This window comes from Zootoca vivipara, chromosome 10 (assembly GCF_963506605.1).
Source record: "Zootoca vivipara chromosome 10, rZooViv1.1, whole genome shotgun sequence".
NCBI lineage: Eukaryota > Metazoa > Chordata > Lepidosauria > Squamata > Lacertidae > Zootoca > Zootoca vivipara.
Genome location: NC_083285.1, coordinates 52016548 through 52152845, shown reverse-complemented (window position 1 = coordinate 52152845; position 136298 = coordinate 52016548). Strand labels below are relative to the sequence as shown.

Genomic DNA, 136298 nt, shown 5'->3' with positions numbered 1-136298 from the left:
ATATATATATATATATATATATATCCAAGATGGTTTGCAACACATAATACACAGTCTGCTGAAATCTGATAAATCCCATTAAAGCAGCAACAGCCACAGCAACCAGATGTTTCTCAATGGCAGACCAGCCAAGGCCTGGGTGAGCAAATACATTTCCTGGGGGCACTGAAAACTCAGCAGAGTTGATGCAGGATGTCAGGATGAGGGAAGCCGATTTACATGATGCCAGAGGTTCTTGCATCTACTCTTGAGTAATGATGCTCCACAGCTGCTTGTCTTTAAGGTGTTTTTTTAATTGTGCATTCTATTTACAGTGCAAAGTGTCTGGAAAACATGTCTGCTTAGTCTGAGAACCTCGCAATGGCTTCTTTCTGTTTCGCGCCCAACATAACAGCTTGGGAACCCCAAAGCGCCTCCCCCTCGTCCTATGGGATGCCGTGCGCCTCAATTCAGGCGTCGGGGGGGGGGGCGTCCTTCTGATTGCTCTCCCGTCATTTCCTCCCCACCTGCCTCCTTCTCTACTCGGTGTTGAGGCTCTTTGATCCACTACTGGACTTACTGCTCTGAGAGGAACTCGAGCTGATGAGGGGGGGGGGAGCTGTTCCCTATAAGCCCTCCCCCTTACACATGAACAGGATGGTCCCTCCAAATTCCACCCATCAGTTGCAGCGTCTCATTCCTCTAACAGCTGCACTCCTGACATAGCTGTCAAGTTTTCCCTTTTCTCGCAAGGGAGCCTATTCAGCATAAGGGAATTTCCCTTAAAAAAGGGAGAACTTGACAGCTATGACTCCTGAGCATCTGTCCTTGTATAGCTGAGTCCTGCCCCTTTACCGACAAGTGCTGGCACCTCTAATGGTTACTAGGCACAATGGCTATGCTCTACTTCTCCTGCTGGAAGCACATACCCATTATATAAGCCGTAGCAGGATTTCTAAGCATTTGCGCAATATAAGCCATACCCCCAAAATAAGACATAGTGATAGGCGCAGTTCTGGAGGCTGCCAAGGAAGAGGCTAGGCTGGACATGTAATAAAAAATAAGACATCCCCTGAAAATAAGCCACTGTGTGGCTGTTTTTTTAAGGAAAAAATAAATATAAGACAGTGTCTTATTTTCGGAGAAGCTGGGATTGAGCTGGGACTTTCTGCAAAGCAATTGCTCTACCACTGAGTTTCGGCCTTTGCTTGCACACAAACACACACACACACATTTTCATTCTCTTCAGAGTTTTATTCTTTTTTCCCATAAACAGAAAGGGGGGGAGCAAAGGGCCCTGAATTCTTTTCACATTGCTTTAAATCATTTCCTTTAATTAATACTTACCGACAAGCAACGCCCTGAGAAACATTACACATTCTTTCCCTTTCTCTCTTCTGTACATCTTACTTTGAATTATTCAGATACCACAAAGAACCAAAGATATGTCCCCTTAGGAATCTCTTGGGAATTTTGTTGTCTTAAGCACACAATCCGATAATAAAACAAGTTGCCATTGGATTATCTTGAAAATCTGCTGGTGCAGAATCCGCGAGGTGTGCCTTGACAGGAGCACGCTGCTGAATTAATATGGATGAAGATTCATGCATATTCACATTTCAATTGTTTGATGCCTTTGACTGGCTTTGCTTTAGTACCCTCCATTAAGCAATCATAAAACCTTTAAAAGCTCAGCTTTATTTAATGAGCACTTTATTAATTATGACACTGCATTTGGTTAGAGTTTTCTTACACTGTCAGCTGTGCCATAATAATACTTATGGCTTACGTTGGGGGCGAGGGTTAGATTTTTCCAATAGTTTCAACTATATCATCATAATGCTTATCAGTTATATAACTTTTTTTTTTAGTGTTAAGACTTTTTGAAACATGTATCAGTAATTCTCACAACAACCTTGTAAGGGATGCCAGTGATATTATGCCCATAATGCAGGTGTCTAAGGCCATGTGCAGGTAAGGTAAAAAGGTAAAGGACCCCCAACAGTTACGTCCAGTCAAAGGTGACTATGGGTTGCGGCGCTCATCTCACTTTCAGACTGAGGGAGCCGGCGTTTGTCCACAGACAGCTTTCCAGGTCATGTGGCCAGCATGACTAAACCGTTTCTGGCACAACGGAACACCGTGACAGAAACCACAGCGCACGGAAATGTCATTTACCTTCCCACCACAGTGGTACCTATTTATCTACTTGCACTGGCAGTCTTTTGAACTGCTAGGTTGGCAGGAGCTGGGACAGAGCAACAGGAGCTCACTCCGTCACGCGGATTCAAACCGCCAACCTTCCGATCAGCAAGCCCATGGTTTAGACCACAGCGCCACCCGGCAAAAACCTGAGCAACTAGAAAAGTGTAGCTAATCATCAGGCCCAATGTGATGTTAATTGTGGGAATGCAATTAACACACACAAGTGCTGAGTAGTGTGTTAAGCCCCAAGCAGGGCGTTAAGATTGGCTAAGCCAACATGAGCAAACACATTGCAGTGGCTGTACACTCATTTTATCACGTCCAAGTTCTGCTTTATGAATTCCCTCACCCTATTTATGCAATGCATATCATATATCATATATGTTGCTTGGACTTATGCAATTTCAAGCTACAGTAGATCCGGTGGAGGAGGGAAAGTTTCAAAGACAAAGACGAATGATGTTGTGACACATCCCTTAATAACTGTATTAGATACTGGAGCTGTTGTGGCATCTTATGATATCGTGTGACATACACCAGTAATTACAGCAATTCTGCCAAACATCATGAAATAAGTCCCTGAAATGAAGAAGTGGCACACGTCTCAGGAATGGGAAACTGATGTTCAATGAAGACCGCTGCTGAAGTTATGGAAAGGCAGACATTTATAGAAGGACAAATTTTGTTCGACAGCTAATAGTGGAAGGCTGAAAAGAGAACCCAAATGAATTTATTTCTTTACTTATGAGATTTATATAAAGATCCCAGAGCAGTTCGCAAGATAAAAACATGAGATGAAAGAACAAATGCACAGATAAAACAGAAACAACAAAACAATAACAATAACAGAAACAACAAAACAATAACACACACACCCTCCCTATTAAGTCTTAGTTGTCCATACTGGACACATTTGTTTCCATTTAAATCCATTGTAGAGGGGTGTCATTTTTATTTGTTATGAAACCAATTCATGCCCTAAATTAGGAATAGTAAATAGTAAATTCTTCTAAAACAGAGAGTAGTTAACCTCCTGACCAGAGAGGTCTGATCTGGCTCACCAAGCCATTTTCTCTTCATCCACCAACTCTGAAGCCAACCACAAGCCATAGTCTGATATTGTGGATTGCTCTGAAGTCAATGACCATGCTTTCCTGATTTAGACAAAAGGGGAAACGGTCATACATTAGAGCCACATGGCTTGATCATATGTTGCAAAATTGTGAAGAAACTATGGCTCTCTTCCTTCCCATTTTATCCTCACAACAACCCTGTGAAGCAGGTTGGACTGAGAAATTGTGATTGACTCAAGGTCGTCCAGTGAGTTTCATGAATGAGTGGGGATTTGAACCCTGGTCTCCCAGGTCCTAGTCCAACACTCTAACCACTATGCCACCCAGGCGCCTATGCTAGAATGGACCTTTCACCTGATCCAGCAGGCCTCTCCCCACATTCTTATACCTTTTCTTCTGGAGCTGGACATGCCAGAACCCAAAACAACATCAAATGCAATTCTGCCACTCTTTGAAAATCTCTTGGCTAGGTGCTGCGATAGTTTCCTGCCTGTCTTTCCCTCCCTCCAGCAAACCGGCTGTCAGAACGCATCTGCCTCCCAATACAATGGATAAGTTGGGAAAGCTTTCGGCTAGCCTGCTTTCTGCTTTGCCAACATGCTTCCTTTCCCCGCAATTGGCAGATTACAGTCAGGAAGCAATCCCAAAGGGGGTTCCCAGGTTTCCCTGCCTGTCCTTGAAGAAGAGGGCGATACGTCAGTGCCCTTGTGGAGAAGACACCACCAACAAGAACCGCTTCTGGGGAAAGCTGAAATAGCAATAGCAGTGCTTTATTCTATTTTCTTCTCCAAAGCCCATGAATGGGGAAAGTCGAGCAAACTATTGGAAGCATATTTGGGGCAGAGATAGGGGATCAGTTTTTCAGCCTGAGGGCCACATTCCTTCATAAGCAACCTTCTGGTGGCCACATCTCAGAGGCAAAAGGGGGCCCAGCAGCAAAAATGACTTTTAATAGTGCACGGTGGGCTGCATTCTAGTCACACAGCAGCATAGCTGCCAAGTTTTCCCTTTTCTCGCGAGGAAGCCTATTCAGCATAAGGGAAAATCCCTGTAAAAAAGGGATAACTTGGCAGCTATGCACAGCAGTCAGATGTCCACACACACACACACACACAGAGAGAGAGAGAGAGAGAGAGAGAGAGAGAGAGAGAGAGAGAGAGAGAGGGGGGGGGGGGAGAGGGAGAGGGAGAGGGAGAAAACACTTTTCCTCCTTCATTTTGGCCGGCATGAAGCATTACCAGAGCACATTCCAGCCAGGCAAAACCATGAAAGGCTGGCACAGAATAGGCTCAGGAGCAGAAGAGGCTCACCAGGTGGGGCATAGCTGCTGCACTAGCTTTCTGGCAGGAGGGCCACTATTTCTGACCATGGGGGAGAGGTGGCAGGGAGGTCAGCATACACAGAAGGTCTCAGATTCAATTCCATACCTGTCAACCACCCTGGAAAAACTGGGGTATCCCCCTTTTTTTTCTCATGAGAGCACAGCAAAAACTGGAAGATGGCATCCTGGTTTATACCTTTGATGCGTTGCCATCAGGGCCATCTTTACCTGGGGGTGCAAGGGGTGTGGGGCACCCGGGTGCTGAATCCTGGGGGGCGCCAAATGTATACCTACTGTAAACCGGTTCCTCTCTATTGGCGGCAGTGAAAAGCAATGGAGCCAAAGTCCCCACGCCCCTCCTCCACCACTCTGTTACTCCGTAGCATAAAATATTCCCGATGAGTCGGGAAAAGCAGCTTTTTTTCTGCTGCGTCGTTGTTACAGGTGAGCGATTCCCGCCCCCCCAAAAAAACTCAACTTTGAGTTCACCCTCCCTAAAAAAAAGCTCAATAGAAGTTAATTTGGGGGCAGCTAAACTAAATTTGGGGGCACTGGGTGCATATGCTAAAGCCGGCCCTGGTTGCCATCCCCAGCAATCTCTGTCATCTCTAGATAGGACTGGAAGCAAACCATTGGGAACTACTGCCCAGGCAGACAGTACTTAGCTTGATGGACCAATGCTTCTTATATTCCTGTGCACCCCCAAAACAGTATTGAACCAGCTACTGTCAACCTAGCAGGTCTGTATGTTCCTCCACAATTATTCACCTTAAGGGGTGCTGAGCATAGCAGCCAACTCATAGGGGCCAACTCCTTCGGGGCCCCCCCAATAAAATATTTGAGGGGCCACCTCACCTCCCCAAGTTAATGGGCATTGCCATTCAAGTGGGGTATGTGTGTGTGTGTGCTGTGTGCTGTGTCTTGTGAAGGATTATACGGGTGCTAAGCTATGTCCTGACATAGCTTCATGTCAAACACATAGCTTCATGTCAAACACATTCTTCAGGACTTTTGCTGCCTGAAGTGAAAGATGGAAGGCCTCTCTGGTTTGCCACATCCAAATCCAACACGCTTGATTGTTGCATTACACAAGAACCATTTTAGTGCTTTTCAAAAAAGGAGGAGTATATATATATATAATGAATTTATATAACAAGAACAGCAGCAACTTCCCCTGGAACCATTTGCAAAACATACCTAGACAGATTTCTCCAAGATTGACTTTCAAAGCAGAGGTCAGATAAAACATTGCGAGGTCCAATCTCTTGCCTCTTCAAAATGTCATGGTTGTCAGTTGCTCAGAGACACGGGGATGTGTTACCATTATCAATCGGAAATGCTGGAATATCAACAGGCTGCTTTTACTTTGAAGGTGAGGTGCCTGTTTGTGACTAAGAAATATATCAACCTAGGGGAACAGCAGGTCATACCTGCTTGCAGATCTGTTCTCTAAAGATGGTGAAGGGTGAGAGAGCATCTTTTGTATGCCCTTCTAATATTCCCAGATGTCCACGAAGAACAGAATTGCTCGAATAGGTCCCACAAATGCAAAACCCAATGCATGGAAGGAATGATCTGAAAATCTCCATGTCTAGCTTATCTGCATAATCCCCCCCCCCCCCCGCGCGCCATCAGGGGCTGGACTGAGGGGGAATGGGGGGAGCCCCCACCTTTCCCTGCACCTTCCCGGGAAGAGCAGGACAGTATAGATTTGGAACAGTGGTTTGCTGAAGGGCATAGTTCAGAGGCTGACAAAGGAAAAAGCTGGGGAATATTGGGGGAGCAGGAGGAAGGAGAAGCATCAGGGGAGAGGCAGTTAACAGACTCAGTGTCTCTTGAAAGCATTCCTGACCCCCCCCCCTCCCCAAAACCAGACTGACTGTGCGAGTAGCAGAACAGAAATCTCAGAGGCAGAAAGCACTGACCAGCCTGTGCAGGGGTGATGTACATTAGGAGAGACTGAAGGGGTGGGACTTTACTTGGAGCAACACCATCATTATAGAGACAGCGTTCCTTTGTTGCTCTCTGTGAATACTGAATAAATGACGTGGTAAGAACTCCTTTTGGTTATCTGCCTTTTTACTGCCACCGGGGGAGGGATCGTAATTCCCTGAAGCCTTGCCAGAGCCTTGACACCCCCATATTTCCATATTGTTCCTTGATCTCAATGAGAAGTGGTTTTTATTAAAAACCAGCTTTGGTGAAAATAAAAGCAATTCTTGCCTATTGTATGCTTTAGCATATGCCTATAGCACACATTATTACATGTATTGTTATAGCTATAATATAATACACCTATTATAAAGATATACAGGTTTCCCAAATATATCACCAGCACGTAAACAGATACATAAAATGCATATGTTCCAGAGTGGTTTAACATTCAACCCCCCCCCCCTTTCCTAGGGAACTTTGAGGAGAGGTGGGATCTGCTAACAACTCTCAGCACCTTTAACCAACTACAACTCCCAGGATTCTTTGGGGGAACCATGACTGTTTTAAGTAGTGCTTTAAATGTATGACATGACTGTGGCCCTGGAGAGGCTAGGAATTGAACTTGGTACCTTCTTTATGCACAGCCGATGCTCTTCCAGTGAGCTCTTCAAAATAGAAAATCTCTATTAGTATATGTAGTGCTTTTTTTCTAGAAAAAATAGGGCCCAGTACTCACCATGAAGTTGTTACAGTAAGTGCCACAACAACAACTAAAAGATGCTGGTACTGCGTATCCTTGAGTACCCCCTGGAAGAAAAAAAGTGCTGAGCCTATCACAGAATTTAGCTTCTCACAAGCTTCCCAGAAGTGCAGGAACTCACTCTTAAACACTTTTCACTCATCTGTCACTGAGATCTCACCATCTCCAGAGGCTCCTGCAGGTCTTTCTTGCTATGGGGAAGAATGACAGATTGCTCAAAAAAAAAAAAAAAACCCTTTCTTTGCTCCCCACCACAGAGTACAGATTCTGCCATAATTTAGTTTCCTACTCTTCCAAGTTTGCTTTTCATTTCTCTAAGAGGTTGAGACAACACAGGGAAGCGAACATCAACGCCGTTAATTATTACTGAGCAAAAAAACACAAGATGCTTCGTAAACCAAGGCAGAAATATTCCCAACAGAACGGCGTTCCACTGGCAGAGGGAAATGGGTTTTTAAAAACACTCATGCTCAAGTCGACTGGCAGAAAGCAATTAAGGCTGTTTGGCTGCATTTAAAGGCAAACATCAGCGGGCTTGGCGCACTGCACTTTCGGAAATCAACTGAGCAAGGAACAGACAAGTCCATTCTTATAACCGAGCTGTCATATCTCAGCAGAGTCCTACCAGGGTCAGTTCGAAGGTTGACTCCATGCCCTAGGGGGCACTGTCCTCCATTGGGAGCCCTGACTGAGTTGCCTGGCTGGTCTGGACAGCCATGTCTAGCTCCTATTTTGATTCCCCCCCAAATATCATGGAGCAATGCTCGATTGGGGGCATTGTGGGACATGAAAATGCTTGGACCAGGCAAAAATAATGAAAGAGCAAGCTTCAATGGTGGACTCTGCCAACATGCTGAGGTCCCAAATATTGCCCAGTGATGCCAAGTGTTGAATCCAGTCCTGGGACCATTCTACAAGTTTCCATAATGTCCCTACTCTGGTTGAAGGTTAAATGAAATCATTCAGCAATCAATAAACAGTTTTTAATGTCTGATGTTTTATTATGTTTTTATATGTGCTGAAAGCCACCAAGAATGGCTGGAGCAACCCAGTAATATGTGCGGTGTATAAATAGTAAAATTATCATTACGAAAGGGGACGTCCCTATTTTGATCGGATAAATGAATGAGATCTATATATAAATGATAAAATCATCATCATCATCATCATTTTCTATCTATAAGCTGATCACACTCTGCTCTACTTTATTTAACTCAGATTGTGCTCTCAGTAACCACTATCCATTATAGCTGGGGGTTTTCTGAAGCCAAGATAACTGAAATTTAATCCAGGCAATCCCTTTGACAGCAGGTAGGTAGCCGTGTTGGTCTGGGTCGAAGTAAAATAAAAAAATTCCTTCAGTAGCACCTTAAAGACCAACTAAGTTTTTATTTTGACAGCAGTAATGATGAACATACGACATGAGACCATTATGAGTTCAGAGACAGGTAACCTGTGGATGCTTTGAGAACAGGATGCTAGACTTGATGGGATCCAGCAGGCTCTCCTTATACTCTTATGAGATGATTGTACTGAATCCATTGGCAGTTACTGCCAGGTAAGTGGGGTCAATGACAAACCTAGACAGCATCTTAAAAAGCAGAGATATCACCTTGCCTACAAAGGTCCGTATAGTTAAAGCTATGTTTTTCCCAGTAGTGATGTATGGAAGTGAGAGATGGACCATCAAGAAGGCTGATCGCTGAAGAATTGATGCTTTTGAATTATGGTGCTGGAGGAGACTCTTGAGAGTCCCATGGACTGCAAGAAGATCAAACCTATCCATTCTTAAGGAAATCAGCCCTGAGTGCTCACTGGAAGGACAGATCGTGAAGCTGAGGCTCCAATACTTTAGCCACCTCATGAGAAGAGAAGAATCCTTGGAAAAGACCTTGATGTTGGGAAAGATGGAGGGCACTAGGAGAAGAGGACGACAGAGGACGAGATGGTTGGACAGTGTTCTCGAAGCTATGAACATGAGTTTGACCAAACTGCGGGAGGCAGTGGAAGACAGGAGTGCCTGGCGTGCTATGGTCCATGGGGTCACGAAGAGTCGGACACGACTAAACGACTAAACAACAACAACAAGTGGGGGTCAGGATTACAGCCCATGCCATTCAGTAAAATAAATTGAGAAAAGTTCTAATCCATGCACACTTTGAGGGTGACCAGCAGTATTTACTGCTGATGCCCTCCACATGCAATTTGTGATCATCAAGTGCTATTTAGAACCGGCAACATTTCCGGTGGATTTTCAATTAAGATTAAGTGGATAACATTTTCATATCAATTGCAATTTAATGGCGCCATTAGCACGAAATTAGCGCTAAACGGCATGGTGTGGCAAGGAGCAGGTCAAATGCAAAGGAGAACAGGGATCCCACAGGTGTGCTGGAGGGAAGGGGATTTCAGCAGGTGCACACCGATTCAATCAGCTGCAGTTTTTGCCACCAGCTGAAATCCACCCTTCAGCACAATCTAAAGGTATGTGAGTGATGTCCTTGCAGACACTTTTCCACTGAGGAAAAGCTGCCCTGCCCTGCCTAAACGGGATCCCCCTGGAAGCCATTATGAAAGTGTCCTAATCACTGCAGGATAATGTGCCACTTGAATCCAAATTAATTCCAGACCTACTGTGGCTCCTGCTGGATGACCTCAGGTGCAGTGACCCCCAGGTGCAGCCTCAGAACCCTGAACTTTGTACAGCTCCTTAACTTGCGCCTCTGCAGCCTCCGACTGTGTGTCTGGATTGATGCTCTATTCCGGGATCGTGAGACTGCCCTTTCCTCCACATGTTCTTGGCAAACACCTGAACAAGGCTTCATATAAAGGAATAAATCTGTGTCTGGCTTTGTACTGCTTTAGACTGAAGGGAAAACTCACCCACGAAAAGACACACAGAGATCTAAAATGTCAGACTGAAGACTAAGGAAGAAGGAGAGGAGGAGAGGAGGAGGAGTTTGGACTTGATATTCCGCCTTTCACTCCCCTTAAGGACTCTCAAAGCGGCTAACATTCTCCTTTCCCTTCCTCCCCTACAACAAACACTCTGTGAGGTAAGTGGGGCTGAGAGACTTCAAAGAAGTGTGACTAGCTGCATGTGGAGGAGCGGGGAAGCGAACCCGGTTCACCAGATTACAAGTTCACCACTCTTAACCACTACACCATGCTTGACTTATACTTTTCTATGTGCATGATGAACTGAGATGGCTTAGTTGGCAGAGCATGAGACTCTCAAACTCAGGGTTGTATGTTCGAGTTCCACGTTGGGCAAAAGTTTCCTGCATTGCAGGGAGTTGGGCTGGATGACCTTCAGGATCCCTTCCAACTCTACAATTCTATGACCATTGATTTCTGCCACACGAACACTCAGCTGCAGCCCAGGACCCTCATACACACTTCCCAGGCTTGTGCTCCAGAGAGGTCACTTTGGCATTGCAATGCAGCAAAAACAACAGGCAGCAGTTATGAGTTATAGGTTCAACCTGATTGTTGTAAGGCATGAGTGCTACAGGTTGCCCTTGTTGGTGGGAGAGATCATCGTGTCTCGCTGGTTAGCTATTGCCCACCTTAAGCCAGGCAGGCCATGATCAATAAAGTGCCGCTGCCTGCCTGCTTCAGTGGGTGCTTCGAGCTCAGACAATCGCTCCTAACAGCTCTCAACACCCTTTAGAAACTACAATTCCCAGTTTCTTTGGGGGGAAAGCCATCCCTGTTTAAAGTGGTATGATACTGCTTTCAATGATTACTGCAGATGGGGCCTAAGTTCTACTCTGGGTAGATGCACTGCAATTGAATGGCCTAATCTTCTAATATTATTCTTTTATTATTAATCTTCTATTATTATTTATTTATTTATTTATTTATTTACTTACTTACTATTTAATTTTAAAACTTTCCTCAAAATACTGTCAGATGTTGCAGTCTGAGGAAAAGTTTTTGCTTTAAGGTGGTATTCAGGAGCAAGTCTGAGTAGGCCTCTTTATACCCGGTGGTATTTTTCTAAAAATAATAGTAATAGGTGCTGGGGCTCACCACAAACTTCTCCCTTTTTCTCTTAGAATGGCAATGGCACCCACCTGAGAGGTGCCAGAGGTGAGCTCTGGTGAGCTCTGGCTGGAAAAAAAAAAACCCTACTTTTCCTAACCAGAAAACTCATATCTTTCCTGAGGATATGATACTGATCATTGTAGTTTTGAACAGCCCACAACCTGAGATGTTTAACCTGCAGTTAAAAATTAATGGCTGCTACCAGTCTACAATCATCAATGTTCCTCAGAAACGTAAATCTCTCCACAAGGAGGAGCCATATTCTCATTCCTGGGAACTTATGGGATCTGGGTGCAATTACCCATCATGCAGCTGGTGTGGATGTTCATGTCTGCTGTCACTTGCCTTTGCTGAATTGCTGACACTGTGTCTCTGAATAATGTTGTATAACAATGCAGCAGCTTTTATTTTTCTGTCTATAGAAGTTTGAGTTCAATGGAATAAGTGTATTATGTCTCCATTCTGCAAACAGTGCGTCTTTGGGGACTTTGGAGAGAAATAAAAAATATATATAAAGAGCATGGCAAGATGAATTTTATGCATAGCAGCCTATCCAGAATTTGTGATATGATGGCATGTTAGAAAACTGGCGTGACAGTTTGATGGGTTGCCATGGAAACTGCCAGAGTTGAATGCCTGGATGCACAACTAAAGTTGCCGGCTACCCTTTATTGGGAGAAAAGGAGTTACATTCAATGATAGCTACATATTAGAAAAGAAGATAGGCAAAATATAGTGACCTGGAGACCACGTCCTGCAGAGAAAACTTGAAGAAGTTGGGTATATTTTGCTGGAAGTATAGGCAGTTATTGTTATTATCTATCCTAAATTCCTCGGGTGGGTTACAACACTAAAATACAATATTAAAAACCATATAAAACAACCCGCAATCACAGAAATAAGGTGTCTCCTAAAAAAATATACAGTTCAAATGTCAAAAGCCAGGGTAAAGAAGTGTGTTTTTACCATTCACCAGGAGTTATATTATGAAATTGCCAGATGCACCTCTGTTTTCACAGCATTGCAACATGCCTCACTTTCCCTTCTTTTGTTTACCAAATTATATAGAGGGACGCAGGTGGCACTGTGGTCTGAACCACTGAGCCTCTTGGGTTTGCTGATGGGAAGGTTGGAGGTTCGAATCCCCATGACGGGGTGAGCTCCCGTTGCTCTGTCCTAGCTCCTGCCAACCTAGCAGTTCGAAAGCACACCAGTGCAAGTAGATAAATAGGTACCACTGTGGTGGGAAGGTAAACAGCGTTCCTGTGTGCTCTGGTTTCCATCACAGTGTTCTGTTGCAGCAGATGTGGTTTAGTCATGCTGGCCACTTGACCTTGAAAGCTATCTGGGGACAAACGCTGGCTCCCTCAGCCTGAAGTGAGTTGAGTGTCACATCCCATAGTCGCCTTTGATTGGACTTAACCGTCCGGGGGTCCTTTACCTTTTTACCTTTACCTACTAAATTATATCTGAATTACATTGACTAGAAAGAGAAATCCTTGGACAGATGAATTTAATATAGAATCATAGAACCATAGAATCATAGAGTTGGAAGAGACCACAAGGGCCATCCAGTCCAACCCCCTGCCAAGCAGGAAACACCATCAAAGCATTCCTGACATATGCCTGTCAAGCCTCTGCTTAAAGACCTCCAAAGAAGGAGACTCCACCACACGCCTTGGTAGCAAATTCAACTGCCGAACAGCTCTTACTGTCAGGAAGTTCTTCCTAATGTTTAGGTGGAATCTTCTTTCTTGTAGTTTGAATCCATTGCTCCGTGTCCGCTTCTCTGGAGCAGCAGAAAACCACCTTTCTCCCTCCTCTATATGACATCCTTTTATATATTTGAACATGGCTATCATATCACCCCTTAACCTTCTCTTCTCCAGGCTAAACATACCCAGCTCCTTAAGCCGTTCCTCATAAGGCATCATTTCCAGGCCTTTGACCATTTTGGTTGCCCTCTTCTGGACACGTTCCAGCTTGTCAGTATCCTTCTTGAACTGTGGTGCCCAGAACTGGACACAGTACTCCAATATAATGCCTGGGTGAATGAGTGCTAGGAAATTATGCATGTTTAACCAAATTATTTTTCTCTTTTTGTCTATCTCTGTGTGCCCCCTGCCCTCTCCATCACCGCAACCCACATCCATTGCACTAATTCTGCTTCTGGCTGCTGCAATTCATAATTGATCCAGAGATTAAAGCTTGGATGAAGATCAAACAAAGAAAGAAGTTAAAGTTCCCGAACTCTCCTTCTTCTTCCTGGGAAAAGGGCATTGAGGTTGGAGCAAAGCAAACTCGAGTACAAGAAGCAAATAAAACTGGTGTATGATGTCAAAGGCAAACATCTCAAGGGGGAATGCTTGATATCACGAAGCAGAGGAAGTTAGGTTTCTCCTGCTGTTCCTTTATGGGAGGGCATACCAGGATGTTAAAGGAAGCATGTTGCTAAATCCAAGGCACATTTTACTTATTTAGAATGTTTCTTTCAGACAAATGGTTCCCAAGAACAGAGAGTGAGCATGGAAACAAAAAAGGGAGGAACCCCCCGAAAATGACTGGGAGAGGAGCAAAACGCATGGGGTATGGAAAGGAGTAATTTCTCATGCAGTACAGTTTGACCATCAGGAAAATCTACCATTTAAAAATATTTATAATTGCAAAACTGAATGTCGTATAAAGAAACTCTTCATGAATAGCATGTAAAAAAAATAATTATAAGGTTAAAAAGCAATTTTTGAAAATAGACATCCATCAAATGAATGTGTGTGTGTGTGTGTGTGTGTACACACACACACACACAACATACCATTTCTTATATATTTGTTGTTGTTGTTTAGTCGTTTAGTCGTGTCCGACTCTTCGTGACCCCATGGACCATAGCACGCCAGGCACTCCTGTCTTGCACTGCCTCCCGCAATTTGGTCAAACTCATGTTCGTAGCTTCGAGAACACTGTCCAACCATCTTGTCCTCTGTCGTCCCCTTCTCCTAGTGCCCTCAATCTTTCCCAACATCAGGGTCTTTTCCAAGGATTCTTCTCTTCTCATGAGGTGGCCAAAGTATTGGAGCCTCAGCTTCACGATCTGTCCTTCCAGGGAGCACTCAGGGCTGATTTCGTTAAGAATTGATAGGTTTGATCTTCTTGCAGTCCATGGGACTCTCAAGAGTCTTCTCCAGCACCATAATTCAAAAGCATCAATTCTTCGGCGATCAGCCTTCTTTATGGTCCAGCTCTCTTATATATTAATATCTCTTATATATTAATATCTCTCTTATATATTAATATCATGCAAACATGGTTATAGTATTAGATTTAAAACTGGAAGATCTGAGTTCAAATCCTCATTAACTAATGTTGTTGTTTTTTGTAAACGACTCAGAAGTTCTCTTTATAATCAAGTGGCATATAAATCTAGATCTCAGCATAACCTACACCACAGAGTTGTTGTGAAGAAGGGTGTGCAGGATCCATACAATTGTCGTTCATTTGCTTTAAAATATCTTATTATTCCTTTCTTAGCTACCATGGAAGTGTCAGCTGAAAGGCTGCCTGGAAGTCCTTGAAATAAATAATAATAATAATTTATTATTTATACCCCGGCCATCTGGCTGGGTTTCCCCAGCCACTCTGGGCGGCTTCCAACAGAAGAATAAAATAATCAATTAAAGATTAAAAGTCTCTCTAAACAGGGCTGCCTTCAGATGTCTTCTAAAAATCTGGTAGCTGTTTTTCTCTTTGACATCTGACGGGAGGGCGTTCCACAGGGCGGGCGCCACTACCGAGAAGGCAACACAAAAATAAAGCAACACAACTGACATGAATTAAAACAAAACAAAACAAAAAACCCAAACAATGTTTTACCGGTAATGCCAACTTTCTCTCTCTCTCTCTCTCTCTCTCTCTCTCTCTCTCTCTCTCTCTCTCCCCCCCCCCCCCCGAGCACTTGAAAATTGCTGAGGTCTTTTTTTTTTAAAAAAATATTCTTTATTGAAAATTATTTAAAAGTATACAAAAGTACAAAAAAGTATTTTAAAAGAATTCACATACATTTTAACTCACAGGGCCGGCTCTAGGCCCGCCCCTGGTGGTGCGGGGTTCCAGGGCGCCAGGCCACCAGGGGCACCGCTGTGCCTGGGGCTGCCTCCGCCGTGAGCAGGGGCGTCGCAACAGGGGGCAGCAGGTCGGCCCTACGACAGGCTGGGTGACGCAATGCAGCTGCGCCAGCCCGCCCGCCATCCTGGGAGACGGGGGGCGGGGCGCCGGAGGGATCCGTCGCACCACGGCGCCAGGGCGCCGGGCATGCTTAAGACGGCCGTGTTAACTCATACACATAGGAATAAAGAAAGAAAAAATGTTTTCTAAATGTCAGGTAGTTGTTTATCTCCTTGGCCTCCGATGGGAGGGCGTTCCACAGGGCGGGTGCCACTACCGAGAAGGCCCTCTGCCCAGTTTCCTGTAGCTTTGCTTCTCGCAGTGAGGCAACTGCCAGAAGGCCCCCCGGTGCTGGATCTCAGTGAATTGCATTTCCATTGCTTCTTTTGTTTACTTTTATTTATTCATTTCCTTTCACTCTGTCTTTCTGGCTCCTAATCCTTTCCGCTCCTTTGACCTGCCTCTTCCCCCACCCCCACCCCGCCCCTACCTACAATCCATCCCTCTCACCTTGGAGGCAAATTGCCAGTTTGTTAAAGCGACAGAGCACCACAGCAACTGTCATTCACAGCCACTGCTTCCACCACTCTCCACACGGACATGCTGTGCACCACCTGAGTGGAGCTTTTAGACCATCGGTGGTCCAAGGACCATAGCTTGGGAACCCCTAGTTTAAAATGTAAAGTCAAGCGGAGCGCAGCAAAGAAGAAAAATGTGGAGTTCAGCCGAAAAAGAACCTTGTTCTCAATATCCCCTAAACCAAAGCAAAAATACACCGAGAATCTTTTGAAATTGCTTTCTACATTTCCCCCCCATTAACCCACAAATTGGGTAATTAATATTAATAATTGTAAAAAGAATGAATATTGATTAGGCTATTACTCTGATGAGTGCCTGAAAGCCCTGCAAGAAAATTGAAACGAGCTCGTAAAAATTATACAAGTAAAAAAAAAGCCCCGCCTCAGCAGTAAACTACTACAATATTAACAAGATATTAATGAAGTGACTGAACATCTTCTGTGAATCAATATATGGAACTCCCAGGGTGATCTAGCCATGGCTTGTCAGGAGACAAATGTGGCCCATCGCCTTCTCTACTGGAGTTATCTATGCTCTTGGTGTTATCTATGCTGTTGCAAGGAATGACTGCAGGAGGAGAAAGTCCTAGGGCTGATTAATTTATATTTGTTATCTTAACGATGCTTCTCAGATTTGTTTACACTTCTGAGTAAATAAATAAGTTGCAAAAAGGGATTGTGGTGTGATCAATGGGCTTCCCTCTCTGCCTCCATTCATCTCATGCACTAATGAATGCTGGGATAGGAAAGTTCTCCACCTCCTATCCTTGAGAACTTCCCCACTGGCCGTCATTGATATCTGAAGGCAGCCCTGTTTAGGGAGGCTTTCGATGTTTAATAGATTATTTTATTTTATTTTATTTTCTGTTGGAAGCCGCCCAGAGTGGCTGGGGAAATCCAGCCAGATGGACGGGGTATTAATAATAATAATAATAATAATAATAATAATATATTATTATTATTATTATTATTATTATTATTATTATTATTATTATTATCAGATCAAACGAAAGGGAATTCTTAACCAGTTAGTTTCTTTAATAAACACAGTGCAAGACAACAGAAAGCGTCTACCCAGGGTGGTGGTGCTCCCAATGAAGGTCCCTCCCCCCTCCGTCCTTATTAATCTACATCACACTCCTGCATTGAGTTTGTAGCCTCTGTGCTTTCTGTTCTGACACTTTCTGAGCTCTCTTTGACTTTGGGGAATGGGTGGTGGTGGATGCTATCTGGAGACTGTGAATCTGTTGACTCTCTCTCTCTCTCCTAGGGTTTCTTCCGCTAGCTGTTCCCCACCCAGTATTTCCCAGCTTCTGCCTTCTGAACTAAGCCCCTCTGCAAACCACTGTGCCAAATCTATACTGTCCTCCTGCTTCTGGGAAGATTCAGGATCAGGAGGAGGGGGTGGCTCCCACCATTCTTCCTCAGTGCAGCCCTCCTCAGCATGGTCCCTGACACATGGCATCCTCAATTATATATCGTGTATCCTATGAGCATTGGCCCAAGCCAGGTCCCCAACATCCCCCAAAGCAAAGTTCAGCAGTGTGTACTTGTGAAGATGAGAGCCCAATGGGTAATCCTGTGTATACCCAGGAGCATCTCTATTTTCCCCTGGGCATTGGCAGAGGGTATCAACTCCCAGTCTTGTAGTCTTGAAAATAAGCCATTGTATATTATGTATAATTTATTGTAAGAGTTTGCAACTTTTGGATTTCATTAACACCATAGGTGGACACTTTTGGGTGCCTGGTCTGCCCAAATGACTCATAAACCAGGACGGAAATTCACTGGCTCAACTATTAAAACATCTGCTTTTGGTTCTTATCTCCTGATTTATTTTTTGTGGGAGCAATTTGTACAACCCTTGCTTGCTTTAAAAAAAAATCGAAAGAAAAGCCCATAATGTTCTAGTGAGAATTATGAGGTCTCATAAAAGGGTTTTATCTCCTTGCAGGTGCACCATTAGGAGAGGTCAGTTTTTCACCAAGATTGCGATCAGATGGTGTCAGCAAAGGGAACAAAACGAAATGTTAATGACTGAGGCCATGCTCTCCAGTTCTTTGGTGATGAATCAGTGTTTTGCAGCTTGTTCACGGAGTTACGGATCATCAACAAGCTGCTACCATTGTGTCCAGGGTATATTCTTCCATGTAGGGGGAGTTGGGGAAAATGAGATCACAACAGTAATCAGATTTTGCCTTCTCTCAATTGAGTTATATGCAGAAGCACATCAGAATACTTCTACTATCAGGAACTGGCTGAACTTTTTAAGTGAATTTGTGTAGCTGTTCTAGAACATAAGCAGAATGCTCCGTCAACCTTCTGTGCTGGATCATCACCTTGTCATGGTGAGTGGGTTTGCATGCTCCTAGGAGCCTTGTGAGTGAAACCGTCGGGAATCTCATACTCCCAACAGGGTCACCCAAAGCAGTAAGGTCAAAGGGTCGGAGCTAGACAAAGAATGATCCAAGAAGTCTTCAACGGCAGAACAGGCGGATGATAACAAGCGGTATGTTACAACGGCTGTGAAGGCGGATGAAAGCTGCAGCAGATAAGAATCTACTGGTTGTTGTGACTACTCATGCCATTGGAACAGAGCCTTACTGCGAAGACTGTGCGTTGGTCAGCATGGACCGATCTACACACATAAAACAAATTCATGCACAGGCGTCTTCCCAAAACCCACCCCAAACCCCCAAAGTCTCATGGCGATCGCAAATGGTAACAGGGGCAGGATCGTGAAATCTGGAAGCCCCTAGTCATGAACTGGCACATTGGCGGTGGATACAAATCAGTCATTCTGACTCAAGGAATGAGGCATTTGAGCAGCTCAGCAGCTGTATCCATGACTGAACAGCCCTTTTTAGGATCCACTCTGCTCACCTTGAAAAGGAGGAGGGGCTAGAAAAGCTGCCCTAAACATAGTCTGCCTCCCTTTCCCCCTGACTGGATTACCGTGCCCAGTAGGGTCACCACCTAGCGGTCATAAAAAACGATTGAAAATATAGTAAAAACCAACAATTGGAAAACACTTGCCTTTGAGCACTCCAATTGGAGAACAGCCTTTACCAAAGGTGTCATGTGCTTTGAAGACACTCAAACTCAGGACGCAAGGGAGAAACATGCTAAGAGGAAGGCACAGTTGGCAAATCCACACCGTGATCAACTCCCACCCAGAAACCAATGTCCCAACTGTGGAAGGACGTGTGGATCCAGAATTGGCCTCCACAGTCACTTACGGACTCATTGTTAAAACCGTGTTAATGGAAGACAATCTTACTTGGCTACGAGTGATCACCAAAGAAGAAGAAGAAGAAGAAGGAGTCTCAGAAGCTCTGTAACAAGACAAGTTCATCCTGCTCCCCATCATGCAGTCAACGGTCAGCAGCCATACAGCCCCAGTGGAGGCAAATCAGACCAGCATACCAACAGGACACTTCCTTGCTGGGAGTAGGGAGAATGATGCTGTACTCAAATCTTGCTTGCAGCCTTCCCATAGGCATCTGGTTGGCCACTCAGTCAGTTCTTGGCTTGATCCAGCAGGCTTGCCTTGTGTTCTTAATTGTACTTAAATGGTAGAGCAAAGACTGGAAGGATCATGTGGCAAGTGATGGGAAAGACCTCAGCGTAAAGACCTGAGGAGCCATATCAAAGGAACAGGTACCTATGCTACAATATTTCATTGCAGAGGAGTAGCTCCATCCACTTGACCATTTTTGTTGCCCTTTTCTGAACCTTTCCCAACTCTACAATAACCTTTTTGTTTGAGGCGACCAGAACACAGTATTCCAAATGTGGTTCCTCCATATCTTCCTATATCACTAGTTTTTAGGAAAAGGCCCATTCCCAAGAACTTTCACTAGTTTCATAAGAACTCATTTAGCTTCCCTTAGAATTCTTGATTTTTGCCTTAACCTAAATTTACAACTAAATTTCCACCCATGTTTTCAGTTTAAGCAAAATTCAGTAGGAATGGCTTTAACCCTTCACTTGGTTGGCTTCCAAGGAGTGCTAAGCAGAATGCTGACACAGCCAGATGTTTATATCTTCTCCACCTTCCTTAAAGTATCTGCCGAGCCTCAGTTGTTACGACCTGTCAGATTCCAAAGACATCTTACACAGCTTTGTTTGAAATAAACCAGGCATTGCTAAACCAAAAGGGATTCGTTTGAAAGGCTCATCTCCATTGTCAGAGTGATTTCTATATTGGGGTGGGGGAAATAAGAACCTGGAAAAATATACAAGATACATGAGCTGAAGGTCTGATGGCAGGAATTCATGTCACCCAAACTGGAGAAATGTCATTAGTGTGCCCAACCCCTGACCATAACCTGTTCCTCCTCTTTCTTGGACCCATATATAGATCTTAGTCTTAGAACTGCCATGGTGTTGACCCATTTTGGAAATAACTCAAGCTACAAATTGTTAGGATCGTCCTACACTCTTGTAGGACCCTGGTAGAGACACATGCCTGACTGGCATGTTCTCTCCCTCCTGGTCGATCGCTCGGGAGCTTCAAAAGCTTTCTTCAGCCTGAACGTCACAGCAACTGGCACCAGGAAACATCAGCACACTTAGGGATCCGCAGAGTATTCACAGTTTGCGTAACAGAACTCAGTAGCACAGCATTTTGGCTAATCTACTTTTATTTACATAAATACACTCAGAGCATTCTGACTTAGCTCCTTCCTCTTTCTCATCAGACAGCAAAGAGAGAGAGAACAAAGGACAATAGTCCAACTTCATGGAACACAGTAATACCAAAACATCCTGTCTCCGTCACTTCCCACTCTGTGGAGTAAAAACATACACCGTCATGTGTTGGGCAACAATCTCACGACTGCAAGCACGGAGCAGGAATCCTAACACAAATGAGCCCTCAAAATTCTCCATATTTGTTCCCAACTCATTTTTAACATTGGCCATATTTTTGACTTAGCAAGCAAAATTTTCAGCATCCCGATTCAGGTGAGTCTCTAGACCACCCTTATCCAACCTGGTATTTTCCAGATGTTTTGGACTGCAACTTCCATCAGTTCTAGCCAGCATGGCCTGTGATGTTGAGAGTCATAGTCCAAAATAGCTGAAAGGGCATCAAGTTTGGACAGACAATTACATTCCGTTTCCAGCAACACAGCGTACACATACAGGCATCGAGTGCCTATCATCTTTCTCCATTGAGTGTTCCAAATTTACCAGCGGGAGACTTAAATGGACTACAAGGAAGAGAGTGTTGTTCCCCCACCCCTAGACAATGCCAGTCAAAGCAGAAAAATAGACAGAATGACACTAGCCTTAATGGAGAGAGATAGCTGTACAATACAAAATGGGCCAATGCTGTCAAGCTGCCACGTTTAGCTAGCTTCCTGCTCCCAGCTTCTGAAAAGGCTAATTCAAATTGGGGCCTTGAGGGCAGTTCAGTACAGTGATAAGGGAAGCAGCTATGTCAAGGTTCCTTGTAATCTAAGATGCCGGATGCTCCATCTTTCACAGTTCCTTCTGCTCCCTTTTCTATCAGACAATGAAGGACTGATCTGAGGAGGAACTGGAGGAGTGGATGAGAAGTTCTTTCACTCTTCCCTTTTGTGTGGAGAGTTTCTTTGATGCTTGCTTTGTGCCAGAGGTGTGCAAAAGAGTCTTAGGCAATTTATGGCTCTCATATATTTGTTAACAGCTTTCCCCTTTGGGGGGCAGAGCTGAACAGCTGCCTGCCAAGTGCATCCAGAGGTGATGGGCAGATAGGCTTTCAGTCAAATGACCTATAGCTGAAAAATTAACAGAGATTGGACAAATAAGCAGCCATGGACCAGCATCGAAAAACATGCTTGGAAAGTGTGGTGGTTGGTCCTATTTCGGTAGAACTGCTTATCATCATGAAATAGTCACATTACACTTTTAAGGTTGTATGAGATGGTTAGAGCAAGATGCCATATGTAAGCATGCATCCCTTTTGATCTGAGGTTTAATCTCAGAGGAAATAAATGCTAAGAGTTTTCAATCTTGACAAGGAACTGGGATAGGATCCTATGAAGCAGCGGGCAGGCAGATCACCTACTTCCCAGCAAACCCCTTCAACCAAGTACTCCAGCTCTATGGGAAAGGCTGTAAGCCAGTGGCAGAGATTCTGCTTTTCCTGCAGAAGGTCCCAGGTTCAATCCCTGGCATCTCCAGGGAAGGCTGGGAATGCCCCATGTCTGAAACTCTGGACAGCCACTGCCAGTCAGTGCGGGTAACATTTAGCTAGATGGACCAATGGTCTGACTCGGAGTGAGGAGGTAGCTTCCAATATTTGAGATGTTTTTGGTGTCTGCTCCTCCTCCAGATTTAGTCTTTGAGGTGAGGCACTTTCTAATCATTAGTATTTATTTATATAGGTACCACTTAAATTAATCTTGTAGGAGAAAAAAATCAGCCAGGTCTCTCCACCTCCAAATGTTAATCATGTGCAGTTGCCACAAAAGGTTTTCCCAACATGGTGTTCAAAAATAGTTACTGGATTGTTTTGTAAGCAAAACATCCGATAATGTTGAAGAAAGTAAAGAGCTTCTATAAGGCTAATCACATTTCTTGGAAACTCCTGGAATTGTTTTCAGTCTCAACATTTTCTGATGAAGCCCCAGAATTCCCCCAAATGGTTGAAGTGAAAGTGTATGGTACAGGATCAATTGGTCTCCAGCACAGGAGATGGAAACAAAGATATGGAAGCAGCTTGCAATTCTCTGGAGGCCTGACAGCCTATCCCCAAAGGGTCATTAGGCTCTGTCTATCGCCAGCTTTTCAAACTGTGTTGGCATCTCACAGGCCCTTGTTCAGCAAAGCACTTGCCAGAAGACTACAGTTGGCATGTTTTAATCCATATTGCTGGGAAGAGGACTATGAAGGATGTTGGAGAATGCTAGTGAAAGCAGAAAACAGGAGTGGAAATCATTGAAATTTGCTTCTTCGTCCCATGTCTGGAATGGAAATCAATCCAGTGACTCTGTGATCAGTACTTGCTGTTGTTGCTTTCAGTCCGCAAATGTTATGCATTTGATTACACCTCCTGCCCCTGTTTGCCTTGCATTTCTTTTGCATTGAAATGAATGGGACGGAAAAATGTAACGACAAAGTAATTTTTGTAAGTAACTTAATATTGCCACAGAGAACAGCCAGATGGATAATGTAGTTTTATGGCAGAAGACGAACGGCAATGTAATGGAAGCAGTGCTGCATGGGATCAATACAGGGCAGAATGGAAAACTATGCCTGCTTACATAGACATGGATTTGCCTTTAAATGTGAACTGAACGCAATTTTTCTCCCACTGATTATATCCTCTCCCATTTGATTGGTTTATCCCAATGCAGAGTCCAACAGTGGCAGTCACAAGATACGCTATTCTATTCTCATATAAGAAGGCTTCATCAGTTCTTTCCTGGGCTGAGGTGAGGATTTGAAAGCCCCAGTCTAGGAAATGGCTGTGGCAATGCTGACTTTTCTGTTCACTGCTTGGGAAACAGTCTGAGCTCAACAAATATTTGCTAGGAACCTTCATGTGCCTCACTCTGTGTTTTGTAATTGATTCTACCACCTCATTAACTAATCCATTTCCAGATTAAATAGGAATGAGCTGTAAGAGGCAGAGTGCAAAAAAAAAAGGGCGAGGGGGGCCACTGTAATGGAAATGTGCTTCAGATGGGATATTGTTTTTGTAAACTCCTTAAATTCATTAGCATTCCGGGAGTTGCCTTGCTTACATGCCTGTCCTTAAATGTCAAGGTTGAGCTGAATGTAGCTGTCAGAGGTGAGCCAGGAATCAAAAGGTAAGAGTTAACCAGTGTGCCAGAGCTGTGGGACACATAGAACACAGCTGTCAGTCTTGAGGATAAAATTGCCCACTTTTGGAGGAGGCACTCTGGAAAGATACTTGGGATTCAAGCTGTCCATGTGGAAAACGATGGGGAAATCTGTCAATTTTAGTTCTCCGCATTTCTCATTTTTCCAAACTTTAGCACACCTCTCCACATTTCTGCAGATTTTGTTTTTCTTTTGTGGAGGGCAGGGGTTCTCTTGAAAATTCACCAACATTTTAGTGTGACTTTCTCCTAACGAATACATTTTTTATGCAGCTTTGTCAAATACACACATTTTTGCAAACAATTTCCCCCATTACAAAGTATTTTTCTTCACCAATATATATATGTTTGTTTGTTTTTTGTACCTGTTGTTTGGCTGGAGAACTGCAGTGCACATTTAGAGAAATGTGGATTTTTAAGGGTAGCTGTGTTTCAGTTTGCATATTGGTTCAAAAAGTATGAATTAGATAGTTTCTGGTTAAAATGTGAACCAAATCCTATTTCTCCTCCACCCCTACTAAAATATCACAAGCAGCGCTTTGATTTGGGGCCAATAACACATAGGCAGGCAGTGTAGTGTGTTTTTTAGGATCAATGTTATATGCACCCATTGCCCATTTGTTGTTTAGTCATTTTAGTCGTGTTCGACTCTCCATGACCCCATGAACCAGAGCATGCCTTGGAAACTCTCACTTTCTTCTCAAAGCTTCTCCTTTTTTATGTCCATGGAGTTTTCTTGGCAAAATACTGGAGTGGTTTGCCAGTTCCTTCTCCAGGTAGATCACATTTAGTCTAAACTCTCCACTATGACCTGTCCATCTTGGGTGGCCCTGCGCAGCATAGCTCATAGCTTCTTGGAGTTATTCAAGCCCCTTCACCATGACAAGGCAGTGATCCATGAAGGGGACCCATTGCCCATACATTGGTGAATAATCAGAAAGCCATACTCTGCATCATCCTAGATAGTTATTGACACTGAATATATAAAGAACTAAATTATCAATTGAAGTATTGGTGAGATTTATTTCTTTTTAATCAGCGTCTTGATTCGACACATTGCATTTTCTAAGCTAGGAAAGGAGAAAACTACACCCCTCATTATTTTGATTACCTAATAATCATAATGAGTTGTGATTCACTCAACAACTTTATAAACAACTTGGATGAAGATATTGAGAGGATGCTCATCAAATTTGCAGGTGACACCAAACTGGGAGGGGTAGCCGATGCCGCTGAAGATAGACTCAGGATTCAAGAATACTTTAACAGATGGAACAGACTTCCTTGGGAAGTTGTAGACTCTGCTTCCTTGGAAGTTTTTAAGTTTTATAACATTTACAACATAGAATACACAACTGCTTTATAATATGGCCATTGGACATCCAGAAAGTATTAAACAATGCAGCTATATAAGAACATGTATTCTTTCCAAAATATAGTATTGATTCTCCTTGAATCGCCGCCACACTTGCCAGTCCAGTTTAGGAAAGCAGCCCTGTTTAGGGAAGTTATTTCATGTTTGAGGTTTTATCGTGTTTTTACTATTCTGCTGGGAACTGCCCAGACTGGCTGGGGAAATTCTGCCCAGACTGGCTGGGTATAAATAATAACATTATCGTTATCCCTTTCTGCATGTGTAAGAATAATAGAGCTTGAGAAAGGAGACAAGAGGAAATAAGTTGAGTAGAGCTGGGAGAGGCAAGAATCATGTTTAATTTTTTATTTTGTTAAGGCTCCTGTGCCCACCATGGAATAAGGCCCTTTAAAATTAGTTTAGCGCTAGCAACACATGCCAGGATGCCTGGGAAGTTAAGCTGTTAATTATGTTCGCAGCTGGGAGCGACAATGCAAAGCCACCCCTCCACCATCCTGCTGACAGTGCCTCCAATTTCTTTTCCAGGTGGATTAGCTGTAAGGATAAAGTTCCATTATGCTGCCCAATCCAGTCTTAGGTCCCACCTGCTCAGATTCTCTGCCCAGTCAAAACCACAGGGCTGCAGCCATTCTTTCCAATTGCTCTATTGATGCAGACTGCTCTCGTTTCTGAATAATGAAAGTGGGTATGCACAAATAATTTATTTGCCATCTGACAAAGCACTGTAACAGAATCTCCTTACGTAACAGTCTGTGGCTGGTTTTTTTTATTATTATTATAAAAAAGAGTTGTTTTTTACTTAAAAAAACAATTGGTGGCACATCGCAGAAAAGTGAATAGATGAAACTCATTGTAAGCGACTGCAAATTGGCAGAATGTATACCTTTGATGGCTATGCAGAAACATCGGCTCATAACAGGAACATATTATATCAACAGCCTATTATGCCATATGCTCTCCACTATATTGCAAACTTGGTTTTAGATGTTTTTGGGAGGTTTTTCATTGACCCAGTTCAGGTGGGTGAAGTCAGGAGGGGACATGCATCTTGGTGACATTTAAAGGCAACTAGAAATTTATTCTTCTTCTTCCAATTCTCTCTGAGAGTGACAGAACACCATCAATCGCTGTTGCTGCCAGGAGGACTTGGTCTTTTATTAAGCCCTAGTGTGCAGGGGTAAGGACTCTCATGCAATAGCTGCTCCAGGCCCTCGCCAGACAGATGGCACATTTTGGAGCTTTTTAAAGACGGAACGGGTTAAAAGGAGAGGCAGTGCTGCAGCCCTTGAACCACCTCATAAAGGGATCTTCAGGACTGTGGGTTCTGAAGTGGACTCGTGATCTGATCCAGATCATGACCCACCACTCTCCAATCAGGTGAGTCCACACAGTTATCCTCAGCAAGGAACAAGCCATGCATTTGAGAGGGTTCAAAAAAAAGGGGGGGTGTCTCTCAATGCACAGTGGGGATGTCCCTGTAATCTAATAACAACTCCAGCTCAGCAATGTTTTCTCAGTGGCTCAATGTTGGGGGTTTTTTTGGACTGTTCAGCAGTTTCATTTGGATACATTCCAACAACTTGCCCTCACCTCACCCAGAAAGGCGCACTCCTCCATTGTCTTCAGAGAATGAATGAATGAATGAATCTTTATTTGCGTCAGCCATCGGCCATAGCAATAAAACAACAGTACAATATACAAAGAATAGAAACAAAAAGTCAATTATATAAAATACATTTTAGGGTTCTGAATCAATAGTAAAATAGTGGGTCTTATTCTGATTGCCCCAGCTAGAAACTTTGCAACCTTTGCTGTCATCTGCTCATCTTGATCTGCCAAGAGAAAGGACACTGTGGCAGTGGTTGGGTGACCCGGAATGGACAATAAAAGAGGGGTGATAATCTCATTCTTCAAGTCTTTTTAAAGAGTGCAAGCCAGAAGGGCATGCGCCACTGATTTGGTACTGCCATCTCCACAGGGACATAAGCGTTTTCCATGTGAATCTGTTGGAATTGTCCCTCAAGTACAGCCGAGGCCAACACATTAAATCTTGTGAGAGTAAAAGTGTATCTATATTTTAGAATTGCTAGGTTATGCAGTTAGGGTGCCAGAGAGTCGAAAGGGGAAGGTGGAAAATAGTCCTACCATGGGCAAAAAAAAATTATTCTGGCCAAGTTGTTCTGACGCTCAATATCATTTAGGCACTGACAAATTAGACTGTTTGCTTTACAAAAACCCAAAGTGAGTAGCTGTTGTGGTGATTCAGAGACAGGTGGCTGTTGGTCACATTTCGACAAACACAGGTGTTCTATGTTCACTAGATGCCTCGTGTTTCTTGAATTGTTAAAGTCCTCGATAGCTCAGCCAGCTTAACTATTGAAAATTGCTCCCGAGCTTGGAAACTTTTGCTCCTACAGCCAAGCTGAACTGGAATTTGTTTCAAAAATAAGTAGAGAGGTTGACTGCATCTCATCACCAATGCCCAGGAGCCAGCTGATCTTTCTCTCTCTCTTTATTTCTCTTTCTCTAGAGTTCATGATCACTCCCTTGGCAATAAAACAGGAGCGCCATAGTAAAATTTTATTGTTGGGCTCACACAGTTGTAAAGAACAGTTTGTTTTTCAGACTACTTGTGCACTTCTGTAGAGCGAGGACCAGGCAAAACCTTAAAACTGGATCCCAAAGTACCCCATATTTGTACAGATTTGCTCCAAAAGCTAAAACAGACTCAAGACTTGCTATTTTTGCACCCTGCCCCCAGTGTCCCCATGGCTTCCAGCTCCATTCCTGAGTTTCACATGTTATGAGCTTAGGAAGCTGCCTGATACTCTCCAGGGTTTCAAAAAGTGGTCTTAGCCCTACTTGGGAAATGGAAGGGATTGAACCATCTACAGGCAAAGCAGGTGCTCAACTCTCTGAGATATGGTCCTTCAAAGGAAGCTCCGAAGTGCAAGTGTCCAGCTGTATGGATTTAGAATCTCCATGTGATCAGGAATCCTAGAGCCTTCAAACAGAGGGCAGTCCTCTGTAAAGCACAGATGTGCCCCTTACATGTGTGACATCAGGTGTGTGGCAGGTGGACATGGCTTGCTGAAAACAGCTTCATGAGTCCAATGGGGAGACGGCAAAGCCATGTTTCATCCACAGGCCAGAGGTTCTCCACCCCTGATGCAACAGAGCAATCCTACCAGGTCAAGGAAGGCAGAATTGAAGGTAGTAAAAGCACCCGATTCCAAGTGTGATAGGGCTTGTTCCCGCAGAGTGGAAAGGAAGGAGTGTCATTTTTCCCTAACCCTTTGAAAAGAGAGCTGTGTCTCCATTGGCATATTATTTTGGAATGTGCAAATAACAATATACATGAGCATCGTTTTCTCACCAAGGACAATGGGACTAATACCCCAAAGGATGTGCATATTGTCTCAGAAAGTGCATGTTAGGAAGCTTTGAGTTAAAATGTGAACTGAACTGAATTTCCCCCCATCTGTACATCACAGAATCAGAGGTGGATCCCTAAGCTTCCTTGGGACTCCTTCTATTTGTCCCCTCCAACGTCTGAATTCTGACATTCTGACAGAAGTACTAGCTGCTGACATTTCTGCACTCACAGATAGGGAGGCTTACAGTATCAGATCTCCATCCCGAAGAGCAGACCTCTCTCTCTCTCCTCGCCCTTGGAGAGGAAGATCTGAAAAATCCCATGTCCCATGGAACATTCTCCCAGGGACCAGAGGATTGTGTTCTAAGTTGCCTTGATTACAATTTTATCTCTTCTGTTGTTATTTTTGGCTGTTTTCAGCTGCCATTTTTCAATTTTACTGCTTTGTTTTCAATTGGTGCTCCTGCTGTTTTATTTTAATTTTAACTTTCCAGTGTGTTATATGTGTATTTGTTGTTGCTATGATTTTTTTTCTACAGTGACTTGAGAGATTTAACTGAAGACTGGTATAGAACACATTTATAAGCAACCTAACAATCGAGTACAAGCATACTCTCTGGCAATTCACAAGTGCTCGGAAAACATGCTTGCAGGAAAATACTTGCTTCTTGCAGTCACTGCTGGGGACCTTTCTGTCCCAAAGGTCTTCTGCAGCTCTTGTCCTTTTCAATGCAGCCATGGCACAAACCAATGGAGATGCTTCCTCTCCATCTCTCATAATAGAAGAATTTGGGGCCATCCAATGAAGATCAGTGCTGGAACACAGCACATTGATGAACTATGGAATATGCTATTGCAATAAGGAAAAATGCTCATCGACTTGGATGACTTCAAAAGAGGACTGGGCAAATTTGTTCATGAAGGAGAAGACAAGAGCAACCAACCACGATGGCTATGTTCTGCCTCCACTATCAGAGGAAATAAGTCTCTGAATGCTAGCTGCTGGGAATCACAAGTGGGGAGAGATGCTCTTGAGCTCAGGCCCTACGTTTGTGCTTCCCAAACTCATCTGATTGGCCACTGTGAGAGCAGGATACTGGACTAGATGTGTTGTTGCATTTGTATCCCTCGGCTTACATTTTGCAGAGTTCCATGGGAAGAGACAGTGCTGTTTTTTCTTTTTTAAAAAAATGTCTAGGGGTACTCTCATTTTGACTCAATAAAATCACTATTTTATTGTTCAAATTGTGAAAAATAAATACAGTAATGGACAAAAGTACGAAGAACATGCATTACCTCATATTACACAGCTGACAGCTCACAGTAACTTCCACATTGGAAGTGCTAAGCTTCCAACTCCTATTTCACACATTAAACGCTCACTTCTGTCTGAGACTCAGGAAACACCGTGACAGAAAATGTGGCCTCCATCAGGGGCAGCAATGGAACTGACAATTCACCATGCTAGAGAAGAAACTAATTAAAATAATAATAATAAAATAGTTTCTTCTCCCGTTAGATTCACAAAATGTTTAGGGGTAGCCCTGCATCCCCCCCAGGGGGGGAAAAGCACTGGGAAGAGACATTGACTGTTAAACCACTGTGAGAATTGCAGCTCTGTGAGGAGAAACAGGGGTCTCGGCACCCTTAACCAACTACGGCCCCTGTCATGACTGTTTGAAGTGGTAAAGGCAAAGGTAAATGTAAAGGTAAAGGGACCCCTGACCATTAGGTCCAGTCGTGACCGACTCTGGGGTTGCGCGCTCATCTCGCATTATTGGCCAAGGGAGCCGGCATACAGCTTCCAGGTCATGTGGCCAGCATGACAAAGCTGCTTCTGGCAAACCAGAGCAGCACATGGAAACGCCGTTTACCTTCCCGCTAGAGCGGTACCTATTTATCTACTTGCCTTTTGACGTGCTTTCGAACTGCTAGGTTGGCAGGAGCTGGGACCAAGCAACGGGAGCTCACCCCGTCATAGGGATTCGAACCGCCGACCTTCTGATCAGCAAGCCCTAGGCTCAGTGGTTTAACCACAGCACCACCTGGATCCCTGTTTGAAGTAGTAGGATACCATTTTAAATGTTTAGTGTTGATGAGTCCTTAGTCATTGGCTCTGGCTGCATCTACTATTGGTTTCTCTGCCTTCCACCCTACCCGTCCCAAGGAGCACCAGTCACCACTGCAAAAAGGTCTCTGCTTCATACTCTCACAACTCACATTCCAAAGGCACTGGAGAGCCACTGGCAGACAGAGTAAACAGCAATGTGATTATTTCCCCCTTCTTCCAAGGAGCTCAGGGTGGTACAGTCATACCTCGACATCCGAACGCTTCGGCTTCCGGAGGTTTCGACTTCCGAAGTCGACAACCCCAGAAGTCTTTTCGCCGCGTGTGGGGTTGGTGCATGCGCAGAAGCGTGAAATTGTGCTTCGCGCATGCGCTGACTACGCGCTTCAACATCCGAAAACCTTGACTTACGAAGACGGTCGCAGAACGGATCGTCTTCGTAAGTCGAGGTACCACTGTATAGATGAGGATTGTCCCATCCAAGGGGAAGGGCCATAGCTCAGTGGCAGAGCATCTGCTTTGCACGCAGAAGGTCCCAGGTTCAATCCCCGGCAACTCTTGATGGGACTGGAAACATTCCCTGCCTGAAAAAAACCTGGAGCTAAATGTGTTTTTATAAGGTTGTCATCTGCTCTGGGACCTTATGCCGAATACATTAATTGTTAAGAAACGCAATAAAGAGAAGCAAGTCCAAGAATATTTCTATCCTTACTGTGAAGGAATGGGTGAAAATAATGTTTTTGAAAGTTTCCCCGTCATTCCTCAGGTAGGCCAGAGAAGCGATTGGCAGCACTGAGTGACTGCAGAAAACACACATATCTCCTGAAGGCAACTTTCTCGGAGCAGAGCCGAAGCATTTATTTAAAGTATATGTTTATTTCCTTGATAGCCGAAGACAGTCTGGGGGCCTCTTGCGATGGTATCACAGGGAGGATGACTGCAAACTCAAATTCCAAATTCCCTTTGATAAGGCCGCCAGACTTGCTTTGCCTGTCGTGGCATGTTTATGCAAGAGAATAATTGAAAATGCAGAGTTTATTTCATGGTGCAGGTTGAATGTTTCCAGCCTTTTCCCCATCAATCTTCCCCCCTCCCTGTTCATTTATAAGCTCATCTTTACTTGGCAGCAAAGACCGTCCAGGATTTTATGGGCTATGGTTCATGAGGCAAACCAGCAAAAAGGAGAAAAAAATAGCCACCCCACCCTCCGTCTTATGCTGGTGAAAAGTAATCCCCATGCTGTAGAAATTCAGGCCAAAGAACTGCATGAAGGGGTCTAAAGAACACAGAGTTCCTTTTCCTGAAGCCCTGCTGAGTTCATTTTCCAAGGCGGAGCCTAGATTCTCCGCTAGCTCTCTGCAGCGGCCTTATTTTGCACTAATGAAGTTGGCTGGGCTCTGCAAACTCTATTGCCACCCCTCTCCCCACACTGGAAAATAGTTTGATCAAATTTTGAATTCAGACACTGCCAGTCTCCTAATGAAGTTGCTAGTGGGAACAATGCAGGATGTGAACACTTCTTTCCACACCATGCCATAGCCTGGGTGGACCCCCTGTGAGCTCCTCAACCCAGCCTCACCATCTCATTCCCCAAAAATATTTCCTAGTAGCAAGGCAGGCTGGAGCTCTGCCGGGGGGGGGGGGTTATAGAGACAACTTGCTAAGAGGCCTCTGTGTAAGGCTTCCTTCCTTCCTAGTGCCCAGAATGCTGTCCTGGAAGTAGCAGGAACCCTGGGAAATGCAACACTGACTCCATACTAAGGATTGAGGTGCCATGGGAATATTTGATTTCCCAGGCTCCCCACCTCCCCAAGTATGGGATGATGCTACTGCAGCAGTGAAGGCACAAGGAGGAGCAGGAGAGAATGGTGGAGAATAGTGTTGGCTCTGGTTTTAAACCAGAGAGGATAGTAGACATCATATTCATATATATATACCTTTCCAAAACGTTTTATAGATTCTAAATGATTGTACTCCACCCTACTTACGCTGGTCTATGACCGTAATAAAGATTTAATTGATTGATTGAAGAGGTATGGAAGTGTCTCCAGCAGCAAAGGCAAGTGTGGCTGTGGGAAGTGGGAAGGAACATTTATCCCCTTTAATGCTAATTTCACTCCCCCCCCTCCCCAAAAGCCAAAATGTTACCCCAATTTTGCAGGCTGCAAATGGCCTTGGCAAATTGGGAGGGCATTTTGCCCGCTTTAGTTTTATTTTAATGATGATGTTGGCTGCATTGCAGTTTTGTATAAGATTTTTGAAGAATTGTCTGACTTAAAAACGGTCTACAGTTTTCCTTCTCACCACAACTAGTAATTTGTAAAGGCCAGAATTGTCAAAACAGTGTGCGCTGCAGCAGGAAGGTGACATTCACACATTGGAAATAAATTGTATTTCCTGCACAAATGTGTGCTAAGGCTTATTTTCTTTAGTGATATCCTTTTGCTGCTTCGCCAATATTAAGGAAGCAGGAGACACAGGTGAATGCAAAGCACAATTTGGAGGGGGAAACCCCATTGCTCTCTTACCTTTATTTGCACACACATCCAGCCAGCTGAAAAAAAAATAACAATATTGGCTTACCTTATAGGACTGGTGTACCATTGATGAGATAATGTATGGTTCCATAAACAGTGATTCCTATGCTATAAAAAGCATTATTCAGAGTAGTGGTTTGCATGACCCAGTAAAGAGATAATAACCCTTTAAAATTCAAAATCAGTAACAATTGCACATTTATTCAAAATACAGTTAAAATTCAACAAAATTAATGAACTTGATCCAGTCCTACCAGCTTTTCAAAGTCTGGTAATCATTTACACATCCAGTGTTCCTTGCTTCGTAGTCATCCAAGGAAATCCCACCGCTCAATCTGTGCTTGCGGACTGTTTTCTGTCACAGCCACTATTCCAGAGCCTTTTATTCTCCTGTTGAGAGGCCAGAAGGCTTGCTTATATTAGAAGCAGAGCTGATAAGCAAGCAGAGAGCAGCAATGGCACCCAACCAGGCCACCCACTAAACTGCCCACAGACAAAGCAGCCCTTATCATTAGAAGCTTGTGTGTGTCCCCTGCCTCACTCTGCCCTTAAAGGCTGCCAGGCAGCAAGACACATAGCACTGATAGCAAGTGGAGAGAGGCAAACTGGGAAACCAGGGCTCTTCCTGGGACCCTGCAAGCATTCAGGCTGAGAAGCAGGTTAGCTCGCCCATGGGGCACAGTAGGAGTCTAAGCTAAGGCACCATGCCTTAAAAAGAAAAAAAGAAATTCCAGCCAGACAACATGAGCAGGTTTTCGATCAATATACTCTGGTTGATATTGTAATTGCTTAAATTATAGGAGCAAATGTCTGTGACGGTCTTTGTAAAGATTAAAACACCTTCGACTGTGCAGAAGGTAAGCTTCACTCCTTAGCTTCTGAATGGCGAAACATACAGAACTGAATCTGCTTCCATCTCTTCTGAAATGCTGGAGAAGGTAGCAAAGATTGTCTTCTACTAGCAGTCACTGCAAAAGGCAGGGATTTTCAGGGCAGACAGGTTTGCTCTTCTTGCCATTTGCTCCCAGAAGGGAGGAGATAGTGAAGAACAAGAAGTCCTGTTGAGAGCACGGCTGATCCTTCACCATCACTTCCCCTCTGGGGGCAAATGGCAAGGAGGGTAAACCTGGGAACTTGGCTGCTATTCTCCTCCTCCTCCTCCTCCTCCTCCTCTTCCTTCAAGTTTTGACTTCCTCGATATCTCTATACATTTACAGGAAAGTAAGTCCCAATGAATTCAAGTCCACACCTTTTAAAAAATATATATATGTAAATGACAGTCACTGGTGGGTGCAACTGATCATTAGAAAGAAATCAGCAGGCGGGGAGGTGAATTTCAACTGTTTCCAACCCTGCTGAGAGCCTCAAAGAAAACTGCTGTTCCAAACCTGCTGTTTGTCTTGAGAAGAAAGCTCCCATAGGTGCCAGTGGGAGATTCTGTCCCGATGCAAATTGCATCTACAGAGGAGAGATTTTTTTTGGTCAGGATTTCAGCAGGGAGGAAAGGGTTAAACCTTCACTCTGCCCACCCATTGCTAAGAACTGAGATGCCAATAATTACCAGCACACACACACACACACACACACACACACACACACACACACAGTGGTTGCTTACCTACCTACCTACTTACTTACTTACTTACTTACTTATGTATTCAAAATGTGCATGCTAAATGCAAATGCGAAGACACATTTGATGTCCAATCTAGTTTGGACCTATGGCAGAATTGCTTCTGAATGAATGCATGCATAGGATCTAGTTGCACATCTGCCAGCAGCTGCCTTTGGGACAGGGTTCTTTCTTCTCGCCCTCTCCATCTCTGCAAACAGACCATTCTGTGTGTTCCTTTATTAGTAGGATTATGTATGTCTATTGATATATGCGCAGATGGAAGATGTTTAAGACTCTGTAGTCTCTGCAGAGACAATCGAGAAATTTGTTCTCCTACAGTTCAGAAATGTATATTATGACAAGCGAGTTAAGCAAAGGCTGTTGGAGTTTGAGAGCCAATGAGTGGTTTAATGCTTAGAGTGTTCAAATCCCCGCCCAGCCACAAAGTTCACTGGGTGACCCTGGGCAAGCTGCTCACTCTCAGCCCAACCTACCTCTCAGGGCTGTTGTGAAGATAAAGTGACTGGGAGTGCTGAGGGTTGTGGCTCCCGATCACATGAAAGAACCTACATGAGTACAGATGGATGGTTCCCTCTTTGGAAAGCCACGAGAGTGTAACTGGGCATTGCATGATAATTGTGTTTGGAAACAAGGGGCAGGGTCTTCTTTCTCTCTCTCTCTCTCTCTCTCTCTCTCTCTCTCTCTCTCTCTCTCTCTCTCTCTCTCTCAGTGCATAGCCATGCACACAGGGTGAGCTAATGCCTGAAACAGGCTCTGTACAGACAATCACATGGATGTACCAGGGCAGGGCCATCTTAAGCATACCTGGCGCCGTGGTGCGACAGATCCCTCCGGTGGCCCCCCGCCTCGTTTCCCAGCGCGGCACCCCCCCTGGCGGTCCAGTACCCTGGCACCCTGCACCACCCAGCCTGGCCATAGGGCCGGCCCTGTATACCAGGGTTGGGAGCAAAAATGAGCAGACATTCCCCTTCCACACATTCATTGCAACTTGACTTCTCTGAGTCCAAATCTGAGAACCAATCCACGTCTGAAAAAGACCTAGGGTGGAGCCCTCCTAGAAACACTGCAAGGGATTCTGGGAAAGCAGAATGGTTACATTCAATGCTATTTTTCTAGAAAAAGAGATGCTGGAACTCACCATAGATACCTCTCTTGTTCTCTTATAAGGGAATGGTGTCCATCTGACAGGTGCCAGAACTGAGTTCTGACAAGTTCTGGCTGGGGGGGGGGAGTCCTGGTTACATTAAATCAAGAAATGAATTTACTAGCATAACTAGTTTGGTCCCAAAAGGTGTCACCTGGGAACACTGTAAAGGGATTTTGGGTGACACCCCTTAGGACCAGAGTAGCCATGCTAAGTACGTAAATCAATATTTTGATTTAATATAATCATTTCATTTTGGTTTTAAATGCAAATAGTTCTTCCTGGAGAAGAGACAGCAATTGCTGGGATTACAGCAGAGAGGTGGTAGTGGGGATGGTGGGGTTAACCCTTTTCTGTCCTGCTGCAATCAGGGTATGAAATCACTCATCGAAAGCTGCTATTTGCATTGGGAGGTAAGCTGCCACTGGCACTAATGGAAGGTTCCCTCCCAATACAAAAAAGCAGCTTTGGAGAAACGGTTTTCATCAGGATCGCAGGATGGGAGGTCTCTCCCCCAGCAACATCTGCTGCAATCTCTGTGATCGTTCCCACCCCAGGCAGATGCTATTTGCATTTTTTTTAAAAAAAAGTCTCATTAAGTATCACATTTCATTTGACCCTTAGATCACACATTACAGCTCTTTGGGCCATCAAAATGACTTGGGACAGTCAGAAAAAACAAACATTTTTATATAAATAGAAGCTGTTTTCCGCCACCACTGCCCATTCCCTGAAAAAAAAGGGGGGGTTGCCACAGAGATTGCATTGCAATGCAATGAGATATTCCATATTATGGGGACTCACCAGAGACATGTGTTGTTCTCAAACCAATTACCTTGCAAAGCTTTCTCTAGATTGTGTTAAACCATCTTTCCTCCAAAGTTTCTCTAGATTGTGTTAAATCATCTTTCCTCAGAAGTTGTGTACAGCACTATATGCTCTCCGTGTGTGTGTGTGTGTGTGTGTGTGTGTTGGGTGGTTGTCAGTGCTTAAAACAGGATTGTGTCAATGAAGCTAAAGTTAGAGGATTTCTTTCTTATAGACAGAACAATGTGAGGCACAAATATCCTTTGGGACAATGACTTATTGATGTGGTGAAAGTCTCAGCTTGCTTGCCCTGTGTAATGTCGAAATGTCCCTGGGAGTTGCTTTTGTAAACAGAAACACACCTTGACAGCCACTTAAAAGATTTCTCCGCGGTCTAAGCATGAGCACAAGCCCAGTAGCATGGGGGCACTTACAGAGCCATCAACAAACACTAAAAGCTGCTGAAATTATGCATTGGCATCGATTTGTTTTGGGTCGTCACACGAGGAAAGTGCAAGATATTTGATGACATGAGTATCGGGAACAAGTCTCCTCCACCTGATGCTCCCCCCACAATGGACTACAACTCCCATCAGCCCCAGAGACATAGAGACATAGTTCAATGATGTTGGGAGTTGCAATCCAGCAAGATTGACCAAGGCAGCAGGTCGAAGAAATTTGCCTTAGAATGATACCTGTAAGTACGGAATGTGAAGAGGCTGGAAAAATAATTTAAAAAACACCCATTTTTAAATGCACATTTGAAAACTCAGGGCCACTAACCAGAGCCTAAGAAAGGTATTGTTGTGAGGGAAGAGGACGTGGCTGGAAGCTTCAAAGGAGGCAGCACTGGTACCAAGAGATGACACTTTCCATTTTGCCTCAGGCGGCAAAATCTTCTGGGCCGGCCCTGCTTAAATTTATGAAAAGTGAAGAAAGCCTTTTGTAACCAGACTGTGGGTGCAGGAGGAAAACTCATGCTTGTGGTGTTTGCAACATTTTGGGGTGGCTACTAGCACTCTGTGAGAAAAATAATAATGACACAGATGCTATATCCGTCAGAACAACTCTCCACAATAGCTCTATATTCAGAGACAATGTGCCATTACTTACCAGGCCCTGGGGACTAGCAACATGAACTGAGTACTGCTATCATATGGTTCAAGATGGCAATTGCTGGAGCAAGATGAGATAGAGAAGGGAAGCTGGGCCACGGAATCAGCTCTGCTGAGAGAACAGCACCTTTTGTCTCTTCCTCTCCTTGAACAGTTTCCCATAGCAGCTGGCTTTTCCAATAACTAGCATAAGTAAGAACTGGTGCCTGAACTTTCTTCTTTTTTTTTCTTCATCCCTCCCAATCCCTTTTCCTTTTGTGCCATGTGCCTCTTAGTTTGTGAACCCGAGGTAAAGGGCTGTCTTATCACCAATCTTCCTTAACTGCTATGAGAGCCCTTTGTGGCTGAAAGGTAAGGTTAAAAAGGCTTCAAAGAAATATATACCGAGCTAGAAGGATTGCGAACATTTGTGCATTCTTAAGAACCTTTGAGGGTATCTTTGGGGTAGCTTTCAAGGACAAAGGTACTCCCTCCACCTTCAGAACACTCAGTATCTGACAGGAGAGTCACCTCCTTTGAAAGTGTCGTCCAGAAACCCTCTCAAAGACTCTGGTGGCAGAGCGGGGGGGGGGGAGATCCACTGAAGTTTATTTCAGGCAAGGTAGGTCTGCTTATGTGGAACTCTGTTGTTTTGTTCTGAAATGCCAGCCATCATCAATATTTCAATAGAAGAAAACTGACAGGTCTGCGGAAGTCAATATAGCACAGAGAAGTTGTGGCAAGATTTACTTTCAATAAGAGGGAAGCCATGCCGTGTCACAGAATGGACTAATGCCCCCAGTCATGTCCGGCTTGTGAGCTCCCAGGGAGTAGCTAGCTGACCACTAACGGAGACAGTGAACTGGGCTCAATGGACTTTTGGCCAAAAGCAACAAGGCAATGTGTCTATGCCTTTTAAGTCCTGGAGCTTGCCTTGCATAGAGAAGCATTCCCCAACCAGGTGTTTTCCAGATGCTGCTAACTACATCTGCCATCAGCCTTGACCATTCACCACGCTGCCTGGGGATGATGGGACTTGTAGTCGAAAACATCTGGAGGGCTGCAAGTCGAGGAAGACTGGCATAGGGATTTGGGTGCAGATATTGCTTAAGGACAAAGATGATCAACATCAGCACTGACCCACTGTCAACCCAGCCGGATGGGTGGGGTATAAACAGACTACAGTGGTACCTCGGTTTAAGTACACAATTGGTTCCGGAAGTCTGTACTTAACCTGAAGCGAACTTTCCCATTGAAAGTAATGGAAAGTGGATTAATCCGTTCCAGACGGTCCGTGGAGTACCTAAACTGAAGCGTATTTAACCTGAAGCAAACTTTCCCATTGAAAGTAATGGAAAGTGGATTAATCCGTTCCAGACAGGTCCGCGGAGTACTGAAAATACTCAAACCGAGGCGTACTTAAACCAAGGTATGACTGTATTTTCAGGTGTGGAAGACCTTCTTAGCTCTTTTAGCGTTCAGTTCGTGGTGGCAGAAAGTGAAGCCTGCCATGAAACATATTTTCATACTTACCCCCTGTTCATTCATTCAATCAATCAATCAATCATGGGAGGGGAAACATTTTCAGGAAACACATTAAGAAATCATTATGGACTAGAGCCTTAAGTTGTTTTATTAAAAGGTGTAAATTACAACCAAGTTAGTTATTTCAGGGCAGGTACAATCTGGGGAAAAAGACCCACTCTTGCTGTTATAAAACGTAAAAAGTCTGTTTTACACATCATAAGACAGCCAGTCTGCGCAGCATATGGACAGACCATTTTGACATCATGGAACCTCGATAGAACACGTCCTGTGGGATTTCCATGTGGGTCATAAGTCCTGCCCTTAGCATGCAGAGTCAGGCCTAAGAAGACTGGACTCCAAAGGAGGAAAGGGGGGGGTGATTTGGGATGAAGCTATACTTTCCAATATACAATAGTAAATCAGGTACTAAATGACATTATTACCTTTTTATTGCAGACTTCTACAAATGCGGTTAAGGTTATACACTCAAAACACTAAAGTAAAAAAATAAAAAAGAAGAAGAAGAAAGAGGGCGAATTGGTACGTTTATTTCTTCCTATTGTACAATTAAGCTATAAATAACTTCTGGATAAAACGCCTAGGTGTCAATGAAACTTGTTAACCGATTACATTCGAGGAAGTCCCTTTCCCACATAGCCCAGCACATCTTCACTATTCCAGTGTCTTCTCCTGTTTCTTGCCTTCTTTTTTCTTTTTCTTGGGTTCTGTAGACACAAGAAAAAATTACAGTGTTACAAGACCATCAGAAAAAAAAAAACTCCACAAGGTGCCATAGCTGGACATTTGCTAGGGCCCCAGGACTAAGTAGAGGAATCACTGCCCTAACAGTGGTAACCATTGCTCACTTTTGGACAAAAGCATCCCAGAAGATCAGGTGCAGCCTAAGAGAATGCTCACTTTGCATGCCTTGTTTCCTCCAGATTCGGGGGCCATCTGTGAGTGCCTCTAAAATCCTGGTGCCAGAAATGATAATAAACACAGCCAAAGTCAAAGAAAGAAGAAAGGTTTCTTCCCACACATTTAGAGTGGCCCTGATCCTACCTGAATTGAACTGGAAGCCCTGCAGTGTCTTCAATTTGGGTCAGGAGGAGGCATGAGAAAGAAAAGCACCAAGGCAGACTCTCCTTGCACCTGCTCTGACCCTGGGGAAATCTAGGGCTGCCTCGACCAGCTCCAGCAAAACCCCAGGTTGACTCAAATTAGCCTGAGGAGTTGCAGGATCCAGCAGTAATCCAGAGCCAGTGCACAGCCATGCTTGTTAGTAAAGCACACCTTCTGTTTCTAGTGGTATGTTTCACTCTGGCAACCAAAACAGAGTTGATTTTAGTCTATGAAAATGTAATAATTACACTCACTTAGAGCAGTCCTGGGTCAAACTTTGTAATATCTAAAAGCTCTTCCTGGATATATATATATGGGGGGGGGGGCGTTTTGGGAGGGGGGATCTCTGCTCCTCTGAGCATTTTTATGGGAATGGAGTGGTTTTCACAGGGATGGCCAACACTTACCAGAAGTGCTGGTCCTACCATTTTATATTTCCCAGGATGTCTCATTCCAAGGGATTCTAGGATGCAGCGGCAATGATCACAAATGAAAAAGGGGGAAATAAAAAATGGCAGTTGACGGCCTGATGGGTTTTATCCTACCCCCAAATCACTAGAGAAAAATTTGTCCCTACTTTTGTGGTTCACGGATGAGCCCATGAAATGGAGGGTGATTTGGGGAGAAGATTCTGCTTCCTATGTTTCTACACAAATTGCTGTTCCGAGCATGTCTTCTTAGAAAGCAGAGACACCCATAAGGTGGCACCACCAGGGGCACCCTGCCCATATCCTGCAAGTGCCACAAAAATGCCAGGATGGTCATGAAAACCCGTAAGCCACCATGGCTTCTCTCTTAGTCACAGAGAGTCAGCCATTGTGGCGGTAGCGGCATTGGGAAAGAGGAGAGGAAGGAGGGCTTCTTCCTGAAGCCTAGTTAGTGCTTACTAGGCTTTGGGAATAATTAAAAAAACATATAATAATTTATTATTTATACCCCACCCATCTGGCTGGATTTCCCCAGCCACTCTGGGAGGCTCCCAACCAAATATTAAAAACACAACAAAGCTTAAACAACTTCCCTAAACAGGGCTGCCTTCAGATATACAGTGGTACCTCGACAACCGACCGCTTCGACTTCCGAAGGTTTCAACTTCCGAATTTGACAACCCCGGAAGTCTTTTCGCCGTGTGTGCCGCGCGCTCTCTGCGCGAGCATTCTGTGCCGCGCAAAGCGGTGCGCGCAGTCGACGCATGCGCAGAAGCGCGAAATCACGCATGCGCACAAGCGGCACTTCAGCAACCAAAGACTTCGACTTACGAAGACGGCCACAGAACGGATCGTCTTCGTAAGACGAGGTACCACTGTATTTTAAAAGTAAGATAGTTGCTTATTTCCTTGACATCTGATGGGAGGACGTTCCACAGGGCAGGCGCCACTACCGAGAAGGCGTTCTGCCTGGTTCCCTTTAACCTCACTTCTCGCAGTGAGGGAACCACCAGAAGGCCCTTGGAGCTGGAGCACAGTGTCCTGGGTGAACAATGAGGGTGGAGACACTCCTTCAGGTATACAGGATCGAGGCCGTTTAGGGCTTTAAAGGTCAGCACCAACACTTTGAATTGGGCTCGGAAACGTACTGGGAGCCAAGAAGGTGGGTTGGACTGTAGGAGTCAGAGTCCTCACACCTCCTTCCTGAAGGACTTGCTTTTCAATTTCATTGCCAGGCACATGCTGGAAGGCAGCGGAGAGCTCTACCATTCAGCTGCCTCCCTGCAGGGCTCTCTCAGCCAGGGAAGGAAGGACGGTTGCCCAGTTATGCCTGTGTGTCTTGCTGCCTCCTTCAATCCCTTCACCAGGCAAGGCAGCCAGCCATGGTTGACTTCACTCTGTTTCTCCATGCCAGTTAATTCCATTGAACGAGGCAGAGCTTACTTCCAAGTAGACGTGTTTAAGATGGAAAGCAAGAGTAAGTTATTCATAGGACAGGGTTGTGCAGGGCTAGGTTTCTTAGGGGAGCTGAGTTCAATGAAATTGAGTAAATATGAGAAGGAAATATGCCAAGAGTCCTACTGCACACAAACACTGACCTGGGATCAAGTGGGACTTACTTCTGAGTAACCTTATACAGAGGGCGAAGCTCCAGGATGCAATCTTCCGCATACACGTCATGAAAGTAAACGTTCCTAAACATAATGAGACCTGATGTCATGGATTGACTGGACACAGAGGAATGGTGGGAGGTACCAGCTGGAGAACCACCAAGGGAAGAAGGTTCAGAGACTGGGGAGTGGTGGTGAGACAACGATAAGTGGTCAGAGGCAGAAGTCTGGGAGGAGGAGCTGTCAGAAGCTGAAGAGGTAACAGGGTTTGTTGAGAAGGGAGAGTCTGGCAGAGAGAAGTCCAGAATCAAAAGCTGCAGCAGGAGAGGACGGAGGCCAAGAGATGGAGATGAGTCAGGCTGGTGAAGAAGCCAGGTTGTCTCCCTCTCCTGCTGTGACCAGCTCCCCTCCCACCTGGTCTCCCAGGACCAGAAATATTTCAAGAGTGAGGAGCAGAGACAGGTGTGTCAGTGCAGTCTCAGATTGCTTGGGAAAGACCCAGAGAAGGAGATTATTTAGACAGCTGTTGTCAGGTGGGGATCTTCAGCCTCCACAACTGTCTCATAGGGAGAGAAGATTTGTTGTGCTCCAGATCATATGCAGAGTACTTTCTCTCTGCTAGAGCTAAAGAAAGGCCAGGAGTCCAGTCCCAAATCTTTTTTCCTCTTAACTTCATCTGTGCCATATCCAGATGGTTCTCCAAAGCAGCGTCGGTGATTTTACCTTCTCCTCCTCCAAATCCTTGTACGGAGGTTGTTTCCATTTCCACATCACAATGTGCTTCCATCAATTTAGTGATTCCGTGATCCAGTCCTCCCAACTTTTCATCAAGTTGGTCTGAAACTTCTGAGTATTCTCATTTCCACCTCATAGTCCTCTTCTTCATCCTCTGGCTCGTTTTGTTCATCTTGACCAAACACTGATCTGAACATTTTCGATTGTTCAGTCATCATCAACCGTTTAACAATACCAGTGGTCACTTATTGATCCCTTTGTCACACTGGATGCTTTTAATGTTCTGGATATCTGTCAGGGGGACACCCTACAAGGAGTCCCCCACCCGGTCATCCAGCACTTCGCCCAGAGATAGCACGAGCAGCGAGTCAGGAGGAGGGAATGAGGAATGGAGGGAGGGCTCAGAGATGCGTCAGAGCCTTGGCACCGCTCTGGTCGAGGGACAACAGATGAGCATAGCTGCCAAGTTATCCCTTTTTTAAAGGGATTTTCCCTTATGCTGAATAGGCTTCCTCGCGAGAAAAGGGAAAACTTGGCAGCTATGCAGATGAGGGGCTCAGCGAGACACTGGAGCCCAGGCAGCAAGAGGGGAGACCTCTCCTTCCGGCACCCGAATTGAGGTGCACGTCCACATGAAGGGCTACCTAAGGCGTTTCGGGGTGCCCAGGCTTTTATGCTGGCCCCAAAGCAGACGGAAGCCATTGCCAAGTTCTGAAAGTGACTAGGCGATCATGTTTTCTGATATCTCTGCACTGTAAATAGTATGCACAATATAAACTCTTAAAGACAGCACAGACTGGAGCGTCTTTAATTGAGAGTAGCCGCAACAACCCCCTGACAGCATCATTAGGCACCCAGTCCACCTTAATGCCCCCCCCCCGAATCACAGCTACAATTGTGACATCTCAAAGCAAGCACACTCCTTTCTCATGGCTAATGATGGGCAAAAGGGGTGCCCGTCCCTTTAAAGCAGTGATACTGGGGACTTCCGGTCTACTGCTAACGCCGATCGGCGGGGTCTGTTTCAAGCTCTGAGACAGCCCGGCTCTGCGAGGGGGGGGAAAGCCGCGAAAGCGCCGCAGCTGCCCAAAAGAGCCCCATGTTGAGCTTTATGGGGACGAAGTGCTTTGCAGTGCCCAGATCCCGACTCCCCTACTCGCCGGTAAGCTCGAGGAGAGCCCCGGGAAGAGCGGGGTGGTAGTCGCGGGGGCCATCTTAAGCTCCATCATTACCCTCGCAGCAGCGAAGCTTCGTGCTGGCGGCAGAACGCAGCGGATTCTTTCGCAACAAAGGACATTAATTTGGAAACCGTGAGTAAAAGATTATAAGAAGAGTTAAAAAATTTGAAAGATTTGGCCACGGATGAGGTTAAAAAAGGAAGTCGACCTCTCCTAATTGTGAAATTGTGACACAGTAAACAGATCCCCTGTCGGGAAGAGAAGGAAGCAACTAATTTATTAACAATTGGACTTTGAGCCCTTTGAAGCCGGGTCCAGGGATCCGGAGGCTTCGGCGTTTGACTTTGAGGTTTGGAAATTACAAACTTTTTACAAGTGATTGGACTGATGACAAAATAACCAGATCGGGCAAAAATGGAGTACAATGTTTCGGAATAACCCCTCCGCCATTTCCTGCAGTGGGGCTGGTGGGTTTCCCACGGGAATAGCACAGGCAAGATGGCTTCAGACCCAGCAGCTGGAAAAGAACAATTTTGGCAAAGAATATTCGCAGAGCTGCGTGACATAAAAAAAGGACTGAATGTTTACACCAATTTATTGCGGGAATGCGCTTCGTCGCTGGACCATAAAGAACAATCAACAGAGGTGAACAGAGAAAGCAGCACGGAAAGAAGAATTAATACAGAAGGGGAAAGACTGGAGGTGGAGGATATAAAGAAAGCACCAACACTGAACAATTTAATGATACAAGAAGAATTGACACAACAGGAAGAGGAAGAAGAAGAAGAAGAAGAAGAAGAAGAAGAAGAAGAAGAAGAAGAAGAAGAAGAAGAAGAAGAAGAAGAAGAAGAAGAAGAAGAAGAAGAAGAAGAAGAAGAATGGCAGTATGTTCCACAAGTGAGAGATGTGGAACAGAAAAAGGACTGGTCTCAAAATCTCCTCAAAGATGAACCAGAGAGGGCTCCTGTCCTCCTAGTGAGAGAGGGAGGGCAGGGTGCCCCCTGGGAAGGTAGACAGAAAAGTACAGGTGGGAAACGGCAGAAGTGGGAGGAAAGGATTTGGTGGAACCTGTGGGAAAGGGTGGGAGTGGGTTAATAGATTTTAAATGTGGTTAGAGAGGGACGATTGAAATGGCCTGACACTGGTATGCTATATGGACTTTTGCTACAATCTTCTGGAATACCTGGACCAGGGGGGGAGGGGAGCAATGTTATAATGGTTTGTAACAATTTATGATTTAAGAATTAATATTAGAATGATGATTGGTTGTTAATAAAAATTATAGACAGAAGGGAAAAAGTTATAGAATGTAGAAAGGGACTTAGAAGTATAGGATTTGGGGTTAGAAATAAGAATAGAGATTTGAGAAAAGAATATGTAAAATTGGCATAAGTACAATGAATACTGTCTAAATAATATTCAATTAGGGACCCAAGGGGGGGGAGGTAGAGGGAGTCCAAAAGGTGTTGATTAAGATTTAGAGATATTGTTTCTTGATAATTTTTTGTTTTATATTTGTTTTTGTGCTTTTTGCATTTTTTTTCCTTGCATTTTTTCCCTCTTTTTTGTATTTTTTTTTCCTTGTAATTTTTGTAATGGGTAAGTGTGTGTGTCTGTATGTTTTGTATTTCTGTATGTGTGTGTTGGAAAATCTTCAATAAATTCATTTTTTTTAAAAAAAAAAAAGCAGTGATACTGATGTAGGATAGAATGGCCCTATTTTCAGCTGAGGAATGTTGGACTGGCAACGGTGCCAATTTCTGGCAAAATCTCAGGAGATCTTGCTGAAATCTCGCGAGACCTCACTAGAACCTGCCACCACCACAAAATCCAGATAAGGGAGGCTTCTGCAGGAGGTGGCAGCAGAGTAGGGTGGCACTTTCCCGTTTCACCTCAGGCGGCCCCTGCAAGAATGCAAGGATGTACTCCAGAGGTTGCTAAGGTGACGGACCACCCACGTTGTGGACTATTACTCCCATCATCCTTTACCATTAGGCATGCCGACTGAGGCTGACGGGAAATGTAGTCCACAGCATACCTGGAGCACCACAGTGGTCTCCTCCCAATGCATATATTCAATGCAACTTTATAGACACTTAATACATAGGATGATGTTTCTTAAAATAAAAATTCAAAAAGAATATTCAAGGGCTCGGAAGCAAGGGAGGAGTGATGAGGAATAGTCTCTGGTTCAGGCAGAGGCATTCTGATCTCGAGTGCCAGCTCTACTTGGCATGCGAGGTATTGTCTCAGGGTCTAGCTTAGAACAAACTGAAAATAGCAGGCAGCTCCTGGAGAAACCAGGTCACGGCTCAGTGGAAAGCAAGAGAAAGGTTTTTACACATACATCTATAAACACAGAGACACCAAGAAACCTCCCAGGCTTCCGTCCTTATTTACTGCGGAAACTGCATTTACTTCCCTGAAAAACTTATTTGACCCTGCTTCCCACCCCCAGTCCCCTTTCTCTGCCCCACATGCTGGCTGTATTTCCCCCCTGTCTGTTAAGGGTATAGATTTTTCTTTCTTTCAGAAGAGAGGCAGAGACAGAGAGATGGCAGATGATGGAGGCCAAGCTACTAAGAGATTTATTCAGGCAAGCCGATCCAAACACGTTATAGGACATTGAATTGTAGCATTGTAGAGTTGGAATGTCATTACTCATATTTAGAAACATTCGTGGTGGTTGTTTTTAAATAATCTGTCGATATTATCTCATTTTGATTTTATAGTGTCTGCTGTTTTTAAGTACTACTTTTATTGCTATTTTTAATGCATTTAGACCTACTTTTTTGTAAACAACTTAGTTATTAAGCAGTATATAAACCTTGTTAAATAAATAAATTACATCATTTGGAAAATCATATCACGGGAAGTGGCAGGCCTACATTGAGTGGTCTGAAATTAGGACCAGTTCTAACACTGGGCAAACTGAGGTTTCTGCAGCAGGAGGCAGTAGGGGCAACAGCCACAACCTGGCTGTTCCTTCTAACTCCCCACCCACCTACTGCTCCCCAGAAAGTTCCTCTCTCCCAGGACCAAATTAGAAAACTTGTGGCCAAATTAGACAACTGCATGGTTCTTTTGCTCAATTTTACACTAACTAGGGGTTCTAGTTAAACTTAAAAAGCATACCTTATGCAAGATGGAAGCCATCTATCTCTGGTTTAGGACACAATCCACCATCCCATGATGTTCTCTTGATCAGCCACAGACCAATCTAATTAGCATCCATTTCAGTTTTGGAAGAATGCTGTTCCAGTCTAGGCTACACAGTTGTCATGGACTGGCTGGATTCAGAGAGTGGTAGGAGGCACCAACTGGGAAAGCCCCAAAGGAACCCCCAGGGGAAGAAGGAGGCTCAGAGCCAGGGGATTGGTGGTGGGTCAGAGGGAGAAGAGGGATCAGACTGGGAGGAGGAGGAGGAAGGTGTTGGGAGCAGAAGAGGCAACAGGGTTTAGTGAGCAGGAAGAGACTGGGGCAGAGAGCAGTCCAGACTCAGAGGCAGAGGCAGAGGGAGACCAAGAGGCAGAGATGAGTCAGGCTGGTGAAGAAGCCAGGGAGTCTCCCCTTCCTGCTGTAACCAGCTCCCCTTCCTCCTGGTCTCCCAGAACACACAGAGAAATGAAGAGGGAAGAGAAAAGGAAGACAAGATGAAGGAATGTTAGGTTTCTGGGGAAGGAACCAGTGGGAAGGCAGGACCATCAGTCCTCTTCATACCTCCCTCATTGGGGCAAGACCTCCTGGGAAGAGTTGCTGTGATCATTAGGCCTGCACTGTTTTTGTTTCTTTGAATAAAGAGCTAACTTCACTGGCACCAGGTGTTTTATTGCTAACCTACTCCTGACTCCGGCTCCTGACAACAGTTGATGTCAAAATTCAGGATTACTGCATGCAGTTTGTGTCACAGTATAAGCAGCTATTCTGAACGCGGAGTCGTTCATATTGACTCCTTAATGGAAGATAACAAAATCAGAACAGTCCAATGAATCAAGTTTACAAGGCTTATTGTGCGGGAATTTAAATTCCTCTTCAAGTGCACTGATTTCTCCAAACGTATGTTTGCTTTGGCAGGTTGGAGCCATGATTCAGCATCATTTGTACGGCTTCCATGACTTTTTAGGATGCTATAACAACTCACAGTTGTTAAAACTGAGCCAGCCCCTCCTCTTACTGAGAAAAATAAATTGCGAAAAATAAATGTAGTGCTTCGACTCTTGTTTTTTCCATTTGTGGCTTTAAATTGTGGGTTGCTTCTAGTCCTTGGGCACTATCTCTTCAACATAATTGCCTTCCCCCCCCCCCGCTACTTTTGTAGTAAAGGTTTATATACATAAAGTAAAGGTGATGGCTTAGAAAAGGCCGCCTGCAGCTATTCAGCACTGCTGAGCATTGCTATCAAATTACTAAGAAGTGATGCTAATCAATCACGTCTAGACCCAACAAAATCCACAGGGCTTATTCCTATGTAAAGGTTTTGTTGGGATTGGGGGGTTCATTCCGAAGATTTCTTGCTTAACAGGTTTGTGAACTGAGCCTGGTGTTGGGATGTTGAATGTTTGCCAGCTGTAATTGACTGACCCCTGGATCTTGGAATATGGCAGGTCACTTTGTACCACCAACATTTATAAACTCTAAGTGCTTCAGTTTATAGTGCTTCAGTTGGCACTATAAACATGAAGCAGTAACTTCAGCCAATCAACAGATCTTCATGGTCCCCACAAAGCCTCAAGTTGCTCTTTATAAAGCTCTTTTCTGTGTTGCACACTGCTCCGTTCCATAGGTTTTGCAAGAAGTCAGGCTGTCGAAAATGTTGCCTGTGAGTCAATGAAAAGTACCAGGTTTTTGCTGTTGTTGAAGCACAGTTAAACCTTCTTCTCTTTCCCCTCCTCAATTCTTTTATTAAATTTACAACCCACTCTTCCTCTCAAAGGAGCTTAAGGCAGCAATAGCTTGGAGACAGAACTTGTTCCTTGTTACTTCGTGGCTTGATATGCTTTCACGCTATTGGTGGTGGAAAATAAAATACTCAGCAAAATGATACCAAGACATGGGGTAAGTTGTCAGCCGCCTCATAGATGAGAAGAGAGAAAACAGCACATTTTCAGCAGCAACCCGCCATTTCTTGTCACATAAAGTTCTGTCCTAGAATTCAAGTTCCTTCTCCATTCCCTTCTCCTTTTCATTTCTATATAAATATAACAACAAATCATAACTGGCAGAACTAAATCTAGACAGTTCTTCCAGATGAAGACAACCCGTTAGATATTCTCTGCAGATTGAACATGTCCTCTTTCCCAAAGTTTCCTAACCATTTCAAGCTTCTTTCACCTTCTCGTTCTTTCTGAATAACCTTCTGCAGCTTGAAAATCTGATTGCCTTGCCATTGGAGTCACCATCAGAGCTTCAACATTAGTCTAAACTCCATACCCTCCAACATTTCTCCAATAAAAATAGGGACGTCCTAAGAAAAAGCGGGCCAGTCCAGGATCAAATCAGAAACTAGGACGGCTTCTCTAAATCAGGGATGTTCCTGGAAAATAGGGACACTTGGAGGGTCTGGTATATAGACCTTATAAGTAAATAAATACATGTTGACATAACAGAAAAGTGAATGAGCACCACAACAGTTTGGAAGAATAGCAACTGTTTTCCAAAGGTTAAAAAAAAAGGTTGGGAAGAAATTGAAAAGAAATTGATAGTGATTTGCTAAAATCTCCAAGAAGGCTGCTTGCTTGCTTTTATAAAAGGGCAGTATGATGTGTGTGTGTGTGTGTGTGTGTGTGTGTGTGTGTGTGTGTGTGTTGTCATGCCAGCTGCATTAACCTACTGATAGGATCTGTGTTTTAAACTGGTGGTGCAGCTTTGCTTTTATTATTCCACAGGTGTGAGAATTGCCTCTTGAAAATTCCTGTGAGATGCTTACAGAGGACAAAGGGTGGAGTGAAGGAGACAAGAAGGAAGGGCGGAATTAAATACAAGAAAGAAAGAAAGAAAGAAAGAAAGAAAGAAAGAAAGAAAGAAAGAAAGAAAGAAAGGGGGTGTGGAAGCCGGAAAGGAAGGAAGGAAATGATTTACCCATTTAGAATAGTAATGAGAATAAACATTTGCTTATGCTGGATCTTTTTATCACAATAAGCATAATAGCTCCAGGCACTTTTGCTGGTGATGGGCACTGCTGAATGCCAAAATATGCCACTGAAGGAAGATGCAAAGAAAAATATATATGCATTGCTAGTTTATGCAAGCAGCACAAAAGTGTTCTAAACTCTTCCTGAACCGTACCATTTCAGGTACCGCTCTGGCAGGAAGGTAATCGGCGTTTCCGTGCGCTGCTCTGGTTTGCCAGAAGCGGCTTAGTCATGGTGGCCCCATGACCTGGAAGCTGTACACCGGCTCCCTTGGCCAGTAAAGTCGTCCGTGACTGGACTTAAATGGTCAGGGGTCCCTTTACCATAGGGTCACCCTTCACAAGAGGCAGCTTCAGGTGCTCTCAGCCTCCAAACTCCTATTAACAAGTCTCTGCAAATGATCAAGATGAGTGGTTCTCTCCCTGTGACTGTTTACCTGTCTTTGGGAGCCGATGTTTGTGTGGGTTCTATTTTTAAAAACAAGCACCTGTGTTTAAATGTAGGCTGCTTCATATTTGGGTTTTTGGAACCCTGGTGGAAAGACACTTGCCAGGAAACAGCAGCACCTGCTGGCAGAAGGTGGCGCTGCAGACCACGGCATAGGCAACACCCGGCGGACACAAGCTGCAAAAAAGAGGGACACCTAGGGGTGTAATTAGGACCAGAGACATGGCAAAGTGTGATGAGTTGCCCATTCAGCTGCTCCCCTTCTGTGGAAAAGCCTTTCAAGTCACATCAGTCCAGATGAACTCTATCAGGCTCCAAGGAGCAGCCACAGAGATGGATCTCCGGGAAGCAGCAGTCACCAGAAAAGAACTCCCAGGACACTGCCTGAAGGCCCACAATAAGGCAAACAAGCCACAGCATTGTTGGTCAAGGTCTGGTCACTGCCTAGATGGGGAGACCACCAGGGGACTCTGCCTTGAGTTCCAAGGAAGAAATATGGGCATGAGCCATAAATGCAATTAATGAATTAAGAATTGATGCTTTAGCTGAGATTCCTGCATTGCAGGTTCCCCAGAATGATGTCTTCTAAAAGTCAGATAGTTGTTTATTTCCTTGACATCTGATGGGAAGTTATTCCACAGAGCTGGTGCCACAACCGAGAAGGCCCTCTGCCTGGTTCCCTGTAACTTCGCTTCTTGCAGTGAAGGAACCGCCAGAAGGCCCTCGGCGCTGGACCTCAGTGTCCGGGCTGAATGATGGGGTGGAGGCGCCAAGGCCATTTAGGCCTTTAAAGGTCAGCACTAACACTTTCAATTGTGCCTGGAAACGTACTAGGAGCCAATGTAGGTTTTTCAAAACCGGTGTTATGGGGGTGGAGATGCTCCTTCAGGTATACTGGGCCGAGGCCATTTAGGGCTTTAAAGGTCAGCACCAATTGTGCTTGGAAATGTACTGGGAAGCATACTGGGAAATGTAGATGACCCTTGGGGTCCCTTCCAACTCTACAAATCTATGATTCTATTATTCTGAGAGGATGAGCCTAACCTTGGTCAGTGCCTCAGTTCTCTTAATGGTTAATTAATTTCAGTTGGGATTTCACGGTGCAGCGTACAAGCAGTTATCACTGGCTACTAGCCAGTATGGAAGTGAGAGCTGGACCATAAAGAAGGCTGATCACCGAAGAATTGATGCTTTTGAATTATGGTGCTGGAGGAGACTCTTGAGAGTTCCATGGACTGCGAGAAGATCAAACCTATCCATTCTTAAGGAAACCAGCCCTGAGTGCTCACTGGAAGGACAGATCCTGAAGCTGAGGCTCCAATACTTTGGCCACCTCATGAGAAGAGAAGACTCCCTGGAAAAGGCCTTGATGCTGGGAAAGATTGAGGGCACAAGGAGAAGGGGATGACAGAGGACGAGGTGGTTGGACAGTGTTCTCGAAGCTACGAACATGAGTTTGACCAAACTGCAGGAGGCAGTGGAAGACAGGAGTGCCTGGCGTGCTATGGTCCATGAGGTCACGAAGAGTCGTACACGACTAAACAACTAAACAACAACAACACTAGTCAAAATGGCTATGTTCTAGCTTCACGGTTGAAGGCAGCATGCATCTGAATACCAGGTTCTGGGAATTGCGGGTGGTGGGGGGCAGAGTGCAGTTGCACTCGATTTCAGCTTGCAAGCTTGCCATGCACATCTACCTGGCCACAGCCAAAGTGTTGGATGCATGACTAACTTCAGCTCACTAATTTCAGCGAGTCTACTCTGAGATACATCCTGGAACATTGGGCAAGATGAGTTTTGGGCCTGACCCAGCAAGCTTTTATATTGTTTTTGATACAGGGTGTTTGAAAAATAGCTGTATACTTTTGGACGGTGTCTTTATAGTAGGTGTATGGTCACTTTTCGAACACCCTGTACTTAGAAGCAAATTCCATTCAGTACACCCTAAACCATTTTTTTTTAAAAAAATGAGGCCTAAATTCTATGAAACTCAAGCTCACTTCAGGCTTTCCTTATGAATGTACATAATGATAATAATAATAATAAAATTTAAAAAAAAATAATTTATTATTTATACCCCGTCCATCTGGCTGGATTTCCCCAGCCACTCTGGGTGGCTCCCAAAAGAATATTAAAAACATGATAACACATCAAACATTAAAAACTTCCCTAAACAGGGCTGCCTTTAGAATATCTTCTAAAAGTCTAGTTGTTTATTTCCTTGACATCTGATGGGAGGGCATTCCACAGGGCGGGTGCCACCACCGAGAAGGCCCTCTGCCTGGTTCCCTGTAATGTCGTTTCTCGCAGTGAGGGAACCGCCAGAAGGCCCTCGGCGCTGGACCTCAGAGCTGAACAATGGGGCTGGAGATGCTGGACTCACCTTCCACTCTCTATACACAACTGTACATCTGGAAGGACTTGCTTGCATGGACACCCCTTTTAGACATCAATGAAAGCGTCGAAAGGAAAGACAGCAGCCTATCACTGTCCCCACCCTGTGTATTGATTGTGTCAGTGAAATATCTAGAAGGGCTCTCCTATACAGGTGGTTTTTAAAAACCTCATGAGCAGATCCCCGTTAACACTCTATATCGAAGGGAATTTTTAAAAAATTGTGTTTTAGGTGGTACTTATTAATTTAACAATAGTGATACCTTTCTTGCTTTGCGGCATCATAACTATTTTCCAATGTTTGTGAGACACTAATTGATCTGAAAATACCACTTGCTGGCTTTCTGGAACACATTCTCTTACAGTAAACAGACCAGATGATTATATGGTATAGAAGCATTCAACACATTCTCTTAATTACTATATTTCAACATATATATATATATATATATATATATATATATATATATATATATATATACACACACACTTTTCTGCCACCGCACCACATCTGTATAAAACCACCTTGTGTTGCGTAATATACCGGTAATTGTGATTCTGCTGTTCGCAGTATTGGCAATAATATCAAATTCTGCACCTCTTTGCTGCTATAAACCTATAGTCATGCATTGAGCTACCAATTTTAATTACAAGGAACTGATGTTTTATTTATTTAACTTTTAATTTTATTTATTAGATTGGTATAACACCTTTCTTCCGAAGATCACAGAGCAGTTCACAACACAAAAATACAAAGAGAGAACACAAAATACTTTATAAAAAGAAGAACAAAAACAAACCAATGACCCCTCTCCCACAAACACTTTAAAAAGACACAGAATGTTAATGAGTCAAAGGTCTGGTTAAAGGGAAACAACTTTTGCCTGGCAGTTAAAAATAAATAATGAAGGCACAAGGTCAGCCTCCCTGGGGAAAGCATTCCGCAGATAGGGAGCCACTGAAGGAAAGGCTAATTAATGTGTTTACACCCTGTGGACCACTTATGGAAGGAGGCATATGGAGAAGGGCCATAGATGATGATTGCAGGATCCAGGTGGGTCCGTATGGAAAGAGGTTGTGCTTAAGGTATTGTGGTGCTGAGCCATTTAAGTCTTTATAGGTCAAAACTAGCACTTTGAATTCGGTCTGGGAACTAAATGGCAGCAAGTGCAGTCGAGCAAAGATCAGTGCAAAATCCTCAAACCATCTTCCCCTGGTGAGCGAATTTCCCAAGCCATCTCCAGAGGTCTTCTTATCCTCTCTGACTAGAGCAAATGTTTTGCATGCAGAAGATCCCAGATTCCCTCTCCAGCATCGCCAGGTACGGCTGGGGATGTCCCTGTTAGCTTTCAATTTCCTCTCACTGCGCAGTCTGCAGTCACAAGACTGTGTTGATACATTCCAGCAATGACTGTTGGGAATCATGGGATAGGATGTGATGCTATATCCTGTTTCCGTTGGTTGTTGTTGTTGTTTTCCATCAGACTTCTCTCAGCGAGAGGAGACATGTTTTCTTTTGTTCTGCTTAAATCTTAGCGATAAAGTAGCTTAGTGCACAAACTTCTGCCTCACCGCTGTGTGTTTACTCTGCAAGATTTATGGAACATGTGCCCGATGTCAACAACCAGGCTCGGATCATGAATCATGTTGGGAAGGCGGCTGGAATGTTCCTGGGTTATGCCTGGGGGATTGTCACTCCCCCCACCCCAACGCCAGCTCCTGACAGTCACTAGTCAGAAACACCAGAGAGTTAGTTGGTATAACGAACCCATGATTCGGACTCAATTCTCAAACATGTCTTGGCTACTCTTCAGAAGAATTTACAGAACATTTCTGAATATAAGAGAACATCTTCTTTTACTGAATATAAGAAAACATATTCTTCTGCTCCGGAGAGTCAAAAATTGGCAAACGACCTGAATCAGTTTAATAGCAAAGTCAAGGATTATCAACTAGAGCAGGCATCCCCAGACTTCGGCTCTCCAGATGTTTTGGACTACAACCCCCATCTTCCCCGACCAGTGGTCCTGTTAGCTAGGGATCATGGGAGTTGTAGGCCAAAACATCTGGAGGGTGCCTGAACTAGAGCAATTCACTCAGCGCCAGAGGCACCACAACCACCTCAACCTGTTTTGAAGTCACTACAGGGACAGAAGGCAAAAGCTCCAGGCGCAGTCGGAGTGGCTCCTCTTTGCTTGAAATAGTGTTCTGCACACTCCAATCCTCACACATATATCTAACAGATATTTTGTATAAAGTACGTTTACATTGTAAAATTAGCCAAAGCAAATTCCAGGTATGTAAGTACTTGGCGAATAAATTACTATTCTATTCTATTCTATTCAGTGTAAATGATACCGAGTTAGATGGATCAATTGTCCAACTCAGTAGAAGACAGCTACCAATGTTCCTACGTTTGTTTGTTTTTTGTGGCTCACATGTCAACACTGAACAGGAATCAATGATCTTCACACAGCACATAGTCCAAGTATGGCTTTCGCTCCCGTGGGATGGCTTTAAAGCTTGGATGGCTTTAAAGGAGGATTAGGCAAATTAATTGAGGATATAGCTACCAATGGCTACTAGCCATAATATCTATGTCATATCTTTTCTATCAGAGATGTTGTTGTTGTTGTTTAGTCGTTCAGTCGTGTCCGACTCTTCGTGACCCCATGGACCAGAGCATGCCAGTCACTCCTAAGGACAGTCCACAAGGCATTACGATTTACAGTGTTGAAAGCCTTAGTCAGGTCAATCAACGCCATATACAGGGGTTGGTTTTGCTCTCTGCATTTCTCTTGAAGCTGTCGAGCGGTGAAAATCATGCCCACTGTCCCCCTAGAAGGCTGAAAACCATTTTGGGATTCAGGAAGGGTCACCTCGGATATTGTTACCGGACAATTTGCTAAGATCCTTGCAAGAATTTTGCTGGCCGCAGCTAATAGAGAGATACCTCGGTAGTTTCCACAATCAGTTCTGTCACCTTTTTTAAAGAGATTGATAATTTTGGCATCTCTAAAGTCTACTTTCCCAGATTTTTCCGATGAACTTGTGAAGTTGTTGTGTAAGTTCTTCTATCAGAGATAGCACGCCTCTTAAAGCCAGCTGCTGGAAATTGCAATGTTGTACTCATGTCCTGCTTGTGGACTTCCTATAGGCATCTGGTTGACCATTGCAAGAACAGGATGCTGGACTAATTCGACCATTGGCCCAATCCAGCAGTATATATATATAGAATCATAGAATTGTAGAGTTGGAACAGACCACAAAGGTCATCTAGTCCAACCCGCTGCTCTGCAAGAATCTTTCACCCAAGGTGGGGCTTGAACCCACAACCCTGAGATTAAGAATCTCATGCTCTACCAACTGAACTATGTTGTCTCAATGTACAGCTAAAGAAGAGTGGTGGGTATTTTCAAGCTTCTACACTTGGTTCGCATGGAGTCATGATGATTCCTTCCCCGGCTCTTACTCAAAACTTCTGCAGTTCAGAGACAAAACGTCAGCACGAAGTCTTCCCTGAAGGTAAAAGGTTTGAGACACACAGCTTTAAAGGGCTCCTGCCTCCTTTGTTTTCTATCCTGCCTCCGTCTCATTATCCAGAGCAAGTAAACCAAAAGAAAACTGCGATATTTGATTAGGCTCTCCTGTTTTTCAGGTGGCAGCAGGAACTCTGAACCAGTAAACAAGCATCCATGCAGTGCACCTTTTGTGATGGGCACACAATCCCTTGTCTTAGACACAGTGGTACATTTCACAGCTTCAGTTCCTGTTATCAGTTCCCCTGTGCACGCAGCACTTGTTAGAGCTGCAGAGTTCATTAAAAGACTCAATTAATTAGAACTTTTTAAAAAAACCAACACCTATTTATCTGGGATTGACGCAGGTATGCCTGTGGTTGAGCATGCAGATCTCTGTGTTCTGGGGCTTACATGGTAAATTATTCCTTCACATTTTTCACTTTTCTGAAGTTGTCCAAAATCCTGATCGTCATCATCAACAGTAGCAGCAGTATCATAAACATCATTATAGTAATAAGTGTCTAACAATACTTGGGGGTTGTATATTATATTTAAACGGCAAACAGAAACGTGTTCCTGGCTGCAGAGTCCAAAGTCGAAAATCAACCACTGGGAAGGGTAAGGAAGTAGACATGGTGCAGGAAGAAGGAATCAAATGAAAGGAAAAGTGAAGGGGGAGGGGAGGATTCCAAACCATAAGCTAGAACTGCTTCAGTGTTTATAGAAGATCCAGGGCAGAATAAATAGGTTTTTAATTTAAAAGACAAGAAGGGGAAGGGCAGATAATGCCCTTCTTATTATAAGATCACCCTAAATATAGCTCAAGTGTAAAGCAAGCACACAGATTTATCTCATCAGAACATTTGTCATTTGGGGACCTACAAAACAAAAAGAATCTTTCTACAACTTTTTTCATCAGCTCCAGTTCAGCCAGCTGAATATGAGGCATTGACCATCGCCGCTGGAGAACACAGTGCCAGGGCTGGCTGGCTGTTCCATTGGGGAAATGTTGGCCTGGACTGATCAGAAAAGTATACTCTTGAAGATTAAGGTGTGCTTTAGCTTGCAGGGAGCCATTTTTGAATGGTAATTGTGCCTGAAGCCTTGTGGATGTTTCTTTTGAATGGCTGCATGATGGCTTTGTGGGCATGTTCATTGCTTTGCACTCAGTAAAACTGCGTTGTCCATTTGTGGTCTGCGAAACTCTAGTCAGCTCTCAAACAGGCCTGTGCCACTGCTTACCTGTCCTTTTAACTAGAGATGCTGAAGGCTATATCTAGGGCTATCTGTACTGCAAGCTACTGAGCTGTGGCCCTTCCCTGCCAAGGCAATGATGATGATGATGATGATGACGACAACAACAACAACAACAACAACAACAACAACTTACTATTTATACACCGTCCATCTGGCTGGGTTTCCCCAGCCACTCTGGGCGGCTTCCAACAGAAATATTAAAATACAATAATTTATTAAACATTAAAAGCTTCCCTAAACAAGAGTTCCCTAAACAAGGCAAGTGTTGAAAGAGACCGAGAGCAATGGTGGAATGATGGGAAAGGCTCCACATCAATGATTTTCGAATGTGTGTTACCTTGAGGTTTGGGTTTGGTAAGCTTCCCACAGGGCTTTGAGATGGTGACCGTCTTCTGGCAGTCTGCATTGTGTAGGGCTCGCTTGAGGTTCCCAGTTCGAGTCTTCAAGGCAGTGTTTAGGTCACACTCTCCCCATGCCTGGAATTGGTATTTACACTCCGCTGCAAAAAAAAAAAAAAAAAAAGTGAGCACATAATATTTTATTATCAGCAGTTGAAACATAATATGGCTACTTGAACATCCTTGGATATAGGGTAGCTTCCTTCCCAAACAGGGCAAAAATGGTATTGCTTTTTCGTTCCAATTAGTTTTGCTAATATTTATGTTAGGTCATCTAGGACCAACCTCTTTTATATCAGGGATGGGGAGCCTGTAGCCCTCCAGATGTTGCTGGACTCTAGGGCCACACTCTGAGGCCATATTCACACCATGCATTTTAACTCCTATGATCCCACTTTCAACAGTCATGGCTTCCCCTCTAAAGAATTCTGGGAGCTATAGTATATTAAGGGTTCTGAGAGTTGTTAGGAAAACTATATTCCCCTCACGAGAGCTACAGTTCCCAAAGGAGCTTAGCAATCAATCCCTCTTCCCAGGGGACTTTGGTTTTTTGAAGCCACAATCCGCATTACAGAATTTGGAGATGTGCAAAATCCAGAGGGTAACTGTGTTTCACTCTGCACATTAGTCTGGGGAGCTACAGAACTCTCCTCATGCACTCCTAGCAGGGACTTCGGACAAGAATTTTTCAACATGATCATGAAACCAAATGAATTATCTCTCTTCCCACCTGTCTGCCTTTACCTATGTTTTACTACAGAAAATTGCCTTGTGGAATATTGCATTTTCATTAGGTTTCCCTTTTACCCTGCATCAGAAAATTAAACGCTCCACAAATCTTAATCCTGATGGAAGAGAAATGCCTAATTTAGTAGGATGATATGCTCAAATATCCAGCAAATGAAGGCAACAGAATGTTGCTCCTAATTACTTTTCACCATTGCTTTATCATTTAACTGTCTCATCAAACTGACTTCCTGTTGCTCAAAATTTCCTGTTCTCCCAGAGACTTTGATGAGCTAATTAACCTACTCAGTCTGACATGGCCATCTTAAAAAAATAAAATCACTCTGACTCTTTTTTGAACTTTGGGAGAGATGAATGGAGCTTGAAAACTCACTTTTGTCCTATGGCGCCTCCACAACTTCCTTTTTTCTGATATGTCATCCCATGGTAGCCACTTTGTGGCTGGCGCCCACGGCACTTCCTCAAAATTCCAAAGGCGCCCTCTGGCTCAGAAACATTGGCAACGCCTAATCTAACAAATGGTTCAAGGTATGTACTCATACTTAGCATAATGGTTAATCTCAACCCTGTAAACATTACCTCCAAATTGCTTCTTCCAGTTGCAGGGGATCTTACACCTTTGCATCTTCATTGTTTGCTTACAATCAACTCCAGTCCGGGTGCCCTCACGGGTCCCTAGTCCACAGTCTCCACTAGTAGGGACACAAACGCTCCATTGCCATTCTCCACAGTCAGATTTTTTCACCTTCTTCTCTGGAAAGAACCACAAGGAACACAACTCAGAAGAAAACAAAGGTCAGGGTGCACCTAAAGTAACTCGTGTGGACGGACTGCTTGGGACAGGAGGTGACTGCAGTGGCATAGCATGGGTTGCCAGCAGCCATGGCCACGCCAGGTGGAGGGGGAGGAAATGGATGGAGTACACATAGGCATTCAACTGCTAAATGGCATTTGCATCACCCAGCGATCATAGCAGCAGAGATAAGAAAAGAAGAGTTGTTCCACTGTCTGGAGAGGTCACTTCCTGTTTTGCATGGAGAAGTTGTTTTCAACAGAGCCTAGCGACAGAAGCATGCAGCTGTATTGAGGCAACACTGAGTTTCAAAATTTTGCACCACTAACAATTTTGTGTCTGGGGCAGCTGTCCCTGTGCCCCCCCCTCGGTGCTATGCCACTGGGTACCTGCATCCTTGCAGGAGCGTACAGAGCCTCTCTGCTACCCGGGACAGCAACCTGCTCCATCGTGACGCATGCATCGTGATGCAACGTCGCTACGTATGTGCACAACGGAGCAGGTTGCTCATGCGTGCGCACTACAGAGCAGGTTGCTGGGGGCGGTGCTCCAGAACCCAGATCCAAGGATGCCGATGCTAGAGCGGCGCCGGCGCCGGCAACCCCCTCCGTAGCTCGCTTTGCTGCTTCTTGCTGCTCCCCCATCGCCCCCCTATTGCTACGCCCCTGCATCCTTGCTGTACTCCACTTAATAAAAACCTTGAGGCAAGTCTGAGATTTCCCCTGCTAAACCACTTGTATATGATCAAACTGTGTAAGATCAGAGCTAGTTCTTTGCTAAAAAATTAACTGATCCTGGGGTTCAGCAACCCTTTCTTTCTCAAACGTTTTCCCCTCCCTCACGTAGCGATGCAGCCATTCCGAAACCTTCCTGAGTCAGACAGTTTTGAAGATATGGTGCTATATTTCTTCCTTGCTGTAAGCCAACGACTCCAGGGATGTCAGATTCTGCTGCATTCAATTCCTCCATTGCCATTTACAATGAAACACAGCATCAGCAACTTGTCACTTCAGCAAGTCCCCAGTCACTTTGTCAAAAAAAAAAGTTAATGGTTTCTTTGTATTTCATAACAAAGCACAAAGTACTTGACATTCTCGCATCAGTGGAATCTGCCCCCTGGGAGAAGAAAGAGTCGATGAGCCTGCCCAATCAAACCCTAATATTTTCAGTATGGTTTTGAATGAGGCACAAGGAAATTTTTGAATGAGGCACAGGACATGAAAAGCCTGAGTTGCTTTCCTTCCAAAGAAATCTGCCACAGAGTGGGAGCTGAGAAAACAGTTGGTACTACCCCAGACATACAGAAAGACTGTTTTACATCTGGCTCACAAAGCTGCCTTTTCAGGACACTTGGGGTTCAGGAGTCCATTTGGAAAGGTTCTAGAGCAGGGGTCCCCAAACTACGGCCCCCGGGCCGGATGCGGCCCAATCGGCCTTCCAATCCGGCCCGCGACGACCCCCGCCGCCCGCTGCCGCCGCCCGCTCTCACGGCGCGCGGCGCAGCGGCGATCTGAAAAATCGGCAAAAAATCGCCGAAAATCCTTTGTGCGCATGCGTACGGGCCTCTCCCGACCCGGAAGAGGTCATTTCTGGTGCACTTCCGGGTCGGGGGAGGCCCATACGCATGCGCACAAGCGATTTTCGCCGATTTTTTTTCTGCCCGTGTGCGTGTGCGCATGCGCACGGGCGAGCACTCCCCCGCCCTCCGGCCCGCTGCGCGCGCACTCCCCTGCAGTCCGGCCCACCGCGCGGTCGGCGCGGCGGGCACCGGCCCGCCGCTCCGTAAGTCTGGGGACCCCTGTTCTAGAGAATTTTAATGGCCTGGTGTGTTTAGAGATGTTAAGTGGGATATGATGGAGATCACAAACATTTCCTGTTACAGCCCAGTGAGATTATTGCGGAACCATTCACTAAAATTGGAATAGATATTATTCGCCCAATGCCACAAACCACAAAATCTGGCAAGAAGTATATTTTAACTGTTATTGATTATTGTACTCACTTTTGTGAAATGATTCCATTATCACAAATTAGTGCTCCTTTTGTGCCAAGAGCTTTATTAAGTGTTTTTTCGGGGCTTACCACAAACTATCGCCAGTGACTTCGGTGGAGCCTTCATGTCCCAGTTAATGCAGCATATTTTTGAAATTACTAAAATCCTAAGAACCAAACAAGACATTTTCATCCCATAGCATACGTAATATGACCAAATGATAGCCACTACTATGAATACGCGACTCAATTTGCAGTGGGCTCAGACAACGTGAGTTAATTTGAGCTCATTTCAATCCAGGCATGAATTAAGGGGGTCTCCATTCTGGGCTAAGGAGAAATTACTCCCCTGATGTTGTCATCGGAGGGCGACCACTCCTTGAGGTCTCCCCACTCCAATTTCCTATGAGCCCCACACTTAAAGATGAAACAAAACCCTGGTGCTAGCAAGGCATCACAATGGGGATGCCTCACTATCAGAACTTGGATTATAGCTTCAGCAGAATTTCAAGCATAAGGTTTCATGGCAGCTGCAGTTCCGGTGGACCTTGATATCCAAGTAAGATCTACAGGATGCATGGGAAACTGCATGCCCTATGGATCCTTATGCCTGGGTTGCTGCAATGGCGGTCCCGAAAAATGTCATGCAAACCCTATGGAAAGGCCTCCCCCAGCGTAGCTGAAGTTTGAACACAGGCTTATTCGAGGAAATTCGGGCCAAAATGCCAACAAATATTCATAAAGATATTATTCATATATAAAAGAAAACTGCAAATGGTTGCAGAAATAGTTCTTGGTAGAAGGCTGTGAAACACCCTTCCTTCCGATGTCAAGGAGATAAAGAACTACAGTGGTACCTCGACTTACGAACGACTCGACAACCGAATTTTTCGACTTACGAATGGGGCAAATGGCCACACGGTTACGAATTTCTCGATATCCAAATGGAAACCGAAGCGGTTTTTTCGACTTACGAATTTTTAAATGGGGTTGCTTCGACTTACGAATTTTTCCATTTCCAATGCATTCCTATGCGAAATCACGTTTCCAATGGCGCTTTTCGACTTACGAATTTTTCAACCTACGAAGGTGCCTTCGGAACGGATTAAATTCGTAAGTCGAGGCACCACTGTATAGAACTTTTAGAAGACATCTGAAGGCAGCCCTATATCAGGAGGTGTTTAATGCTTGATGTTTTGATGATGTTTTTAGATATGTTGTAAGCCGCTCAGAGTGGCTGGGGAAACCCAGCCAGATGGGCGAGGTATTATTATTATTATTATTATTATTATTATTATTATTATTATTATTGTTATTATTATTATTATTAAGAACTTAATTTAAGATTGGGAAAATGAGAAACTTGGAGAAATGAAATGGACAGATTTGTCCATATTTTCTTCATACATAGGAGTGGGGTGGCAGTCCAGCTCTCGAGCCCTAGACTACAGTTGCTGTCCATCTGTCCTCTCCATGCCTGTGATGTAGTGATGCACCTACAAAGTGTTTTAGGTGACTGATATGCCCCTTCCCAAAAAAGTGGTAGTGGTAGTTACAATGGGCAGGATTCACCTGAGTGAAATCAGAGGAAGCTTGTGCACACAATTCTGCAGTAGGGCATTCTTCTTCCCTTCATGCCCCCTAAAACTGGCTTTGGGGGCGGGAACAGGAGAACCCCAGAACAGGATGTGGGGGGGGGGAGCATTTCATTCCATTTGGCAAGCTGAAATGCTTGTGATGGTAGAACAACCAACACAGCAAGATGTTGAATTCTTCCTCCCAACATTTCCCCAACTAGACAAGGTAGGGGAAAAGGAAGGGGGGAGAAAACACTTTGTATACCAACACATGTATAAAACAGACAAGGAAAGTGAAAACTTCTCTACCTTTTGAAATTACTGGTAATAAGCAATAACATCCTTACCTGGCTTTTCTTTCTTCCCTGCCTCGGTAGTGCTCACGGCTGCCAGCAGGAAAATAAACGTGAAGAGGACAGCTGTAAATACACGACTCTGTTCTTGCCATTTCTGCATTCTGGGAATTAAGAAGCAGGTAATATATCAGAAGGCAATATATGGTGTTTATGTAGGCAATATATAAGTAAGATGCTCCAGAGCGACTAAATAAACCACTGTTTGTACTCATAGTGTACTGCTAATGGAATAAAGCACATTCACGTGCAAGGCGATCAAGGATGTTACAGTGGTACCTCGGTTTATGAACACAATTGGTTCCGGAAGTCTGTTCATAAACTGAAGCGTTCATAAACTGAAGCGAACTTTCCCATTGAAAGTAATGGAAAGTGAATTAATCCATTCCAGATGGGTCTGCGGCGTTCGTAAACCGAAAATTCGTAAACCGGGGTGTTCATAAACCGAGGTTCCACTGTATTAGGAAGCTAGAAGATGAGCTCCAAGAAATGTCCCCCAGATTTGATACAAAGTCAAAGGTTCTTCTAGCGACCTGGGAGGCCTTGCGGTGGTGGCAGCAGCAAGAGGGGCCTAGCAGTGGCAGGAGGTGGCAGCAGAAGCACAGCATTGTGGGCAGGAGGCTGAGCATGGCCACGGCTTCTCCTTTCTCGTGCTCAGGAGAAGCCTCCCACTGATGCTGTGCCACTCTTCGCTCCACCCTCAGCCCCCTCAATATTGGGGGTGGTGAGCCCCCCTATAAAATTTATTGAGAGTGCTGAATACACACCTCATCCCTTAGGAGTTGGCACCTGTGGCTTTCATAATTCCGGGACTATCCCTGGGAAATAGGGACACTTGGAGGGTATGTGTTTTTCTCATTATGGATTGGCATAAATGGCTACAAATTGATTTGGGTCCACTCAAGCCTCTCTGTAGCGATATGTCACTACCTCAGCTCAACCTAGATTCAGCACAAATTGTTAAAATAAACAGTGCAGTTCAGTTTGGGATTCAGACAAATTGGTTGTACAACCCTACTGAAGAATGTTGAAACACTGTGAATATTAAGTTTGTTGTTGTTGTTTATTAAGGAGAGAAAAAGAAGGGTTAGTTTGGCTGCATCAGATATGCTGATATTGCCAATATGAATTGTCGAAGAATTGACCCTGCCTGACTTCAGACATACTCCCCCCCCCCCGCCTTAACTTTATAGCAGCTTCAAAACAATATGAAGAGGTTCGCAACAACCACCCCCCAAATCAATGGAATTGGGATTCATTTTTTTTCCAGCATTTATGGCAACTGTTATGAACAACCTAAGTAATTTAAACTGTGTCCTAAGCAAAACAGTTTTTTTTAAAAAATAGCTTTTAAAATACAATGATAATATATCAGTAATAAACAGCAGTTTATAATACCAGCAAAACCCCCAAAGCAATAATCGAAGAGCAAAGTATAAGGTGATTCTTGATCATGGTCCTGTGTATGTAGCATGAAAAGCCCATTTGCAAATAGGGGGAAAAAAACCCCTGAATTTCTTAAAAAGAAGGTGCGTTTGATTTAAAAATGTGTCTCTTTTGCATTCTGTTCTGCCTAAACAGCATTAACCTATGAGAAGCTCGAAGGCATTTTTAGCTGTTTGTGTTGAAACAGCCGCATGCTATTCAGTTATCAGCTTTTATGCTAACCATGGCATCTGGATTCCACGGCATTTCTGTTTCTCCACTTCCCCCTTCTCCGACTTTTGCTGTGGTGAATGTGGGCAGACCACATTATCAGGTTGCAATGCAAAAAACCCACATTTCTGGTAATAAGTTGCACTGAACTCAATAGGGCTTTCCTCTGAGTAGACGTGTGCTGCTTGGGCATGATGGGACGTGTAGTCTTGAACATCTCGAGGGCACCAGCTTGGTCAGCTAGTACTGAATGGAGTTAGGGGGCAGGTTGAGATATAAACTTCTTCATCCTTTTCTCTAATGCTGTCTTGCCTCTGATAGTCCCCACTTCTCCAATATGCCTTTAATTCCACTGGTCAAAAGATAAGCTCAGCCTTTCCCAATGTGCTGCTGCCTTTGTGCTATTGGGTGCCCAGTTCCCACATAACCCAGCAGCCAAAGGAATCACCAGGTTGAGAAAGGCTTGAGAGTGCTTAGCACTCTCCAATGGATTTCCAAAGAAAATGGTGGCAGGAAAAGAGAAATGATCAGCCTATCAAGAGTTATTAGAGTTGCATCAAGGAGACAATGAAAATAAATAAATTAATGGAACAATTAGTAATGGGAGGTCATGAGTTTCAGTGGTTTTCTTGTTTACAACTAGTAGAGAGATTTAAGTTGGGTTAAAACAGGGTTCCCCAAACTAAGGCCCGGGGGCCGTGAGGCTCATTTATGCAGCCCCCGGCAACCCCCGCTGCCCGCTCTTACCGGCACGGTGCGGCTGCCCACTTATAGGTCGCCGGGAGCGTCGGAAATAGCTTGTGCGCATGCGCAAGCGTCAGTTCTGATGCACTTCTGGGCCGGAGGAGACCCATGCGCATGAGCACAAACAATTTTCGGTGTTCTGGCAACCCGGAAGTGCGCCGGAAATCGCATGTGCGCATGCGTATGGGCATGCACTCCCGCGCACTCCGGCCCGCAGCACGATCGGCGCTGGCAGCATCGGCCCTCAGCAAGGTAAGTTTGGGGGCCCCTGGCTTAAAAGATGGGGCATGGAACAAAGTAAGATGGATTTTAAGATGCAATTGTGTAATGATGATGAACATGTTATATCAAAAATGTATAAACACTGGCTGAAATTTGAAATGGAAGAGGGACAAGTTAAAGAATGCATGATTAAATGGGCAAGTCTTTTGCATAAGTCTATGAACACTGTAGCTGACAGACAGAGAATCAGAAATCTTTTTCTTTTCAAAGGAAAAAATGAAAAAATTAAGGGTTTGAGTAAAAACTTACAATTAACAAAAAAATAAGTATAAAAACTATAAACATGAGGATAGAAGGATAAGAAATAATAACAATTACCGGTAATATAGAGATACCCTACGAAGATATTTGAAAGCAAAAAGGGGGAGTCAATATGGGGGGAATCATAGAATCATAGAGTTGGAAGAGACCACAAGGGCCATCCAGTCCAACCCCCTGCCAAGCAGGAAACACCATCAAAGCATTCCTGACGGGTGAAAAACCAGAAGAGGAAGTTGAGGGAAGTTGGGAGGGAGGGGGAAATTGGGGGAATGTATATTGTTGATTTTGATGATCTGATATGTTGCAATATGATAAAAATGTAAAACCTAATTTAAAATGGTTAAAGAAAGAAATCTTTTCCTTTTCATTTCTTCTTTTCTCTTTTTCAGTTTTTATGTTAACTTTTGTACATTGTCTTTTTCCTTTTTAAAGCTTTAATAATAATAAAACCTTTCATTTAAAAGAGAGAGCCCTCCCTTAATACTCTGCCATGCAGGGTGGCCCCTGTTGCACCTACAGAAAAGAGAACAACCACCATCAAAAGGAAGAACAGAAGACAACAGAGATTTGAATACAATTTACATATACTAATGTATATGTATAGATTCAAATTTAGAAATCGCACCAAGAAAAACAGTCCTCTAGCACAGGAATGCATAACCTGCAGTTCTCCAGATGTTGCTGTACTACAACTCCCATCATCCCTTTCCATTGGCCTTCCCTGCTGGGACTGATGGGCAGAGGACTCTGACAACATCTGGAGAGCCACAGGTTCCCTATCCCTTCTTTACCCACCCTCCAACTGCCCACCCTATGGAGATGGGGGCAACTGGAGGACAGTGCGCTCCCAAATAAATTTCATGCAGACTGATATATATTGCGCCGGGAGGGGGGGGGGCTGACTTTCATAGCTCTGATTTCAGCACAAGACAAAAGCAGTACATAAACCAGACTCCAGTCTTCAAAAGCAAAGGCTTTAAGTTCATATTGAAAAGAAAGTAAAAGGACTCCGTCTCTAATCCGACAAGGGAAGAAGCAATTCTCACCATGAAATGTGTTTGAAAATGTCATTTGGCACTTTTAAGTGTCTCCTGCTGGCTGCCTTCTCGCTGGAAAGTCACATAATTGCTATTGATGTGCACTACTGTGAAGGGAAGCCCAGTATCGGGGAGAATAAAGTGCTAACTTCTTCGGCGTTAGAGGACATATTTTAATACATAAAAATAAAGATGTTGATTGCAATAAAGTTAATTGTATGGCCATGAGATGATGATCTATCTAACAGCATCCCTGAAAAGCCCCATTAGGACAATATAGTAATCTGTGAAGAAGAAACCGTTATGTACACTCCATTCCCCAAGCATCATTTGACAAATCTTGCATGAGGGGCACCGATGTGGCACTGGTGGGCACCAATATACCCACTGGTACCTTCTATGGTGCCTATGAAAGGTTTCTGTAAATATTTCCTCAGGAATCCACAATGCATGAGGGACAGTCTGTTCTTCCTGTCAGGATCTCCTACTCTCGAGTAGGACCCTGGTAGAGACACATGCCTGGCTGGCATGTTCTCTCCCTCCTGGTAGATCATTCAGGAGCTTCACAAGCTTTCTCCAGCCCGAACATCACAGCGACTGATGCCTTGGAGACATCAGCACACTTACGGATCCGCAGAGTTTGCACAATTGCATAACAGAACTCAGTAGCACAGCATTTGGCTAATCTACAGTGGTAGATTAATGCCCATAGGAACGCATTAATTAAATTTCAATGCATTCCTATGGGAAAGCGTGATTCGCAAGACGAATTTTTTGCAAAATGAATTCGTCTTGTGAGTCACCATCAGATCGCAAGACGCATTCATCTTGTGAAAAATTCGTCTTGCAGGGCATTCGTCTTGCGAGGTACCACTGAACTTTTATTTACATTTAAACACACACGGAGCACTACAACACGGCTCCCTCTTTCTCTAGCATCAGACAGCAAAGAGAAAGAGCAAAGGACAACAGCCCCACTTCAGGAACACAGTAACACAAACATCCTGTCTTTGTCACTTCCCACTCTGTGGAATGTAAACACATATACAGTTATGTGATAGACAACAATCCCATGAATGCAAACACGGGGAATGAATCTCTAACACTTCCTGCTCACTGCTTGTTTGCTCTTGCTTCGCCTCTCAGGCACTGAGCATGCCCACATTTCATTAGATGCCAGGATTGGACACCCACTCTTCCATCTGTTCTGAATTCAGGAAAGGTGCAAAAATCACCCTCCTTGCAGGATTGGCATTGGCTATCAATCTGTTACTGGGCCAAGTTCAAGGTGCTGTTACTTACATATGCAGCCCTATGCAGCAGCTAGACTGGTGACTGGGAGCAGCTGCCGAGACCACATGACACCAGTCCTGAAAGACCTACATTGGCTCCCAGTACGTTTCCAAGCACAATTCAAAGTGTTGGTGCCGACCTTTAAAGCCCTAAACAGCCTCGGTCCAGTATACCTGAAGGAGCGTCTCCACCCCCATCGTTCAGCCCGGACACTGAGATCCAGTGCCGAGGGGCTTCTGGCGGTTCCCTCACTGCAAGAAGCAAAGCTACAGGGAACCAGGCAGAGGGCCTTTCCAGTAGTGGCGCCTGCCCTGTGGAACGCCCTCCCATCAGATGTCAAGGAAATAAACAACTATCTGACTTTTAGAAGGCATCGGAAGGCAATCCTGTTTAGGGAATTTTTAAATGTTTTATGTTTTATTGTGTTTTTAATATTCCGTTGGGAGCCACCCAATGTGGCTGGGGAAACCCACCCAGATGGGTGGGGTATAAATAAATTTATTATTATTATTATTATTATTATTATTATTATTATTATTATTATCTCATGACCAAGTTACTCGAGAGGCCATCATATTGCATATAGACCTAGTAGATTTCTTCTGTCTGTAAGAAAGTTTCTCCAAGGATCTCAGATGCCCACCACACAAGAACATGGAGCAGGACTTTTAGTGTGCCAGTCCCTACTCTGTGGAATAGCCTCCCTGTCAAAAGATGGCAGGCATATACTATCTGCACTTATCGTAAACAATTGAAGACATTTTTTTTTTTTGCTCCCCCAGCTGGATGAATGGATCTTTGCAACGGATGTCTATTCTGTATAGTTTTAATGTTGTTTTAAACATATCTGCTGTTTTCTGTCCTTTTTGCAGTTTTTATTGGACATCATCTTGAGATGACTGTATAGAGGCAATTAATAAATTGTTATTATTGGCATATGGTCACATCATGTTGTAGTCTTGTTCCCTTTTCTCCTATGCCATGCCACCATGACAGCTGTTTTGTGTTATGCCCCCATGGCAGCCCAGACTGTTGCCCATGGGTCAAAACTGTGCCCAAGGGTCAAAAAGACTGATTCCCCCTATATTTCATGCTTACTAGATTTTATGGTCCCACCCTGGGAAATGGCGAATCACTCTACTTCCAGCCCATAGCATTTCCCCATTTCTTCACCTTTTAGTCCATTCCATACCTTTTGATTCATTTATTTGTGGCATTAAAAGAAAAAGGTTTTGTGGTGGGGTTTGTTTTTTGCAGGAAATCACATTTAAATGCTCATTAAGGATATTTTAAAATGCATTGTTTCTCAGAACAGGATTGGCATTTCTCTCTCTCAAAATACTTGTTTTCAAGTGTACTTTTTCTACCTTTATTTTTTAAAAATATGACCTTTGCATTGGAACGTTTGGGAAGTGCAAAGCTAGAAGGCAACTAAGTTCCAATTCACACATTAGTCCAGGGGCTTATGGAGCAAGTCACTTCAGACTGGCATGGACAAAGATCAAAGTCTTTTAGTCCATCCACACATCAACAACATCCAGATTTTGTCCACAACAGGGAGAGGCAATTACAGTGTCCAATGATTGCTTCCATTCACTCCGTATTTATGCAAGAGCTGGGGATGAATGGTGCAATGGCTCGAGTCTCGAGGAAAATTCAACCACCTTCTGATATATCCACATTAGACTGTGAAGCCAGGCATGCCTCTTATGATAAATCTCATTTCAAGGTGAGACGATCCCATATTGGACCCTAAGGCATATGTTCCGCTCTTCAGTTGTTTGGCAGCGAAAAGGTAGCCTTGCATAGCCCTGCATTTGGGAGCAGTCCTCTGCTGAATTTTCCACAAAGGTGGATATTCCTTGCAATGGAGAGAGGCAACATATTCACCCAAACCTCCGCTGCATCCAGCCTTGTGATCCTGTTGACACACCTGTTCATGATCATCATTCTTGCAATCTGTTGCTGAAGAATAAATTTGCCCCTATGGATAAGGCAAGTGGGTTGCATGTTCCCTGGCACTGAAATGCTCATTCATGGGCATCACACTGAAATTCATGTGATGCAAGGGAATGGCACCTGCAGCTAGATGCGCATTTAAATGCACCACATTACGTCCAGTGGGATAGGCTGTTGAGTGAATACCTTAATGCCAGGAAGAATTGGCTTAGTTACCACAGTGTTTCCTCTTACCCTTTGATGCCCACCCACTTGTGAGCTTCTTGAATCATTTACCTAAGTGTTGTAACATATTGCGCAAAGGAGAGAGACTATTTCATTATGGGGATATGCACAGAACTCCTGCACTAGCCCAACATGACTTCACAGCAACAAACCATCCTTTTTTTTTTTTTTTTTGCTGTGGAGAAGAGAAGGGGATGGTGTGCTGTGCCAAAAAGACATCCTGGGTCTTTTGTTTTTGTTTCTGGTCAACTAGTCTCCATGGAAAAAGAAACTACATCCATAAATTATCAACGGGCAGGGAAAAATTGGGTGAAGTTCTCATTGGTGGATGTAAGCTTTGCGTTGCTTTAAGTTGTTGGTGTATATATATAAAAGGATCAGGTTGCAAGTGCTAATAAATATCTCTGTCTGAGAGCTGCTGGTAGTCAGAGCCCAATAATGGACTAGATCAGGGATGAGGAGCCTACAAACAAACCACAAACACACACACACCCCAATATGGACTACAACTTTCATCATCCTTATAGTCATGCTATCTGGTGCTGATGTGAGTTGGGAGTCCAAAACACCTGAAGAGCCCAAGGTTCCCCCTTCCTGGGCTAGATAGACACGTTTAGTTTGATCTCCTTAAGGAGGATTCACCTACCATGGAATTATTATTATTATTATTATTATTTATACCCCGCCCAACAGATAATGATAATAATAATAATAATAATAATAATAATAATAATAATAATAATAATAAAGTGATAAAACATCAAACAATAGAAACTTCCCTTAACACAGCTGCCTTCAGGTGTCTTCTAAAAGTCAGATAGTTGTTTATTTCCTTGACATCTGATGGGAGGGCATTCCACAGGGTGGGTGCCACTACCGAGAAGGCCCTCTGCATGGTTCCCTGTAACCTCACAACTTGCTTGGAGGGAACTGCCAGACCTGGACCTCAGTGTCCGGGCTGAACGATGGGGTTGGAGATGCTCCTTCAGGTATATTGGGCCGAGGCCATTTAGGAAGTTGCAGAAAGCTTCAATCCTGATTTGTAACATTTTGTTGCCAATGCATTATGGGAGCACTGCAGGCAATGGAGCTGCTCAGCCCTGACCTCACTCTTCTCTGAACCATTTCAGAGAGTTCTCCCAAGAATTGTTGCTTTCACTTTAGGAAGGGCAAAGCAGGCAACAGTTCATATGCCTCAGATTGGTTCTGTAGGAAGGGGAGATGTCTGCTTGCACGGCTTCGCTCATCCTCGCGTGACAAACTTCATCTGCTTAGATAATTCCCTCTTGTGCCTGATTGCTAGAAGTACGGTTGGTAATTAGCAGGTATGAAACAAAAACACAACTAGGCAACACATGAACTGCAAGCTGCCAGTCGTGTTTATCATTTACACAGTGCTAATGATGTAAAAGGAAACTGTAATGGCAATTCCTTTAAAAAAAGCGGGAGAACTCTTGGTCCACACTTGGCAAATCCTGTTTCTGGGGAATTAGGCTCTTGGGGTCGTTTTCATGATCCAGGAACAGCAGCTTTAGCTATTCATCAACGTATGTTAGGATGTATTTAAATTTAATTTAAAAGAATAATGCATGGGTTGATAGGAAAAGCTGCCAGAACCACGATTTGATAGCTCAGGGATGGATGATCAAGTTGTTGTTGTTTAGTTGTTTAGTCGTGTCTGACTCTTCGTGACCCCATGGACCAGAGCATTCCAGGCACTCCTGTCTTCCACTGCCTCCTGCAGTTTGGTCAAACTCATGTTGGTAGCTTCAAGAACACTGTCCAACCATCTTGTGCTCTGTCATCCCCTTCTCCTTGTGCCCTCAATCTTTCCCAGGATCAGGGTCTTTTCCAGGGAGTCTTCTCTTCTCATGAGGTGGCCAAAGTATTGGAGCCTCAGCTTCACGATCTGTCCTTCCAGTGAGCACTCAAGGCTGATTTCCTTAAGAATGGATAGGTTTGATCTTCTTGCAGTCCATGGGACTCTCAAGAGTCTCCTCCAGCGCCATAGTTCAAAAGCATCAATTCTTCGGCAATCAGCCTTCTTTATGGTCCAGCTCTCACTTCCATACATCACTACTGGGAAAACCATAGCTTTAACTATACGGACCTTTGTTGGCAAGGTGATGTCTCTGCTTTTTAAGATGATGTTTAGGTTTGTCATTGTTTTTCTCCCAAGAAGCAGGTGTCTTTTAATTTCATGACTGCTGTCACCATCTGCAGTGATCAAGGAGCCCAGGAAAGTACCAATGCATTTAATGGAAGGTCTGTGATGTTCACATGCTGCTAGAGGTTTTAATGTCCAGCCACTACTAATTCCACTTTTTCTCACAAGAGGTCATTATGAGGTTATCATTCAGGACAATTAAGTCATTCTGCGCTAGAGTAGTACAGTGGTTGTGCTTGTACTTTAGACCTATAGGGCTGTCTCTGGTGGACACAGTGGTTTCAGGGAATACATCCTTAAAACAGTAGGAGGAGCTAGAGTTTTCTGGAAAGGGGGGTTATTTGGACCCCCAGAACCCATTATGGCAGTATGGCTGTGATTTGTCAAAAGGAGGGTCTGGGTCTATTCTGAGTGCTGCTTCCCATCTCTTCCTCAGCAAGTCGTAGGAACGAAACTTTTGTTGTTGTCGGTATGAGGCCCAGCATAGCTTATCTAACAGTGGCTAACTTTGCTCTCACAAAACTTCCAAAACTCCCTTTCTGTCCAAGGGCCGCATTCCTTCACAGGCAACTTTCTGAGGACCACATGCTATGATTGGGTGGGGCCAGAGGCAAAAAGGACCAGAGCCATTGGTGGGAATTTCACCTTCGTAGACAACTTTCTGCATGCACACAGTCCTCTCTATCCTCCACCCAGATGAGCAAGAGTTTTCAGGGACACATTCCAGTCAGGCCAGAATACTCAGATATTGTCAGGAGAGCATGGTTAAAATAAAAACACAACATTAAATTCCTGCGCCTACATACTTTGAGAGCTCAAGTAAGAGTGGTAGGAGAAGAGAGGAGACATGGAGTGGTGAAAGGTGGGGAATTCAATCCACATTGAAAGGAGAAGCGACCCAATTCCCACCTTTTTAGAAGAATGTAAGAACCAAAACATAGCCATCTTCAAAATTCACACTTCTTTGAATTTTACGATGAAGTTATCCAGCCAGGTAATGTGTACAGACATGCATATACAGTGGTACTTAATTCGTTCCGGAGGTCCGCTCTTAACCTGAAACCGTTCTTAACCTGAGATACCACTTTTAGCTCATGGGGCCTCCCGCTGCTGCCACCACGCCGCTGTCATGCGATTTCTGTTCTTATCCTGAGGTACTACTTCCGGGTTAGCGGAGTCTGTAACCTGAAGCATCTGTAATCTGAAGCGTTTGTAACCTGAGGTACCACTGTAGTAGGGTCAGGTGTGTGCAAAAATGCATACTTTGGAGAAAATAACATGAAAATGGGGTAAATTGGGGTAAATTATAATGGGGTAAATTGCTTTGCAAAAAATGTGTGTGTTTTGGGCAAAACTGCATACAAATATGAATATTAGGCAACATTTGCACTAAAATGCTGGGGGGGGGGATCATTTAAAAAAAATCAAAAAGTGATGTAGAAATGTGAAGAACTGAAGTTAAGATTGGAAAAATGAGAAACTGAGAGAAGTCAAATTGGTAACATTTGCCCATCACCACACAGGAGTGTTGTGGTTGCGGGTTGTCTGTGCACAGAGATGTACCTAAGGTAGATTAATGTGGTGGGGACTTCAAGTCAATAATAGTCTGTCAAATGAAGGGGTGGGGTGGGGGGGACACACACCACACATCTCTTAGAACACGTGGTCCCATTGGGTTCTGGGGTTTTAGTCGATTGATTGGTTAGATTAATTATTGCATTGATTCATTTTAGCACAAGGCTTTTGAAGAACCACAGGTGACAGGAAACACATTGGGAGAAGCATCCCCCACTCTATCTTCTTCCACACAGGAAGGAATGTCTTTCTAAGATGGGTCTGACATTTTAGCATCCTCTGGAAGCTAAATGCACCCATGGGCCTATGGCAGAAAATCATGAAAAACTTGAAGGTGCTAATTGGAACACTGGAAATGAGCCCCAACCAGAAATTAGCAGTGGGACCACATAACACCAATCCTGAAAGACCTATCATTGGCTCCCAGTACGTTTCTGAGCACAATTCAAAGTGTCAGTGCTGACCTTTAAAGCCCTAAACAGCCTTGGCCCTGTATACCTGAAGGAGTGTCTCCACTCCCAGCATTCGGCCCAGACACTGAGGTCCAGCGCCAAGGGCCTTCTGGCAGTTCCCTCCCTGCGAGAAGCGAGGTTACAGGGAACCAGGCAGAGGGCCTTCTCGGTAGTGGCACCACCCACCCTGTGGAATGCCCTCCAGTCATATGTCAAGGAGAGAAGTAGCTATGCAGCCTTTAGAAGACATCTAAAGTTTTTAATGTTTTTTTTTTATTGTTGTTGTATATGCTGGAAGCTTCCTAGAATGGCTGGGGCAACCCAGTCACATGGGAGGGCTACAAATAATAAAATTATTATTGTTATTAGTGGGCTGTGAAGGGGTCTGGAAGCTTTCCACAAGAAATACCTCTGCTCACGTAGAGCTATATTTACAGTTCTTTATTGTATACATATATACAGATTGCAGTTACTCTTCATGCGTCCGACTCATCGCTAGCAGATTCTGGAAGTGGAGATTTACGACTCTTCCTCCAACTTAGCAACCTGGGGAACCCCAGCCTCCTCCTCTGCTCCCTTCTCTTCCACCCCCTTCATTCCTGCGCGGAAGGAATCAGCACCCCCTCTCCGTCAGTCCCTGAACTGGTCAAGAGGTGCTGAGTCTCCTTGCTAGCATCCGAGATCCCTTCCACCTCCGAGTTTCCTTCCGTTAACTCTTTCTCTCCTGTCTCTCTCCCTTCCTGCCTTTAACTTACTACAGGCTCCTCGTCACCTGGCTCAGTCCCCTCCCTCCCTTCCAGCCTGGTTGCCCCATGTCATGGGCCCTAGCAGGACCCTGAAAACTGTCTGCGTGACACTGTGGGTTCTGATGTTGTCCTGAATCCTGGGATTTTTGAAAGAGATCTATTGCTAACTAGCTGTTAAGAAGATATGCATTTTTGCCTATTTTCTGTCTGGTTCAACTGAATATATTTAGAGAAGCCTATGATGGAGGGGCCTTGAGCCCTGGAGGTTTGGGCAAATGGCACTCCCCTTTTCTGACCACCCTTACCCCCACCCCATCAAGTAATACAGTTCCTATCTCCAGAAAAGGGTGACTAGTTTAGTTACAGAAAGGTTTGATCTGTGTGAAATAAAGAATCCCACAAAGGCACATTCTGTTCTTTCATCCTTGCTTGGCCTAATTGGTTCATGCAGCTAATCAAATATTTCATTATCCCGGATAAATATTCTTCTTTTGTTCTGCTCCTGTTTCTGAAATAGATGGATTCACAGTGCCAATGCAGGGCTGAACGATTCCGTGTAAGGGCTGGAGCCAATGCTTTTAAATGTGTTTTGGATACATTTCCATTTAAATGTAAAATCAATGGGCTTCCGGGTTCAGCGCCAGCGCCGATCGGCGGGGTTTCGTCTCGTCTCCGAGATGGCCCGTCCCTGCTAGGAGTGGGGAGGGCAGCGAGAGCGACGCTGCGCCCCTTAGAACCTCGGGAAGGGCGTCCCGGGGGCAATTTGCTCGGCACAGCCCCAATCCGGACTCCCCAACTCTTCGGTTAGCTCTAATAAGAGCTCCGGAGCGAGGAGGGTAGAAGTCGCGGGGGCCATTTTGAGCGGCAACGTTATTCTAGCAGGGAGAAGCTTCAAGCCGAAGGCGGAGAGCGCTGGATTCTTCCGAAAATAAAACGATTGGAAAAGACTGTAAGTAACCTCACGATTTGGATTATAAAACAATTTGGATCTGGGAGAGAGGGGAGAAAAGAGGAAGCCACCCCCCCCCCCACGACAACAAAAGAGACAGTAAATAGAAACCCGAAGCCATAAACAGAAGATTTGCAATTCAAAAGGATCCCTCAAAGGCATCAAAGAGAATCTCCCCTTTGATGCAGGGTGAGAAGGGGAGAGAGACTGTGGTTTATGACTGCCCTGCAACAAGAGGTAAAGACTGAGAAAAATCTTTCTTTTCCTCGGGAGCCGGCAGCCCAGACAACCCAGTGAGTTGATCAGGATTTATGAGTCAATTTTTATTTCACTTTGTATTTCTGGACTTTGTGGAATTTCTTTTTTGGTTTAAATGTTTGTGAAATGTGAGTTCGAACTTTATTGTTAATAAGACTTGAAGAATGCAGCCAGCTTGTTAAAATGGAGTCGTGAAAATAAACTGTGATCATATTCCACCCCACGTGACAAGTTTTGACCTTGGCAGGATTGAATTATGTCAACAAAAAAGTGTTCCCCTGAGTTCCAGCGGTCTGTTTTGACCTTAATGTGGGAAACAAGAATAGAGCTATGTCAAGAGGAGACACGACGGCAAGAGTTACAGCAAAAATTTCAGATGGTGATGGCAGAATATGATTTTTTAGGAGATGAAGCTTTTGACACTGAAAAAGATGAATGTGAGAATGACAATGATGATGACTGTGATTTGGAAGGAAAAGATGAAGATGAGGGCTGTGATGATTCAACACAAAATGAAGCACACCACGAAAAAAATGATGACTTTACTCTACAAAAAGTTGGATGGAGTGCCCTGCTTTTGAGGGGGGCACGATTGGTATTATTGGAACTCCAGAACGCCCACAGGGAAGAAGGAAAAAATATGCAGAGAAGAGAAGAAATTCAGGGGTCCTGTATGGTGGCCTGGATGGCAAAAGACTGTAAACAGGGGGTGGGGTGAAGGGAAAGTGATGTTGTGATTATATGGATGGATTAACAGGTTTATAACTGGTCTGCTGATTATGGAATTTGCTGGATTGGGGGGGTGGAGCCGGTAATCGGGGATGTAAGGTTAAATTGAGAATAGTTATAGTTTTAAAAGTGAATGGATTTTGGAAAATGTGAAAATATGGAGGCTTATAGAGGGAGAAAAAATTAGGCACGGGAAGATAAAATGGGAGTTTGATTTTTCAGTGATTTGAATATTAGATGAAAATGTTAACAATTGATTTATAAGTTGTATAAGATACAAAGGTGTATTTTTATAAAGTAAGAAACTGTTGCAGATGATAAAAAAGGGATGAAAACCGGGGAAGGGGGGGGAGGGGAAGACAGTTAAAGAGGAAGTGAGAAATAAAATGAGAGAACCAGCAGTTAATAAGAGCTCAGTAGCCGGAGCCACGAAAGCGTGAGATGGATAATGAGAAGGAAGAGGCAACCTCAGACAACTGTGCTGTCAAGTTGCTTCTCCAGAGAAGCATGAGGGACAAGCATTACTGAGAAGTAATGGTTCATTTCACCATCGATCCCTGGTGGAGGAAAAGGAAATAAAATGCAAGGGAAATAGGCATGAGGTAATCAGCAGAAGTCATTTGAGTTAGCGGAGTTTATGAGAAGCCCTAAAATGAGAACCGATGATTTTTTCTAGCAGAACCGCGCTTCTCTCTCCCTCCCTCCCCCTTTTTAGAATATGTCTATTCTAAAAAAAAACCCAACACATTTATTTGGAAACAAAAATATCCTGCCTTATTGTGCATAGAAAGCCCAAGGGCTACATTCTCTTGTGCGTAAGAACATAATGTGAGCCTGCTGGATCAGGCCAATGTCCCATCTTGTTCAGCATCCTGGACTCAGAGTAGGCACCCGGGTTCCCACAAGAGCACTCACCATTTCTGTGGTTTCTAAGAACTGGCATTCAGAAGCATTACTGCCTCTGACCATGAAGGGGGAGCATAGCCATCACGGCTTGTAGTCATCCTTGTCCTCATACTTCCTTTTCTCTGTCCTGAATCTTCATTGTGAGCAGCCTTCCAGCAGCCAAGACAAAAAGTTGGGCAGGGCATGTAGCTCTTACCTTTAGCTCTTACCTACATTTCAGCCACGCAAGGACTAGAGAGGTTTGTGTATACATACATCAATCAATCTGAGGAAGAGGCATTATTGCAGTTGAAAGGCATTGTCTAGCCAGGCAAAAGCTGTTGAGGAGGGTGCACAGCATCAGTGAGGGGTTGTTTGTGGAAAGGTGTATGGCCTGGGATGCAGGTGGTGCTGTTGGTTAAACCACTGAGCCTAGGGCTTGCCAATCAGAAGGTCAGTGGTTCGAATCCCCATGACGGGGTGAGCTCCCATTGCTCGGCCCCATCTCCTGCCAACCTAGCAGTTCGAAAGCACGTCACAGTGCAAGTAGATAAATAGGTACCGCTACAGCGGGAAGGTAAATGGTTCGCCAGAAGTGCCTTTGTCATGCTGGCCACATGACCTGGAAGCTGTACACCGGCTCCCTCGGCCAATAACGTGAGATGAGCACCGCAACCCCAGAGTCGGTCACGACTGGTCAGGGGTCCCTTTACCTTTACCTTTATATGGCCTGGGCAGAGTCCTGAGGGCCAGATGGGGAGACCTGGGCGGGGCCTGCATTCAGCTCCTGGGCCTGAAGTTCCCCACTCCTGGTTCAAATAACAACAACAACAACAACAACAACAACAACAACAACAACAAAGAAAAAGAACATTTCTATCTGTCACTTCTCTTTCCATCTCCAGTCTTAACTAGATGCATTTGTTCCAAGTCAGAACTCCTAGCAAACCAGAGAGTCCAATCAGAGCATCTGCCTCACCCCAGGATCTCTTTACATTTATGTTAGCCTCTGATGTCTGCTGAAAGAGAGCTCTGCCCCGGCATTCACCTTTTCTCAAATGCAGAACACGCCATGCAATAAAACATCACCTTAATCATAACAACTGCATTTCCAAACATGGAACTGAGCATTTAATGTCTAATTGAAAGGTTTGTGGGTGTGCCAATGAACCCACAAGATTAGCAAGAAGCAAAGGACTCACAGTGCCTGCTTCGCAATTCAGGTTCAACCTCTGTCATCTGTAGATATCAAGCAGAAGGTGATGGGGGGGGGAGAGACTCCAAACTGTGACTCCAGAAAGCTACTGCCTGCCAGAGCAGTCAATACTGGACCACGTGGGCAAATAATCCGACCTGCTATAAGGCAGCTTTCTATACTAAGATGAGAACTTAATCATTTCAGCATCAACCACTGCATCTGCAATCGGGAGGCATGAATGGAGCTGTCCGTGGTACTGAAGTGAAGTATGCATGGAGGAATCTGCAGGATGTGAACTGTGGAAAACCCTAGCTGTTGCACTCTCTGCTCCCTGAATTCCCTATCTCATGTGTCTCTGTTAAGCAAAGAATGCTGTTTAGGGAAGCATTCAATGTTTAACAGGCCATTGTATTTTAATATTTTGTTGGAAGCCGCCCAGAGTGGCTGGGGAAACCCAGCCAGATGGGCAGGGCATAAATAATAGATGATTATTATTATTACTACTACTACTACTACTACTACTACCGTATTATTATTATTATTATTATTATTATTATTATTATTATTATTATTATTATATTATTATTATTATTCTGTGGTTTTCTTCATCGAACCATCATTTATTGGGCTTGGGTTGGTGTCTATTTGTTGTTTTATTGTTTTATTTTGTGAACTTTGAAATCTCATGAATAGTGGTGTGATTAAAACATAGGTCTTTGTGACTTTGTGACTTTACCTTAAAGGTAAAAGTACCCCTGACCATTAGGTCCAGTTGCGGACGACTCTGGGGTTGCACACTCATCTTGCTCTATAGGCCGAGGGAGCCGGCGTTTGTCCGCAGACAGCTTCCGGGTCATGTGGCCAGCATGACTAAGCCACTTCTGGAGAACCAAAGCAGCACACGGAAATGCCGTTTACCTTCCCGCCGGAGTGGTACCTATTTATCTACTTGCACTTTGACGTGCTTTCAAACTCCTAGGTTGGCAGGAGCTGGGACCAAACAACGGGAGCTCACCCCGTCATGGGGATTCGAACCACCGACCTTCTGATCAGCAAGCCCTAGGCTCAGTGGTTTAGACCACAGCGCCACCTGCATCCCAATTAAAGCATACAAATAATAAAGCACATTAAACTGAGCCAAATAAATCCAGCACCGTTTATTTATTTAAAACATCTAGATGCTGCCTCTCATTAGAACAATATGAAGATGGAAGTAAGTACCACCTCAGAGACACCCATAAAGGGACCCCATCAGAATCTCCTTACACATGACAGAGTTACACATATAATGGCGCTACCAACATTTGCCAGTCATGTGGGAGAAGAACTCTGAATATGCTTTTCCTTCATTATATGACCATAGACACTAGTGAAGCATGCTGGAATGAAACATAGATGCGAGCTATAAGCTCTGAAGAGCTGTGACTGAAATTATGGTGCAGTCCTATGCATGACTGCTCTGCGTGGCTACTCCTGCTTGTGGGCTTCCCATAGGTATTTAGTTAGCCAGAGAACAGGATGAGATTAGATAGGTCACAGGTCTGATCCAGCAGGAATTTCTTATGTGCTAATGAAGCGAGCCCTGTTGAGGTCAATGGGACTTACTTCTGAAAATCCTCCCATGCTTTCTTCCATCAATCTGTCACTTTCATCATTCATCCCTTTCTTTCCTCTTCCATATCCCAATGAATGGCAACACATGTGGCATAATAACTGTAAGGATGTGTAAAAGTGTGAAATAATGTGGATATATTCTCATTGGTGTGCATTTTAAAGAAAAAAATGCATGAAAGACTCAGTTTGTGACGTTGCTTTTAGAATCCATATCCTGGAGGTGCAAAGTCCTGTTATTTTAAGTGATTTATTTTTGACAGCTTTCAGGCATTCACGTGTCTAGTCTTCTTATAAATGCTTTACTCTCCACTGCAGGGTTGGGGTCCCCTGCTGATGGCTCTCAGGCAGTGGCTGATATGATCCCTCAACTTGTCACCCCAAATTACCCTTTTTCTTTCTTTCTTTCTACTCTCCCCACCCCCAATACTGAGCTCTGCCAAAGGACGGGTTGATCTTTCCCCTTTTAGTCCTAACTGTGCCTCGGGATTCTTTGTTTAATTTTTATCTGTGAGTCACTTATTCCTACACTATTTTTGCTAACATTCCCATCCCTGAAGCCCTTCTGAGAATAGCTGCTATAAACAAGCAGATAATAAATATATATTCTTTTCTATTAAAATTTCCCATGCTACCACTTAAAACAAATTAAATGCAAATAAAGCTGCAGGAAAGCACAAAATTGCCACTACCAACACCATCATCATTATCGTCATCATCATCATCGTTGTTGTTCTTGTTATTATTATTATTATTACTATTATTTTCAACAAAAAGAAGACTCTTATGATAATTGCTACCTAGTAATTTAAATATCACTTCTAACAGTAGCAAAGTGCTTAATAAGAAGCAGGGCTCAACAAAGCATATCACTAGTGGCAGGAAGCAACTTCTAATGGGTTCTTGGTGAAAATATAGCAATTTTTTGGGTACCTTACAGACTCATTGGATAATATAGTTCTTTCTCCCTCCCCCCTTTCTTTTTGTTTAAAAATGGCAGGATAGGAGATTCTAATTCAGTCTTAAGAAGCTCTTTCAGACAGTAAGAGTGGTTTGAAAGTGGAATGGTCCCCCTCGGGAGGTTGTGGACTCTCCTTTGCTGGAGGTTTTTAAGCAGAGGTTGGATGGTCATCTGTCGCGGATGCTTTAGCTGAGATTCCTGCATTGCAGGGGGTGGGACTAGATGTGGTCCTTTCCAATTATTCCTCATCACAATTTTCAACCAAACAAATCAAAATTGGAAAATAACTGGTACAGACCTACAGGGATCTGAACCGCGGTCTCTGCTGGTTAAATCCACCACCCTTTTTCTGTATTCAAAACTGAATCATAGAATCATAGAGTTGGAAGAGACCACAAGGGCCATCCAGTCCAACCCCCTGCCAAGCAGGAAACACCATCAAAGCATTCTTGACATATGCCTGTCAAGCCTCTGCTTAAAGACCTCCAAAGAAGGAGACTCCACCACTATCCTTGGCAGCAAATTCCACTGCCGAACAGCTCTTACTGTCAGGAAGTTCTTCCTAATGTTTAGGTGGAATCTTCTTTCTTGTAGTTTGAATCCGTTGCTCCGTGTCCGCTTCTCTGGAGCAGCAGAAAACAATCTTTCTCCCTCCTCCATATGACATCCTTTCATATATTTGAACATGGCTATCATATCACCCCTTAACCTTCTCTTCTCTAGGCTAAACATACCCAGCTCCCTAAGCCGTTCCTCATAAGGCATCATTTCCAGGCCTTTGACCATTTTGGTTGCCCTCTTCTGGACACGTTCCAGCTTGTCAGTATCCTTCTTGAACTGTGGTGCCCAGAACTGGACACAGTACTCCAGGTGAGGTCTGACCAGAGCAGAATACAGTGGTACTATTACTTCCCTTGATCTAGATGCTATACTCCTATTGATGCAGCCCAGAATTGCATTGGCTTTTTTAGCTGCTGCATCACACTGCTGACTCATGTCAAGTTTGTGGTCTACCAAGACTCCTAGATCCTTTTCACATGTACTGCTCTCAAGCCAGGTGTCACCCATCCTGTATTTGTGCCTTTCATTTTTTTTGCCCAAGTGTATTACCTTACATTTCTCCTTGTTAAAATTCATCTTATTTGCTTTGGCCCAGTTGTCTAATCTGTTAAGGTCATTTTGAAGTGTGATCCTGTCCTCTGGGGTATTAGCCACCCCTCCCAATTTGGTGTTGTCTGCAAACTGGGATTTTAGAATCTGCACTGGGATTTTCAAAGGAACAACTCTTCAGTGCTCCATTGTTTTCTTTATTATTACTTAAATTCATGTTTGCATAATCTGTCATTTGAGCCATCACAATTATATATAGCCAATGAATATTCAGTTGACAGCTTCAAAGTGATGAAGCCACAATTCAGATGATAATGGAAAACAAAACCCCTCCCACTTCCTTGAATAGAGCTCATAACGCTCAGAGTCCATTCCAGTCCCTGGGAGTTCTGCATTGACTTCCCTGATGAATTATATTCAGGTCAGTGGATACGAAACGAACAATACAAAGTCAATGAGAAACTCCCTTTGATTGGTATGAAGTCTTTAATATACAGCTGTGCATTGATTTTGTACGGTTTTGTATTTTGCTTTGTCTGCAGCTAATGGGATGGAGAAATGTAATTGCAATTTTTTTGGTTGTTGTTTCTAGAAAATGGAAAACGATTCCTGGTTTGGTTGCTGTGCTGCATGCAGAAGGGTTTGGTGCACCATCTAAAATGCAATTGACTCCAGGCAAGTGGGGAAATTAGTGCTACCCTACTTGCCCGTAAAAAAAAGTCTAAAACACAAGTGGCAAATGTGATGCCATCCAGATATTGTTGGACCACAATCAGTTTCATCCAGCATGATTAATGGTCAGGGATGATAGGGGTTGTAGTCCAACAACATATCTAGTGGGCACCATGTTGGCCTGGACTACAACATGCCTAGGGTGAGATTTGCTTCCCTCCTCTGCCTTAATAAAAAGGGAATGAAAGAATCACGAGGGAGGTGCAGGATCGTATAGGATGAGTGTCCATGTGCCTCTTTTATAATGTCAACTATGTGCAGGGAACTCAAGCCTGTAGCCTCTGAGCTACTCGATGGGCTCATCCACACTTCAGCTTGTGCTGTGCCAAGAAAGCATGCGTCCAAGCAGTTTTTCACTTGACCTGCACCTTCTGCCTGGACACTGAGGTCCAGCGCCGAGGGCCTTCTGGCGGTTCCCTTGCTGCAAGAAGCCAAGTTACAGGGAAACAGGCAGAGGGCCTTATCAGTAGTGGCATCCACCCTGTGGAACGCCCTCCCACAAGATGTCAAAGAGAAAAACATCTACCAGACTTTTAGAAGACATCTGAAGGCAGCCCTGTTTAGGGAAGCTTTTAGTGTTTAACAGACCATTGTATTTTAATATTTTGTTGGAAGCCGCCCAGAGTGGCTGGGGACACCCAGCCAGATGGGTGGGGTATAAATAAATTATCACCATCACCACCACCACCATCATCATTATTCTAGGCACGGGTCCAATCAGTTTTCCCCTTGCCCCACCCATTGCCAAGCAAAAACCCACTCTTCAGCAATAGATCAGAAGAAATGGCAAACTAGCAAAAACCCGAATTGCCATTTACTCCAGCTGAGTGCTAGGCTTGTTCCACTTCCTTCTTGAGTGTTTTGTGCTTTTGTTCCCACCCCCCACCCCCAAGGCTGGAATGTGTCCTTGAGCTGTGATAATGCCTCTTGCTTGCCTGAAAGGAGAGGTCTGTTTTGTGGTTTGATGTAAAGTCCACGCTGACTTTTGCATGGCTGGGATGTAGCTTACCTGTAATCTACCCAGAAGTGAGCCTTGCTGCGTTCAGAGGGAGATGTCCTCATAGATGCAAGGCAAAGATGCAAAGATTGCAAAGTGTTCCAAATCAGCACGTATGCATATTTTAAAAATCAGTGTAAACAAGGCTTCAATTCTGTTGCTTTCTGTTGCATAAATTGTGGAATTTATCTGGTATACCCAGAGGAATGGAACCCTACCCTTGATTTGATTTGTTCATTAAGTCTCCTACATTCATGGTCTATTCCCTTGACTGTCTTGAAAAACACAATATTATTAGAAAGCTGTTTAAGATGGACACATATGACCTTTCACCTCTGCCCTCTATTAATCTTTCCACAGATATGCAAGCTGCTCCAATCCATCCTGGAAATTGTTTCCCCTTTTGGAAATATATATATATAGAAGAAACACTCAAGATATCGGCTGGGGGGGGGGGACAACTATAAAGAAATGAGAGAGAAAATTAATTCATCGAAAACAAATGTACTGTTGCAAATGACTTCTGTTTTTCAGCCCACCATGTGATTATAATTACAGAGGCACAGAGCTGGCTTTTCAGTCACTTTCTGGGTAAATAATTTGTTTCCAAAGAACTGGACATCTGCAGAAGAGGCTCGCTTGCATATTGCAAAAGGAAGAAGCAATTGCAATAGTTCCCCCATATATTGCTTAGTCATGTTAAAATCGCTCCAAGGCTCTTTCTCAGTCATGTGCATGCAGTATCAAACTAACCTGGGTCACCCATGGCATAGGAAGGTGACGTGTGTGACAATCCTGGAGGATTGTTCCAGCCTAGGCTGAAACTGCCACCCACCTTGCCAGTGCTGAGCTTCTGCCTATTCCCTAGCCCAGGCATAGGCAAACTCAGCTCTCCAGATTTTTTGGGACTACAACTTCCAGCATCTCTAGCTAACAGGTCCAGTGGTCAGGGATGATGGGAGTTGTAGTCCCAAAACACCTGGAGGACCGAGTTTGACTATGCCTGCTCTAGCCCGTTAGACAGTTCCCACCCCAAGACACAGCTTCAGCTACATACACACTGCAGTGCACATTTGAATGGTTCTGTGAATTTTACCTGCCCGCCCCCCAGCCACCATTGTGCTAGCAGAGGCGTAGCTAGCTGCTCCAGCACCCGGAGCCTGGTGGACGCGAGCCCCATGCTGCCGTTTCGAGCAACGTGGGGCCATGAGCCACCGTGTCACTCCCAGGAGAGACGCATGGCTTGGGTGCGCTGCAGGCCAGGCCCCACGGTAAGTGCCGTCCCCCGCAGTGTGCCATTTTGTCACCTCCATCAAGGATGACACCCGGGGTGGTCCAAACTCCCTCCACCCCCCTTCCTACGCCCCTTGTGCTAGATCATGTTACAGACAAATCTTGCTTTGCGGAGGGAGGGAGATTGTGATCCTAAATAGATGAGATGAGGAGGAGCTGTAATCAGGTCTGCTGTCATCTAAAGTTTTGTTGTTGTTGTTGTTTAGTCATTTAGTCATGTCCGACTCTTCGTGACCCCATGGACCATAGCACACCAGGCACTCCTGTCTTCCACTGCCTCCTGCAGTTTGGTCAAACTCATGTTCTTAGCTTCAAGAACACTATCCAACCATCTCGTCCTCTGTCGTCCCCTTCTCCTTGTGCCCTCCATCTTTCCCAACATCAGGGGCTTTTCCAGGGAGTCTTCGCTTCTCATGAGGTGGCCAAAGTATTCAGGATCTGTCCTTCCAGTGAGCACTCAGGGCTGACTTCCTTCAGAATGGATAGGTTTGATCTTCTTGCAGTTCATGGGACTCTCAAGAGTCTCCTCCAGCACCATAATTCAAAAGCATCAATTCTTCGGCGATCAGCCTTCTTTATGGTCCAGCTCTCACTTCCATACATCACTACTGGGAAAACCAAAGCTTTAACTATACGGACCTTTGTCGGCAAGGTGATGTCTCTGCTTTTTAAGATGCTGTCTAGGTTTGTCATTGCTTTTCACCCAAGAAGCAGGTGTATTTTAATTTCAGGACTGCTGTCACCATCTGCAGTGATCAAGCAGCCTAAGAAAGTAAAATCTCTCACTGCCCTCTCCCCTTCATAGTCATGGATCTCTCCCCTTCATGGATCACTGCCTTGTCGTGGCGAAGGGGCTTGAATCTATGAGCTATGCCATGCAGGGCCACCCAAGATGGACAGGTCATAGTGGAGAGTTTTGACTAAACGTGATCCACCTGGAGAAGGAACTGGCAAGCCACTCCAGTATCCCTGCCAAGAAAACTCCATGGACAAAGACAACAGGCATATCTAAAGTTTTAGCACAGACCAAAGACTGTGGTTGTGGGGAAGGAAGCGTTTTGGATTGGGACCCAAGCATTGATAGAAGAGCTGTGAATATAAATCAAGAAATAGTGTGCATGTGGGTGGGTGAATGGATGCAGAGACTGAGATTATGCCCGCAGGTAGAAACCAAAGGTGCCTAGGCATGGAGGAAGGGCTGGCAATATAAAACCACATAAATCACACAGCTCTAACATGCTTTATTTTTTCAGCCCTTTTGACATGAACTTCCTCCCCTTGTAATTATCCTTCCACATGACACCTTGTTTAGTCCCTGCTGATTTCTCTGCCCTCTTCCCCCACCTGGCTGTTAGTATAGACATTATTTTTGATGGGATTTGTTAATGAGTCAATCAGCAGTTTAGGCCTCCTTCAGGTGAGGGAATTCTATCCTGATATGAGTGTGTTTGAGAAAGAGGGTGGGGGAGGTGGAAACAAACACAGTGGGAGCTTTGCAAAAAAAAAGAGCACATGTAAGAAAATATTATAGCCCAAGGAAACCAGGCTTTTTTGCACAAGAAATAGGCTTATGTTATCTATTCTCTGGTGGGGGAACAAATAAGCTTGCTTCCTTTTTCTTGCTTGTTAAGATGTTGTTTCTGACTATTTGCAGTAAACAGTCAGCAGTTTAGCTAGACAGGAAGGCAGATTCTGCTCTGGAATCAAAGAATGACAGAATTATAGCATTGGAAGGGAATCAAGGGACCATGCATATGCCAGCCTGGGAAAATTCATGAGGTGATCTGAAGACAGAGTATGCATCCATATATCCCTCCCAACACCCTTAGATCTGCTCTGTATCCACCCCCCCCCCCTTTATTAGTGGAAGACAAGTAAGGGTGCAGACAATTTTCCCTTGGGCACCTTCTCTTAAAGAATAGTCTACCAAAATCAATAGCCTTTGGTTACCTCCCTGCCTAGGCTTTGCCAATGGGTAAATATGTCTCTGTTTGGGAGAGCCTTCTGCAAATAGGCAATTCTGACTGACTCTTGGGTATGCAATTCTTCGCAGGGTAGAGCCTATTTCTCTCTCTCTCTCTCTCTCTCTCTCTCTCTCTCTCTCACACACACACACACACACACACACACACCCCTGGGATATGTGTGTATGGATTGTTTTTAAATTGCTTTGAATTGTTTTTGGTGTTTTTAAATAAGTTTGGTGAGTATAAAATATAGATATTATGTGGGCCACAGACAGCAGGAAACTCTTCAAACAAATTCAAAGGCAGTCTTCTTTCTACTGGTCGCTCCAGTATGAGATACATTATGTGGGAGTCTTTTAGATTGAAAGGGATTCCTGAGTCAATATGATTCAGTGCTTAAATTGGGGGGGGGGGCTCTCCTTCACTCAACCAGCGGTATAATGAAAGCTGCCCCTTCTCTTGCCCCTAGGTTGCCAGACCATAATTACGTGCCAAAATTCCATACAGTATTTTCAGGATGAAGAAACTGGCAAAGAGAGAAAGTGTTCTCTTGGCAGCGGCTCCCTGTGGGGTCATGTCAACAAACAACCATTTGCTCGCTTCCACAGGCCTCCCATTCCTCCAGCCAGACCATTCAGGCCAACTCCAGATCAAGATCTGTCACAAAGCTCGCCTTCAAAAGACCCCCTTATTGTCAAGAGCCCAGGCGCCAGCACTCAGGAGTCCCCTGTCCAGCTGAGAACCTGCATTCACAAATTCAACTCAAAATATTGTAAGATAAGATAAGATATCTTTATTGTCATTGTCCCCTTGCGGGAACAACGAAATTACTCGGTTGCTACATCCACTCAGATAAAGCATTCCGCATAAACCCAAAATTGAAAAACCAAATTAAAAACAGTAAATATAATACAAATAACAAGTAAAATAAGATGACTTCAAAGTCCAGGCTTTTCATTTAAGGCCAAAATCGCTCTAGAGAAGAAACTGTTTCTGAGACGGCTCGTTCTTGCCTGCATAGTTCTATATCTCCGTCCCGATTGCAGGAGCTGAAACAAATGGTGACCAGGGTGCGTTGGATCTCTTGATATGTCTAGTGCTTTTCTATGGCACCTGGTGGTATAGATTTGTTCTATGGTGGAGAGTGGGCAGCCAATAATTCTCTCTGCTGTTTTAATAATTCTACACAGCCCTGCTCTGTCCTGAGAAGTACAGCTTCTGTACCACACACATAAACCGTACGTGAGCACGCTCTGTATGGCACAGTGATAGAAGGCAAGCAGCAGCTTTTGTGGAAGATGGTTTTTCCTTAAAATTCTCAAAAAATACAGTCTCTGCTGCGCCTTCTTCACAAGCCCCCTTACATTAACACTCCAGGACAGATCCTCCTGTAACTCAATGCCTAGAAATCTACACGTTGTTACCCTCTCCACACAAATTCCATCAATCAAAAGTGGCTGGACCTATTAAAATTTTTAGTCTGAACATAACAACAGGGCACTGTTTGGGCTACAACACTTGCAAGCATCGTCTGCTGATCCTTAAACTGTGGCCTGATTGGCGGGGGGGGGGGGAGCTTGCAAGGATGATGGGGGGGAGCAATGCATGACATCCAGATGTCAGGAGGAGACGGGGCGGTTGAGACAAACGTGGTAGCTATGCTGCTTTGACCCTCCTTCCTCTCTGCGGCAGGAGGAGGAGGTGAAGGAGCTAGTCACTGGAGCAGTGACACAGTTGTGTCCGTGCTTCACCTCCACACTTTTTTGACATTGGGGGGTGGCACCTACCCCAAAAATATAAGGGGGGGGACAAAAGGTCTTGGCTCCCTGGAGCTGGTGTCCCCTAGTTAAGCTACTGGTCTTGAGAGCATCTTCAAATCTGCCATGTAGGAATATGTCATAATCTGTAAAAGACAGGTGAACAAGAATAGTTTCCCACCATAACTGGAGAGGCATTGCAATGAAAGTCCCCCCCCCCCAAGCAACAGGACATTTGTGGTATTAAAAATATAGCATGATTACAGCAGGAAGCAGCAGAGCCACTCGTGAACTTTTGAAAGCGCAAACTGTATCGAAAAGGGGAATCGTGTACAACCAACACGAGCGCAGATCATCATTACAAATGCACAATAAAATGAAAGCCTACAGGGGGTCCTCTGCCTTTGGTAACAGCCGCAGTTCTCAAGCATATAGCTCTCTATATACAGCTCTGTACCTGGTGTTTATACAAGCTGCAACAAGATTAATTACATGCTAGCTTTCTCATTCCACGTGGAGGACCCTTGCTATCATTCTCTGCTAGGCAAGCATTCCAACTTGCGGTTTCCCCAGTTCCACAGGTATTTTACTGCAATGAATGCACAAACTCAATTGGACAAGGAAAGGGATCCCACTTGAGGGTGAATGGGTGGGTATTGCAAGGATCAGAAGGCCTCCTTCTCTGTGCATTCTTTCAGTACAGAATAACAACACTGGGAAACAGCAGAGGAGGAACATCCAGCTAGGTGGACTCCCTGTTCCCTGCCTATCATTCCCTATAGTATATGCAGAATTTACTGGTGCCCAAATGGCATGGAACGATTTCTTGCCACGGTAGTAAGTTTGAGGTTTGTGACAGCTGCCTGTGCCCTCCTATGCCCAGAGATCATGAACAGCTTTTATTGCCAGTTTGTGTGTTTCGGTTTGGCATATGGTTCTGTGCGTCTCCCCAAAGGAATCTTGTGAATCCATGCCGTGGAAGGGAAACGGCTTGCCTCTTTGACAAAATTAGGTTAAAAAGTCACGGTGGGTTTGCTGTGTTTTGCACAGTGAAAGATGTTGACTGCAAAACTCCAGCTCCCAGGGTCTTCTCTCTTGGCTTCTCTCTCTTATTAACTGCACGCATTTCATTGTATATGGAATATGCTGTTGTGTTCAAGCAGTCGCCGTTTCTTATCGGGAGTCCTTGTGATTAATTCGGTGAACTTCTTTCTCTCTGCCAGCACAATGCACCACAGCCCTCTGCTGGAACATGCTAGAGCTACTCAACGCAAGAGAGTTTTCTGGTTCTGGTCGAGAGTACAAAAGCACAGCCTGCCTTTTGCAGTGTGAGACATCCTGTGACAGAAGACAGCTTTGTGTAAGATTCAAATGCCCATCTAGTATAGCAGGAATGACTGAGCTACCAGTGCAAGCTGTCTTATTTGGGATGGCATATCTATCCCTTGATTCTAGCCAGTGTGGAAGAATACTTTGAGGAACTGAGTGATTCCTGATCAGTCCATTGTATGCTTTCTGCAGAAATGAAGTGAACAAAGCCTCTCTGATAAGAGATGCTAGGGAGTGAGTACTGATTGGGTCCTATGCACATGTGAAATCTAAGGCTGTAATTCCAACCGTGCTTGCCTGGGAGCAACCCTCATTGGGTTCAGTAGGGCTTAAAGCTGCCCCAAACTACAGATAGCAGGTTTAAGGTGAATCTTGTGATGGGTGTGCACACACAGTAAAAACCATCATTCACTCTCATATATGACCAGACTTTTAATTTTCCAGCTGGCATTTGAGTTGCCAAACTGACACCTGCTTTAGTGACTCTCAGGAAAATCTGCTCTCCCCTCGTCTTTTTTGTCTGTTTTTTTAAACAACAACAACAATTTATTCTTGTTACATTTATGTTAAGCTGCTTTGATCATTTGTCTGAAAGGGAAAGGTAGTGTATAACTAATGCAACAAATAAGAAGAAACTTTCAAAACTATATCCATTGTGCTGTCACACAAAAAGGCTGCTTATCACTTTAAAAAACTTATTTAGTTATTAAATTTGTATACCACCCTTCCTCCCAAAGGAGCCCAGGGTGGCAAAGACTTTTGCATGAGGAAAAAAAATACAATGAAAGGTTGTAGGAGTGGGGAGGCCAGTGTTCAAATTCCCACTTGGCCATGAAATTCACTGGGTCTGTCACAATCTCTCAGCCTAACCTACCTCACAGGGTGGTTTGGGGGGGGGGGATAAAATGGATAGGATAGAGAACCATATTTGCCACCTTGAACACTTTGGAGGAAAAGCAGGATTTAAGGGGAATGGTGAATGAATAAATGCACGCTGCACTGTAACATTTTGTTGCAGGCCGTATTTGTGGCCAGTGGAGTTGTAGCCCTTGTGTTGTAGCCCAGCTCTTGATCCCTGGCTCTTTATTCCTTGGGCAAGACTCAGGGCACCTATAGATTTGACCCTTTGACCACAGGGAGAAATCTCCAATTGGCAGCATCTTCCTTCCGTGTGTGTAGGTAGAATTTTAGGCATGTTAAGTGAAAGGAATCCTGAGAGCCACACAGATATATATTATTATGCTAGCAATCCTAGCAAAGGAGCTTTCCTGGAAAACAAACCGCAGTACAAATATGAGTCTAAATCTCTACCATCTGTAGAAGCAGCTTGGGAAGAGACCTGAAAAGTCACACAGAGGTACCAAAGAAAGCCATTGGTATTGGTGTGTGTGTGTGTGTGTGTGTGTGTGTGTGTGTGTGTGTTGCAAAGCTTGAATGCTGAAAAGTAATTCTTTCCCCAGTCCCCCAACTTGGAGTTAGCGGCACATTAATCACAGTTGCAGTTTGCAGAGAAGTATAAATCGCACACAGCTGAGGCTTCGCTGATAACTGAACGTTGTTGTTTTAACTCAATCTGGAGGGGGGAAAAACCTGGAAAAAAACCACAGAACCTCTGGTGGTGTCCATTCATCCTCTTGCTCAGCAAACACCTCCTGTTTGCAGCTTGGAGGATACTCAGTTCTGCTGCAGGACAAAATTGAGAGCAGAGGGAGAGCACGAGCAGACCTGCAGAAGAACACTGGCATGTCCCCAAGAGTTTAAAAAGGCAGGTAAAGGTAAAGGGATCCCTGACCATTAGGTCCAGTCATGACCGACTCTGGGGTTGTGGTGCTCATCTCGCTTTATTGGCCGAGGGAGCCGGAGTACAGCTTCCGGTCATGTGGCCAGCATGACAAAGCCGCTTCTGGTGAACCAGAGCAGCGCACAGAAATGCCGTTTACCTTCCCACTGTAGTGGTACCTATATATCTACTTGCACTTTGATGTGCTTTCAAACTGCTAGGTTGGCAGGAGCTGGGACCGAGCAATGGGAGCTCACCCTGTTGCGGGGAATCGAACCACCGACCTTCTGATTGGCAAGCCACAGAGACAGACAGACAGACAGACAGACAGACACACACACACACACACACACACACACAAAAGCAGCAGCACTCTATAGAATAAGAATCAATTTATTTGGATAGGGATAGCTGCAATCCTGCATATGTAGTTCCCTGTACGTAAGCTCTATTGAACTCAGTGGCCCTTACTTCTGACTGCATAAATTCAACTTGCCAAACAGATTGAGCCCCTCAGCCTGCTGAAATGGAGGCTTTGCCTTTAAGAAATGCAAATTAACTCGCAAGGAAGGGCTGCTATTGAAAAGGCTAGTCAGAAGTAGGGAGCCCATCAAATAAAAGGAAAGGTGTGTCCAGTGCTATTTTTCTAGAAAAAGAGGTGCCAGAACTCACCACGAACGCCTTCCTTGTTCTCTCATAATGGCAATGGCTCCCACCTGAGAGGTGCCGGAACTGAGTTCCAGTGAGTTCTGGCTGGGGGGGAGCCCTAGATGTGTCTCATCTCTACATCAATGGTTCCCAAACTTTCCCCCTCACTTACTATTTGATAATTGCTGGTGGTCTTGGCAGACCACTTACTGATTTTTCTGCCTTTTGTAGTGGTGTGCCAGATGCTGTATGATTTTTTAATTGTATTTTTGTTCATTCTTTTATTTTAATTGGATTACAATTTTAATTCTGTGGAAGAAAAATTAAAATACAATTCCAAATCAATATGAATATTTAACATGGACAATCCCATGTACCACCTGAATGAAGCTTACAGACAACTGGTGGTCCACAGACCGTAGCTTGGGAACCTCCACTCTGCATTCTTATTTTCCTTATTCCCTCTTACTCCCTCCATGCTAATCTCAGGTGCTCTGGCAGATGAAGCCATTGCTCCTGCTGGGGGGGGGGAATCCCAAAGATGTGCACCTTTGGATTCCCCCTCCACAACACTAAGGTAAGCAACTGGACCACTGGAGCAGAGGGAGAAGAAAGCAGCCTTGATAGCAGGCATTCACAGGATCCAAGCATATGGGGTCCAGTTCATCTCATTCCTGTTTGCAATACCTTTATTAGGTCAACCAAAAATAGCACATCATTGTGGATGTCCTTATTCAAACACACATAATACCTGTCTGGATGTGAGCACACAATCACATCTGAAGGCAGCCCTATTTAGAGAAGCTTTTAATGTTTGATGGACTACTGTATTTTAATATTTTGTTGGAAGATGCCCAAAGTGGCTGGGGAAATCCAGCCAGATGGGCGGGGTATAAATAAATTATTATTATTAATTACTACTACTACTACTACTACTACTACTACTACTACTACTACTACTACTGGAGTCCTTTTGATGCAGCAACTGAATCCATGTACAAGTGAGCATAGATCATGGATGTGTCTGCTGTTGGAAGTGCAACACCGGTTCAAAACTCAAGGGTTAATTTTGTTAGTGTTAAAGGCAACTAAGCAAGAGTGGGAGGTGTTGCCTGGCAACCATGATCATCTCTGAGGGAGCACGTGCTCTGACTAAGTTTTGCAGTTTTGAGGGAGTTCTCTGTGTGTTTGGCTGGATGTTTTCCTTCCATGTGCAAGGCCTGAACTAAGAGAGGCAAATCGTCTCTGCTTGTTTCTCCTCAAATTATATACTGTTTTTGTTCAGTTTGCTTACTAGAGTGTTATCAGGATTTGTTTTCTCTCTGGACTCTGTCTGCATTATTTAAGGGACTTTTGCTAACACATGTGTATCGATTAAATCAGAGCACAAAGTAGGACTCCTGATGCAATTGTGTGCACATCAGGATCCCTCTTTGGGATGTCGTTCTCCTCATGGATATGCTCTGTGCTGGTGTTTATTAGTAAAGTGTAGGGAGAAGTATGGCAATTGGTGGATAAAGTGTCCACTCCAACATTAGTTGCAGAAATTCCCCAAGTTAAAATGGATAGCATACAGAGTTCTGGGGCAGAGGGAACCTATGGAGCAAGGGGAAATCTACTAATCCATAGGGTTTCTGTGTGAGTAGCACACAGGGTTCTGGCTACACACATTGGTTGTCCCTACATCTTTATCCTCCCTGCTACAGTGAAACCAAATCTTAAACCTTCTGCCTTTCCGGTTACTTCCTGTAACCAAGCCACTATTGGGGGACACAGGCTGAGTTTTGTGCTAATTCTGGTATTGCTGATCTCGCAAAGAGGGAGAGTGAGTGAGTGAGTGAGTGAGTGAGTGAGTGAGAATAGGGCATTTAAAACAGTGTGGCTTGATATTGTGCGGAATGGGATGGCAGCCAAGGAATCAGGACATCTGGTAATGCAGCCATCGTGCAGAAGTCCTTGGGGACTGGGAGAGAGTCTTAATTAAAACAAGGAGCTCTTCTATTTGTGCATTAACCTATTGTTATCTTCACTGAAAGACCAGGCTCGTTCAATCCCTCTCCTTCCTCTCTGACATTGTTTCATTACCCTCTCTCAGCAGCAAGGCTTAATTTGATATCAACTCCATTTCATCTGGTGTGCAGATCGAGTGAATGGGTGAGAGCCCTGGTCTGTACAGTTAAAGCTATGGTTTTCCCAGTAGTGATGTATGGAAGTGAGAGCTGGACCATAAAGAATGCTGATCGCCGAAGAATTGATGCTTTTGAACTATGGTGCTGGAGGAGACTCTTGAGAGTCCCATGGACTGCAAGAAGATCAAACCTATCCATTCTGAAGGAAATCAGCCCTGAGTGCTCACTGGAAGGACAGATCGTGAAGCTGAGGCTCCAATACTTTGGCCACCTCATGAGAAGAGAAGACTCCCTGGAAAAGACCCTGATGTTGGGAAAGACTGAGGGCACTAAGAGAAGGGGATGACAGAGGCTGAGATGGTTGGACAGTGTTCTCGAAGTTACCAACATGAGTTTGACCAAATTGCAGGAGGCAGTGGAAGACAGGAGTGCCTGGCGTGCTCTGGTCCATGGGGTCACGAAGAGTCGGACATGACTAAACGACTAAACAACAACAACAAGTTTCTGCTTTATTGTTGCATTCTTCATTCTCGGTGTTCAAAACTCCCCCCCCCTCTCTCCAGCAGTGTTCTTAAGTATCCAGATGTTGTCAGACTACAACTCTCATCATCCCTAATCACTTGGCTAAGCTTGCTGGGGGATGATGGAAGTTGCAGTCCAATAACATCTGATGGGACTCCAAGGTTGAAGAGCACTGCTCTACAACTTCCAATTACAAAATGCAGTTTTAATTAGTATAGTTTAGGTTAGGATTCTAGTTCAGAATATGCTTTTCTGAGTGCTCTGCTCCACTCACCCACCCACATGTGTCACTGTGAGAATAGCTATGTTCCAGCCCATGCCTTATTATTTATTCCCTTGCTAAAGCTTATTTCACCTATATGGAAAGTTGTGTGCCGAACACGACATTATCTAGCCTGCCTCTCCTCTCACTTCAAGGTGTTCTATGACTCTCAGTGGGTGATTGCCTCTGTCTAAAAATAAATGGTGTTATGATTAGTTTTCACTTGTATGTTGATTTAATTAAATTCTGCCATCATAACATGCACTGTGGTGCCACGGTGTCATCCTCATGTTATTAAAAAGGGCCATCTTTGTTCCTTTTCTGAACTCCTTTTCTTTCCTCCTTTCTCAGTGGTTTCATTTTTGATTGAAACTGTTTTCAAGGCAGGATCAGCTGCAATAAAATAAACCCATCAGGACCCAAAAACAGGGGAGGGGAAAAGAGAGGAACAGCTGGAAGTCAAAATTGTGGCCAAAAATGTAAGATGGCTTGTTTTTTCAGCAGACAAATAGATTTCAACAAAATTATTGCTGCTCCGCATTTTCAAAGTGCAACTAGTTTGCACCACTACTCCATTTATTACATTGATATTTCACTATTTTATGCAAGGAGCTTAAGGTGGAGTACAAGGTTTTCCCCTTCCTCATTTAATCCCTACTGCAACCCTGTGAGGTAGATTAGGTTGAGGGACTATGAAACGTCCAAGATCCCCCAGTGGGATTCAAGATTTGAACCCTGGTCTCCCAAGTCCTAGTCTGACACTCTAACCCAGGCACCCCCAAACTTCGTCCCTCCAGATGTTTTGGCCTGGAGGTAACAGGACCAGTGGTAGGGGAAGATGGAAATTGTAGTCCAAAACATCTGGAGGGACGAAGTTTGGGGGTTCCTGCTCTAATCCCTACATGACTCTATCTATCATCTATCTCTCTATCTCTCTATCTCTCTATCTCTCTATCTATCTATCATTTATCATCTATCTACGGTATCTATTCATCTGTCTGCACCTAATGAAATATGGAGCAGATTGCAGCTTTTTTTTATTAGCCACACATTTGATTCATTGTTTAGTATTATTCTTTTTAAAATAATGCTCTATATTTTAGCATTCTATACTACCTTGAAACTGTAGGAAAAACACAAAGGTATATAATGGTAAAATAAAAAATTCCTTCAGTAGCACCTTAAAGACCAACTAAGTTTATATTTTGGTATGAGCTTTCGTGTGCATGCACACTTCTTCAGATACACTAGAAACAGAAGAGTATCTTCAGTGTATCTGAAGAAGGGTGCATGCACACGAAAGCTCATACCAAAATATAAACTTAGTTGGTCTTTAAGGTGCTACTGAAGGAATTTTTTATTTTGCTTCGACTCAGACCAACACGGCTACCTACCTGTATATAATGGTGTTCATATATATATAATAACAGCAGGAAGAAGAAGAAGAAGAAGAAGAAGAAGAAGAAGAAGAAGAAGAAGAAGAAGAAGAAGAAGAAGAAGAAATAATAATAATAATAATAATAATAATAATAATAATAATAATAATAATAATATACCCTTTCCTGGAAGTTGACTCACTGAATTCAATGGAACTTACTTCTAAATTGACATGCATATGCAATCCTATGCATATTCTACTTGTGAGAAATCCCCAGCGGACACAGTGAGGCTGACTTTTGTGTAAATGTGAATAAGATTGTGCCAATTCCTTAATGATGTTAGAGAACAATCCCAAAATGACCGTGCTTGGTGTGGTGAGGCAAGACTTCATAGGAAGTTCAGACGCACAGGAGTCACATGACCCTGTCCTCTTGTGGTCACAGCATCCTCAAGGCAACAGTGATAAGAGGATAGGAAGTCCCAAATCAAAGACATGGACTGTATGAAAGCAAACAAACAGGACATCCCCACCCTAAGCAGCATAAAGTCACCAGTCTTACTGTCTCACGTGTACAATCTATGTACAAAATACACAGAAGGGCAGAGAGAAGCATGAACATAAAATGATAAAAATATCAATTGTCAGATTTATACCCATATATGTGATCACCTTGTTGTCACATGAATATACAAATCACAAAGGTGCATATGATGATTGTGATAAATCATGAAGGCCGGTCAGCCCACTCTTTTCATAAAGGAACTTATTCATGAGTAGATATACTCAAATAAGGCATCACTGCTCATGCAGCCATTGCCTGAGCGAATTTACCAAGGAAGTTATCTGCTAGTTTCTATGAACAGGAATCTTCCAGACCAGCCTCCCTCAACCTAGTTCTCTTCAGGTGTTTTGGCCTACAACTCCCATCAATCTCAACCGGCATGACCAACGCTCATGGATGAAAGGAGTTGTGGTCCAAAATATCTGTAGGGGAACCAGTTGAGGAAGGCTGCTTTTGGAGTGAATTAGAAAGTTCTTCAATCTGCTAGATACAAACTTCTGTATCTCCTATTCTGAGTCCTTACAACTGTATTTGTAAAAAGTGACTCAATACTTGTGAAAACGAAAGGGGTGGAGAGGGAGAATGTAGTTAATTATTACCTCTGTTTTAACTTGTACTTGGACACAGCATCATGTCATGAGGGATCCCCGCAAAAGCAAGAAACAGGCACATGTTTCTTATCTCACATGTAAAAAGGGGGAAAGGGGGCAACGAGTTTGGCATGATGTATGAAATATTAGATAAGATGAATCATAGAATCATATAAACTTTGAGTTGGAAGGGACCCCAAGGTTCATCTAGTCCAGGCATCCCCAAACTTCAGCCCTCCAGATGTTTTGGACTACAATTCCCATCTTCCCCGACCACTAGTCCTGTTAGCTAGGGATCATGGGAGTTGTAGGCCAAAACATCTGGAGGGCCGCAGTTTGGGGATGCCTGATCTAGTCCAACCTCCTGCAATGCAGGAATCTTAGCTAAAGCATCCATGGCAGATGGTCATCCAACCTCTGCTGAAAAAACTCCAATGAAGGAGAGTCCACAACAGGCATCCCCAAACTGCGGCCCTCCAGATGTTTTGGCCTACAACTCCCATGAGCCCTAGCTAACAGGACCAGTGGTCAGGGATGATGGGGATTGTAGTACAAAACATCTGGAGGGCCAAAGTTTGGGGATGCCTGGTCCACAACCTCCCGATGGAGATCATTCCCCTGTCAAACAGCTCTTACTGTCAGAAGGTTCTTCCTGATGTTTAGCCGGAATCTCCTTTCTTGTAACTTGAAGCCAATGTTTCAAGTCCTACCTTCCAGGGCAGGAGAAAACAAGCTTGCTCCATCTTCCATGTGACAGCCCTTGAGATATTCGAAGATGACTATTTTTAAAAATTCATTGAATGTACTTTTTTTTAAAAAAAAAAAAAAGTATGAGTATGCCCAAAGGAAAACTGGGCAGAAATAATCGAGAGCAGCAGGTATCGAAGGAAGGCCTGCCAAATACCTGACTTACTCTTGTGCTGAATAAATCTACCGCAGAGCTTTTCCCGCTGCATGTGCGTGGTGTGGAAGAGGCACACTGCATTAGGAGGCAGCCACAGAAAATAGAGAGAAAAGCCAGAGTAGAAGATAAGAGATGAGAGATGTTTTGGTGACATCTTGCCTTATCTGTCCTCTCCCTGAGAAAGCTGTTACAGAAGGGACATGAACAAACAAGGTTTGTTCTGGGGCTGTGTGCTCTTAAAAGTTGTCTCTTTATTTGTGGGCAGAGAAAGGAGGGGCAGAGAATGGAGGTTGGTCCCTTAGGGCAAAAGGGGCACTGCCCCACCAAACTCAGTCTTAATCCCCAAGCCCACCAGCCTTCTTACTCACATCCAGATCAGTAGGTGCCCCTGACTCTCTGCTTCCTCTTCCTTAGTCTTCATGAGTGTTGTCCTTGCAGAACTCAGCAGGGAACAGGATGGGGACAAAACTAGAATTAGTCCACATTCCCACGATAGATTTAAAGTGCAAGGGTGCCACTTTAAATAGTCAGAGCTTTCCCAAAAGAATCCCAGAAAGTGTTCAGGATGTTGAGAGTTGTTTAAAAAAAGGTAAAGGACCCCTGACAGTTAAGTCCAGTCGCGAACGACTCTGGTGTTGCGGCGCTCATCTCGCTTTACTGGCCAAGGGAGCTGACATTTGTCCACTCCACAGACAGTTTTTCTGGGTCATGTGGCCAGGCGAAACCAGAGCAGCACACAGAAACGCCATTTACCTTCCCGCCGGAGCAGTACCTATTTATCTACTTGCACTTCGACATGCTTTCGAACTGCTAGGTCCGAGAGTTGTTAGAGGACTCCTATTCACTTCTGAGAGTTACAATTCCCTGTGAAAAGGGGTTCATACTGAAAACAGCTCTGGAAATTGTAGCTCTGTGAGGGCAATGGGGGCCTCCCATGCTTGATCTAGTTCATTATTGTCTACACTAACTGGCAGGAGCTCTCCAGGATTTCCAAACCCTACCTGGCGATCCTGGGGATTGAACCTGAGATCTTCTGCATGCAAAGCAGATTCTCCTCCATTGAGCTATGGCCCTTCCCACAGGTGGAAGTTGCAGCAGGAAATAAAATTCTCTATGCATTTTGGTGGGGGAGGTGGGGAAGAACCTCTTAACAAATCACTGTTTGGCTCCAAATGACAAAAAAATCATCTTTGAAGTATGGAATTCAGGCCTGGCAAATTGAAAGCACCCTTCAAATGTTCATTTCTGCAATCAAAGAAGCAATCAAAGAATCCAAAGCAGTGTGTAAGCAAGGGAACTCTTTATGTGAACTCAGCCATCATCCAGCCCTGTCATTTAAAAATATGTTTCTCCTTCACAAGAGGCACAAAGCTGCTCCTCTGGAGTGTGTGCTAGGGGAAGAGTGAGGGGAGCGTTTCTGCAGGTAATTAGCCCTGGCTGCTAATCACATCAGCCAAAGATGATGAGCAAATTAAAACTTCAGCCAAGCAGTTAGTCTGAAGGTTTCCTCCTGAGTCCCAGAGCAGCAGAGCTGGTTACCGTGAATCTCTGATCTGTAAAGCCAAGCAATGGAAGGGAGATCAGGGCTACGTTCCCACGGGAATTGAAAGGCTGGCTGCAGATCCAGGCTGACAACATCTAATCTCTGAAAGGAACCGGTGGACCTCTGCTCCATCTGCTTGCCAAAGGTCCCAGGATGTGAAGAGCCAATGCAGAGATTTGAACTTCAGACAAGTTGTTGAAACCCAGCCCAATGAAATGTGAGCCGAAGGGCCAAATTACCAGTAAGTGTGAGTGAATGTGTCTCCCTTTTTTCCTCTGAGACCCCATCTTCACTATGCATCCAAGGCAGTAGCATACCACTTTAAACCATCATGGCTTCCCCCAAAGAACCCTGGGAAGTGTAGTTTGCTAAGGGTGCTGCATGTTATTAGGAAATCCCTATTCCTCTCACAGAGCTACAATTCCCAGAGTTCCCTGGGAAGAGGGATTGATAGTTTCAACCACTCTGGGAGGGGAATAGTGCAGATGGGGACGTAGTAACAGCCATGGGGTGGAGGCATAGCTGCCAAGTCTCCCGTTTTTCATGGGAAACCCTCGGATTTTAATCCGTTTCCCGCTGTTATCCCGAATAGAAAAAAATCCCAGAAATCCCCCGGATTTCCTACCTGCCAGGGAGGCTCCATTTCGGGTGCCGCTCTGCCCATGTCTGGACATGCATAGAAGCGACTTCCAGTGCTGCTCTGCCCATGCCTGGGCACCGGAAATCGGGCAGAGCGGCACCGGAAGTTGCTTCTACGCATGTCCAGACATGCGTAGAAGTGACTTCCAGGGCCACGCTGCTGCTGATCCCGCATTTTTCAGCGGGAGACTTGGCAGCTATGGAGGGGCTGATCTATATTTGGACTACAGTGTGGGAGGAAGGAGGTTTAACTCTACACACGCACAAACACACACAACACCCTTGATAAAAATTATCCTTCTGTTAACTGTGTAGTGCTGATGGAAGCTTCACTCCTGGGGCAGGTAACAGCAGCTTTGGGGAAGGAGCTACTTTCATCAGGACCACAGTTTTGGGAAGAGCTCACCAGCGCAATGTTGCCTTTCTCCCTACCGCCTCCCAGATGCTCATTGACACTTGAGATACAGGGGGGGGGGGAGAAATGTGCTTCAGTTTGCATTTAAAGACAAGCCTAATTCATGCTTCCCCAAACAAGACACAAATCAACATTCACACTGCTCTGAAGGTTGCAATGCAATTCTTCAGTCAAGTAATGTGTACCCAAAATGTACAAAGTGTGCATTTAAGTGCATATATTTGGGGAAATGCATTATACTAGGGGAAATTGTTTTGCAAAAATGTGTACATTGCTGCGGGGGGGGGGGTTAACCACAAATCCTGATTAATTTTCATGAGGGCTTTTTTTTTTTAAGAAAACTGGTGTGAAAATGTGAAGAACTGAATCTAAGATTGGAAAAATGAGAGACTGTGAGAGACCAAAACTGAGATTTGTATATCATACCACTGTAAATTGACTGGAAATTTATTGACTGTGAATTGTTTTAACTGTTTTTAAACTTGCATTGTTTTGAAGTTGTAACCCACCCTGGGAAGGGCAGGTAATAAATCAAATAAATGGTCCTTATAAGGATGATTAATAATAATGCTTTATTCAGCTCTCCTTTGAGAACCAGGCATTTCCTTAATGAAGTTTCAAGGAGGAGGAGAACAAGTCTTTGGCAATGGAAAGAGGAAGGGACTGAGTAAAGGGCAAGAGTTTAATTTAGCTTCATCTTTGTAGATAAACATTTACGTTGGTCTAAAGGCCACTGGAGAAGCTAACTGCGCCCATTCTGCGTCAAAGATGTGGGATTCCTGCCACCTGCTTTCAGCTCTCTTACGCGGGCTGTCCTATCCCTTTTCCTCCCCCAACTATTTATGGATTCCTCTCCCCTTTGCAAGCTGGGCTTGTAAGCAGCTTTCTGCCAAAACAAGCTCTGATGATTAAGCTAACTACTTCACAAGGCTCAAGGCTTATACCTCCCCTATTTACTGTTCCAGAAATAACTCGGGGAAAATAAAAGCAGATCTAAAAACCTCAAATATGCAGAGGAATATTGGGGAGGGGAGGTGTTGGAAGAGCCAGGTACCCTCTCTGATCATATTGAGGAAATGTGATGTCAGAGGAGTGGAGGGTGGTCTGTTAGGGCAGATGGGGCAGTGCTCCACCAAGCTCAGTCTGGTTTCAAACAGCTCTCAATGACCCAGTGGCATAGTGTGGGTTGCCAGTGCCCGGGGCTGTGCAGAGGGCGGGGTGGGAGGCAGGAAAATGGACAGAGTACATTTGCACAATCATCTGCCTAACAGTGTCTACATCACCCAGGAGAATGCAGCCACCACTACCGCCGCCGCTCGCTCACTGCGGCTGCCGCTGCTGGGGAGCTCTCGGCGTCCCCTCCATAGGCGGAAGGGCACTGAGCTCTCCTTTTGGCTTGTGCTCCTCCCGCCTGTGGAGGGGACGCTGTGAGCTCCTCGGGGAGCGAGCGGGCGGGCGGCGTCGTGGGGTTATTGCGGGGCAGGCTCGGCAGCGCCCCCTCCATTTTGGCGCCCTAGGCAATGGCCTAGTCCGCCTAAATGGACGCACCGGGCCTGGGAGCAGCTTACAGGGGTTCAGGCTGGACTCCCTCCTAAACTAGAAAGGCCATGGATTGAACACAGGACCTGCTGTATGTACAAGCAATTACTCTGCTACTGAGCTGCAACCCTGGAAGCAGAAATGCCCTGTTCCCTATACTGTATGTGGAAGAAAAGTTTGCTTCCAAGACTTCTCTATCCAGCATCCTCAGACCCTCCAAGTGTCCCTATTTTCCAGGGATGACCCTGATTTAGAGAAGCCGCCCCAGTTTCTGATTTGATCCTGGAATGTCTAGGATGTCCCTGTTTTCACTGGAGAAATCTTGGGGAGTGTGGAGTTATCTGTCTTCTGAGCTGTCTGAAGGCAATCCTGTATAGAGATGTTTTTTCTAATGTTTAATATTTTATTATGATGTGTGTGTGTGTGTGTGTGTGTGTGTGTGTGTGTGTGTGTGTGTGTGTATGTGTTGGAACCTGTCCAGAGTGGCTGGGGCAACCCAGTAAGATGTGTGGAGTATAAATAGTCACATTATCATTATGGAATGGGACGCCCCTATTTTCATTGGAGAAATGTTGGAGGGCATTCATCCTTCCCTGTAAACAGAGATAAGACTTTTCCTGTAAGAAGAGCCTCAGGAGCTGTGACCTCACACAGTTGGACCTTGTCAGAGCAGCATATAAGAGCATTCTGCACTGCACACTGAGCTCAACACACATTCTGTTGCCGTTAGCTTCCATATATTCTACATTTTCTTACAGATGCACAGAGGCATCTGCCTAGAAGAAGGGAAAGGGCATGAACTTTTCCCTTGGTGCGGCAGCAAGGCCTCCTGGGAGCTTCCCAGCCACCAAACGCATTCAACAAACAACCGTCCCCCTGCAGTAATAGCCCCATGCTTGAATGGTGCCACAATAAATTAGCGTTCTGCGCACATTACAGTACATGGTCTCCCTGCAATGTGCTGCACCCTGCTCTCTGCAGCTCACTTTCAATTCCATCATAAAGCACCGTCTCCCTACCAGAAGATGCCCAGTCTTCTAGCCACCAAGCAAAAAAAGAGAAAAGGATCAACATTACCACCCACTGCAGAGTAAGTACATAACTTGCGTATATACATATTTTTTTTGCAAAACAGTCATAACTCAGACTGTCAGCTCCCTGAAGAAAGCATAAGCCCTCGAAGCCTGTTGGGGATGTTGAATCCCTGTCCCTGAGCTCCACATGTGGATCAGCTCTGAGTTCACAAAGCTGGCAGGCATAAAAGCTGCGGACAAGTAGGCTCTGTGTACACAAGGCTTGGAGGTCAGGGGGAGATGGCGGGACACCCCGTGTCCACCTTTGCGCACCCTGTCAACGCATTCCAAACATGTGTAAAGGGCTTTAGTTGGTGACTCATGTGCATTTTAATTGATTAGTCAACTAATCTGTCCAATTTGCATATGAACCACACAACCATTCTGAAGGAAATAAAGCAAATCTCTATAAACTGAAACGACAAGTAAGAGGAAATGCAGCATTTAGTTCTTATACTGCAGCCAGTATTTCGAACAAATTAACTGGTTCACATTTGCAGAGCTTTCGTTTTGAGCAGGAGATATTTTCCTTTTCCTTCCACTTCAAAGATTCCCCCTTTAAGACCCTGGAAGGTGAAGGTAAAGGTAAAGGTATCTGAAGAAGTGTGCATGCACACAAAAGCTCATACCAATAACAAACTTAGTTGGTCTCTAAGGTGCTACTGGAAGGAATTTTTGTACAGTATTTTGCTTCAACCCCTGGATGGTTAAGTCCAGTCAAAGGCAACTATGGGGTGCGGTGCTCATCTTGCTTCAGGCTGAGGGAGACGACATTTGTCCACAGACAGCTTTCCGGGTCATATGGCCAGCATAACTAAACTGCTTCTGACACAACGGAACACCGTGATGGAAACCAGAGTGCACAGAAATGCTGTTTACCTTCCTGCCGCAGTGGTACCTATTTATCTACATGCACTGGCATGCTTTAAAACTGCTAGGTTGTCAGGAGCTGGGACAGAGTAACAGGAGCTCACCCCATTGCAGGGATTCAAACCACTGACCTTCCACCTTTCTTCCCCCACCACGGGAGGTCTGAATGGTGGCAACATGAGAACAGGTATTTCAATGGTGGCTCCTTACCTCCCTGGGGAGGCACACCAGGTGCCATATTTACAGATCTTTCGGTGCCAGGCAGAAATATTCATTTGGCTTTTAACTATATAGGGGCTTTTGGCGAGGGTGATTTTTTTACTGTAAATGCTGGGTTTAATGTATGTATGTATGTATGTATGTATGAATGTGTTTGTTTGTTTCCTTAAAATATTGTAAGTCACATTGTGTTGCCATGGCAAAAAGTGACTAGTAAATTTAGTTTAACAACAACAACAACAACAACAACAACAACAACAACAACAACAACAACAACAACAAATGTGTTCTTTCCTGACTAGCATCATTCATCGCACATATTTCTTTCTTGTGACAGAAGAATGCCAAGGTATGTATTTTTACTGTGTGTCCTTACTGGGGGAAATGCTCATGTTCTTTTACCCAGCGCTTAAACCTGTACCCATTGTAGTAATTGTCCTAATGATAATAATAATAATAATTTATTATTTATACCCCGCCCATCTGGCTAGGTTTCCCCAGCCACACTTTCTTGAGCACAAGTTGAATCATCTAAGTGCTTATCTTTCCATTTTCAACTTTAGAAACTTTCCTTCCTGCTTGGATCCTATACATAGCCAAGGAAGCACTTTTTATAAGCACTCCAAGTGCTTAGGTTACCCCAATAATCTTTGCCACAAGCCAGTAAAGTAGGCCAGAGTGCTTATCCTGCATATTACGGTTCTGGGAGGAGTTGAGGCCGAGAGGCAGTGGGTGATTTTCCTAAACAGCAAGTTTATAGCTAAGCGAGAACTGGTGATTTTTAGCATAGGCAAGTGGTGTTCCCCAAATGTTTCTGAACCATGGCTCACATCACTGGCCATGTTGGCTGGAGCTGATTGGAGATGGTCCACGTTTCACAAGCATACAGTAAGGTTGGTAGTACAATAGCTTTGTAAACAAGCATTTTGGTTTCCCTGCGAATGTCCTGCATTGCAGCCATGTCAAAGCTTTCTACATCACAACCACACCCCTCCCCATTCAAACTAGCAGAAGGCAGTGTTTCAGTTCAAGACACATTCTGGTTGGGAAAAAGAAGAAGCAAGGTTGGTGAGGGGCATGACCTGGAGAGAGGGTGTGATTTATGGAGAGTCTTAAAGGATAGATATAGAGGCATTGGGGGGGGGCACATTTGGCCTGTAGCTCTGGGAGGGGAATGGGGATCTCCTAGCAACACTCAGCTCCCTTAACAAAGTAAACACCCCAGAATTCTTTGGGGAAAGCCATGAGTGTTTAAAGTGGTTTCATACTGCTTTAAATGGATGGTGCAAATGTGGCTACTCTGAATGGGATGCAAACCAAATCACACACACACACACCCCACCATCCCTAATCTCCACTTGTAGAAATAAGACCTGTTAGTGTCCTCAAGGAAGGACTCTCCATCACTCGGGAGCAGACTTGAAGAGTTGGGCTGCCGGAACATGGCACATGGCTACACAAATGAATCACAGCTCTATTAAGTCACCAAATGTAATCCTGACAGAGACGGCAAGGGCTTAGCGTACTCTCTCCCTGATCTCTTCTCCCTTCGTCTCCTCCCTCCATTTCCTCCCCACCTTTTTTTTTTTTTTGCTTTGATTCTTTTGACAGCCAATTTCTTGGAGAGTTACTCTAGGTTACATTGTGCCACCCCTCTAATGGAATTCAAAGCTTTAATTCAGAAAGTGGCCACTCTTGACCTCCGACCCCATTGCCACCCACTCTGCCACCCCCTTCTTTCTCCGTCACCATGGCAATGAATAGCGAGAGGGGGGAAATGGGAGCAAGTGAAGTCTAAAGCTTTTCACACCAAAAAAAAAAAAACAGAGAGAAAGATGAATGAAACTCATTCATCACTGAGTGAGAGACCCAGAGAGAAGTACGAGTGGAAAAGCAAAGCGTAAGAGAGGGGAAAGGGGGGAAAGAAAGGGGGGAAGAGAACACGGGAGAGAAAAAGATGACTTCATGCAGGAAGCTATGTGATCTGAGAAAGAAAATAAAAGGACATACTGGTAAGAATGCAGGCCTCTTTATAAATTAAGGGCTTCATTCAACAACAATTAAGAAGATGAGGCAACATCCCCCAGAAAAGAGGGGTTGTTTGCATGAGTATGTCATAAACCCAATTAAGCATTTGGGATGCTCAAATTCATGCCATGCCAAAAATCTCCAGTTTTTCAGACGTTTTCCACCCCTGCAAAACAGTTCGTTTTTCCCCATGGCGCTTTAGAATTTCCTCCAAATTTCTGTGGATGCAAGGCACATTTTTTTCTTCCTGATAAATACTTGCCCCGCACTTTGCAGCCTTGCCAGCTGCCCAGGCTTTCTGATCTGAAAAATCCCCACAAGACGCCATCCCCTGGGCTTTCATCGCAGCACAGGCACCCAGGATGGCTGCATTGCATGAACTGCTGATGAGGTGATTTGTAGAATGAAAGAAAGGACTCTCACAAACACCCTTTTGCCACCTTGGGTAAGTCAGGTAAGCATAGGGAAGGGGGAGGAAATAATTCCTCGTTCTGGTGGAGAGAAAATTCCAAGTGAAATTTTACTCCACCATTCCAATGAATAGGGAAGAATGTGGACACAGTATTCCCTACTATAACTCTTCCTGTCACTGGGATTGTGTGAATGCAAATTTGGCATTTTTATAGATAAATAAATAACTAGAAATCAATCTTTAAAAGTATAATAAATTGGACATTACTGGAAATAATTATTTCTCCAAACTTAAATTTGGATGTCTACTTTACTAGTGCTGCCATTCTTCTTTGACGATTACTTCTAGCCGAGTAAGATTGTTTTTCATGAACATGGTCTTAACTTTGAGTCTGTAAGTGACTGTGGAGGCCAATTCTGGATCCACACATCCTTCCACAGTGGGGACATTGATTTCCAGGTGGGAGTTGATCACGGTGAGGGTTTGCCAAATGTGCCTTCCTCTTAGCTCATTTCTCCCTTTCGCCCTGAGTTTGGCTTCTTCAAAGTCCATGACCCCTTTGTTAAAGGCTGTTCTCCAGCTGAACCACCCGTAGGCCAATGTCTCCCAGTTATCCGTGCTTATACTACATTTTTAAAGATTTGCCTTGAGAACGTCTTTAAGCCTCTTTTGTTGTCCACTGGTATTTCGCAGGTTGTGCTGTTAGAATTCTAGCCTGTAATAGTTACATGTAACTCAGAGTAGCTGTGTATACCCAAGGCAGGGCTGAAATCCCAACCCATCCTCTTTGTTGCCTCATTCATAAGGAATGAGGGGAAAACAACTATCTGACTTTTAGAAAACATCTGAAGGCAGCTCTGTTTAGGGAAGTTTTTAATGACTGATGTTTTAATGTGTATTTGATCTTTTGTTGGAAGCCGCCCAGAGAAACAAACAAACAAATAATAAATAAATAAATAAATAATAGCATCATCATCATCACCATCATTATTAAGTGCTAGGGGAGTCTTTTTTTCAATTTGCATGAGCAAGGACTAGATTCCAGATAGTGGGTTCAACAGAGTTCTCCTGACATCTCCTGTTTGCCCACACAACCTCCATAAAACACCACTATGGGATGATGTGGCATTGCTGAAACAGGGGCTTCTGGGTTTTAAAAAAGGCACTTCTCAGTGCCAGCTATAGGGCTATCTCCCCTACTACCAAAGCACTCACCAGAGCAATATTGGTGCCATGATTCTATGGGGATTGTTGGTAAATTGGCCACTGCTATTTTAGAGGAGCAACTATATCTGGTGAGCTTCTGTGGTTTTTACAGGGCTTTGCACATCTGCACTTCATAATGTTTCCTAAAATACCATTGCATTCACTCTCAAGCGAGTGTTCCCTTTCGTTGTAAAAGCAGATATGTGCACTGGTGCAAGGGAGGCCCCTGTCCACCCCCTTTACACACATAAGCATGCTGATTAGCAGGACAAGGCGGGCAACAAAAATCTGACTCATAGCAGATCTAGATCTAGATCTCCCGAGAGTTGTTAAAATAGCAAATGGGGATGGATGAATCTGACCATTGCAGGTTCTCTCATTTTTCCAATCTTGAGTTCTGTTCCAATTTGTGATTATTATTTTTTTAAGATTTCCTGAATATTCATAATCATTTCATTGCAAATTTATCCTAACATACGCATTTTTTGTATGCAATTTTCCTTAATACAATGCATTTTTGTACATATTACTTGGCTGGGGAACTATTACAAAATTTAGAGAATTGCTCATTTCAAACGATGGCTGCGTTTTGTTTCCAATATTCAGTCACCCACGCGTCCAGCAACACTTAAGAAAGTGCAGGTACAAAGACAGGACTCAAAACTATTAAAGATCCAAGTGGAAATTTATCTCTTTGAAAATCTACAGTGGAAACAATTCACGGTCCAGTTTCTTCTGCACAAGTTCTTCCTTAAGTATTCCCTTTTTGTGTTCCTTTATAAGCAAGATAATTGGATTGGAATGGACTTAGCAGACAGATTTTTTTCCCCCTGTACTCAACAGACTAACTTAAGCAGCTTTTAGCTAGAATGCTGTGAATGGACACTGGATTAGTACTGTCTGTCACCATAGTCTGATTTTTAGTTTTACAAAAACATTTGAAGTTTTTCTTGTAACTGCCAAACCTCGATTAGGATAACCTAACATTGCAACTCCTAGACTGGAGGGATGGTTGGGGCTTGGAATCTCTATTGAGGGCCACATAGCATGAAGTTGAAAAATGCACTCAACACTCATAGAGCACAATTCATCAAGTAATGCAAACCTCCTTGAAATTAAGCTGGTAAGAGGGGACAATCCTTGATAAACACATAGGCCTGACATCCTTGCCCTTGGCCACACATTGCCAGAGGATTCATCAATTATGTAGGAGTAACACCTACATAATTGAGGGACACAGGTGGCGCTGTGGGTTAAACCACAGAGCCTAGGGCTTGCTGATCAGAAGGTCGGCGGTTCGAATCCCTGCGACGGGGTGAGCTCCCGTTGCTCAGTCCCAGCTCCTGCCAACCTAGCAGTTCGAAAGCACGTCAAAGTGCAGGTAGATAAATAGGGACCGCTCCGGCGGGAAGGTAAACGGTGTTTTCGCGTGCTGCTCTGGTTCGCCAGAAGCGGCTTTGTCATGCTGGCCACATGACCTGGAAGATGTACGCTGGCTCCCTCGGCCAATAACGCGAGATGAGCGCCGCAACCCCAGAGTCGGTCACGACTGGACCTAATGGTCATGGGTCCCTTTACCTTTTAACACCTGTCATGGCTTGTGATGTATTGGTAAAACAGAGGGATTGACCTGTTTAGAAAAAGTGCTTGCACAAGAGGTCTTAGACTGGGATGAAAGGCTACAAGAACTGCCTGAACCCTTATATTCCAGCTCCATCGCTGAAATCACCTGCTGGAGTATCATTGGTCATTTCCTGAGTTGGCGAAGCTCATTTGATAACAACAAGGAACTGAGACTCTCGTGTCATCAAACCATTCCTTTGAAGTATTCAGCAGGCATGTTCTGTTGCAACTGTTTAAACGGCTGCTGAAAACTTTTCTATTCCATCAGGCCTACACAAGCAAGTGAGAATACATCTCTACACAATAGTTATCTGTTTGTGGTCTTAACCAGGCACCCCCAAACTTCGGCCCTCCAGATGTTTTGGACTACAATTCCCATAATCCCTGACCACTGGTTCTCTTACCTAGGGAACATGGGAGTTGTAGGCCAAAACATCTGGAGGGTCACAGTTTGGGGATGCCTGGTCTTAACCTTTTATATATATGGTTTCTATTGTACCTGTTTTATGTGAAGTCGTCGTGAAATGCTTTGTGAATTTACGGTACATACATATTTTCAGAAATAAATATTAAATAAATGAGATACACTAGCTTGATTTAATTATAATATCACCTGAGCACTTGGTCCTCTCTCTCTCTCTCTCTCTCTCTGAAACACTTCACAAATTTGTGTGTCATCCTTGCGCAGGGGCCATGCTAATCATCTCTGTATTGTTCCAATTTTAGTATATGTGCTGCTGAAGCGAGCAAAACACTTAGCTCTCTTGAATGCTTCTTCAGTAACTGCCCATCTTAAAAAGCTAAATGTTTTCTCAGTTTTACCTTGTAAGGCTCTGCAGTGAAGGCCCACTTGTTTGAGAAATTAGCTTTTGTCATACTGCACTTGTGGGTCCTTTTATTATGAACTTCCCATCAGCCTCAGCCAATGTGGACAATAGTGAGGGATGAGGGGAGCTGTAGCCCAATAACATCTGGAGGACCAAAGATTCTCCACCACTTTTCTAGGTTCAGGGAGAAAGAGTCTTAAACATTAAGATAACTGGATATGATAGAAGATCAATAATGAAGTTAGGAAAGCAAAACTGCCTTTGCTTAGGGCAGTTTTCCCAATCTGGTGTAGAAAAGGACAAATCTGTCAATTTTGGTATCTCATTCTTCCATTCTTAATTTCATTTCCACATGTCCATATCAGGTAGTGGGTACACACACACACACACACACACACACACACACACACACACACACACAGTCCTCATGAAAATTCATCAGCATTCCAGGGTGAATTTCTCCTAATATACACAATTCTATATGCCCTCTCCACCAAGATATAGATTTTTATGCACATTTTACCCTGGTTAATGCATTTTTGCACACATTACTTCTCTGCAGAAATGCATTGCAAAATTCAGAGAAGTGTGAATTTTGAAAGAGCATATGCTTTTTTCAAGAAGTACCAGCTAAGTAAGTTCATCTTTAAATGATCTGAATTTCTTCCTCCATCCCTGGCTTGGTGCTTTCCAGATGCATTTGGACTCCAACTCGCAGCAACCCCAGTCAACAGGGCCAAATGCTGGAAATGCTGGGAATTGGTCCAGTATCATCTGGAATGCCACAGGTTCCTGTTCTAAGACTTCACAGTGCTGCATGTTGGGCTCCATGATTTTATAATAATTACTTAACACATTAGTGAACAATGGAGAGAGGAAAGATGATGCGATAAAAGGTTCAGGAATGTGTCATGAAGGGTATCCTAATTCAGCTATGAAACCAGCACTTGCCTCCTAGCAAGCAGAGATGGTATTGAAAATTAGACCTTATGCAGTCAAAGAAAGAAAGTAAAAAAGAAAAAAAGGTCCCCTTCTAAAAAGAAATTGGATATCCAGCCCAAGTGATGCTAATGGAAAGGAGCAACGTTGGCAGGCAAAATGTAAATTGGAGATTTAAGAGAAGCCTAGGAGCAAATTTGAAGAACGAGGAGGCAAATGCAGGCCGACAAGTCATAAGGATTTCTTTAAGTACACCAGAAATAAGACGCCTTGTGGGAGAGATGGTGGGCCGACAAGACTAGGAGGCTATGGAGGGGCAATCAAAGGGGATAAAGAGATTGTCCAGAAACTAAATCATTGCTTTGCTGCAGCTTTTTCTGCAGCGCACAAGGCAGAAATACAGAACCTTCAGGGTTAGGCAGGTATGCAAGCCATGAAGCAGCTGGTATAACATGCAGCAGCAGTCAAGATTTCATAGGATTTGACAAGATGACTTGCATTATTGCAAATTGGCTTTCTGGAATCACCCAGTCCAGTGATGGCCAAACTTGGCCCTCCAGCTGTTTTGGGACTACAATTCCTATCAACCCTGACTACTGGTCCTGTTAGCTAGGGATGATGGGAGTTCTAGTGCCAAAACAGTTGGAGGGCCAAGTTTGGCCATCACCGACCTAGTCAATCAAAATGGGCAAATTTCCCTTTTTCGCACCGCCATGAGAATCACTCCTTCATTTTTCAAGTGTGCTAACTTAGCAAACCTGGGTTTTGAACACAAGCCCTTTTCAGGGTGGTCAGGGGTCCCTTTCCCTTTCCCTTTCCCTTTCCCTTTCCCTTTCCCTTTCCCTTTCCCTTTCCCTCTTCAGGAATTCAGAACCCAGGGATATCAAAGGGGCTTCTGAGACACTGATGGTAGAGAGTTATAGATTTATTATCCCCAACCCACCAGCTGGACTTCAACACATTGAATGTTTGAAGGATAATGGCTGAGATTCCCTTGGAGGGAGTCCTGTCAGATTATTATTATTATTATTATTATTATTATTATTATTATTATTTATTGTTATTGTTGTGTTTCATTTATGAATCACCTTTCACGTACCAGTAAGTCTTGAGGCTCTTTACAGGCATGTAAGAAAAACCACGAAACTTAAGTTTAGAAACAATATAAAACACAACTAAAGATTGATAGTAGAAACTGCATTCCAAATGCCTTTCCCAACATATTTTGACTTTCAAGAGTCTTTGTCAGTGGAATATTTGGAGAGCTTCTCCTTCTGCACAAGGAGTGCTATAACACACTGCAAATGCATAGAAATGTAAAACCATACAAGATTATCCAGTTATTATTGCATATCCTATTGGCCATCAGCCAGATACTGTATTCTTGCATATATGTGTTAAATATTAAGTTTCTTTAGACCTAGTTGTTTATTTGTATTTAGTGTGTCAAGGATTGTGTTCTCCAGCACCAGCTTGATGTCTGGGTCCAGACACCAGCTGGTCTGGGTCTGGCCAGTGTGTGGATGGAAGAACACCTGAGATCCTTGATGGGGGAAAAGGTGGAATACAAATGTAATAAATAAATCAGAAGTACCGTAACCCATTCTTAGCACAGAAAGGTTGCTAAGAATGGGGGGAGAATGGTAGGTAAGAATAAACAATGCTGGCCATTCAGTAGCAGTCAATGCACATTACAACTGTTAAGAGCCGCTGCCTGGATTTGATGGTTTTCCTTTTTGCTCTGATTCTTTTTTTTCCCCCTAATACACGGTGTCTACTACATTTCAAGCCTGCAGCCGGAGCCAGTGTTATTTGCTGATTTTCGCACAGCACCTAGAGAATTTTCAAAGCTCTGTAAATAATGCATAACTACAACTTGCTGGACAGCCAAGTGATTTGTCTGTTGTTGGGCCAGCTTGTGTAGGGAAGAAAAAAATGATTAACTCCGCCACCGATCACAATAAGCTAATCTGGCCAGAGAAGGCAGTAATTGATCATTTGGCCAGACATACAGATGTACTTCATGTTGAACTTGTCGCATGGCCAGGGCCTAATTTCAACCACATGAACATCTCGCCGCAACAATGTGCAGGCAATGCAAAGCTATGCCGTTGATTGAAATGATTAAAGATCGTGCACATGGGGACCAACCACCTTCATGGGCTGGGGTCAAAGGTCAGCATGCACAGGCCCTTGCCTAGGATCGGTACCCCAACAAGGGGTCTACTGACAAGAGTCCCCTCAACCTTCTCTTGCTCTTCACCATTGCAACCTACATGTTCATAGGCACCTCCCTCTGGCCCAACGGGAATGAGCTCGCAAAAGATAGCAGTGGTGAGGAAGAGGAAGAGTAGCTGTCATTGTGTGCTTCCTCACTGGCTCTGCTGGGCAAGCAAGCATGTGGTAGGAATCAGGAAGCAGAGTTGTAGCAGCAGCTGGCAACAACAGCAAGATGCTGGTAGAGTTTTCCAGACCAAAGGCAGCATTCTCTCATGGGCAACATTCTGGAGGCCACATGGCCAGCCATGGTGAATATGGCCAAAGGCAAAAGTGGGTAGGCTTACATATGAATGTGGGTGGGGCAATGGATATGACTCTTATCTTTGTACACTAAGCAAATACCAGCCATGCAAAATCCAGAGGGTTTGGCTCACATGCCCACACACATCCAGGCAAGCAGGAGACAGGGTCATGACTCAAGGCCACATTCCTGCCAGAAAAAGGCAGTCAAGGAGGTTGCAGAGCAGGACTGGAGAGGGAGATGGCTGAGAGGCAGAAAGGGAAGCCTGCCTCTAGGCATGAGCTTACTTACCCCTGGGGTAGAACCTCTGGGGGGGGCAAATGCAGATGTCCTGTGGAAGCCCCTCCCCTTAAAAAAAGAAACTTGGTGCTTGCACTCACCCCCTGAAGTGACAGGCCAAATCAACCAAAGTCAACTGAAAGTCAACTGAAGTCAACCAAGTCAACTGAAATGGCCTATACAGAGCCACATATTTTGGGATCCTGAATTACCAATACTGCCCTTGAGGCTGACAAGTATTGCCTAATGCTGCCTGTAATGTTCATTCTGTAAATACCCACTGCAGGGTTATTTTCTGCTTCCATGAATGGAAAGAGCTACTCTGAGTTACAGTAATTAACCAACTTAATGGAAGCATCATGGGACCGGCCCAACTCTCAAAAGTCGGTGGAGTTTCCGGCAAACAGCAGCCTCAGACCTCTTCAGACGAATAACCACAAAAGTGCTCAGGAAATCCAAACTCTGGCAAAGAAACGTTGGCTTTCCTCAAAGCGATCCTCCAGTAAAATAGTTGCAGATCACGGCCAAGAGGATTTGGGAATAAATGGAGAAAGTCATCCCAATGAACTGGCAACTTTCTTTAAAATGCATCTCTGTTGCTCAATTGCAAGAGCTCTACAGTGACTTCTGGCTACCACCAAGACAACCATAATTCTAATATGCCACATATTGGAATATCTGGATCTCTTTGACATACACATTCCAGAGGCAAGGCAGAAAAGGGTGGAATGAGCTTTGAAATATGACTGAGCTATTATCTTAAATTGTCCTTTCTGCTAAGTGTGGTAGACAGTGTATCCCTGTAATTTAATTATAATGATAGGGCATGCTCCAGCCAAAGTTAAGCACTGTTAAGGCTCATCTATTTCAATGGGAGAATTAAGTATGTGCTTAAATCTCCTCCAGTAAAATTAATGGGATTTGGGCCATATCCCAGCATTACGTTTAGCTACAACAATATAGCTTGTTCCTGTGCAAAGTCATCTGGATGCTCACCTGGAACATCTATGCACATGCAGATCTGTGGTGCAGCTCTTTTTCATACCAGCTCTGCCTATCCTGAGAACGGGAGAGGGCTGGCGTAGGATGTAACTGCAGCTTGGGCTTCCTCTAGTCTGGTTCTAAGAGATCTCCATTGGCTCCCAGTATGTTTCTGAGTGCTAAAGTCCCAAATGGCTTTGGCCCTGTCTATCTGAAGGAGCACCTCTGCTCTTATAATTCAGCCCAGACACAAAGATCCAGCTCTGAGGACCCGACCTCCTGGTGGTTCCTTCACTGTGAGAAGTGAGGTTACAGGCAACCAGGCAGAGGCCCTTCTCAGCAGTCGCACCTGCCCTATGGAACGCCCTGCCATCAGATGTCAAGGAAATAAACATCTATCTGACTTTTAGAAGACATCTGAAGGCAGCCCTGTACAAGGAGGTTTTTTAATATTTGAGGTTTTTGTGTTTTAATATTTTGTTGGAAGCTACCCAGAGTGGCTGGGACAACCCAGTCAGATGGGTGGCATATAAAAAATAAAATTATTGTTATTAGTGAGACCTCAGATTCCCCACATTATTTATTTGGAATCATTTGTAAACCACAAGCAGCCCCCACCACACTCCCGGTACGCTGGACTGGGATATTTTTAAAGGGGGAAGGGAGGAAACTCACTACAAAGTAGCACACATACACATATAGTCTTACATATACATACCATGCCTGGGAGATGCTGGTTTGGATTAAGGATTTGTTTCCATAGAAGAGTAAGTATGCTTAGACCAGTGGAGGTCAATATGGTGCTCCCCGGGTCTCCCATTCCCATCAGCCCTAGCCAGCATGCCCAACAGTTAGTGTTGCTTGGGAACTGTAGTCCAACAACACCGCTGGCTTACATGTTGAACTCTGGTGAGGGAAATCCCCACCGCCACCTATTTTTCGTTTGTGTGGGTATGTGCCAACGCATGGGGTTAGAGTTGTTTTGGACCCACCCAATATCTTTTGGGTGGTTCCCCCACAAAGTTGAGGGGCTGGAGGAGGGCAAGTACGGAGATAACAACAACAACAAACAACAACAACTACTTTTATTTATATCCCGCCCTCCCCGGCCGAAGTCGGGCTCAGGGCGGCTAACATCAGATATATAACATGGGTATAAAATCAAACAATAATTAAATTACCTCCTAAAAACAGGTCAAAATCAAATTAAAGTCTAATTAGATGGCTTTCTGCAGGGTTAGGGTTGGAAACAGTAAGTGCTCATCGGCCCAACTGTTTATGCTGATCTTATATGGGCCTGTGAGAATGCTGGGAGGCCTCTTTCATATTAGTTCTTATACAAAAAGAAAAGGGGAGTCAGGATGAGCCCCGACCAAAGGCCTGGAGGAAAAACTCCGTTCTGCAGACCCTGCGGAAAGATGTCGAATCCTGCAGGGCCCTGATCTCTTGTGGCAGAGCATTCCACCAGGCCAGGGCCAAGGTTGAAAAGGGCCCTGGTCGAGGCCAGCCTAAACTCTCTGAGGCCCGGGACTCAAAGATGTTATTTGCAGACCATAAGGTCATCCGTGGGGCGTACCAGGAGAGGCGGTCCTGTAGGTATGAGGGTCCTAGGCCATATAGAGTTTTAAAGGTTTAAACCAGCACCTTAAGCCTGATCCTGTACTTCACCGGGAGCCAGTGCAGCTAGTATAGCACTGGATGAATGTGATCCCACAGCAAAGACCCCATAAGAGTCTTCTCGAGCTGAGTGTGGCGTGGCTTCAGTGGCCAGCTCCTCTTCCTCCTTCCATGGAAGGAGGCTGAGTGTGAGAGAGGAGGAGTCACTGGCCGTTGTAGCCAAGCAACGTTCAGCTCTGCACTCGGCCTCTCCCCGATGATGCGACAATGCACATGTGATGCCACGTGTGTGTGTTGTGAGTTACACGCATGACATCACACATGCAAAGCCATGCCTCCACAATATCCATCACAAGCTGACGCCTCTGGTGTGTGTAAAGCAGCTTTCAACAACCTTGCATTTCGTCTGGTAAGAAATGGTGCTACATCTAACAGAAACACTGGTGCAGTTGGAGGGAGATTTTCATGAAGAAAACCCGTGACTGTTGACTGAAATGTACTCTGATTTGGTCTGGGAGGGAAAACACTGGTCGGATTTTCTTTCCTTTTTCTACCCTTGCCTTGGTTCTCACTGTAGGCTAAGCTGCACCCAGGCGATCTGTTAGTGGAAGTGCCGGAGACTCTCACACAAATCAAAAACACCATTGTGACCTCCGGGAACAGAGCAATCCAAACAAACAACTGCGTCAGGTGACCCAGGCCACTGGGAGACAATCAAGGCATCTCAGAGGCCTTCCGTCAGTAACTGCAAGGATTCCTAGCAAGAGGATGGAGAAACAGGTTGGCTTAAAATAAATAAATCACTCTCTCCTGACAGCGGAAAGCTAACGGCATCAGGTTGTGGTGTCCATGGTACCAATTGCAAATCTCACAGGTGCAAACTGTGAAAGGACACTTTAGAGTGAGTGATTTCGGCACATCAACAGCTTCAGATCCGAGCCCAGAAGTAGGCATATTTGTTCCTCACTGATAAGCCTTATGTTATGACATCAAGGGTATGTATGTTTAACACAGCATTGATCGAGGCACTGTGACAACTAAAAGGTAATTAAAAGGCAGTTGAAATTTACAGAAGCCTGAAAAGCACTTTGAACATGACCCTATGTTGGTGTTTTCTTGTGTGTTTTTTTAAGCTGACAAACACTATAGATGAAGGTGACTCCAAGCCAAGAAAATTGTAGGCAGTTGATGGATTCCTTACAGATTGCTGGCTTTTACCTACTAGGTAATCATCAAAATAAAGATATTGAGAGATCACCGATGGGCATATTCTGTTGTTACTGATGATAGGCCTTATCTGAGCTTAATAGAAGACCAAAATGTTCCCTGAATCAATTTGAAAAGGCTATTGACCTGCTTTCTGCCAGAATCCCTCTTTACTGTAAACATATGACTGACCCCAAGAGAGTTTTCACAAGCCGCCTGACACTCGGTAGTCACAATGGTACACACACACACACACACACACACACACACACACACACACACTACAGTTGTGATCACTATTAGATGCGAGGTTTGCATTTGTCAACATTTCCTAGGTGCCTGTCTACAAAAAGAAATCAGTCATCAAGTTTGTAAACATTTGCATCAAATCTCAGACTGCATGAGGACTACTGTGTACTAAGGGACTGCTTTGCAACCCGCTTTAAGGTCATTGTTTTTTGCAATCAAGTGGTGCATGAAATTTTGTGAAATGAATATACAGACAAAAAACACCCAAGAAGCAGCTCAAGATTTATGTATTGATTCATTCCATAGCAGTATTGTACATAGACATTTTAGTTGCCACAAAAAACTTTGGTCAAACCTCACTATTAATGACAACAATCACATGGGAGTACATGATCATATATAATTCCAGGGAGTCCCTTCCTTCCTTATTTCCTTCTGTACATCCATCCTTCCTTCCTTCATTCCTTTCTTTCCTTGGAAAGAATTACCCAACGCTGTCACAGCTACGATCACATTATGGTCACAGCTGCAATTACGCCAGCCTGCAGCACACTTAGAAATGTCAACTGTGCATTCTACGTGCAGCAGAAACCAGGGCACAGTACAAAATGCATGTGTTGGATAAAACCGCATATATCGAATGTGCATCCACCACACAATGGCCTGAGTAAAGGTAAAGATAAAGGGACCCCTGACCATTAGATCCAGTCGCAGACGATTCTGGGGTTGCAGCACTCATCTTGCTTTATTGGCCAAGGGAGCCAGCGTACACCTTCCGGGTCATGTGGCCAGCATGTTTAAGCCGCTTCTGGCAAACCAGAGCAGTGCATGGAAATGTTGTTTACCTTCCCGCCGGAGCGGTACCTATTTATCTACTTGCACTTTGATGTGCTTTTGAACTGCCAGGTGGGCAGGAGCTGAGACTGAGCAACAGGAGCTCACTCCATCACGGGGATTCAAACCGCCAACCTTCTGATCAGCAAGCCCTAGGCTCAGTGATTTAACCTTAATAAGTAGCAACAAATCTGAATCCCATACCGAGGGGAGTGGGAGGAACTTGACTGACAAGACTTGAGATTTGGGAGGTACACTCAGAGATGGTGAGAGTCCCTTTCCCTATGCTCTGGCTCAAACCAAGAGCATGGAAGAAGCCAAACTACCTGAGATATTTGTATCCACCTTGTCCTTTAGGCCCAACGCCTAGGGATGTCACAACTCCTGCTGAGAGATACACCACTTTCAAAAGCCAGTATTGATAACACATCCTCCAGAACCATTTTTGAATTAGTTCCCACCTGCCCACCCAAGAAATCCACTGGAGATATTCATCTGTTGTATATATTTGGAACCTCTTTGTGCTGCTCCTCTTCTGAAATACAAAATGAAGCCAACATGCAAAAAAAGAGCTATTTTGCTTACTTCAAAAGTTACATGTACAAAAGGCATGAATGCACTACACCAAATGCATGGCATTTCTTTGTGCCATTAACTATGTTTGGCCTTCCAGATACTGTTAGACAACTTCCATCCTCCCTCATCACTGGCCATCCTTGCTGGGGCAGATGGGCTGCACAACCCTATCATAAACTCTTTATCTGATGCCATCAGCTGACGTGTATTGATATCTAGGGGTGTTTTTTGATTTTAAATATCAGATTATTATTATTATTATTTGATGTTGCTATTTTATTTTATTTTTAATAGGTTATAGGTGTTTGATTTTATTGTTTCTTGTAGAACTGCCCCAGGTGGCATATACATTTGTGAAAGAGGTAAAATGCCAATGCAGAGGGACACCATGCCATCAAAAATGGAGGTCAACAATGGAGCTTGAGAGCACAGTGGAAGATCAGATAAAACCAAGGTGGCTGGGTGATGGAAACAGAAAGACATGCCAGTGTTTAAGCTAGAGAGTAGCCGAGAGAAAACCAGGAAGCTGAATGATCATGAAGGCTGCTTGTTCTCTGTGGACAAGGAAGATAAAATTCCAGGCAATTACACAAAAGATATGGGTCAAGCACTAGCAAGGCACCTGAATCCCAAAAGGAATTATGTGCATGAGCATGTTAGGTTAGTTACAGTGTCCTGGTTTCATACCAGATCACATATTGATTGCTGTATGCTTTTCTTGGAGATAAAAAAAAAATCACAAAATGAATCCCATGCATGCAACATATTCCCAATCCATTAATTGAAGCTCCAGCAGAAAATACTTGCCTACTTTTAGGGGAAATAATTATAGCCTTACCAGAAAGATATGCTTCTTTCTCTCCTTTGGTTTAAGCAGAGAAGCAGATTCACGTTTTGGAAAATATGCTTTTGAAGGGCAAGGATATTTGACCATTGGAACCAAGGCATATTAGACTATTCAGATTAATTGTGCTTGGGTGATACCATTTTAGAATGAAGAGCAGGACCACAGTTTGAATGCTTCCTCACATAAAAACCTAACTTTCCACAGAAGTCTGGAACATTGAGAACAGTAGGATAATACACTTCTCCCTGATATTCCTATCGAAGGAGAATGTGGATGTTCTGGAGCATTCATTCATATCATACCAATCTTATTTTCAGAAACTGGACAGTCCTATGAAGTATGCCATGTTCTTTACATTTAAGTGCAGATACAGTTTTATTGAGAACCAATGAGGAAAGAAATCCACAATTTCTCCAGAAAAATGACAGGCTTCCTTCTTCAGGGTTTTGTAGGAGGGGGAAGGGAACAGCCATCTTTTATTAACACATTGAGATATGGAATAACTTGTTGGCCATTTCCATTCTACTTCTGTAAGGTTCATTCCACTGAACATGGAAGGGACAGCGGGATCATAATGGCAGATCCACTGTGTGCAGGTCCCTGATCTGTGACTGGGAGTCCTGCAGGATAGGTCAGGGTCCAGGCTGGACACACCCCACCCCAGCTGTGTGTTCATAATACACACAGTGGATTTCTGCAAAGACCTAGGATCCTAAATAATGGTGGTTTTATACACAAAACACATAAACAGCTGGAGTTTGCAGTTTCATTACACAAACTTATCTCTAATAAGCTCGACAATCTTCATAAGCTCAGAGTAGCTTTGGGACAATACAATCAAGTCACTTGTGATACCGCTTCCCCATTTAGATGATGGCACTTGTCTGCCAGGCTGGACAAATAATCTGTGTTGCAAATGCATTTTTTTTCACCTCCAAGTCCACTCTATCCTGTTACAAACGCACATTTCTAGCTGCATTTTTATACTTAAAAAGAAAAGCTGATCACTGTATTGGAACACTCTAGATGTGCAAAATATGGCGAACAACTAAGGTCTGGTCCACACGAGCCCCAGAGGTGTAGATTGGGTTAGTTTGCATCAGAATTAAGGATGGGCAGGGCAAACCTTTCAAATTTTTCCCCTCAGTTCTCCCCACCCCCACCCCATCTTAGGCTCAGTTATTCACATTTGCACATCAGTTTGCAATTTTTTTTTTAAAAAAAAACCTCACTAAATTATTCAGCATTTTAGGACACATTTCTCCCAATCTACATAATTTTATATACTATTTTGCTTAATATGTATATTTTTTGCAAGAAATTGTATGGAGTTTTGCCCAATATATGCATTTTTGAAAGCAATTTCCCCCAATAAAATGTATTTTCAATTGTTATTTTCAGTAATGTAAGTGTTCTGGTACATGCTCGATTACTTGGCTGAGGAACTGCAAGGCAAAATTCAGAGAAGTGCAAATTTTGCAGGTTGGCTCTGTTTCAGTTCTTGTACTTTGGAAAGTATGGATTAGGTAAATTCATCGTTACATGCAAACTGAATTAAATTCCCTCCATCCTTAATCAGAATCCACATAGGCTAAATCCCTTAAGCAATCCTCTTTGCTTGTAATGTCTGGAAAGTCTCACAATGTCTGAGAAGGATCTTATGTACAACATTATACATCTTTTTTCTGTTCTATTGGCTAGTATGTTAATGGGTCTGGAAAGGGAAGGTTCTTTATCTTGGTGCAGCAATAAAACTTCCAGCCCATCTGCAAAGCTAAGCAGGGTCTAGTATAGTTTCAAACTGGATGGGGTAGGCTTCCGGTTGACCACGCCATCTTGCTCAGACGGGGGTCCGCACAGCGGAGCGGACCTCGGCGCTTCAGAGGTGGAGGGAATCGTTCCAGCGAAACGAAACCTCCTTAAAAGCCCCAAATCGAGCTTTTTGGGGACAGATTTTGCCTGGCGGCGCCAAAAGCGGGCTCTCTCCTCCCCGGATCGGCTTTGTTTAAGCCCCCGAGAGCGAGGAGGTGAACCGCGGCGGACAGGCTGACATTGCTGCTCTGAGAGTGCGAAGCTGCGAGTCTGGGAAGTGGAGGTGGCCAATTCTTCAAAGAACATTCAGCAAATGAATAGACTGTGAGTAATTTGGATTCTTTGGAATGTAAATTAAGGCAACAATTTGGACCTGGGAGAGAGGGGAAAAGAGGAAGCCACCCCCCCCCACGGTAACATAAGAGACAGTAAACAGAAACCCGAAGCCGTAAACAGAAGATTTTAACTTAAAAGGATTCCTCAAAGGCATCAAAGAGAATCTCCCCTAAATGCAGGGTAAAAGGGGAGAGAGACTGTTGTGATTGCCCTGCAGAATGAAGTTAAGACTAAGAAAGACCTTTCTTTTTCTCGGGAGCCGGCAGCCCAGAAAACCCAGTGAGCTGACCAGGATTTATAGTTAAATTTTATTTCTATCTTTATCTCTGGACTTTTTGGAAATTCTTTTTTGGTTTATATGCTTTTGAAATGTGAGTTCGAACTTTATTTTTAAGAATGCAGCCAGCTTGTTAAAATGGAGTCGAGAAAATAGACTGCGATCATATTCCACCCCATGTGACAAGTTTTGACCTTGACAGGACTGAACTATGTCAACAAAAAGGTACCCGCCTGAGTTTCAGCGGACTGTTTTGACCTTAATGTGGGAAGCAAGAATAGAACTATGTCAAGAGGAGACACAACGGCTAGTGTTACAGCAACAATTCCAGATTGTGATGACAGAATATGATTTCCTAGAAGATGAAGCTTTTGAAACTGAAGAAGATGAATGTGAGAATGACAATGATGAGGACTGTGATGATTTAACACAAAATGAAGCCCATCACGAAAAAAATGATGATTTTACTCTACAAAAAGTTGGATGGAGTGCCTCCCCTTCGAGGGGGGCACGACTGGACTTACTGGAACTCCAGAATGACCACAGGGAAGAAGGAAAAATTAAGCAGAGAAGAGAAGAAGCTCAGGGGTCTGATATGGAGGCCTGGATGGCAAAAGACTGCAAACAGGGGGTGGGGTGAAGGGAAAGTGAAGTGGTGATTGTAAGGATGGGTTAATAGGACTATAACTGGACTGCTGACTATGGAACTTGCTGGATTGGTGGGGTGGAGCCGGTACTCGGGGGGTGTAAGGTTAGTTTGGGAATAGTTATAGGTTTAAAAAGTGAATTGATTCTGGAAAAAGGTGAAAATATGGAGGCCTATAGAGGGGTAAAAATTAGGCACGGGAAGAAAAAATGGGAGTTTGATTTCTCAGTGATTGGACAATAGGCGAAAATGATAATAGTTTAAAAGTGGTACAAGATATAAAGGTGTATGTTATAAAATATGAACTATGAAACTGTTGAAGATGATAAATAAGGGAGGAAAACCGGGGAAGGGTGGGAGGGTGGGGAAGCCCACAAAATATGGTTTAACAATTATGAATTTAACAATTATGATGAATTTTTTTTTGTCTTTTTTCCTTTTTGTCTTTTTTTTTCTTCTTCTCTTTTTTCTCTTTTTCTCTTTTTGTATTTTCTTTTTTTTTGGTATGACAATAGATGGTTGGATGGATGAACTCCTGCGTACTGCCCTGGTTCACTGGAGCTCCCTGGTGGCAGGGGGGGGCTTGGGGGGCAGGGGAGGGGGAGGAGGACAGAAACCCAATCATAAAATGGACCACTTCTGACTGATCACCTGCGTGGGATACTTCTGTGGCAGGGGAGGACCCATGGAGGGGGGTGGGAAGAAGGTGGAAAAGGTGTTTATGTATGTACCATCTTTTGTAATTTGTAAAAATCAATAAAAATTATGTTTAAAAAAAAAAAACAAACAAACTGGATGGGGTACCATATGCTATGTGGAGGGTTGGACTAGATGACCCTCCCAACTCTACAATTCTATGAACTTGCACATTACTTAATGCCGAGTATGATATAGTGCCGTTGGAAAAATATTTGTTGAGGAGTATGAAGGTCAACATTGGTTCACACAGAGCTAATAATTTTAGAAGATCATGATGTTTTCTGCAGAAAAAAGAGAATTCTTCCTCACTCTTAGCTGTTCTCACAAAATTGACCTTAAAATGTAACTGAAAATACTCAGCAAAACAAAAGCAAAACAAATAAATAATCACCTGTTAGTGATTTAATCAATGTAATTATCGTTGGGGTGGCATGTTTTCCAAGGAAAGGAAATTTCAGGATTAATTTTCCTATTAAAGAGCAGTATTTGACCCTAATCAGTTGCCATTGCATTGAGGAAAGTCCCTGACTCCATCGTTGCTTCTTGTCTTCCATGAGTGCATCCTCTGTCCGTAGAAAAGTCCAGACAGAAACTCAATACTTTCCTCTCCATTTGCCCCCGCTTCCTCAAAGCTTTTTAATATTTATCCATATTGATCCACCATAATTTCAGAGTGATGTTATTACCAAATAGCTAAATGGAGCTCTTTGCTGTTTCATCAAATCCACACTTAGCTGAGATCATGGAACTTGTTCCATTATCCTATTAGCCTTCAGGGGTAATTCCTCAGGGGGTCTGCTGAATCTTCTTCGCTTCTCATGTGTCTGGCAGAGGAAGAAAACAGCTTGTAGGGTCAGCCACAGATGAAAGTAGGGAGAAAAGGCATTTCCTTCCACCACCTCCAGGCACCTCAAGTGGAGAAATCAGGTCCTCTTGAGTTTTATGGAAGCAAAGGTGGGAAGGAAGCCTTCCTGTGTGCTAAATTCAGAGGCAGCCAATATGGCCCTCTTCAAATGTTGGACTCCTAACTCCCATCAGACACAGCCAGCATGCTCAGGAATGGTAACAGTTGTGATCTAGCAACTTCTATAGGGTACTGCATTGGCTAACCCTGTGCTAACTCTCTTTATTTTTGCACATATTGAAGATGTAAGCCTTCTAGTTTTAAGATTTATTTGTTTTTAAAGTTTGCTGTGTGCTTCATTGTCCAGGGGGTCTTCTTTCCACACCAGCACTTCTTTCAACATCCCCTAAATTGAATCTAACAAAGTGTTTAGATGGATTTTGAAATATACTCAGAGAGAATCCTCAATTGCATTGAGTTTATTTCAGTTTGTAATAGAAACAGTCAGTCATCAGGTGTGTCTGTCAGTGCTTGTGACCCCTCCCAGACCCTAGGCTATATATCCTTTGTTCACACCCCAGGTCACACCTGATAGGCTGATTCAAACTTCCCTTCTGGGCCAGATTGGACGGCTCCAACAGCCAATCAGATTATTACAATCTAAAATCCTACCTGACTATTATTCTGGGATTGAAGCTCCAGACATAACAGATTTCTCATATGACAGGAGTGGGTTGATGGTGGAATTAGGGCACCACTGAATTTTCACGCAGTTCAGATTTTCACTGTGAGAGGAAAATCTGTTTCTACCTCCCACCCACCCACCCCTGGTGTGTGTGTGCATGGTTCCCCAGACCTCTTTACAGCCACTGATTCTGAAAAGGTTCAGAAAATGGCAATCAAAACCATCAAGGGTTGTAGCATCTGGGGCTGGTAAGTTTAGAGAAAAAGCATCTAATAGGCGATACGATAGAAGAGTATACAATTTTGCAAACCGTGGAGAAAATGGACAGAAGGAAGTTTTTGTCCTTCTCTAGCACTACAGTAGAACCTGCAGACATCCGTGAAGCTGAACATTGGACAATTCAGGACAGAGAAAACAAAGAACTCCTTCGCCTAGCACATAGTTAAACTATGGCCTTTGCTCCCACAGTGATGGCCACCAACTTGGATGGTTTTAAAAGAGGTTTACAAACATTCATGGAAGAGTAGGCTATCAATAGCTCCTCGCCACAATGGCTACATTCTCATTCCAGGGTTGGAGGTCGTATGCTTCTGAATACTATAGGAAGGGAGAGAGTTTTTGCACTCAGGTCCTGCTTGTGGGCTTCCAATAGACAGCTGGCTTGTCACTATGAGAACAGGATTCTGGGCTAAGTGCGCCACTGACTTAATTCAGCAGGCTCTTCTTTAAAATAAAACAACGCATGCAAGCAAGAAAGCAAGAATAGGTGTGTTCAGGCTTTTATCTTTCCCACAGCAACATATCAATGCTATATTTTTTTTCAAAAATCACTATTTCCATTACACTTTTGGCCTAATTCTTCAGTCCCCATTCTCAACTGAACCCAAGCCTAACAGTGCAATCCTATGCATGCCTCCTCAGAGATCGGGACGTCAGAGAACTTCGATGAAAATGGAAACAGGAGCGGAAATTGCCATTTTTTGCTTATTGTCCCATGTCTAGAACAGAACTTCATCCAGTGAATACGATCAGTATTGGATGTTGTTGTTGTTGCTTTCAGTGCACAAATGATATGCAATTGATTGTGTTTTTCTGCATTTGCATTGTGTTTCTTTTGGGTTGAAATGGATATGGGGTGGAACTACATAATGACAACATAATTTTTGTCACAGTGGACAGCAAGACAAATAATGTAGTTTGGGGCAAAAGACAAACTGCAACAGAATGGAAGCAGGCCTGCTTGTGAGGAAAACAGTGTGGAACAAAAAACAATGAATTCTTGCAACCCTGCACAGAGGTGAACCCCACTGAGCAGAATGGGACTTACTCCAGCTAATTGGGTATAGGATTGCAGCAAAACTAATTTTCCTTTATGCCAAGGGTGGAGGAGATCTACTGATATAGCTACTGCCAGATCTATCGACCTGCTCTTTTGTAATGCCCAGAGCAGGAGGTAAGAGGCAGCATTTTTCCCCCTCCCATTAACTGCAGTGGAAGGCAACTAACTATGCCAGCATACAGTTTGACCACTATAGTTTGGGGAAACAAAAGAGCTGAATACCCCTGACCCAAAACCCAACAGCACTTTTGCAATACAGTGGTGCCTCGCAAGATGAATTTAGTTCATTCCACGAGTCAATTCGTTTTGCGAAAAATTCATCTTGCGAATCACGGTTTCCCATAGGAATGCATTGAAATTTCTTTTTTTTGCCCATAGGAACGCATTAATTAAATTTCAATGCATTCCTATGGGAAACCGTGATTTGCAAGACGAATTTTTCGCAAAACGAATTCGTCTTGCGAGTCACCACCAGATCACAAAACGCATTCGTCTTGCAAAAAATTTGTCTTGCAGGGCGCTCGTCTTGCGAGGCACCACTGTATCTATGTCAGTGGAGCCAAGGCACTTCCAACAGTGTAACTCCCGTCCCACCAACATATCTCTCCCATTCTTCCAGCCTCCAGGGGAGGACAGCATTTCCCCCTGAATATTTGTAATTTGATTTTCTGCCATTCATCCCTGGCTAACATCATCTCTCCCTCCCTTCCCTTTGTTACCCTACTTCCTTTCTAAATTTGGGCAACCTTCTTTTTCACTTACATTACCCTGAAATGTGTAATGTGGTGAAGGGAGAGAGAACTGAGTCCCCATTTTGGGGGGTGGGGGAATATAATACCATAGGAATAAAGAGAGCAGACTCTTGCATAGCAGAGTGACAAAGTGAGATTTGCACTGCCCAATGAACCAGTGATTGCCTCAGCTCTCACCTTTTTATCACCATCACTTTAACCCAGAAGCAGTTGACATGGTGTCATCCTACTTGTTCTCGGACTACAACTCCCATCATTCCTTACCACTACCCATGCTGGCTAGGGCTGGTGGGAATTCTAGTCCAACAACATCTGGAGCCAGCACATTGGCTCCCCCTGTTGGTCAACAACGATCCAAGTGTCTTGCCCCTGGATCCCAGTAACATTTAACTAAAGCAGAAGTGTAACATAAGATCAGTTCAGAATTTGACACTCCATGTCATTGATTATCACTTGTGTCAATGATGTCATGTCATACCTTGTGTTAACTGTGGCCATAGTGGGGTTCTCTTGAACACCCTCTGTACACTTTCATGTGCATTGGCCAAAGCCAAAATGGGCTGCAGTTAGTGTCACTGTGAAAGAGCTGTGCATGCGCATAGCAAGGTGCCCTTGAAAACCATGGTAGGAGTTATAGTTTGGACGGCATCAGATGGACAAAGGCTGATGTGTGGTGAGAGATGGAAAAGAAGTGGAGAAGGGGAAGGTGCCTTACCTTTAAACTGTAGTTAAATCCAAATTCTCAGATCCCATTGAATAAAATTTTAAAACACCAGGCCAGATTTTGATATAAGCGAAGACTAGTGGGTCAGTATTTTTTTAAGGAAAACTGGATTTAGATATTTAATTTTAAGAAACGCTACTGCAACCCAGAAACCAAGAGTGGTGGCCGGGATGTTGCCCCAGGTGGTCTTTAAAAATTGATATTAAGTTTAGGGTTTGGCAAGGGCAGATTGGGGTATATAGGGCAGCTAGATCTACTTCCAACCCATCTTGGTCTATTGTTGCATCATCATTTATTATTCACAGTTCAGATAGCTGATCTCCCAGAGGAACAGTTCTCTTTGATTATCATCAGCACCACAGAGTGAATGGTCATTTGACCGATTTTGGTTGGCAATGAAACTTTGGAACACCGACCATTACTCTAAAATGCAGTTAAGGAAACATTTAAAAATAACCACACAACTAGTTTTGCCATAGGGTGACATCTACTTGAGGTGACTTTATCATGATTGCATGATCATATATCATCACAAAATCATGCTTATATTATTATATGGCCTGCTTAAAACCCTTTAACTTCACCATTCATTATGAACCCCATTGCACCCCTTGCCAGAACAGATGATATCCTGTTGCACTCAGGTTTTGCTTGTGGGTGGGCTTCCCATAGGCATCTTGTGAGAACAGAGTGCTGGGCCAGGTGGGTGTTGGGCCTGATCCAGCAGGCCTTTTCTCAAGTTGTTTAGATATCTATGTACCACACGCAACAAGAATGGGGAGTCTGTGCCACACCAACCCCATGAGATGTTGTTGGACTCCAACTCTGATCATCCCCAACCATTGGTCATTCTAACTGAGGCTGATAGGAGTTGAACTCAAGCAACTTCTGAAGAGCCAAGGGCTCCCCATCCTTGGCACAGAGGGTTCAGCTGAGTCCTGGGTTCATATCCTGACTCTGTGGCCTTAGTTAAGCCATCATCTTTCAGCCTAGTTCTCTTCACAAGCTAGTAGAGAGAATAAAATGGGACAGCACCACATATGGAAGACTGGAAACCCAAAAAGCCCGATGTTAATGAGGCCATGGAAGACTGTGTGATTGCTGCACCTCCATTCCTTGGACCTTCTCATCCTATCCTCACACTTTCTATGGGACAACATTAGATTTCCATTTCCTATAGCAGGTGAAAAGGAAGTACGTCAGATGCTCAGTCTCTTGCTGCTCTGCTAACACTACAGGTGAAATTGGGTTCCCTGTGTTGCAATTGAGCAATCAAACTGCCAGTGAATAGTTTGAAGGTACAGTTTAGTAAGATGGCAACCATGTTGCACCTCAGCAAGCCTGGGGCTGGTCAGTGCCACTGGGACACTGTCCAGACTTCATTGGGTGCCACCTTAGCTTCCATAGAAAAGAGTTAAGATATAAAATTTAAACACAAAAAAGCAATCACACACATATACACACTGCCCTGAGTTCTTTCAGTCTTGGGCATGGGGAGGGGGGGTAAGCAGCTTTTAAAAACATCCCATTCGTGACAGTTGCATTGTATAAACATCCTTGTAAAACTCCAGCTAAATTAGATTCTTGAAAATAGAGTTGCAGAAGCAGCTTTTTGCTGCTTTTTAATGCTAGAAAACCTCACTTGGCATCCAACCATCTGCAGCCTTGTCCCCGTCAGCCTCTAAATGTCATTTCATCCAATGGAGCTGAAGGAAAAGTGGCCAACACTAGCTGGTACCGATGAGAGTATATAGAAAGCTCCACCCCTCTGCTTATGGCTGGGTACGAGAACGCACACTCTCCACGGGAAGAGATGTGAAAGAACAGGTTCTTCTGCACGTCACTCAGCTCTCCTTCATCCCATCTCAATACACCAGCAATTGGGCCCTCGTTCCACTTCTAACAATTCTGATACAGTCTGTTAAAATGCAGAAGATACCAGAGAGAAAAGCCCAGGAAAAGTCCCCACACATTTTGCCCCTCGTAATTTGCTCAGAGTTGACCCAAACTGGTTCCCCTGGTCGGCGCATCATCACGCCACCCATCTAGGACCCAACGAATTCATGAATGGTGCTCATATTATTTGGCACTCAGTGTGAACTTCTACTGGGGAATACCAAACACTGCTATTGTTACACAGAAGGAACAGCACCCTCGCTCTGTTGGAAAACACAAAACACACATCCAGAAGCCGCTCCGAGGTTCTTCATCAACTTTCTGCAATCCATGGAAACATTGGAAGTTAAGGATGTCTGTCGCTGAGCATCCATCCCCGTTTACACTGAAAGGAGGGGGGAAGAGAGTTCAAACAGAAGCCTTTGCAAACCAAATCCACTTGTACTTACTTTGAGTTGCAAAATCTCCCGTCTCTGTTAAACAGTCTTCAATCCCCCGTGAGTTCTGAGCTTTCGCTACACCTTCACTCGGCAAATGCAGCACTCTCTTTTTCTCCCCTTCTCGAAATTATTGACTCCTTTTCTTCCTTTGCCCCCTTTCCAATGTCCCTCTGCTGCTCCTCCTCCTCTTCTTCTCAGTTTACCCTCTTCCTCTTTCAATTCCCCCCCCAGAATTTCTCTACTCAAGGCAGGGAACCTGATCCTTGCTTTGACTATAGAGAGAGCAGACTGTGAGTGAGTGACTGAGTGAGCGAGAGAAAAGAAAGGGAAGGAGGGAGGGAGAGAGGGAGAGAGCAGAGCAGAGCACAGTCCCCTCATGTGATCTGACTGGGAAGCTTATTAAAAGCAGGTCACTCAAGGGGCAGTCTCTCCCACCAAGACCGATGGAAAGGCAGGAAGCGGGGAGGGGGGAATCGGAGAAGAACTCTCCATCAGGAATGACATCTTTTTCAAGGGGCTTCAGTCAGTGGCAGAGGGAAAGTAAGAGGATACTATCCAGTTCCTCAAAAACTTCAGATGCAGGAAGCACCCAATCAATTTGTAAGCTTTTGCACAACCAGGGAGTATCAACCCTTTTCGCTCAGTCCATAGCAAAAAGTCAGCAGTCTTTCACAACAGCTGGAAACAGCTCGAGCAGGCAGTCTACACAGGTGAACACTGCAATTTTAGTCACATACACAAACAAAGGATCACAACAGCTACATCTGTAAACAAGGGGCCAGTGCCAACAATTAGGGATAGGTGATTCTGCCAATTTCAGATTTCCTCAGCTTCTCATTTTTTCCAGATACAGTCATACCTCAGGTTGCATCCGCTGCGGGTTGTGTTCTTTCAGGATATGAATGCGGTGGACCCGGAAGTGTTTACTTCCGGGTTCCATGACGTGCACATGCGCAGAAGCGCTCTATTGCGCTTTCGCGCATGCACTCAATCGCCACTCGGGTTGTGGACTTTTCGGGGTGCAAACAGCACCCTGGAACGGATTGGGTCCACAACCCAAGGTACCACTGTATTAAGTTCTGCTCTCCGTAGTCCCACATCACTTTGTGTTTTTTATTTATTTATTTATTTTAAAAAAAATCTTTATTAATAGCACAAAAAACAAATCAAATACAATCAACTCAAATACAGGTACAAATCAATAAAACCAATGAACAAAAAGAAAATTATGTCACATTGAAATATCGTTCTTATTTTACCTCCTCCCTCCCTCCCACTCCTCCCCATTCCCCACCCCCCGCACTTCTCATCCTGTTTTGGGCTTATCCTTGTGTTCCACATATTATTTACATACCTTGATTCATTTAACTATAAAAGAAAAAAAGGCAAAGAAAAATACATGTAATTGCATATTTTCTCGATCAAATATTCATGACAAAATCGTTAAACATCTGAGATTACCTTTGAATTTTCCAATTTGCTATTGATGTAATTAATAAATGGTTTCCAAATTTTTACGGTCTCTTCTGAATTCGTTCCTCTGATTTCTTCATAATTTTTCGCTAAGTTATAATAATTAAATAATTTTACCTGCCATTCGTCTTTGCTTGGGATTACCGAGGTTTTCCAGTTTTTTGCGACTAGTAACCTAGCAGCTGCTACCGCATAACTGACTACACACCTATCCTTGGGTTGGATGTCCTCAGATATCATTCCTAGAAGGAACATTTCCGGATTTTTCTTGAAAGAGTATTTTAATATTTTCTTTAATTCCTTGTATAGCATTTCCCAAAAATCTCTAATTATGCTACAATTCCACCACATGTGGATAAAAGAACCGACCTCCTTCTTGCACCTCCAGCATAGATTGCTAGTTCCTGGATATATTTTAGACATTTTAAGTGGAGTCACTTTGTGTTTTTTTAAGTCCTCATGAAAAATCACAAGCATTTTTCAGTGACTTTCTCCTCATATACAATTTTCGTCTGGCCCCTTAAAATATATAATGAAGGCACCAGGCGAACCACCCTGTGGAGAGCATTCCACTAATGGGGAGCCACTGCAGAAAAGGTCTGTTTTCATGTTGCCGCCATCTGCACCTTGTGTGAAGGAGACACACAAAGAAGAGCCTCAGGTGATGAACATATCAAAGACTGGGATGGTTTATATGGGGAGAGGCGGTCCTTGAGGTATTGCAGTCCTGAGCCATTAAAGGCTTTAAAGGTCAACTAACATTCCCAATAGAAAATATTCAGGATTCTTCTTTATATTATACTTCAATATTTTTTTATTTCCTCAGAAATCTGGTTC

The 136298-nt window shown here is 44.1% G+C and overlaps 1 protein-coding gene and 1 non-coding gene across 2 annotated transcripts; both read right to left on the bottom strand.

Annotated features, from left to right (window-relative positions):
* Positions 1–39538: 39538 nt before the first annotated feature.
* PTN (pleiotrophin) lies at positions 39539–134326 on the bottom strand. The gene is made up of 5 exons (XM_035128511.2): positions 133998–134326; positions 64139–64248; positions 60009–60182; positions 58622–58783; positions 39539–40183 (listed from the first exon to the last, which is right to left on the bottom strand). Exons 2-5 carry the CDS (start codon positions 64245–64247, stop codon positions 40131–40133), a joined length of 498 nt encoding a protein of 165 aa, XP_034984402.2. The 5' UTR covers position 64248; positions 133998–134326; the 3' UTR covers positions 39539–40130.
* Positions 113306–113412, bottom strand: LOC118091601 (U6 spliceosomal RNA). The gene has a single exon (XR_004693408.2). It is a non-coding gene; the product is annotated as a U6 spliceosomal RNA (small nuclear RNA).
* Positions 134327–136298: the final 1972 nt, after the last annotated feature.

Bases quoted from the DNA above. Each gene is read 5' to 3' on its own strand.
- PTN (XM_035128511.2), bottom strand. From the start codon at position 64,247: ATGCAGAAATGGCAAGAACAGAGTCGTGTATTTACAGCTGTCCTCTTC. The intron at 58,784-60,008 runs GTAATGTTTACA...TTTTTTTTGCAG, and splicing joins CTGGAAGAAGCAATTTGGAG to CGGAGTGTAAATACCAATTC. The intron at 40,184-58,621 runs GTAACACACATT...TTGTGTCTACAG, and splicing joins TACCAAACCCAAACCTCAAG to AACCCAAGAAAAAGAAAAAA.